We start from the raw sequence: 144,179 nt of genomic DNA on the forward strand, positions 1-144,179 counted from the left end.
ACCTTTAAATTAGGGAATCTATCTCTTTTATACAACAGGTCGTCCCAAGCTTTAGTGTATATCCTGTAGACTATCATTGGTTTTCCCAAAACAATTTGATGTTTCACTTTGGTTAAGACTAACCATTCTAAGTGTTCCCTCATATATTCCTGGAGTGAATAGTTTAAGTTATGGAATGGAGACCATTCTTTGTCTGTCATATCTTTAACAGTTTTGTATATGGTATGAAAACATTCTCCAATACCATGTTCTTGGCACCAATCGCAATATTTTCTTTTGTACGCCTCATGGTATACAGGATCCATGGCAATTCTGCATACCCCATAATCACTCCACCATTCTCGAAACCACTGACACTGTTGATTTCTCTAAAAAGTGGCTAAGGTGCTAAATTTGAGCTTTGTATAGTGAGTCTCTTCCTTGTCATCAATATTTAAGAAGTCCCACCATAACTTTTTATACCCTGCAAAATCATACACAGTGTTAGGAAATATAATTTTTGGATCATTTCGAGGCCAACGAGCACAGGGCTGAACAGGCCAATGTCCTTGTTCATTCCAAAGATCTCTGGTCCGATAAATACAAAAGTATTTTTCATAAATGTCAGTACTACACCCTCCATGACACCAAATCCCGGCAATATCATGAAAGTTATGTTCTAAAACTTGGTGCGCAATCCCAACATCTCTTTTAGACTTATCATATATCATTTCATGAATCCATTTGCTACCTTTACGGTACACTTTTCCTTCGGGTACAAGGTGCTGGATGTCAATATGAGGCTGCAAGTTGGCGTCCAGGACCTTTGTATTTCTCAGCTGCCAGGTGGGTTTCCAATTTCTTTTGTATTCTTCCCAGTCTTGGTTATCTGGGATGGTCCTTAGTACTTCTTGTTTTTGGTGCTGGTCCCACTCAGTGATGATCATCATGACATGATCTTCAATATATTCCCTACTAAGAAAATCAGGGAGACTGTTGTCTTTTCCTCTAATATGTTCCACCTGAAAATCAAAGTTTGCAAAAAGGGCTTGCCATCTGGCAAACTTAGCTTCTCCATCCTTCTTGATGTCTTTTGTTAACACCTTTTTTAAAGCAGATGCATCATTTCTAAGCAAAAAAGATTTGTTAATAAGATAAACTCCAAACTTATGATGCAATTCCATTTGCCTTTACTTCCTTCTCTATTGTGGAGTAGTTTAGCTTGGCTGGATTCCGGAGTAAAGTGGCTTAATCATATTATAAAGTCATCCAGTCTGTATATGAGTTGAAGTCATATTCTGAGGCAGAGCCTATCTTTCGCCAGGTAGCCTTCGGTATTGCTTGTTCCTTGTGAACAACATATAGTTCGATAAATGCGAAGATAGTCAATCTCTGTAAAGAATCTCTCTGTAGTAAGCTTTATCCATTCTGAAATAAAATGAGTATACCATTCTGCATTTGAATACTTTGGGAATATATAATGTCTGCTGTGGTAGTAGTTATCTCTGAAGCTTACATCCAAAGTTCGCAGGAAGTTCGCTAAAGGAACAAAGGGATGCGAAGGCTATTGTTAAGTGAGGAAGCCATTGTTGGGGCCGCGAGAGCGTGAAAGTTCTGAGTAGGTTCACCACTGGTTCACCAGGACTTAGTAATTAGAGATAATCGAAGAGACACAGCAAGGCCAAGTCAGCAGAGGAAGCGACAGCAGCATAGTGCGTGGAGTGCGTGGCACTGTAGCAGCACTGTAGTAGCACTGTAGCACCAACACTGTAGCACCCCATTGTAGCAAGCTTGTGACCAGAAGCCCTTGCTAAAAATTGGTATCAGAGCCGGTAACGTCTGGTTCACAGGTCGGTATTCTAAATCTTATACTCATTAAAAGAATGGACCCCCCTCGGAAATCAATTTCTTTCCGAGAACTAGAAGAGAGAGATTCTAAGGCTGAAGAAAACCCTTTAATGGATATGTTTGCAGCAAGTTCCAGTCGTGTCCTAAATTTTGCCGAACTTGAATATGAAGAACCCCAGCCTTCTGCCTGATGGGAAATACCTGCTATAGCTCCCTCAGAAGTATATAATGATCTTTCTGTTTTCCGTTTAAAAGCAGCCACTAGAATAAGCATTAAAGAGTCTATGAGCCAGATTCAACAAAATGTCGATAGTATTCAAGCTATTTCTCTGTTAAATCCAAAAGAGTTACAGGCAGAGGCCAAGAGACTAAAGACAAATTATCTGCACTTAGGATGTATATGAGTAGGAATCAATCCTTTAATCCATAGAGGATTACATACTTTTGTGTTAGCCACTATCCGCGCTCTGACGCATAATAAGTACACTGATTCCTTGATAGGCGGAATCGTTGCTCCTTTGTCTAATGGCCCATTCTATTTTGACTGTTACCCAAATTTCTCTGTCTATACATTTGATGAAACCACTAACACTGTTGATTTCTCTGAGAAGCGGCTAAGGTGCTAAATTTTAGCTTTGTATAGTGAGTCTCTTCCTTGACATCAATATTTAAGAAGTCTCACCATAACTTTTTATACCCTGCAAAATCATACACAGTGTCAGGAAATATAATTTTTGGATCATTTCGAGGCCAATGAGAACAGGGCTGAACAGGGCTGAACAGGCCAATGTCCTTATTCATTCCAAAGATCTCTGGTTGGATAAACACAAAAGTATTTTTCATAAATGCTAGTGCTACGCCCTCTGTGACACCAAATCCCGACAATATCATGAAAGTTCTGTTCTAAAACGTGGTGCGCAATCCCAACATCTCTTTTATACTTATCATATATCATGTCATGAATCCATTTGCTACCTTTAGGGTACACTTTTCTTTCGGGTACAAGGTGTTGGATGTTAGTATGAGGCTGCAAGTTTCCGTTCAGGGCCTTTGTCTTTCTCAGCGGCCAGGTGGGTTTCCAATTTCTTTTTTATTCTTCCCAGTCTTGGTTATCTAGGATGGTCCTTAGTACTTCTTGTTTTTGGTGCTGGTCCCACTCAATGATGATCATCATGACATGATCTTCAATATATTCCCTACTAAGAAAAATAGGGAGACTGTTCTATTTTCCTCTAATATGTTCCACCTGAAAATCAAAGTTTGCAAAATGAGCTTGCCATCTAGCAAACTTGGCTTCTCCAGCCTTCTTGATGTCTTTTGTTAACACCTTTTGCAAAGCAGATGCATTAGTTCTAGGCAGAAAAGATTTGTTAATGAGATAAACTTCAAACCTACTGATGCAATTCCATGTTGCCTTTAGTTCCTTCTCTATTGAGGAGTAGTTTAGCTCGACTGGATTCTAGACTCCGGATGCAAATTGAACCACTAGTTCCTCTTTTCCAACCTTTTCTTTTAAAACTCCACCCCATCCAATATTACTTGCATCGGATTCAACAATTTTGTATGCAAGATCATCAACGACATATAAAACAGGAAGGATTTTACCTCGGCTTTGATGTTCTGGACTGCTTGTGTATGGACATCTGTCCATTCTGGGGGATTCTTCTTCAGTCTTTTATTCAATAATCTTCTGTCACTGGCACAGTCCTGATAGAAGTTGCTGACATAGTTGAGGCAGCCTAAGAACCTTTGCAGTTGGTTCTTGTCTATTATGACATCTGGAAATTTCTTTGCAAACTCGAGTGCATGTTTCTGCAAAGAAATCTGCCCTTTCCAGATTGTGTGGCCCAAAAATTTGATAGAAGTCTGAAAAAAATCTATCTTATTTTTGCTAAGCACCAAGCTATTATGCTTAACCAAATTCTTAAATATATTTACATGCTTAAAATGATCATGAATAGTTTTAGAGAAAATTAATACATCGTCTATATATACAATTAGTGAATCAAAATATGGCTTGAAAATATTGTCCATTACCTTTTGGAACTTTGATGGAGCATTCTTTAATCCAAAAGGCATGACATTCCATTCATAATGTCTTGCTAGTATACTGAAGGCAGTCTTGAATTTATCCTTCTCAGAAATGGCCACTTGCCAAAATCCTGCTTTTAGATCAAACTTGGAGAAGATTTTTGCCCCTGCTATCCTTCGAATTAAATCCCCTTTATGAGGTATTAGATAGGTGTCATCAGCTAGGACTGAATTTAGAGGCTTATAATTGATGACTAGCCTTGGGATGCCTCTAATTTGCTCAGCTCTTTTGTTTACGTAGAATCCATAACAGTTCCAGGGACTGTTTGATTCTCTTATCAATTTTCTGTTCAGGAGCTACTGGATTTCTTGTTCGCAAAGATCTCTGTGGTATTTGCTCATAGGTATTTCTCAGCTCTTACAAGGCTTACCACCATATCCTTCCTTGAAAGGGAGCTCCACTATGTGCTGCTTCCTATGCCAAAATGCATTGGGTTCTTCTGAGCAACATTCTTTTTTAATCTGTTTCTTCAGATCTTCAATCATTCCTTTTATCTAAGGTTGCTTAAGTTGTTCTTCAATTCTCAGAGTAGATTTTAGGTCTTTCAGATCTGAAAGTCTGGCTTCTGCCTTGTCCAAATTCTGTACAGTTTGGACCATTTTTGAAATTTTGGGATTTGAAATATATGGAAGCTCAATTTTCTTCCTTGTCCCTTTAGATGTGGTGACTGATATAAAATATCCAGCTTTTCCTCCTTTGAGTCTCAGTGACCCATGAGGTTCTACTACTGCCAAAAAGACATTGCCAAGTATGCAATCTACTAGAATGTCAGCTACTGCAAATTTTAAATAAACACAGTGAGTATCAAAGTAGAGAGAGGCTTTGGGTACCTCATATCGGAGCTTTTTGTTACCCAGGCCTACTACCTTTCTTTCTGCAGCTACCCAATATTTTTCTTGAATATTTTTCATGCTAAGTATATTTATGTCTGCTCCAAAGTCTAAAAGAGAAACCATTCCAAACATTTTCCCTTTTATGCAGACATTTACTTTGACATGGTGTCACTGATAGGAGATAGTTAATAATCTCATATCTCTGAATCCAAAATTAGGATCCTTTTTTCCTTCAGCAACCTAGACTTCTTGGTTACTGTTATATTGAGGAGTATCCCATGGCTGCACTTCTTCTTCTTCTTTTTCCACTTGTTTACCTTTCTTCAGTTCTGCAATGTGAGTTTTCATTACAAAGATTTCTGCCTTGAGATTATGAATCTCACGGCTCACTTCTCCTAGAGTGAGTGATCTCACCCTACAAGGTTTTTGATGATGCATTTGAAATGATTTTGTATTTCTTTCATATGAAGCATCAACGAATAGGGACTTCTTACCTGATTCTCTAGAAGCTTTGGATTTGAGTTGATTTGTAAAAGCTTCGATCAGGCGGTTTTTCATGTCTCCTTCCTCCATGGCATGTATTTGGGATAAAATTTTTAGCTCGTCTTCTTCTGTTGCTGCCATGAGGACTTTTTCTTTTTGGGGCTTGGGCTTTTCCCCTTCTTCACTTGATTCACTATAATATTTAGAATCAGAATCATATTGGGCATGACAAGCACATTCTTCAGAGTCAGAACATAAACAATCTGAAGAGTCAGAATCTAAATATTGTTCCATGTGAGCCTGTAGTTCTTCTGCAGAAGAAGAACTGAAAGAGTCATAAGATGATTCTTCTATCTGATGCTACTGTGCAATTTCCTTGATGGTAACATTCAGGCAGCGCTCTGTTTTGTGTGCATGAGAACCACATTTCATACAGATCATTGGTCCTCTTCCTTCTTGCTTAACTTGTTTGGCTTTTTTAGCAAAGATTTCAGATTTCTTACCCCTGTTTAACTTTGATTATGTGCCTTGTGGACATCTGAAGGATGTATGTCCATTTTTCCCACATAACCAACAAGTAATTTTATTCCACTTCTCCTGCTTGGCCATGTGCAGGTGAATATCAGAGGCATTATAATAGTGTGTTCTGGGAACGTACTTATAATACCCTTTCTTTGTTCTGGAGGCTTGGCCTCATACAGGTTTAGAATATTTTTTCTTGCCCTTTGGATATTTTCTTCTATTTTTGTAGAAAGTTTCTTTAAACTCTCTCTTTGCTCTTTTCTTAGCTTTCCTTCTTTTTACCAAAGGATCATCCGCTGTAAGCCCATACTTGTTGCAGATGGACTTCTTGTCTAGAAATCTGGAAAGCTTTTCTAGAGATTTATTTACCTTTGAGCTTGTGCAAAGACTTACCAATGTCTTTGTAATGTGAGCATATATCTCACCCCATGTGTATGACTCAAAAGGTAGCTGAAAAACTTCTTGCAATCTAATATAATCTACAAATATGGATGGCAGGGCTACAAGATATACCTGTTTCCATAACAGGTTCTTAGAATCTTTGACCTCATAGATTCTCTGCATCCAACCTCTATGGAAGTCTTCGTATTGGGACATTTTGTGGCATTTTAGATTCACCAAAATGACTTCATTTTTATCAGCAATTTCTGTTTCACTTCCACACCAATGCTCTAAAATCATTGATGTTAATGCACCTATCATATTGCTGATAATTGTGCAATAATTATGAATTACATCTCCTTTCTCATCTTTAAGAACTTCTGCTTCCATTATTTCAATGAGCTTAGGAGAAGATTCTGTCTCCCATCACTTGAGGAGTGTCCCTGTAAAACATTGAATAATTGTCCTATAAGCATCAATTTCACTTTTCCCTCTAAGACACATGATTTTATACTCTGTATACATCATGTCAATCATCTACCTGATTTGGCCGACACTCATGTTATATATGTTCCACTCTCTATGGGAATTTGGGAGGAAGGTGTGTGCTTCAAGAAGTTTTCCTTTTCCTTCAATGTCAGGTGCTGGATATTTGGTGAACCTATGCTCAAGAGGTTCATATATGGGAAATATTTGTGTATCCTGACTTTTCTGTTCTTTTCCATTTTGTTGTACTTCATCCTTAAATAAGGATGCAATGGTTATCTTTGTTGTAGTCTCAGAATCTGAAGAGGAGACTACTTCTTTTGGAAATAAAGCTGGAAACCTGTTAATAGGATCCTGAATTGTTATACTTCTTTTTACAAGAAAGGAGTTTGGAACTGGTTTTTCAACTTTTGGCGGATTCATCTTTTCAACTTTATCTATTAAACCAGTTATGAGATGTTTAGTTGTATCTAAATGATCAACTAACTTTTCTTCTACTCCTTCTATCTTGGATAAAGATTCTTTTGCATAAGAACATGTCAAACTAGAATCAAACTGTACATTGTTCAAACATTTATTTACATCATTGATTGATACTTGCACAGTATCAATTTGTTCCTTGACTTCTATAGATTTTGCTACATTTATTTGTAAGCCTTTTAATGCAGTATTTGCCCAATTGAGTTGTTCACTGGCCTTTTGTATTCTTCCATCAATGCCTAGAGCATTGTCATCCTTCTGTGCTATTGGTATGGCTTTGGTTGTATTTTGATTTTCTCCAATCACAATTCCTTTGAAAGGAGGAAATGTTGATGGAGTTTCAACTTTTGTTCCATCTAGTGCAGTCCAAGCATGCTTATTTGCTGAAGTACTTGTGGAACCAGTAAAAACATTTAATGGAGAAATATTATCTTTCCAAGAGTAGAAAGATATCCATGTGTTATTGATTTCCATAAAATGTTTCCAATCTTCAGCAAAATCTCTCTTCTCTTGAGGAGTATAATTTTTGTCAAATGCATCTGCCTGTGGATTAGTGTACAAATCCCAATTTAACATTGTCTTCATCCATTTTGCACTAATCTCTGATTTCAGGCATCCATCCATGAGAGAGTAGAATTTATGTATTTCCATTACTGCAGGCTTTTTGCAGTCGACCGGAACTGGGCAGAACCTACAGTCTGGTATGAGGCGATTTGCCTGCTGAACGACTCCTAGGCCATATCTGGGCTTAGCAGGTCGCATTAGGCACATAATCTCAGTCAGCCTTGGGTCTTGTCCTTCTAATGTCACAATTTCATGCATCATGAGTACATGATCTGTATCTTGATCATGTGGGAAAGGTGTATCTGAGCACTTGGGATTCGGGCAAGGATTGACAGAGGTTAAAGGAGGAGCGGTACTCAATCTAGGATTATGATTGGCATGTAATGTAGATTCATCAAATGTAAGCAGATTTATACTCTCTTGGAATTCAGGGCATTTTACTTCTAATGAGTGATAATTTACAAGCCGTGCTAACTCAATCAAAGAATCATGTTTACAAAAAGAAGAATTGGAAGAAGCAGTATCTACAGTGGCATGGTCTCTATAATATTTGCATAGTTTACATGCGGCTTCAATTTTTCGGCGGTCAATTGTGGATCTTCTGGGAAAAGATATGATAGCAGAAGACAATTTTTCTGTAATATCAGCAGAGGTCATATTCTTTGGCAGAAGAGGCTTAGGATTATTCACCACCCAATGTTCTAGAAATGTCAAGTCTTCCCATCTGATAGTTTGGTGTTCTATTTTCTGATTTTTGAGATCAGTCAGAAAAACAATACTAGATTTCGAATCTCGACTGGGAGTATGGCGGATGGCTGGCCAAAGCATATTGGTGTGACGAAAACAGGCCTTGGTCTGTATGGCTATATTGTTTCTCTTTTTGTGCATATCGAAACCAGTGGTTTGGATCTGGAGCTGTAAGATCTAGTCAATGGTTTCATCAAATGTATAGACAGAGAAATTTGGGTAACAGTCAAAATAGACTGGGCCATTAGACAAAGGAGCAACTATTCCGCCTATTAAGGAATTAGTGTACTTATTATGCATCAGATCGTAGACAGTGGCTAACACAAAAGTAGGTAATGCTCTATGGATTAAAGGATTGATTCCTACTCGTATACATCCTAAGTGCAAATAATTTGTCTTCAGTCTCTTGGCCTCTGCCTATAACTCTTTTGGATTTAACAGAGAAATAGCTTGAATACTATTAGCATTTTCTTGAATCTGGCTCAAAGACTCTTTAATGCTTATTCTAGTGGTTTCTTTTAAATGGAAAACAGAAAGATCACTATATACTTCTTAGGGAGCTATAGCAGGTAGTTCCCATGGGGCAGAAGGATGGGGTTCTTTGTATTCAAGTTCGACAAAATTTAGGACACGACTGGAACTTGCTGCAAACATATCCATTAAAGGGTTTTCTTTAGCCTTAAAATCTCTCTCTTCTAGTTCTAGAAAAGAAATTGATTTTCGGAGAGGGTCCATTCTTTTAATGAGTATAAGATTTAGAATACCGACCTCTGAACCAGAGGTTACTAGCTGTGATACCAATTTTTAGCAGGGGCTTCTGGTCACAAGCTTGCTACAACTACACTGCTTGCTACAGTGCTGGTGTTACAGTGCTGATACAGTGCCGCGTGCTCCGCGAGCTATGCTACTGTCGCTTCCTCTGCTAACTTGGCCTTGCTGTGTCTCTTCGATTATCACTGATTACTGACTCTTGGTGAACTAGTGGTGAACCTACTCAGAGCTTTCACGCTCTCGCGACCCCAACAATAGCTTCCTTTCCTAACAGCTGCCTTGGCGCCCCTTCGTTCCTTTGGCGAACTTCGGATGTAAGCTTCAGAGATAACTACTACCACAGCAGACATTATGTATGCGCAAAGAATTCAGATGCAGAATGGTATACTCATTTTATTTTAGAATGGATAAAGCTTATTACAGAGAGATTCTTTACAAAGATTGACTATCTTCGCATTTATCGGACTATATGTTGTTCGCAAGGAACAAGCAATACCGAAGGCTACCTGGCGAAAGATAGGATCTGCCTCAGAATATGACTTCAACTCATATACAAACTGAATGACCTTCTAATATGATTCAGCCACTTTAGGTTCTCACCAGTGCTGAGCACACTGATGCGCAAGCTCCCAAATCACCTAAGGACTTGAGTTCTTCTTGTGATGCAAGCAAATCAGACTGAACGTCCGTAGATGCAGAGCAGGAGAGGCACTCGATGACACAAAACTCACAAAGTCTCAAGCTGACTCAAACTCTGAATGCCTCAGTAATGAGCCTTACCCTCCTTATATAGGAAGTTGGGGGGACAAGCATTACTATGGATCATCCGTGAACTGACCTTCAGGTGGATCGAATCATTACTTTTACGTACCTCCAGGGCAACTTCCACACAAAGATTCCAATCCGAGTGGATGGAATTATTGCTTTCGGGTAATGCCAAGGCGTCATCTGTCCAGCAGATTCTTGTCCGACGAATCCCATGAGAAAATTATGATATCGACAAAACAAGGTGGATGCTTTTCATAAAATCCCATGGGAATGATTATTTACACAGTGGAAACTTTAGTACAGCAAAGCCCACGGGAAATCTGGTCACAATTAAGCCCTTGTGACTGGTACTTGTATTTACAATATGGATACTTTTACTGGAAAGCCCATGTGAACCATCAAAAGACCTTTAAATCAAGGAATCTATCTCTTTTATACAATAGGTCGTCCCAGGCTTTAGTGTATATCCTGCGGACTATCATTGGTTTTCCCAAAACGATTTGATGTTTCACTTTGGTTAAGACTAACCATTCTAAGTTTTCCCTCATATATTCTTGGGGTGAATAGTTTAAGTTATGGAATGGAGACCATTATTTGTCTGTCATATCTTTAACAATTTTGTATATGGTATGAAAACATTCTCCAATACCATGTTCTTGGCACCAATCGCAATATTTTCTTTTGTACGCCTCATGGTATACAAGATCCATGGAAGTTCTGCATACCCCATAATCACTCCACCATTCTCGAAACCACTGACACTATTGATTTCTCTGAGAAGCGGCTAAGGTGCTAAATTTTAGCTTTGTATAGTGAGTCTCTTCCTTGTCATCAATATTTAGGAAGTCCCACCATAACTTTTTATACCCTGCAAAATCATACACAGTGTCAGGAAATATAATTTTTGGATCATTTCAAGGCCAACGAGCACAGGGCTAAACAGGCTAATGTCCTTGTTCATTCCAAAGATCTCTGGTTCGATAAATACAAAAGTATTTTTCATAAATTCCAGTACTACGCCCTCCCTGACACCAAATCCCATCAATATCATGAAAGTTCTATTCTAAAACTTGGTGCACAATCTCAGCATCTCTTTTAGACTTATCATATATCATGTCATGAATCCATTTGCTACCTTTAGGGTACACTTTTCTTTCGGGTACAAAGTGCTAGATGTCAGTATGAGGCTGCAAGTTGGCGTCCAGGACCTTTGTGTTTCTCAGCTACCAGGTGGGTTTCCAATTTCTTTTGTATTCTTCCCAGTCTTGGTTATCTGGGATGGTCCTTAGTACTTCTTGTTTTTGGTGCTGGTCCCACTCAGTGATGATCATCATGACATGATCTTCAATATATTCCCTACTAAGAAAATCAGGGAGACTGTTGTCCTTTCCTCTAATATGTTCCACCTGAAAATCAAAGTTTGCAAAAAGAGCTTGCCATCTGGCAAACTTGGCTTCTCCAGCCTTCTTGATGTCTTTTGTTAACACCTTCTGCAAAGCAGATGCATCAGTTCTAAGCAGAAAAGATTTGTTAATGAGATAAACTTCAAACTTACTGATGCAATTCCATGCTGCCTTTACTTCCTTCTCTATTGTGGAGTAGTTTAGCTCGGCTGGATTCCGGAGTAAAGTGGCTAAATCATATTAGAAAGCCATCCAGTCTGTATATGAGTTGAAGTCATATTCTGAGGCAGAGCCTATCTTTCGCCAGGTAGCCTTCGGTATTGCTTGTTCCTTGCAAACAGCATATAGTTCGATAAATGCGAAGATAGTCAATCTCTGTAAAGAAACCCTTTGTAGTAAGCTTTATCCATTCTGAAATAAAATGAGTATACCATTATGCATCTGAATACTTTTCGCATATATAATGTCTGTTGTGGTAGTAGTTATCTCTGAAGCTTACATCTGAAGTTCGCAGGAAGTTCGCCAAAGGAATGAAGGGATGCCAAAGTCGTTGTTAGGTGAGGAAGCCATTGTTGGGGCCGCGAGAGCGTGAAAGTTCTGAGTAGGTTCACCACTTGTTCACTAGGAGTCAGTAATCAGAGATATTTGAAGAGACACAACAAGGCCAAGTCAGCAAAGGAAGCGACAACAACATAGCGCACGGAGCGCGCGACACTGTAGCAACACTGTAGCACCAGCACTATAGCAAGTAGTGTAGCACCCCATTGTAGCAAGCTTGTGACTAGAAGCCCCTGCTAAAAATTGGTATCAGAGCCAGTAATGTTTGGTTCAGAGGTCGGTATTCTAAATCTTATACTCATTAAAAGAATGGACCCTCCCCGGAAATCAGTTTCTTTCCGAGAACTAGAAGAGAGAGATTCTAAGGCTGAAGAAAACCCTTTAATGGATATGTTTGCAGCAAGTTCCAGTCGTGTCCTAAATTCTGCCGAACTTGAATATGAAGAACCCCAGCCTTCTGCCCGATGGGAACTACCTGCTATAGCTCCCTCAGAAGTATATAGTGATCTTTCTGTTTTCCATTTAAAAGCAGCTACTAGAATTAGCATTAAAGAGTCTGTGAGCCAGATTCAAGAAAATGCCGATAGTATTCAAGCCATTTCTCTGTTAAATCCAAAAGAGTTACAGGCAGAGGCCAAGAGACTAAAGACAAATTATCTGCACTTAGGATGTATACGAGTAGGAATCAATCCTTTAATCCATAGAGGATTACATACTTTTGTGTTAGCCACTGTCCGCGATCTGACGCATAATAAGTACACTGATTCCTTAATAGGCAGAATAGTTGCTCCTTTGTCTAATGGCCCAGTCTATTTTGACTCTTACCCAAATTTCTCTGTCTATACATTTGATGAAACCACTGACACTGTTGATTTCTTGAGAAGCAGCTAAGGTGCTAAATTTTAGCTTTGTATAGTGAGTCTCTTCCTTGTCATCAATATTTAGGAAGTCCCACCATAACTTTTTATACCCTGCAAAATCATACACAGTGTCAGGAAATATAATCTTTGGATCATTTCGAGGCCAACGAGCACAGGGCTGAACAGGCCAATGTTCTTGTTCATTCCAAAGATCTCTGGTCCGATAAATACAAAAGTATTTTTCATAAATGCCAGTACTACGCCCTCTGTGACACCAAATCCCGGCAATATCATGAAAGTTCTATTCTAAAACTTGGTGCACAATCCCAACATCTCTTTTATACTTATCATATATCATGTCATGAATCCATTTGCTACCTTTAGGGTACACTTTTATTTCGGGTACAAGGTGTTGGATGTCAGTATGAGGCTGCAAGTTGGCGTCCAGGACCTTTGTGTTTCTCAGCTGCCAGGTGGGTTTCCAATTTCTTTTGTATTCTTCCCAATCTTGGTTATCTAGGATGGTCCTTAGTACTTCTTGTTTTTGGTGCTGGTCCCACTCAGTGATGATCATTGTTGGTATCATCCTAAGCCCCTTTTTCCTTCCCAGTTTCACATCATTTATCCATACATTTTCATCATTTACCCCTCAAAATCCTTGAATATTGATTATTAATTGTTCTATAGTTATTAAATTGCATAAGAATTAATTTAGGAGTTTTATGTTCCAGAATTAGAGGTTTTTGATGACTTGACTACAGGAAGTACCCACAACCTGTAATGAGTTTACCGTTTGACATGTGGCGCAGCGGATGAGCGAGAACGAAAAGCATGGGCGAAAAGTGGAATGTCCAAGGATGGACAAACACCTATCTTCCATTCAAATCGAGCCTCCTATGCATGCGGTCAACTTCAGTCAAAGCAGGGTACTCTGGCGCATAAAAGCAGCAACAACATTGTTCTATTTTCATTTTGATTTTTGTTCTTTTTGAAACTTATGGTATGGAAACATTTTGCAAAAAGCTATGTAAAAACGCGGCAACAACACTATGTACATTCACTGCATCGATGACATGGCTGTATGAACGCATGTGTAAATACAGTTAGTTAAATGTTTTGAAGGTTAATTAATCAGTTGTTGAAACATTTGCTCAGAACAGAGTTTAGTTAATACACAGAACCGGTTACAGTCCCAACGTGTGTTCACTCTTTTGCATTGGTTGATTGCTGAACGGTGGTAGTCAGTATACCCTTAGGCGCGGACGGGCCCTGCGTCCTTTGTTTGGTATACTGCTCTTCGTTTTGTTACACTTCATTTCAGTTTATATATATATATATATATATATATATATATATATATATATATATATATATATATATATATATATATATATATATATATATATATATATATGTTTGCACAACGTTGTATTAGTTTCAATCTATATGCTTACACAGCGTTGTATTGGTTTCGATTTATGTATCACACAGGTTGCATCATAGTTTCGATTTACATAACTGTTGATTCACATAGCATATACGCTGCAGTCATATGAGCTTTCGATTCCTTTATGTTTTGAGTTTCATTACATGTATATGGTGTGCGCATCTGAAGGGTTTATTGTTATGTTGAATGGTCAGCACTAGGATCTGGAACGAGAATCTTGTAAGGGATTTGGTCCTTGTGTGATTTACAGATGCATGCTCATAAACTCTGCCTCATGTTCTTTTTATATAGTTTCATAGTGTAAATATCTTGCATGCTGTGTGTGTTTACTAAGCAAAGGTTTTCTGAGTGATACCTCTGTAAGGGGGTTAGAATCATTGCCACAATCATACACAGTCTTTAGATTCACAGTTTGCTTTGATAGATGCATTTCATAACCAGCATTGTAGTCAAGTACACCAGTAGGGTAATCTAGGTGTGTGAAGGATAGGCTGCATATCACGGTCTTCCGTAAAGAAGCCTTGCAATTTACCTCATAATCACCTGGGCGGTAATTCTTTATGTCTATATATTTTAGACCACGCCTCTAAGCTTACGCACCTCGGTCGATATTAAATATAGAGTCCAGTCTAGCACCCTAGCTGGAACCACTACATTTTGGCGCCGTTGCCGGGGAGGCGTACGTGAAGAATTCAAACAAGCAAAAAGAAAAAAAAATTAAATTCACAAAAACCAAAACACAGTTAGAATCATGTTCATATATGCCTAGACTTAGGGACAATCAAGGGAGATTTGTGAAACCCCCCCACCATCTTAACACTAATCCATCATCATCTGGAGTAGACTCAACACCAACTGAGGAGGATATTCAAAAATTAGCTGAGAAATTTTATTCAGGACAGCACATTACTCTTGCTGAGAGAGAAATTCTGTTTGCACATAAATCACAGCAACACCCTTTTCCTAAATCTTCTACCCAAGGGAAAAGTAGCACCATTACCAAGCAATATTCCTTTCTCTCTTTTCCACCAAGAGACACTAAGAGACCAAGCAAAATGGCTGAGGAGGGATCTGGATCAGTTCCCCATCAAGAGGAAGAGGAATCCACTTTTAAATTCCCTATACAAGAACCACAGGAGGATGAGGAGATTAAAATGAAAAATATACCCCCATCCGTGTTACCCAATTTCTATGGTATGGCATCAGAGGATCCGGACTCATTCTTATTCGAGTTCGACATTGTGTGTCGCACTTATGGTTATACAGATGATGCTCACAGACTGAGATTGTTTCCAGCCACATTAAAGGCAGCAGCCTTGAAATGGTTTATGGGGCTAGGGGAACATGCCATAGTAGATTGGGATGGCATGAGGAGGATATTTCTGAGGAAATATCAGCCTTATTGCAGATCCAAAGACTCTAAAGATGACATCTTTAGAATGAGTCAGCAGGAGGATGAAACCTTAGAAGAATATCTAGAACGGTTTGTTTATAACTTGCAAAAATCTAAACACCGAACCATGCCTCCTGATCTAGTCCGCACAATCTTTTTGAAAGGTATCAAGGAAGAATACATGGATGATCTCAACTTAATGGGAAAAGGTGATATCTCTGCCCTACCCTTTGAAGAAATAGCTGAACTGTGTGAAAAATATTCAAGAAGTAAAGCCAAAATGGGAAAGAGGACCTTGTCATCTAGGGTCATAAAAACTGCCTCTGCTAGTGTCACCCGGGCTGAAATTGGTAATCTTTCAGAAGAGTTCAAAACAGATTTGTTGAGTACTCTAGGAAATCAAATTGATACCTTAAAAGCCAAAAAGAAACAAGAGGAAGAAGACAATATCATGGCCATTTTCTACCCCAAGTGTCGCAAGAAGCATGCATTAAAAGACTGTCCTTTAGACAATATACAAGTATGTGCTTTCTGTACTGAGCATCATGATATATTTAACTGTCCTAAAGTTAAAATTGTGCAGAACTGTAACATGGCAGCCAGCACAGAGATGGAGAACGTGTACTACATGGGTGCAAAGCGACCATGGCAACCAAGGCAAGCACCCCAAGGTATGTTTCCTAATCAAAATATGCAATTTCCTATGAATGATCAGATGTATGCACAAAACTCATGGAATATACCTATGCCATGGCAGCATGGAAACCAATCACAAAATCAATGGAGACCATCTCAACAATATCCCCAATCCTACCATCAGTATCCTCAATCATACCCACCTTACTCACAGCCATATCAGCAGTACCCTCAGTCATATCCATCACATTCACAGCCATATCAGCAGCACCCTCAGCCAGTTGCTTATCAGCCCCAACCTTCTCAACAAACTTTGCCTGCTCCTCCACAAATAAATGTCCCACAACTTCAATTTCCAACTAATTCACCACCTCCCAGACCCACACAAATACCTGCTCAAACTGTCCCAAATCCGAACAATAGAGCAGAGAGGCCAGCTTATAATGTAGAGGAAGGAACTTCCTACTCCACACTGCCTTTACAAAACATTAACCTGAGGTCTGGTAGGATCCTCCAAAAGGATTCTCCAATAACAGATCAGCAAGGAGAAAACTTAGAAAAAGAAAATGAAATGACCACTCAAACACAACCAAGCAGTGAAACCAGAGACAAACAAATGCAGTCACTGCAACCACCTTTTCCGGACCGTTTGGTCCAAGTCAAACCACCATTGCCTCCACCACAATTTGATGTCTTGGATGAACTTAAAAATGTCTACATAAAAATCCCTTTGCTGCAAGCTATAAAGGACATTCCTATCTACACCAAAGCCATCAAAGATATGTGTCTAAAGAAACCTGCTAGGAAGAGGATTGATCCTCAGACCATTCATGTTCTAGGAAATTTAGCAGGCCTTATGACCAATACCATCTCCATGGAGAAGTATGTTGATCCGGGCATTCCAAAAGTGACCACCATCATTAACAACATACGGATCCCAAACACTTTGATAGATCTTGGAGCTGCAATTAATGTCATGACCCTTGAAACTATGAGAACACTCCAGCTTGTGAATTTGCAACATACCACAATTGTTCTTGAACTAGCTGATAGGTCCAAAGTCATTCCTGAGGGGATTTTGGAAGATATCATTGTTTCACTGGACTCTTGGGAGTATCCGGTGGATTTCCTAGTCCTTCAACCCAAATCCAATCTAGGAGGACATCCTATCATTCTAGGCAGACCATGGTTAGCGACTGTTGATGCATTTATTGGATGCCGATCAGGTAACATGATTATCTCTAGAGGGACCGAAAGGAAACAGCTCACCCTCTATCCATCAGCACAATCACCTGCAGTCACACATAACTTGTGGCTTGATGACAAATTTAATGACAAAGAGGAGGTACAATCTGTTTTTAGCATTGACCAGATCTATGATTTCCATGAAGATAATACTGATTTGGTAGAATTATTTCTCTCACAGCCTGATATATTTGAAAACTTGAGAAATGAACAGTATAATGCTGCAGATGTACTTCTAGCTCAAAACTTTCAAGAAACATGCACTATCCACTCCTTGCAGTCTACATTTCATGACATCTTTCCAGTTCATTCCATCACCAATACTCAGAGTCAAGTCATAGAGATCAGTCCAGGCAAAACTTTAAACATAGGCAACCACCTTGACTCATCTCAACAAGAAAAATTGATTAGACTCTTGACAAAGTACCAAAAAGCCTTTGCATGGGATTACACTGACATGCATGGGATTCACCCCGACACATGCACTCACCACATTTACACTGATAGCACCATTAAACCGGTGAGGCAACCGCAACGAAGAATGAACCCCATGCTCCAAGACATTGTCAGAGAAGAGTTGCAAAAACTCTTGAGAGTCAACTTTATATATCCTATTTCTGACAGTCAGTGGGTATCCCCATTGGTTATTGTGCCTAAGAAGAATGGCAAGTGGCGTATCTGTGTTGACTACAGACAGCTGAACAAAGCCACACTCAAAGACTACTTCCCACTGCCATTCATTGACCAAGTGTTAGACACCCTAGCCGGCAAATCATCGTTTTCCTTTCTTGACGGTTTCAGTGGCTACAACCAGATCCAGATTGCCTCTGAAGACCAGGACAAAACCACCTTCACCTGTCCTTGGGGCACCTATGCCTACAATGTTTTTCCATTTGGACTTTGTAACGCTCCAGCTACATTTCAACGAGCTGTGTTAGCTATCTTTGCTGATTTGATTCATGATTGTGTTGAAGTGTATATGGATGATTTTTCAGTATATGGCAATTCTTTTGAACATGCATTAGAAAATCTAGAAAGAGTTTTGAAAAGGTGTATTGAAGCTAACCTGTCCCTCAGCAACGAAAAGTGCTTCATGATGTTAAATGAAGGGATAGTGTTGGGCCATTATATCTCTTTTCAAGGCATCCAGGTTGACCCAGCCAAGATACAGATTATTGCTGATTTGCCTATTCCACAGAACCAGAGAGAGGTAAGAAGTTTTCTTGGGTATGCTAGCTATTACCGCAGATTCATTGAACATTTTAGCAAGATAGCCTTACCTTTATTTAAACTTCTTGCCAAAGATGTACTTTTTAATTGGACTGAGAACTGCCAACATGCATTTGAACAACTTAAGAAGAAACTATCTACTGCGCCAGTCCTGAGAGGGCCTAATTGGAGTTTACCATTTCATATTTTTACCGATGCATCTGACACTGCCATAGGTGCATGCTTAGGCCAAAAAGAAGAATCTTGTACATATGCAATTTATTTCATTAGTAAAAATCTCACACCTGCCGAGCTTAACTATACAGTTACAGAAAAGGAAACACTTGCCATCATTTATGCTGTGAACAAATTTCGCCATTACATAACTGGTTATGAAGTCTTTGTACATACTGATCACTCTGCCATTCGACATCTCATGAATAAACCAATAACTAGTGGCAGAGTTACCAGATGGTTACTATTGCTGCAGGAATTTAACATCACAGTGCTAGATAGACCAGGCAAAGAAAACCAGGTGGCAGATTTCCTCTCTAGACTGCAAAATCCAGGTGAGATTGTTCCTGTTGAGGACTCTTTTCCGGATGAGCACTTATTCGCAATTTCCATAGTAACTCCTTGGTTTGCTGATTTAGCTAATTACTTGTCTACAGGTAGGACACCTCCACATTTCACTGCAAAGGAAAAGAAAAGACTGATCAAACAAAGTGCTAGATATTCATGGCTCAATGGAAATCTCTTTTACACTGGTTTTGATATGATCATTAGGAGATGTGTCCGAAATGATGAGGTAATTGACATTTTAAAATCTTGCCATGATGAACCGTGTGGTGGGCATTTTGCAGCGAAGCGGACAGCCTTCAAAGTTCTTACTCTTGGATACTATTGGCCATCCATTTTCAAGGATGCCAAGAAGTATGTAAAGAGTTGTGACAGCTGCCAAAGGATGGGCAGACCCACAGCTACGGATCAGATGCCCCTTCAGCCCCAAGTTCACTTAGAACCATTTGATAAGTGGGCTCTGGACTTCATAGGACCGATCAACCCAGCCTCTAATGGTAAGAAGTACATCTTAGTGTGTACTGATTATGTCACAAAGTGGGCAGAAGCAAAAGCACTGGTAAGAGCAACCGAACACACAGTAGTCAATTTCCTTTTTGAGGAGATCTTTGTGAGGTATGGAGTGCCAAGAGAAATTGTCACTGATCAAGGTACCCAATTCACCTCCAAGCTCATGAAGGACATCACAGACAAGTACCAGATAAAGCATAGGAAAAGTACCCCCTACCATCCACAGGCCAATGGGCAGGTGGAATCAACCAACAAGACTTTGGAGGGGATCATTACCAAAACTGTTTCAATGAACCGCAAAAACTGGGAGGAAAAGCTTAAGGAGGCACTCTGGGCTTACCGGATTACTTGGAAAGATACCACCGGATTTACACCATACCAGTTGGTGTACGGTAAGGATGTCATGCTTCCTATTGAATTCCAAATTCACACTTTTAAATTAGCTGCAGATTTACTCATTGATTTGGATCAAGCACAGAAAGAGAGAATCCAGCAGTTGAACCAGCTGGATGAGATGAGGCAACAAGCAGAACAAACCACCACCCTCATGCAAAAGCACAGGAAGCAATGGCATGATTCACACATTAAGAAGAAGCACTTTAAAGAAGGTGACTGGGCTCTGCTTTTTGATTCAAAATTCAAGGATCATAAAGCTAAGTTCACCACCCATTGGATGGGCCCTTATGAAATCGTTCAGGCTTATGACAATGGATCAGTAAAACTCCAAACTATTGATGGCAAAGGTCATTATTTCACAGTCAATGGTCATCGCCTGAAGCTGTACAACAAGCCCATCAGCAAACAAGATTTTCTCAATACATTATCTCAGCAAGAAGAGGTTGAGGTACTGCAGCCCTCAGCTGCAGTATCACTGCCTTAGTTTCATTTTCTTTCAATTTCAAAATCAAGAAAAAATAATAAGAAAAAAAAAAAACAAAAATAATAAAAAAAAAAATATAAAAAAATTAAATAAAACAAAAACTCAAAAAAAAAAAAATAATAATGGGTTAGATGTGAAAACCAGTATCTGGCACAATCTAACCCCGAATTCCTACCTGAAAACCAATTTATTGGTGGGTATGAATTCTATTTTTGTTGTTCATTGTTTCATTTCTCAGTTGTTTCGTGACTTGAGGACAAGTCAAACTTTCAGTCGGGGAGAGGGAGACATCTGTTCTGTTACTTTTATCTCTCCCTTGTAAATTCTTCAGATTTCTTATTCTATATTTCACTGTAAATTTCCAACAGCAGCTTGTTACCAGCATTCTAGACTTTAACAAATAAGTTGTTCTGTCATGATTTTCAGAGGGACCTGGTTATAAATAGTTTGCAGGGGGACCTGTTTTGTTCAAACACATATGCTATCAACACCATCAGTGCAATGGGACCTATTTAAGATATTCAGAAGGGACCTGTTTTAAGCAATTGACACCTGTTTGAGACATTCCAGCCAGCAGTAGGGACCTGTTTAAAACATCCAGTTGGGACCTGTTAAAAATTTCTTGATATCAAAGGCTACTTCAACAGACTTCCACCAACACTCCAGCAAATTGCAAGCTCAGTAAACTTGTAATAATACAAAGAGTTGCATGAACATCTTCAGTTGTTCAAGGGACCTGTTACAGTTTTCTCAAGGGACCTGTATCTTCAAATCTTCCTAAGGAACCAATTGCATCTTCAGTTTTCACAAGGGACCTATTACATTTTCAGTCTTCAAAAAAAGGGACCTGTACATTCAAATTTTTCAAAAGGGACCTGTTATATCTTCAAAACTTTTCTCAAAGGACCTGTGTATTCAACCTCCCTCAGAAGACCTGTCAAAAGAACAGTCAAAAGGATTAGCAACTCAGCATGTCAAATGATCAACAAAGGAGTAATGTATTTCTATTCTTGGGCATTTAATTTCCTAGATTAGTTTTAATGTAATTTTGGTGACTATAAGCTGTTGTAATTAATTTCAAGGACACCTTCATACATCCACTTACCACCCTTTATCCCACCAAGTTTCATCATTCCCAACATCCACCTATCCCTAACACCCATCACCAACACATATACCCTCCAGACATACCAACATTCTCTACATGATTGAATATAATTGAAAAGGACACGTGGTGAACTGTGTGTTTGTTAAAAAATACAAAGGATGAGATAGAAGCGGCCTATATATATATTCTTTACTCCATACTGTCGAATCATAACAAACGGCCTATATGTTTTACACCACACACACACCCGAATTATAACCTCGCCACCCAGCATTGCAACCCAGCATTATAGCTCAGCACTTTCGGTACGCTCTCAGCGTCCTTATGCTAATATGCATACAAGCGTACAGCCCTTTGTTTTTAAATTGTATGATTACATTGTAAGGCGAGTACAGGGTATTTCACATCCTCGGTTCCCATAACTTACAAAGCGAAAGTTTGAAGCAAGGGACGCGAGGAGATTGTCATCATATGGGTAGAGTTACAACGTAAAGGAGTGAAGCAAGGAATGCCGAGGCGATTGTTACCATTTGAGTGGGGTTACAAAGTGAACATTTGAATAAAGAGCGCAGAGGAAAGTATCACTATTTGGGGTCGATTTACACAGTGAGACCGGTGAGCACCGAGAAGGGAAGCATCACCATTCTACTTCTAACACCCACAGTAGTCATATCGACCAACTAAGCACCATAATTGAAGATTGAAGGAAGCTACATATACCAGGTAACCGACTTGACATCTCTGTGTTTAAATTCTAAAAGTGTAGACAGAGAAGGGTTAGAGGCATAACCCTCTGCCATCACCATGACTAATAGAGTTGAACCTAGTACATTTGATAGCTCACAGTACCATAACGATTGCATTGAGATTCTTCAAGAAGCACAGTGGTTACCTTTTCTGGAAAAATTCCATGGGAGCAATAAAGAAGTCACAAAACAATTTGCCTTTACCTTCAATGGAGAAAAGGCCCTAATAGGCACCTTCTCCTTCAGAATCTCAGAGGATACCATAGCTCAAGCAATTGGACTCAGCCCTGAGGGAGAAAAGTACTTTAAAACTAAACAATTCAAGGAGAAATCATGGACACAGTTCATGTCCAGGTCTAGAGTTTCCTCAGTAAACTGGAAAAAGGGGGTTCCAAGAAGCTAGTTAGTTCATCCTTGGGATGAAATGGTCTACATTATCCAAAAGTTTATAACATGTGAAGGTAGATACAACATTGTTTATCTCTATCACATCAAGCTACTCCTCCATCTAAAGAAACAATGTGTAATCAGTGTGCCATATTTTCTACTGCAAAGTTTAACAAAGATGGCCAAAACTATCCAGAAACAAAAAGGGAATGAGGACAAAAGTCTATACCATTTTGGCCTGATTAAAATCCTCATTGAACATGAGTTGCAGAAGCGAGGGAAGCCATGGAAAAAATTTTTAACTGTCAACCAGATCAGAGAGGAGGAGGAAAAAGAAGAGCTGCAAGAAGATTCTGGGTTTATGAAGGATATAGATGAGGAAATTCCAGTGTCCAAGGCCAGTAGAGCACCTCAACCTGAGGGCAGCATAAGGACCAAAAACATGCAAAAAGAGGATGTCAAGAGAGCTGAGAAAGACAAAATCTTCACCACCTACTCCCGAAGATCAAGGAGGACATCAAAAACTCAGCTGCAAGAAGACCAATTTGAATCTCCTGCCCCTGCCCATTTGGATGTTGAAAGTGGTGATCATTCACCACCAGCACCAGAAGTTAACATAGAGGTGGAAAGCCATAACCAGCAGGAGAAATGTTCACCACCTCCTACCAAGAGACAGAAGAAGTTAGAAAAGCAAATTGAGGAATTAAAAGAAGAGCTCATGGAAGCTAACATGTTGGAAAAGGTTATCAAAAGAGAAAATGAACTGCTCAGGGCACAAAGCAAAGAAGTACAGAAGACAAATGAAAAGCTAAAGGAAAGGATCAGTGAGTTAGAGACTGAGCAATCTGAGATTTCCAACTAGGCCACTAAGTGGTACAACCAGAAAAAGGCTCTTAAAGAGAAATATAAAAAGCTGAAGCAAGAGCTCAAGGGACAGAAGGATCAACAGGTGGAGAAGAATGTAGATACCCTGCTCAAGGCAGCAGAGATCCATGCAGGCACAGAGTTCAAAGGGAGTACCTCTGGGGTAGCATGAGGACATGCTAAGTCCTTAAGTCGGGGAGAGATGTTGGTATCATCCTAAGCCCCTTTTTCCTTCCCAGTTTCACATCATTTATCCATACATTTTCATCATTTACCCCTCAAAATCCTTGAATATTGATTATTAATTGTTCTATAGTTATTAAATTGCATAAGAATTAATTTAGGAGTTTTATGTTCCAGAATTAGAGGTTTTTGATGACTTGACTACAGGAAGTACCCACAACCAGTAATGAGTTTACCGTTTGACATGTGGCGCAGCGGATGAGCGAGAACGAAAAGCATGGGCGAAAAGTGGAATGTCCAAGGATGGACAAACACCTATCTTCCATCCAAATCGAGCCTCCTATGCATGTGGTCAACTTCAGTCAAAGCAGGGTACTCTGGCGCATAAAAGCAGCAACAGCATTGTTCTATTTTCATTTTGATTTTTGTTCTTTTTGAAACTTATGGTATGGAAACATTTTGCAAAAAGCTATGTAAAAACACGGCAACAGCACTATGTACATTCACTGCATCTATCACATGGCTGTATGAACACATGTGTAAATACAGTTAGTTAAATGTTTTGAAGGTTAATTAATCAGTTGTTGAAACATTTGCTCAGAACAGAGTTTAGTCAATACACAGAACCGGTTACAGTCCCAACGTGTGTTCACTCTTTTTCATTGGTTGATTGCTGAACGGTGGTAGTCAGTATACCCTTAGGCGCGGACGGGCCCTGCGTCCTTTGTTTGGTATACTGCTCTTCGTTTTGTTACACTTCATTTCAGTTTATATATATATATATCTATATATATATATATATATATATATATATATATATATATATATGTTTGCACAGCGTTGTATTAGTTTCAATCTATATGCTTACACAGCGTTGTATTGGTTTCGATTTATGTATCACACAGGTTGCATCATAGTTTTGATTTACATAACTGTTGATTCACATAGCATATACGCTGCAGTCATATGAGCTTTCGATTCCTTTATGTTTTGAGTTTCATTACATGTATATGGTGTGCGCATCCGAAGGGTTTATTGTTATGTTGAATGGTCAGCACTAGGATCTGGAACGAGAATCTTGTAAGGGATTTGGTCCTTGTGTGATTTACAGATGCATGCTCATAAACTCTGCCTCATGTTCTTTTTGTATAGTTTCATAGTGTAAATATCTTGCATGCTGTGTGTGTTTACTAAGCAAAGGTTTTCTGAGTGATACCTCTGTAAGGGGGTTAGAATCATTGCCACAATCATACACAGTCTTTAGATTCACAGTTTGCTTTGATAGATGCATTTCATAACCAGCATTGTAGTCAAGTACACCAGTAGGGTAATCTAGGTGTGTGAAGGATAGGCTGCATATCACGGTCTTCCGTAAAGAAGCCTTGCAATTTACCTCATAATCACCTGGGCGGTAATTCTTTATGTCTATATATTTTAGACCACGCCTCTAAGCTTACGCACCTCGGTCGATATTAAATATAGAGTCCAGTCTAGCACCCTAGCTAGATGTTGGTATCATCCTAAGCCCCTTTTTCCTTCCCAGTTTCACATCATTTATCCATACATTTTCATCATTTACCCCTCAAAATCCTTGAATATTGATTATTAATTGTTCTATAGTTATTAAATTGCATAAGAATTAATTTAGGAGTTTTATGTTCCAGAATTAGAGGTTTTTGATGACTTGACTACAGGAAGTACCCACAACCTGTAATGAGTTTACCGTTTGACATGTGGCGCAGCGGATGAGCGAGAACGAAAAGCATGGGCGAAAAGTGGAATGTCCAAGGATGGACAAACACCTATCTTCCATCCAAATCGAGCCTCCTATGCATGCGGTCAACTTCAGTCAAAGCAGGGTACTCTGGCGCATAAAAGCAGCAACTGCATTGTTCTATTTTCATTTTGATTTTTGTTCTTTTTGAAACTTATGGTATGGAAACATTTTGCAAAAAGCTATGTAAAAACGCGGCAACAGCACTATGTACATTCACTGCATCGATGACATGGCTGTATGAACGCATGTGTAAATACAGTTAGTTAAATGTTTTGAAGGTTAATTAATCAGTTGTTGAAACATTTGCTCAGAACAGAGTTTAGTTAATACACAGAACCGGTTACAGTCCCAACGTGTGTTCACTCTTTTGCATTGGTTGATTGCTGAACGGTGGTAGTCAGTATACCCTTAGGTGCGGACGGGCCCTGCGTCCTTTGTTTGGTATACTGCTCTTCGTTTTGTTACACTTCATTTCAGTTATATATATATATATATATATATATATATATGTTTGCACAGCGTTGTATTAGTTTCAATCTATATGCTTACACAGCGTTGTATTGGTTTCGATTTATGTATCACACAGGTTGCATCATAGTTTCGATTTACATAACTGTTGATTCACATAGCATATATGCTACAGTCATATGATCTTTCGATTCCTTTATGTTTTGAGTTTCATTACATGTATATGGTGTGCGCATCCGAAGGGTTTATTGTTATGTTGAATGGTCAGCACTAGGATCTGGAACAAGAATCTTGTAAGGGATTTGGTCCTTGTGTGATTTACAGATGCATGCTCATAAACTCTGCCTCATGTTCTTTTTATATAGTTTCATAGTGTAAATATCTTGCATGCTGTGTGTGTTTACTAAGAAAAGGTTTTCTGAGTGATACCTCTGTAAGGGGGTTAGAATCATTGCCACAATCATACACAGTCTTTAGATTCACAGTTTGCTTTGATAGATGCATTTCATAACCAGCATTGTAGTCAAGTACACCAGTAGGGTAATCTAGGTGTGTGAAGGATAGGCTGCATATCACGGTCTTCTGTAAAGAAGCCTTGCAATTTACCTCATAATCACCTGGGCGGTAATTATTTATGTCTATATATTTTAGACCACGCCTCTAAGCTTACGCACCTCGGTCGATATTAAATATAGAGTCCAGTCTAGCACCCTAGCTGGAACCACTACCTTTCAAAAAGATTGTGCGGACTAGATTAGGAGGCATGGTTCAGTGTTTAGATTTTTGCAAGTTATAAACAAACCGTTCTAGATATTCTTCTAAGGTTTCATCCTCCTGCTGACTCATTCTAAAGATGTCATCTTTAGAGTCTTTGGATCTACAATAAGGCTGATATTTCCTCAGAAATATCCTCCTCATGCCATCCCAATCTACTATGGCATGTTCCCCTAGCCCCATAAACCATTTCAAGGCTGCTGCCTTTAATGTGGCTGGAAACAATCTCAGTCTGTGAGCATCATCTGTATAACCATAAGTGCGACACACAATGTCGAACTCGAATAAGAATGAGTCCGGATCCTCTGATGCCATTCCATAGAAATTGGGTAACACGGATGGGGGTATATTTTTCATTTTAATCTCCTCATCCTCCTGTGGTTCTTATATAGGGAATTTAAATGTGGATTCCTCTTCCTCTTGATGGGGAACTGATCCAGATCCCTCCTAAGCCATTTTTCTTGGTCTCTTAGTGTCTCTTGGTGGAAAAGAGAGAAAGGAATATTGTTTGGTAATGGTGCTACTTTTCCCTTGGGTAGAAGATTTAGGAAAAGGGTGTTGCTGTGATTTATGTGCAAACAGAATTTCTCTCTCAGCAAGAGTAATGTGCTGTCCTGAATAAAATTTCTCAGCTAATGTTTGAATATCCTCCTCAGTTGGTGTTGAGTCTGCTCCAGATGATGATGGATTAGTGTTAAGATGGTGGGGGGGTTTCACAAATCTCCCTTGATTGTCCCTAAGTCTAGGCATATATGAACATGATTCTAACTGTGTTTTGGTTTTTGTGAATTTAATTTTTTTTTTCTTTTTGCTTGTTTGAATTCTTCACGTACGCCTCCCCGGCAACGGCGCCAAAATGTAGTGGTTCCAGCTAGGGTGCTAGACTGGACTCTATATTTAATATCGATCGAGGTGCGTAAGCTTAGAGGCGTGGTCTAAAATATATAGACATAAAGAATTACCGCCCAGGTGATTATGAGGTAAATTGCAAGGCTTCTTTACGGAAGACCGTGATATGCAGCCTATCCTTCACACACCTAGATTACCCTACTGGTGTACTTGACTACAATGCTAGTTATGAAATGCATCTATCAAAGCAAACTGTGAATCTAAAGACTGTGTATGATTGTGGCAATGATTCTAACCCCTTACAGAGGTATCACTCAGAAAACCTTTGCTTAGTAAACACACACAGCATGCAAGATATTTACACTATGAAACTATATAAAAAGAACATGAGGCAGAGTTTATGAGCATGCATCTGTAAATCACACAAGGACCAAATCCCTTACAAGATTCTTGTTCCAAATCCTAGTGCTGACCATTCAACATAACAATAAACCCTTCGGATGCGCACACCATATACATGTAATGAAACTCAAAACATAAAGGAATCGAAAGCTCATATGACTGCAGCGTATATGCTATGTGAATCAACAGTTATGTAAATCGAAACTATGATGCAACCTGTGTGATACATAAATCGAAACCAATACAACGCTGTGTAAGCATATAGATTGAAACTAATACAACGCTGTGCAAACATATATATATATATAAACTGAAATGAAGTGTAACAAAACGAAGAGCAGTATACCAAACAAAGGACGCAGGGCCCGTCTGCGCCTAAGGGTATACTAACTACCACCGTTCAGCAATCAACCAATGCAAAAGAGTGAACACACGTTGGGACTGTAACCGGTTCTGTGTATTAACTAAACTCTGTTCTTAGCAAATGTTTCAACAACTGATTAATTAACCTTCAAAACATTTAACTAGCTGTATTTACACATGCGTTCATACAGCCATGTCATCGATGCAGTGAATGTACATAGTGTTGTTGCCGCGTTTTTACATAGCTTTTTGCAAAATGTTTCCATACCATAAGTTTCAAAAAGAACAAAAATCAAAATGAAAATAGAACAATGTTGTTGCTGCTTTTATGCGCCAGAGTACCCTGCTTTGACTGAAGTTGACCACATGCATAGGAGGCTCGATTTGGATGGAAGATAGGTGTTTGTCCATCCTTGGACATTCCACTTTTCGCCCATGCTTTTCGTTCTCGCTCATCCGCTGCGCCACATGTCAAACGGTAAACTCATTACAGGTTGTGGGTACTTCCTGTAGTCAAGTCATCAAAAACCTCTAATTCTGGAACATAAAACTCCTAAATTAATTCTTATGCAATTTAATAACTATAGAACAATTAATAATCAATATTCAAGGATTTTGAGGGGTAAATGATGAAAATGTATGGATAAATGATGTGAAACTGGGAAGGAAAAAGGGGCTTAGGATGATACCAACATCTAGCTAGGGTGCTAGACTGGACTCTATATTTAATATCGACCGAGGTGCGTAAGCTTAGAGGCGTGGTCTAAAATATATAGACATAAAGAATTACCGCCCAGGTGATTATGAGGTAAATTGCAAGGCTTCTTTACGGAAGACCGTGATATGCAGCCTATCCTTCACACACCTAGATTACCCTACTGGTGTACTTGACTACAATGTTGGTTATGAAATGCATCTATCAAAGCAAACTGTGAATCTAAAGACTGTGTATGATTGTGGCAATGATTCTAACCCCCTTACAGAGGTATCACTCAGAAAACCTTTGCTTAGTAAACACACACAGCAAGCAAGATATTTACACTATGAAACTATATAAAAAGAACATGAGGCAGAGTTTATGAGCATGCATCTGTAAATCACACAAGGACCAAATCCCTTACAAGATTCTCGTTCCAGATCCTAGTGCTGACCATTCAACATAACAATAAACCCTTCGGATGCGCACACCATATACATGTAATGAAACTCAAAACATAAAGGAATCGAAAGCTCATATGACTGCAGCGTATATGCTATGTGAATCAACAGTTATGTAAATCGAAACTATGATGCAACCTGTGTGATACATAAATCGAAACCAATACAACGCTGTGTAAGCATATAGATTGAAACTAATACAACGCTGTGCAAACATATATATATATATATATATATATATATATATATATATATATATATATATATATATATATATATAAACTGAAATGAAGTGTAACAAAACGAAGAGCAGTATACCAAACAAAGGAGGACGCAGGGCCCGTCCGCGCCTAAGGGTATACTGACTACCACCGTTCAGCAATCAACCAATGCAAAAGAGTGAACACACGTTGGGACTGTAACCGGTTTTGTGTATTAACTAAACTCTGTTCTGAGCAAATGTTTCAACAACTGATTAATTAACCTTCAAAACATTTAACTAACTGTATTTACACATGTGTTCATACAGCCATGTCATCGATGCAGTGAATGTACATAGTGTTGTTGCCGCGTTTTTACATAGCTTTATGCAAAATGTTTCCATACCATAAGTTTCAAAAAGAACAAAAATCAAAATGAAAATAGAACAATGCTGTTGCTGCTTTTATGCGCCAGAGTACCCTGCTTTGACTGAAGTTGACCGCATGCATAGGAGGCTCGATTTGGATGGAAGATAGGTGTTTGTCCATCCTTGGACATTCCACTTTTCACCCATGCTTTTCGTTCTCGCTCATCCGCTGCGCCACATGTCAAACGGTAAACTCATTACAGGTTGTGGGTACTTCCTGTAGTCAAGTCATCAAAAACCTCTAATTCTGGAACATAAAACTCCTAAATTAATTCTTATGCAATTTAATAACTATAGAACAATTAATAATCAATATTCAAGGATTTTGAGGGGTAAATGATGAAAATGTATGGATAAATGATGTGAAACTGGGAAGGAAAAAGGGGCTTAGGATGATACCAACATCTCTCCCCGACTTAAGGACTTAGCATGTCCTCATGCTACCCCAAAGGTACTCCCTTTGAACTCTGTGCCTGCATGGATCTCTGTTGCCTTGAGCAGGGTATCTACATTCTTCTCCACCTGTTGATCCTTCTGTCCCTTGAGCTCTTGCTTCAGCTTTTTATATTTCTCTTTAAGAGCCTTTTTCTGGTTGTACCACTTAGTGGCCCAGTTGGAAATCTTAGATTGCTCAGTCTCTAACTCACTGATCCTTTCCTTTAGCTTTTCATTTGTCTTCTGTACTTCTTTGCTTTGTGCCCTGAGCAGTTCATTTTCTCTTTTGATAACATTTTCCAACATGTTAGCTTCCATGAGCTCTTCTTTTAATTCCTCAATTTGCTTTTCTAACTTCTTCTGTCTCTTGGTAGGAGGTGGTGAACATTTCTCCTGCTGGTTATGGCTTTCCACCTCTATGTTAACTTCTGGTGCTGGTGGTGAATGATCACCACTTTCAACATCCAAATGGGCAGGGGCAGGAGATTCAAATTGGTCTTCTTGCAGCTGAGTTTTTGATGTCCTCCTTGATCTTCGGGAGTAGGTGGTGAAGATTTTGTCTTTCTCAGCTCTCTTGACATCCTCTTTTTGCATGTTTCTGGTCCTTATGCTGCCCTCAGGTTGAGGTGCTCTACTGGCCTTGGACACTGGAATTTCCTCATCTATATCCTTCATAAACCCAGAATCTTCTTGCAGCTCTTCTTTTTCCTCCTCCTCTCTGATCTGGTTGACAGTTAAAAATTCTTTCCATGGCTTCCCTCGCTTCTGCAACTCATGTTCAATGAGGATTTTAATTAGGCCAAAATGGTATAGACTTTTGCCCTCATTCCCTTTTTGTTTCTGGATAGTTTTGGCCATCTTTGTTAAACTTTGCAGCAGAAAATATGGCACACTGATTACACATTGTTTCTTTAGATGGAGGAGTAGCTTGATGTGATAGAGATAAACAATGCTGTATCTACCTTCACATGTTATAAACTTTTGGATAATGTAGACCATTTCATCCCAAGGATGAACTAACCAGCTTCTTGGAACCCCCTTTTTCCAGTTTACTGAGGAAACTCTAGACCTGGACATGAACTGTGTCCATGATTTCTCCTTGAATTGTTTAGTTTTAAAGTACTTTTCTCCCTCAGGGCTGAGTCCAATTGCCTGAGCTATGGTATCCTCTGAGATTCTGAAGGAGAAGGTGCCTATTAGGGCCTTTTCTCCATTGAAGGTAAAGGCAAATTGTTTTGTGACTTCTTTATTGCTCCCATGGAATTTTTCCAGAAAAGGTAACCACTGTGCTTCTTGAAGAATCTCAATGCAATCGTTATGGTACTGTGAGCTATCGAATGTACTAGGTTCAACTCTATTAGTCATGGTGATGGCAGAGGGTTATGCCTCTAACCCTTCTCTGTCTACACTTTTAGAATTTAAACACAGAGATGTCAAGTCGGTTACTTGGTATATGTAGCTTCCTTCAATCTTCAATTATGGTGCTTAGCTGGTCGATATGACTGCTGTGGGTGTTAGAAGTAGAATGGTGATGCTTCCCTTCTCGGCGCTCACCGGTCTCACTGTGTAAACCGACCCCAAACAGTGATACTTTCCTCTGCGCTCTTTATTCAAATGTTCACTTTGTAACCCCACTCAAATGGTAACAATCGCCTCGGCGTTCCTTGCTTCACTCCTTTACATTGTAACTCTACCCATATGATGACAATCTCCTCGCGTCCCTTGCTTCAAACTTTCGCTTTGTAAGTTATGGGAACCGAGGATGTGAAATACCCTGTACTCGCCTTACAATGTAATCATACAATTTAAAAACAGAGGGCTGTACGCTTGTATGCATATTAGCATAAGGACGCTGAGAGTGTACCGAAAGTACTGAGCTATAATGCTGGGTAGCAATGCTGGGTGGCGAGGTTATAATTCGGGTGTGTGTGTGGTGTAAAACATATAGGCCGTTTGTTATGATTCGACAGTATGGAGTAAAGAATATATATATAGGCCACTTCTATCTCATCCTTTGTATTTTTTAACAAACACACAGTTCACCACGTGTCCTTTTCAATTATATTCAATCATGTAGAGAATGTTGGTATGTCTGGAGGGTATATGTGTTGGTGATGGGTGTTAGGGATAGGTGGATGTAGGGAATGATGAAACTTGGTGGGATAAAGGGTGGTAAGTGGATGTATGAAGGTGTCCTTGAAATTAATTACAATAGCTTATAGTCACCAAAATTACATTAAAACTAATCTAGGAAATTAAATGCCCAAGAATAGAAATACATTACTCCTTTGTTGATCATTTGACATGCTGAGTTGCTAATCCTTTTGACTGTTCTTTTGACAGGTCCTCTGAGGGAGGTTGAATACACAGGTCCTTTGAGAAAAGTTTTGAAGATATAACAGGTCCCTTTTGAAAAATTTGAATGTACAGGTCCCTTTTTTTGAAGACTGAAAATGTAATAGGTCCCTTGTGAAAACTGAAGATGCAATAGGTTCCTTAGGAAGATTTGAAGATACAGGTCCCTTGAGAAAACTGTAACAGGTCCCTTGAACAACTGAAGATGTTCATCCAGCTCTTTGTATTATTACAAGTTTACTGAGCTTGTAATTTGCTGGAGTGTTGGTGGAAGTCTGTTGAAGTAGCCTTTGATATCAAGAAATTTTTAGCAGGTCCCAACTGAATGTTTTAAACAGGTCCCTACTGCTGGCTGGAATGTCTCAAACAAGTGTCAATTGCTTAAAACAGGTCCCTTCTGAATATCTTAAACAGGTCCCATTGCACTGATGGTGTTGATAGCATATGTGTCTGAACAAAACAGGTCCCCCTGCAAACTATTTATAACCAGGTCCCTCTGAAAATCATGACAGAACAACTTATTTGTTAAAGTCTAGAATGCTGGTAACAAGCTGCTGTTGGAAATTTACAGTGAAATATAGAATAAGAAATCTGAAGAATTTACAAGGGAGAGATAAAAGTAACAGAACAGATGTCTCCCTCTCCCCGACTGAAAGTTTGACTTGTCCTCAAGTCATGAAACAACTGAGAAATGAAACAATGAACAACAGAAATAGAATTCATACCCGCCAATAAATTGGTTTTCAGGTAGGAATTCGGGGTTAGATTGTGCCAGATACTGGTTTTCACATCTAACCCATTATTATTTTTTTTTTTGGAGTTTTTGTTTTATTTAATTTTTTTATATTTTTTTTTTTATTATTTTTGTTTTTTTTTTTTCTTATTATTTTTTCTTGATTTTGAAATTGAAAGAAAATGAAACTAAGGCAGTGATACTGCAGCTGAGGGCTACAGTACCTCAACCTCTTCTTGCTGAGATAATGTATTGAGAAAATCTTGTTTGCTGATGGGCTTGTTGTACAGCTTCAGGCGATGACCATTGACTGTGAAATAATGACCTTTGCCATCAATAGTTTGGAGTTTTACTGATCCATTGTCATAAGCCTGAACGATTTCATAAGGGCCCATCCAATGGGTGGTGAACTTAGCTTTATGATCCTTGAATTTTGAATCAAAAAGCAGAGCCCAGTCACCTTCTTTAAAGTGCTTCTTCTTAATGTGTGAATCATGCCATTGCTTCCTGTGCTTTTGCATGAGGGTGGTGGTTTGTTCTGCTTGTTGCCTCATCTCATCCAGCTGGTTCAACTGCTGGATTCTCTCTTTCTGTGCTTGATCCAAATCAATGAGTAAATCTGCAGCTAATTTAAAAGTGTGAATTTGGAATTCAATAGGAAGCATGACATCCTTACCGTACACCAACTGGTATGGTGTAAATCCGGTGGTATCTTTCCAAGTAATCCGGTAAGCCCAGAGTGCCTCCTTGAGCTTTTCCTCCCAGTTTTTGCGGTTCATTGCAACAGTTTTGGTAATGATCCCCTCCAAAGTCTTGTTGGTTGATTCCACCTGCCCATTGGCCTGTGGATGGTAGGGGGTACTTTTCCTATGCTTTATCTGGTACTTGTTTGTGATGTCCTTCATGAGCTTGGAGGTGAATTGGGTACCTTGATCAGCAAGGAAAATTTTAAGGATGGAAAATTTTCTTGAAGTTTAAAACATTGGCGAATCTCACTAATCCCTAATATGTAAATTATAAATGTTTATTGATATAATTGTAAAATTAATCAAATTTATAATTATTTTATATATAGTCTCTATATAATTATGGCGATTTTTAAGGTAAAATAATTTTATATTCTAAAATTTGGGCGAATCGTCTTTTATAAAATTGGAAATTGGCGAATCTTTTTCTGGAAAAATCATGGAAAATTAGCCCACTGGGCGAACATTAGCCCCTAAAATTTTCCATGTTGATCAGTGACAATTTCTCTTGGCACTCCATACCTCACAAAGATCTCCTCAAAAAGGAAATTGACTACTGTGTGTTCGGTTGCTCTTACCAGTGCTTTTGCTTCTGCCCACTTTGTGACATAATCAGTACACACTAAGATGTACTTCTTACCATTAGAGGCTGGGTTGATCGGTCCTATGAAGTCCAGAGCCCACTTATCAAATGGTTCTAAGTGAACTTGGGGCTGAAGGGGCATCTGATCCGTAGCTGTGGGTCTGCCCATCCTTTGGCAGCTGTCACAACTCTTTACATACTTCTTGGCATCCTTGAAAATGGATGGCCAATAGTATCCAAGAGTAAGAACTTTGAAGGCTGTCCGCTTCGCTACAAAATGCCCACCACACGGTTCATCATGGCAAGATTTTAAAATGTCAATTACCTCGTCATTTCGGACACATCTCCTAATGATCATATCAAAACCAGTGTAAAAGAGATCGCCATTGAGCCATGAATATCTAGCACTTTGTTTGATCAGTCTTTTCTTTTCCTTTGCAGTGAAATGTGGAGGTGTCCTACCTGTAGACAAGTAATTAGCTAAATCAGCAAACCAAGGAGTTACTATGGAAATTGCGAATAAGTGCTCATCCAGAAAAGAGTCCTCAACAGGAACAATCTCACCTGGATTTTGCAGTCTAGAGAGGAAATCTGCCACCTGGTTTTCTTTGCCTGGTCTATCTAGCACTGTGATGTTAAATTCCTGCAGCAATAGTAACCATCTGGTAACTCTGCCACTAGTTATTGGTTTATTCATGAGATGTCGAATGGCAGAGTGATCAGTATGTACAAAGACTTCATAACCAGTTATGTAATGGCGAAATTTGTTCACAGCATAAATGATGGCAAGTGTTTCATTTTCTGTAACTGTATAGTTAAGCTCGGCAGGTGTGAGATTTTTACTAATGAAATAAATTGCATATGTACAAGATTCTTCTTTTTGGCCTAAGCATGCACCTATGGCAGTGTCAGATGCATCGGTAAAAATATGAAATGGTAAACTCCAATTAGGCCCTCTCAGGACTGGCGCAGTAGATAGTTTCTTCTTAAGTTGTTCAAATGCATGTTGGCAGTTCTCAGTCCAATTAAAAAGTACATCTTTGGCAAGAAGTTTAAACAAAGGTAAGGCTATCTTGCTAAAATGTTCAATGAATCTGCGGTAATAGCTAGCATACCCAAGAAAACTTCTTACCTCTCTCTGGTTCTGTGGAATAGGCAAATCAGCAATAATCTGTATCTTGGTTGGGTCAACCTGGATGCCTTGAAAAGAGATATAATGGCCCAACACTATCCCTTCATTTAGCATCATGAAGCACTTTTCATTGCTGAGGGACAGGTTAGCTTCAATACACCTTTTCAAAACTCTTTCTAGATTTTCTAATGCATGTTCAAAAGAATTGCCATATACTGAAAAATCATCCATATACACTTCAACACAATCATGAATCAAATCAGCAAAGATAGCTAACACAGCTCGTTGAAATGTAGCTGGAGCGTTACAAAGTCCAAATGGCAAAACATTGTAGGCATAGGTGCCCCAAGGACAGGTGAAGGTGGTTTTGTCCTGGTCTTCAGATGCAATCTGGATCTGGTTGTAGCCACTGAAACCATCAAGAAAGGAAAACGATGATTTGCCGGCTAGGGTGTCTAACACTTGGTCAATGAATGGCAGTGGGAAGTAGTCTTTGAGTGTGGCTTTGTTCAACTGTCTGTAGTCAACACAGATACGCCACTTGCCATTCTTCTTAGGCACAATAACCAATGGGGATACCCACTGACTGTCAGAAATAGGATATATAAAGTTGACTCTCAAGAGTTTTTGCAACTCTTCTCTGACAATGTCTTGGAGCATGGGGTTCATTCTTCATTGCGGTTGCCTCACCGGTTTAATGGTGCTATCAGTGTAAATGTGGTGAGTGCATGTGTCGGGGTGAATCCCATGCATGTCAGTGTAATCCCATGCAAAGGCTTTTTGGTACTTTTTCAAGAGTCTAATCAATTTTTCTTGTTGAGATGAGTCAAGGTGGTTGCCTATGTTTAAAGTTTTTCCTGGACTGATCTCTATGACTTGACTCTGAGTATTGGTGATGGATTGAACTAGAAAGATGTCATGAAATGTAGACTGCAAGGAGTGGATAGTGCATGTTTCTTGAAAGTTTTGAGCTAGAAGTACATCTGCAGCATTATACTGTTCATTTCTCAAGTTTTCAGATATATCAGGCTGTGAGAGAAATAATTCTACCAAATCAGTATTATCTTCATGGAAATCATAGATCTGGTCAATGCTAAAAACAGATTGTACCTCCTCTTTGTCATTAAATTTGTCATCAAGCCACAAGTTATGTGTGACTGCAGGTGATTGTGCTGATGGATAGAGGGTGAGCTGTTTCCTTTCGGTCCCTCTAGAGATAATCATGTTACCTGATCGGCATCCAATAAATGCATCAGCAGTCCCTAACCATGGTCTGCCTAGAATGATAGGATGTCCTCCTAGATTGGATTTGGGTTGAAGGACTAGGAAATCCACCGGATACTCCCAAGAGTCCAGTGAAACAATGATATCTTCCAAAATCCCCTCAGGAATGACTTTGGACCTATCAGCTAGTTCAAGAACAATTGTGGTATGTTGCAAATTCACAAGCTGGAGTGTTCTCATAGTTTCAAGGGTCATGACATTAATTGCAGCTCCAAGATCTATCAAAGTGTTTGGGATCCGTATGTTGTTAATGATGGTGGTCATTTTTGGAATGCCCGGATCAACATACTTCTCCATGGAGATGGTATTGGTCATAAGGCCTGCTAAATTTCCTAGAACATGAATGGTCTGAGGATCAATCCTCTTCCTAGCAGGTTTCTTTAGACACATATCTTTGATGGCTTTGGTGTAAATAGGAATGTCCTTTATAGCTTGCAGCAAAGGGATTTTTATGTAGACATTTTTAAGTTCATCCAAGACATCAAATTGTGGTGGAGGCAATGGTGGTTTGACTTGGACCAAACGGTCCAGAAAAGGTGGTTGCAGTGACTGCATTTGTTTGTCTCTGGTTTCACTGCTTGGTTGTGTTTGAGTGGTCATTTCATTTTCTTTTTCTAAGTTTTCTCCTTGCTGATCTGTTATTGGAGAATCCTTTTGGAGGATCCTACCAGACCTCAGGTTAATGTTTTGTAAAGGCAGTGTGGAGTAGGAAGTTCCTTCCTCTACATTATAAGCTGGCCTCTCTGCTCTATTGTTCGGATTTGGGACAGTTTGAGCAGGTATTTGTGTGGGTCTGGGAGGTGGTGAATTAGTTGGAAATTGAAGTTGTGGGACATTTATTTGTGGAGGAGCAGGCAAAGTTTGTTGAGAAGGTTGGGGCTGATAAGCAACTGGCTGAGGGTGCTGCTGATATGGTTGTGAATGTGATGGATATGACTGAGGGTACTGTTGATATGGCTGTGAGTATGGTGGGTATGATTGAGGATACTGATGGTAGGATTGGGGATATTGTTGAGATGGTCTCCATTGATTTTGTGATTGGTTTCCATGCTGCCATGGCATAGGTATATTCCATGAGTTTTGTGCATACATCTGATCATTCATAGGAAATTGCATATTTTGATTAGGAAACATACCTTGGGGTGCTTGCCTTGGTTGCCATGGTCGCTTTGCACCCATGTAGTACACGTTCTCCATCTCTGTGCTGGCTGCCATGTTACAGTTCTGCACAATTTTAACTTTAGGATAGTTAAATATATCATGATGCTCAGTACAGAAAGCACATACTTGTATATTGTCTAAAGGACAGTCTTTTAATGCATGCGTCTTGCGACACTTGGGGCAGAAAATGGCCATGATATTGTCTTCTTCCTCTTGTTTCTTTTTGGCTTTTAAGGTATCAATTTGATTTCCTAGAGTACTCAACAAATCTGTTTTGAACTCTTCTGAAAGATTACCAATTTCAGCCCGGGTGACACTAGCAGAGGCAGTTTTTATGACCTTAGATGACAAGGTCCTCTTTCCCATTTTGGCTTTACTTCTTGAATATTTTTCACACAGTTCAGCTATTTCTTCAAAGGGTAGGGCAGAGATATCACCTTTGCCCATTAAGTTGAGATCATCCATGTATTCTTCCTTGATACCTTTCAAAAAGATTGTGCGGACTAGATCAGGAGGCATGGTTCGGTGTTTAGATTTTTGCAAGTTATAAACAAACCGTTCTAGATATTCTTCTAAGGTTTCATCCTCCTGCTGACTCATTCTAAAGATGTCATCTTTAGAGTCTTTGGATCTGCAATAAGGCTGATATTTCCTCATAAATATCCTCCTCATGCCATCCCAATCTACTATGGCATGTTCCCCTAGCCCCATAAACCATTTCAAGGCTGCTGCCTTTAATGTGGCTGGAAACAATCTCAGTCTGTGAGCATCATCTGTATAACCATAAGTGCGACACACAATGTCGAACTCGAATAAAAATGAGTCTGGATCCTCTGATGCCATTCCATAGAAATTGGGTAACACGGATGGGGGTATATTTTTCATTTTAATCTCCTCATCCTCCTGTGGTTCTTGTATAGGGAATTTAAAAGTGGATTCCTCTTCCTCTTGATGGGGAACTGATCCAGATCCCTCCTCAGCCATTTTGCTTGGTCTCTTAGTGTCTCTTGGTGGAAAAGAGAGAAAGGAATATTGTTTGGTAATGGTGCTACTTTTCCCTTGGGTAGAAGATTTAGGAAAAGGGTGCTGCTGTGATTTATGTGCAAACAGAATTTCTCTCTCAGCAAGAGTAATGTGCTGTCCTGAATAAAATTTCTCAGCTAATGTTTGAATATCCTCCTCAGTTGGTGTTGAGTCTGCTCCAGATGATGATGGATTAGTGTTAAGATGGTGGGGGGGTTTCACAAATCTCCCTTGATTGTCCCTAAGTCTAGGCATATATGAACATGATTCTAACTGTGTTTTGGTTTTTGTGAATTTAATTTTTTTTTTCTTTTTGCTTGTTTGAATTCTTCACGTACCATGACATGATCTTCAATATATTCCCTACTAAGAAAATCAGGGAGACTGTTGTCTTTTCCTCTAATATGTTCCACCTGAAAATCAAAGTTTGCAAAAAGAGCTTGCCATCTAGCAAACTTGGCTTCTCCAGCCTTCTTGATGTCTGTTTTTAACACCTTTTGTAAAGCAGATGCATCAGTTCTAAGCAGAAAATATTTGTTAATGAGATAAACTTCAAACTTACTGATACAATTCCATGCTGCCTTTACTTCCTTCTCTATTGTGGAGTAATTTAGCTCGGCTAGATTCCAAACTCCGGATGCAAATTGAACCACTTGTTGAAATTCTGGGATCTGAAATATATGGAAGCTCAATTTTCTTTCTTGTCCCTTTAGATGTGGGGACTGATATAAAATATCCAGCTTTTCCTCCTTTGAGTCTGAGTGACCCATGAGGTTCTACTGCTGGCAAAAAGACATTGTCAAGTATGCAATCTACGGGAATGTCAACTACAACAAATTTTAAATAAACACAGTGAGTATCAAAGCAGAGAAAGGCTTTAGGTACCTCATATCGGATCTTTTTGTCACCCAAGCCCACTACCTTTCTTTCTGCAGCTACCCAATATTTTGCTGGAATATTTTTCATGCTAAGGATATTTATGTCTACTCCAGAGTCTAAAAGAGCAACCATTCCAAACATTTGCCCTTTTTTGCAGACATTTACTTTGACATGGTGTTGCTGATAGGAGATAGTTAATAATCTCATATCTCTGAATCCAAAAGTAGGATCCTTTATTCCTTTAGCAACCTGGACTTCTTGGTTACTGCAATATTGAGTAGTATCCCATTGCTACTCATCTTCTTCTTCTTTTGCCACTTGTTTACCTTTCTCCAGTTCTGCAATGTGAGTTTTCATTACAAGGATTTCTGCCTTGAGATTATGAATCTCACGGCTCACTTCTCCTAGAGTGAGTGATCTCACCCTACTAGGTTTTTGATGATGCATTTGAAATGATTTTGGATTTCTTTCATATGAAGCATCAATGAATAGGGACTTCTTACCTGATTCTTTGAAAACTTTGGATTTGAACTGATCTGTAAAAGCTTCGATCAGGCTGTTTTTCATGTCTCCTTCCTGCATGGCACGTATTTGGGATAAAATTTTCAACTTGTCTTCTTTTGTTGCTGCCATGAGGACTTTTTATTTTTGGGGCTTGGGCTTTTCCCCTTCTTCACTTGATTCACTATAATATTCAGAATCAGAATCATATTGGGCATGACATGCACATTCTTTAGAGTCAGAACATAAGCAATCTGAAGAGTCAGAATTTGAATATTGTTCCATGTGAGCCTGTAGTTCTTCTGCAGAAGAGGAACTGAAAGAGTCATAAGATGATTCTTCTATCTGATGCTGCTGTGCAATTTCCTTGATGGTAACATACGGGCAACGCTCTGTTTTGTGTGCATGAGAACCACATTTCATACAGATCATTGGTCCTCTTCCTTCTTGCTTAACTTGTTTGGCTTTTTGAGCAAAGATTTCAGATTTCTTAGCCCTGTCTAACTTTGATTCTTTGTCTTGTGGACATCTGGAGGATGTATGTCCATTTTGCCCACATAAGCAACAAGTAATTTTATTCCACTTCTCCTACTTGGCCGTGCGTAGGTGAATATCAGAGGGATTGTAATAGTGTGTTTTGGGAACATACTTATAATACCCTTTCTTTGTTTTGGAGGCTTGGCCTCGTACTGGTTTAGAATATTTTTTCTTGTCCTTTGGATATTTTCTTCTGTTTTTGTAGAAAGTTTCTTTAAACTCTCTCTTTGCTCTTTTCTTAGCTTTCCTTCTTTTTACCAAAGGATCATCCGCTGTAAGCCCATACTTGTTGCAGATGGACTTCTTGTCTGGCAATCTGGAAAGTTTTTCCAGAGATTTATTTACCTTTGAGCTTGTGCAAAGACTTACCAATGTCTTTGTAATGTGAGCATATATCTCACCCCATGTGTATGACTCAAAAGGTAGCTGAAAAACTTCTTGCAATCTAATATAATCTACAAATCTAGATGGCAGGGCTGCAAGATATACCTGTTTCCATAACAGGTTCTTAGAATCTTTGACCTCATAGATTCTTTGCATCCAGTCTCTGTGGAAGTCTTCATATTGGGACATTTTGTGGCATTTTAGATTCATCAAAATGACTTCATTTTTATCAGCAATTTCTGTTTCACTTCCACACCAATGCTCTAAAATCATTGATGTTAATGCACCTATCATATTGCTGATAACTATGCCATCAGAATTATGAATTACATCTCCTTTCTCATCTTTAAGAACTTCTGCTTCCATTGTTTCAATGAGCTTAGGAGAAGATTCTGTCTCCCACCACCTGAGGAGTGTCCCTGTAAAACATTGAATAATTGTCCTACAAGCATCAATTTCACTTTTCCCTCTAAGACACATGAGTTTATACTCTGTATACATCATGTCAATCATCTGCCTGATTTGGCCGACACTCATGTTATCTATGTTCCACTCTCTGTGGGAATCTGGGAAGAAGGTGTGTGCTTTAGGAAGTTTTCCTTTTCCTTCATTGTCAGGTGCTGGATATTTGGTAAACCTATGCTCAAGAGGTTCATATATGTGAAAGATTTGTGTATCCTGACTTTTCTGTTCTTTCCCCTTTTGTTCTACTTCATTATTAAATAAGGATGCAATGGTTATCTTTGCTGTATCTTTGCTGTAGTCTCAGAATCTGAAGAGGAGACTACTGCTTTTGGAAATAAAGCTGGGAACCTATTAACAGGATCCTGAATCTTTATACTTCTTTTTACAATAAAGGAGTTTGGAACTGGTTTTTCAACTTTTGGCGGATTCATCTTTTCAACTTTATCTGTTAAACCAATTATGAGATGTTTAGTTGTATCTAAATGATCAACTAACTTTTCTTCTACTCCTTCTATCTTGGATAAAGATTCTCTTGCATAAGAACAAATCAAACTAGAATCAAACTGTACATTGTTCAAACATTTATTTACATCATTGATTGATACTTGCACAGTATCAATTTGTTCCTTGACTTCTGTAGATTTTGCTACATTTATTTGTAAGCCTTTTAATGCAGTATTTGCCCAATTGAGCTGTTCACTGGCCTTCTGTATTCTTCCATCAATGCCTAGAGCATTGTCATCCTTCTGTGCTATTGGTATGGCTTTGGCTGTATTTTGATTTTCTCCAATCACAATTCCTTTGAAAGGAGGAAATGTTGATGGAGTTTCAACTTTTGTTCCATCTAGTGCAGTCCAAGCATGCTTGTTTGTTGAAGTACTTGTGGAACCAGTAAAAACATTTAATGGAGAAATATTATCTTTCCAAGAGTAAAAAGATATCCATGTGTTATTGATTTCCATAAAATGTTTCCAATCTTCAGCAAAATCTCTCTTCTCTTGAGGAGTATAATTTTTGTCAAATGCATCTGCCTGTGGATTAGTGTACAAGTCCCAATTTAACATGGCCTTCATCCATTTTGCACTAATCTTTGATTTCAAACATCCATCCATGAGAGAGTAGAATTTATGTATTTCTATTTTCACTTATTTACATATATTAACCATAGTTGTGCTAGTTATTAAATTAAATACATATGCTATCACTTACATAATTACATAATTTACGTAAATTATAAAATACATTTAATATATATATATATAAAATTTATTTTATTTTATTAAAAATTAAAATTCCCTATTAAAAAAATTAATATTTTTGTAAAAGTATAAAATATAATTATATAAAAATGTGTTTTAAAAAGCTAATACGCGTAAAATCAAGTTCACCTAAGGAAAATAAAGTCAAAAGATGTAAAGTCACTCTCGCATACAAAAACATTTAAAAATTAATGTGACGCTATGAAAAAACCAGCGTGCATGTCCCATGGCCACTTCGAAGTTTTAAATCACTTCAAATAACATTTTCAAAAATAAAGAACCCTGCAAAACAGTAATTTAATGGGGTTACCTGAATACAGACCCTTTCGCCCGTATTTCTATAGCTGAAAACGGTCCTGCCTCAAAATAAATAAGACGAGAGGTATTTGTCTCATTTTGCAAGGCAGGAACAGATGCATCATAAACTCGATTTTTCAAACCGTCCAGGAAGAGAGAGATCCTCTCTTTATAAAAGAGAACGCCGCATCTCCACGCAATAAATATCTACGTGGCAATCAATCAAAGCTGTTCCTCGCTCCCGAAAGCTTGACACAAATGTTAACGGTTCCAACTAACCATATGCTGCCACATTGCCACATGTCGAAGGCTTTCTGACGCACATAATACTGTGATTAGGATCGATCCTTGCACGGTATTCTGCGGCCAATTTATAAACAAGAATTCCATCGCTGTCTCAACTTATATGCCAATCTTCCGAATCTAAATAACATGACGGCCCCTTGGTCCCTCTCCACTTTGCCTTTTGTGCTCTGAAAATGCCTAAGAACCAGCGGGATTCTGCCAAATGTCGCTGGAAATGGCGATTGACGCGTATGGATGATTTTTATAAACGGTTTTTCTCTGTGCAAGGTCCCTGGTATTTTCAGTAATGGACAAGGCAGATCTTTTCATTTCGTCTCCTCTATCTTGCGGGCCTATATTTAGATCTTCCAAATCATGAACAGGCAAAATCACATGCTAGTCATCCTGTCCAGATGGCTATAAATCCCCAACAACACGGCATTTCCCGCGGCCGGCCGACAATACTTGATTACCTAACCATAGGGACATTTATTCTGTGTATCTGGACTCGGACTGTGCAGTATACAGTATACTCTGTTAGCTGGGGGGCATTCTCGATTACCTGACTAGAGAGAAATTTATTCTATGTATCTGGACTCCTAGTGTGCAACTCACATTATGCTCGCTTAGCTGATTATAGAGACATTTATTCAGTGTATCTGGACTTGGAGTGTGCAGCATAATTGATTTATAGAAGGATCATAGCTTATAGAGAGCATTTAGAAGTGAAGAACCTGTGAACTTGATGGCCAACAGAGCCTGCTCGGGAGCTTCTGACATTGAGAATGAGGATGAAGCCGAGATGAGGAAGGGTCCATGGACTGTTGAAGAGGACATGCAACTTATGCGGTATATACGCTTACATGGTGAAGGGCGCTGGAACTTTCTCGCCAAAGCAGCTGGTATGTAATATCAATACGTAATGAGTGAATTTCTCTTATGGAATAGTTTTGAATTGCTATTTTTTTTTAAGAGATTCCCGTAGAATTTTGGTTAGAGTTTGGGAAAAAAATGATTGCCAAATTTTGATTTGTGTTTTCTAAATTGGTTTTTTTACTATATAGAGATGATTCATGTCAGAATCTGGCTAAAAAATTTGTAGCCAAATCTTGATTTGTGTTTTCTAAACTAGTTTTTTAACTTTATATAAATGATTCAACAATAACCCTTAAAAAACTCATGAGCCACTTCAATGGTGAAAAATTCACTGTCCAAATTATAAATTTGGATAGATCCTTACTAGATTTTAGACAAATTAATTCTGAAAATAAACAACCAAACTTTCCAAACAATAGCACTTGCTACCCTTCTCTAATTACCTCTATGATTATTCATTCTATGTAACAATATTGCATGAGGCAGGGGAAGATTTGGAGTCTTTCCGCATCGTGGGTTGTTATTGTTGCTTGGAACCTCGATTTATTTCTGAAGTTCAGATCGATTTTTGAATTTTAATGGGGTTTTAGTGGAAGTAGAGAAATTAATGTGTGCCCGTGCTTTTATCTTTTTGTGTTTGTCAAAATATAAACTGCGTGTATTAAGCAGGACTAAAGAGAAATGGCAGGAGCTGCAGGCTAAGGTGGGTTAACTCCCTTCGGCCTGATCTCAAGCGCAGCAAAATCACTCCTGAAGAAGAACGTTTGATTATTGAACTTCATCGCCGTTGGGGGAACAGGTATATACAGTTATATATGTAGTCGTACTAAAATGCAATATATAGTTCGGTCTCTGATATTTAGTACATGTTGGCTTTCTAAATATATGTAATTTTAAGCGTTCAGGTGGTCTCACATTGCACGGAGTTTACCAGGAAGGACGGACAATGAAATCAAGAATTACTGGAGAACAAAAATCAAGGGAAAATTGAATCTACAAGATGAGTGTAGCAGCACCGGCAAGGATGTTGACAACCAAATACGTTATGAAGGTCCCCTGCTCTCTGACTGCCTCGCAACATCATCTCCAAGACCGACCGACCATGACAGTGCAGAGCCTTCGACTAGGTTCCCAACACAAAGTACTGGGGAAGTAGAAGTTCAGATAGACAAAACCCAATATCTGCAGCATAATATTTCTTCACAGGTAATTCCCATTCATGAAGTAAATGATGAATATGTATTGCAGGGGGGAACTCGACTTGTTCCTTCTCCAACCGAAGATGATGGCCATCCAGGCGCGGCTTCGCAACCAGATTTTGAAGATTCAGAGAACCAAGTGTTTGAGAACAGCTTACGTTTCAACTTGTCAGCGGGTTCGCTTGCAGGCATGCTATATTTTCCCGAGTTCTGTGCAGATGGCGCAGGTCAAGGCGACAGAACTCTACCTTCTTGCTATACGGTGGCTTCCCCAGAGGCCTTTTCAGACTGTGAGGCTTACTTCAATCGTTATTCGGACGTACTGTGGAACATGGATGAAGATTCTGGGACTCGAAATGGGAGACGATCATATTGAGGAAAGAGAAAGTAATCCGTCTGATGGAATTTGTTTGTTTTATCTACTGCTGTTTTTATCCATACAATCGGATCAATTAATTTTGTATCAATTTTAAACGCGACTTAGCATTGTATTCTTACGATGCTCATGGTGTCATGATCTTACATTAGGGGTACTCTTTCAACTGCACTATAGGAGGTGTGGCAATACCAACCACTTCTTTTTTAACAATACTTGCAATCATGGACTATGCTTACGTTCTATACTTAATTTTTTTTCAACTTTCCTAAGTACACTTTCATTAGCACAGCGGAAACATTCATACATCATTCATAGTTATTATCTTTTAACATATATGCATAGCAGATAATACATCGGGAGGGACAACTCCCTGAAATATGACTCTGCCCGATAATATCAATACTTGACAAAATATTCAGTTTTACAGTGTTTGTAGGATACCCCAAATTTCCTTGGTACAATATCTGCCAAATCATGCAAGTCGGCCTACATCGTTCGCACCATCCAAACCACTATTTGGAGTGCCCAATGATACTTCTGCCCATCGCACCTTGTTCACCGTCACACTATTCAGCACATCGTTCAACTACAACTCATTCAGTCGAACGCCCTCTAACTCATTCAGGCGGATGCCCTCGCACATCCTTGCCCGTTCAGACGTTCAAACCAACCTTGTCCATTCAGTGGTTTAGCCCGGCGCCCTCACACGCCCTCGCCCATTCTCTCGTTCAGCCTGACGCCCTCACACGCCCTCGTCTGTTCGCTTGTTCGGCCCGACGCCCTCGCACGCCCTCGCCTGTTCGTTCGTTCGGCCCGATGCCCTTGCAGGCCCTCGTCCAAACACCTTCGAACGACTTCACTTGAACGTCCTTGAACGACTTCGCCTGTTCGGTCATCCGGCTCGGTGCCCTTGCACGCTCTCGCCTGACTTCGTTCAAACACCTTCAAACGACTTCGTCCGTTCGGTTGTTCGGCCTAGCGCCCTCGCCCAAACGCCTTCGAACAATCGTTGAGACAAATTCCCTTGGACGCCCTCGCTCGGTCGTTCAGCCAGATGCCCTTGCACACCCTTGCTCGACCTACGGCTCTGTTTTCCGCGTTTACCTCAGCTCAATGTTTGGTCCAAAAGTCCGCCTACACCTTGCCAAATTTTAGTCCTCTCCAAGTTAGCTTGACCTCCAGATCACATGAACACTTGAAAACTTCAATTGATTAATTTTTTCCACCATTCCAACGCTTTACTTATATGGTGGTTGGCCCATCTTTTGGGGCATCGACTCACCAAGCCGATCCACTGTTTCGTCCAACTTGCCCCAACTTCGCGTAGGCCCATGGCGTGGGTGCCCATGTGCGAGACTGACCCCACATATAAAATTTCCACCACCCAACACTTAGTCATTTTCACAAGATGACTTCGCGTTGCACGTTTCCTTCATTTGGTCGGCTCATCGCACTGTTCGCACGTGCCCTCAACTTGTCGTTCAACCACCCAGCTTGTCGCTTGCCCGTCGTGTACTTGTGCCAACTCCCGCCGACCCATTGGTTAAATGCACCCGCCCGGCATGCCCGACTCGTGGGCTTGACATACTCCCCCACTCTAAACAGTTTTCGTCCTCGACAACACCATCATACGACATCGCAAAGTGTCGCTAGCTCCAACATCCAAAGATGCTCATGCTCCCTGCCTCTGCTTTGCCATCACACAAACCATAAAGGTTCATGTCTCCATAAATCGGAAAGTCTCCTCAATCCATGATCATCAACCACATCCGTCACAATCCCCACATGTTTCTCCCACTGTGGAAGGCTGGTCCCTCCAACTCAAGCTACATGCTTACCGCAACATATCGTGTCGACCTCATCATGTATCGCCATCATGTGAACTACTACCATGATACTCCAACACAATGCTAACACATTTATGTACACTTTCGGACCCCATGATTTGAACTAGTCGGGTAGCTAGTCCAACTGTCATGCTCAAACCATGAGAGTGCGCATCCTCATGCCATCATCAGTGATTTCTTCTAGCCTCCTATCACAACATCAACTCAATCAAGAATCCATCTCCATCAAAATAAGCCATGCCTAGGTCCATGAAGTAAACTCCATCTCATCTGCAACACGCTGTCCATGATGTTTGGTGTCAATGTGTTGCATGAAATCAGCCACATCTATCCCAACATCATCATCCATATGTGTAAAATCCATCTCCTCAAAATGAAGAGATCCTTTCATCGAACCAGACTCTCGATATTCCACATCTAGGTCCATGAAGCAACCTCCATCATATCTGCAATGTGCCATCGCTCAAGTCTACCAAGGAAACAAGTATACACTTGTTTCATCTCCCATGTGTTGCCCATGATCATAGACCAATCAGCGCCCATGTGTAAAAACTGGTTAAGTCTCGACTCAAACCATGCCCAAGTGTTGCCACCAAGGCATCATCATCGTTGTAACTCCATCACTCCAAAGTGTCTCATATCGATCCTCCTCATCAAGTCACTCTTTTAAGCACACCCATACATGTATTCAAAATTATGCACCCCATCTTGCATCAAAGTCTCTGACCTTAGCTTCTCAATGTATCAGATCCTCTAAGTCCACCATAATATGAAGTCCCCAAAAGTCACAACCTCATGTCATCATGCGCTCCATCAGTCATATCCAACCAACACCCTGGCAAGCATACATGTCTCAGCCCAAAGGTCTCTGCAAGATGCTTAAGCTCTCCATGTCGTAGGAATGCTCCATAGTTTGCTCACAAATCCAACCAAGTCCATGGCCTTGTTGTACGCGAGTGCACAACATCCCCATCGACTCATAAGTAAAACATCTCCATGTTACATCATCAAATCCACCTGCACAACATCTCTGCCTTGGCGCTCCTTATCGGATGCCCATAAGTGACACCTCCACATGTGCTCCTGCATAATGTCCCTAAAATAAGATTGCCATGCTCCATGTTTCCAACTCGATGTCCATAATGTAAGTTTCTCATGTTGTCTAGCTAAGTAGACCCATTACAACAATTGGTCATCCTCATCCAAGTTTGCGATTCGGTCTAGTGACCATAGTCACCCAAACCACATATATCATCATCACGACATGAGTCTCTTCCATCATAGCTCCCCCACTGAAGGTCCCACCAAGACTTCCTCTTGGTCTCGACCATGAGAAGTCCACCCAAGTATCATCAAACTCAAGTGTGTGCCCTTCTCTAATCTATCCATGAGTCATGCCGGGAATTTAGCCATTTTCTCCATATGGCTAAGGCATGAGCCATTCTTCCTCAATGATCATCACATTCCTCCCTTGTCACGGGCATTTGCACCTTCAGCCATAAGGTCACAAACAACCCCAACAAGCTCTGCAACGATCAATGGTCCTTGCCTCTCCATACAAGGTCTCATCATGGACATCCATGGTACGATCCTCCATCACATTGGCAAATTGATTTTGCACTTCCCTACATATGGTCCATCTACCAAAAGCTCAAATGAAACACAAGTAGTACTAACTTCATCGTGAGGCTCCTCCATGTGAGTTTCCTCATCCACCAGTCTGCAAGCCATACGATCCTGGTCCAACTTGAACAATTTCAAGCTCATCCTCCATCTTTGTCATGCCTGCAACATCCTAAAACATCATGGCTTCCTCTTCTTTGTCATCGCAATCTATAGCTGTAACCTGCTCCATTGCCCAACTAAGTCAAAGAAGTTCACCTTCAACATTCCTTTCCAAGACTTCAAGTTCACTTCGAATCCATGGGTTCTCCTCTTTCATCCGCTTCAACCTGTATAAGGTCAGCAAGAGCTTCCCTTTGCATTCTTCCAAACCTGCCATGTTTCATTGTTCAGCTTGGCCCAAGCATGAAGCTTCACCTCTGCTAAACCTGTCACGAAGTATTACACTTCCTTTGGTAAGCCTGGTTCGATTGAATCACCCTCTGTACCAATCACGAAGTGCAGTGGGATCAACTTTTCTACAAATCTGATTCTTTGAATCAGGGCTCCGATACTAACTGTCATGCCCCTACACTTGCGATACTCTTCCAACCACACTATAGGAGGTGTGGCACCACAAACCACTTTTTTTTTAACAATACTTGCGATTGTGGACTATGCCTACTTTCTATACTTAGTTTATTTTTCAACTTTTCTATGTACCATTTCATTAGCACAACAGAAACATTCATACATCATTCATAGTTATTATCTTTTAACATATATGCACAACGGATAATAAACTAGAAGGTGCAACTCTCTGAAATATGAGTTTGCCTGATAATATTAATACTTCACAAAATATTCAGTTTTACAGTCTTTGTAGGAAACCCCAAGTTTCCTTGGTACAATATCTGCCAAATCGTGCAAGTCGGCCTACACCATTTACACCACCCGAACCACCTTTTGGAGTGCCCAAGGATACTTCCACCCATCGCACCTCGTTCACCGACGCACTATTCAACACATCGTTCACCTGTAGCTTGTTCAGCTGAATGCCCTCAACTCATTTAGGTAGACACCCTTGCATGCCCTTACTCGTTCAGACGTTCAGACCAACCTTGCCCATGCAATCATTCAGCCCAGCGCCCTGGCCCATTCGCTCGTTTGGCCCGCACACTCGCACGCCCTCGTCCATTTGCTCGTTCGGCCCAATGCCCTCACACGCCCTCACCCATTCGCTCATTCGGCCTGACGCCCTCGCATACCCTCACCCGAACGCCTTCGAACGACTTCACTCGAACGTCCTCGAACGACTTCGCCCGAACGTCCTCGAATGACTTCGATTGTTCAGTCGTTTGGCCTGGCGCCCTCGCTCGACTTCCCCCGAACACCTTCAAACGACTTCGCCTGTTTGGTCATTCGGCTTGGTGCCCTTGCCCGAATGCCTTCAAATGATCATTGAGACAAATTCCCTCGGACGCCCTCGCCTGGTCGTTCGACCTGACGCCCTCGCCCGATTTGTAGCTCTGTTTTCAGTGTTTATCTTAGATCAGTGTTTCAGTCCAAGAGTCCACCTACACCTTACTAAATTTCAGTGCTCTCCAAGTTAGCTTGCCCTCCAACTCACATGAACACTTGGAAACTTCAATTGATTGATTTTTGCAACCATTCCAACGCTTTACTTATATGGAGGTTGGCTCATCGTTTGGTGTGTCGACTCACCAAGCCAACCCACCGTTTCATCTAACTCGCCCCACCTTTGCGTCGGGCCATGGTGTGGGCGCCCATGTGCGTGACCACCCCCACATATAAGCTTTTCACCGCCCAACACTTATTCATTTTCACAAGATGACTTTGTGTCGCACGTTTCCTTCACCTGGTTAGCTCGTCGCATTGTTCGCACACGCCCTCAACTCGCCGTTCAACCGCCCAGCTCGTCGCTCACCCATCGTGCGCTTGTGCCAACTCTCGCCGGCTCATCGGTTAAACGCACCCGCCCGACACACTCGACTTGTGGGCTTGACACATGGCTTCTGCATATATACTTTAATATGTTCCTAGAAAATTATTATATTATTTTGGAGGGGTTTAAAATTTCAATTTAATTATTAATAATTATGATGTAGATGGTAGGATTGAATTTTTATAAAATATTTTTAGTAATATACACAAAATAAAATAAAAAAATATTTATAAAGTATTTGTCTTTTTGGATTTTTAATTAAATTCATTAATTAAAAAAATACTATACCAGTAGCTATAATATGAAATGAGTTATGGTTTTTTGGGTATGTGGTATTGATAAGTCATGGTATTGGTGAGCGGTATTGTAAAAACTCTTATTTATAGATTGGTTAATAATGTTGTTACATGTTTCAAACTTCTAGATATAAAAGCTAACAAAAAATGAATTTAAATGAAATAATTAGAGGTTTGGAACACTGGAATGTGATAACAATGTTGAGTTAGACTATGGAATATGATGATAAGGATGGATAAGTTTATGGTAAGTAGTGAACTTCTAGTTCAACATTTTTTCCTTTCCTTTAGAGCATTGGCTCGGGGAAGCTTGGACCATAAGCCCATTCTTTTAGAACTTCATGAGCTAAATAGAGTATGGCTTTCTTCCATTTGGTTCATTTCTCTTAGGATCCATTCAAAAGGTCTCTCTCATATTATTTCCAAGTCTTGGAGCATTTGGGTAATTGGGTCCCCTATGTATGTCTGGGCCGAAAGATTAAAGTGGGTAACCAACCTTAAAAGATTGAGAAAAAAGAAAAGTATAAGGCTAGAGAAAATGAAACAATATCACCCAAATTGGATGTGGAAGCAATTCATAAAAAAATGGAGCAAAAACCTATGTCCATGGAGATCTTGAAGCAAGAAAAAAAACATCTGAATCTTATCATTCCACCTTGAAAGCAAAGGAAGAAATGTGGACGCTTAAATCTATGAGTTTGTGGCTTAAGGCATGTGACAAAAATACAAAATATTTCCCATAAGCAAGCAAAAGTGATGGTATTGAAAAATAATGTTTAATCAAATTTAGTGGAAGTCAATGAAATTCCATCCTTTGGTAGTATCAAGGAGAAAGTTTACCAACATTAGAAAAAGTTTTATTTTGAAAAGTCCCCTTTTTCCTCAGGTTGAAGAAGAAATGTTGGAAAATACCCCTCTTCTGAAAGGGATGATGAGTTATTACAATCTACTATTCATAATGCCAACTAAAATTAATTCCTTTAAATATATTAAAAAATAAAAAAAAACAATAAACAATTCACCAAAGCCAACTTGAATCACGGGCACACACACACACACACACATATATTACACATTTTAGACTAAGTTGATGTTACGTGAACACATGCATACCTCTTAAGATGTGTGAAAATTTGCAAGGACATGAAGATGGATCCCCTTTGGGACTTGAAATGTGGACAATATTTAAACTATAATGTGGAGAATCTGAACCATCCTTTTCTAAACAAAGACCACAAAAACATGAAATCTGTTAAGCATTTCGTTTAATGGAAAATTGACATGTTATATGACATTAAATTCTTTTGAAAAAAATATCATTAGGACAACAACGTAATTCTCCACAATTGGTATTTTTACACCAAATAAAAATTCATAGTGCTTATATGAATTTTGAGGGCTTCAATTCGATAAAAGTGGAAAAACTTGAAATTTCATCACCACATTTGGCCAAAAAGTGTAACCCATTTTCATGCATTCACCCTTGTAGTTAAAAACCCTTGTAATCCCCTATCGATACCCGTTTGATTGGTACTCCATTAGACAACACATGTATGTGGAGTTTCACTTCCATGTACCATTGATCATATTTTAAATTCTCTAGGTGTCTTGAAAGAAGCTTCGGTTTATTTGATTGATTGCCTAACTATTGTAGTGACGCTAAGAACAACACTAGACAAGATTACTCTCTAGTACCTAGGTATTCAAGTAACACAACTAAGGGTAGGGTAAAACCTCCATAATTAAAGTATTGATATATTTGGTCGAGTACCACTGTGGGGCTCCACTAATATATCAGAGAGGTTTAGAACAAGGTCATCCCTTATCCTTATGACCTATTAAGCCTTACTCATTGCAACTAGTCTTGAAATATCATCCAAAATAAAGATGTTTTCTTGAAAATTTACAAATTATATCATTAGGAACACAATATTGTTTATATGGGAATATAACTCTAAAGGAGTATAACTATTTCCTATGGGAGTATTATTTCTTACCTACCTTATTCAACTCCTAGCGTTGCACTAATCAATATGATACCATCTTCCAATAATATGTGCCATCTAACCCCATCATTTTCCACCTATCTCAATAGCCCCCAAGAGAAGAATTTATCACATTGGTACTATTCACTAGTAATTTGTTTTCTTGTGGAACAACTCACCCCATTAATCCATGCGTATCACAACAACTTCATTAGCTAGTTGTGTTAACATCTATACCACTCTCTAGTAACCCTTTTTTGTGGTGAAATCCATCCCTATGGCTACCTAAAACCAATATTTTATCTCTAAGTCACTAACATGTAAACAGATGTGTGACAATTGAAAAAATGCCCCAATCCCAATCTTCTACAAAGAAGAATCTTTCTATAGTCAATGCTAATATAAACAAAGTAGATCCTCCCACAAATAAGTAGCCCAACTCATAAACCAATTCAAGGAATACTCATTCCATTGAAAGAGAGTTGAATTGAATCATCTAATTCCATGGGGGCTCACTCTAATTAATTTTTTCATGATCTGAGACTTCTTGAAGTGGATGTCTTATGTTTAGATACTGAGCATTATGAATGGTGGAAATGGCATAAGAATTCCCATAGAGGTCATATTATTTGGAACAAATATGTAACATATATCTATGAACATTTTGAATTGACTATACAGACAACACCTTGTAGTAGATGTCTTTATTTAAACTCCCTAATAAATTTATCCTTTCTCTATTTATAGTAAAGGTTGCAAGCAGAGGTAAGCAAAAAAAGGTTTTTACATCAATTCACCTAATGTGTGGTAATATGTATCATAGAACGCAACATGAAAACTGAACACAAAACACATGACTTGTCCATTCCATTACCAAATAACAGTTTTTATACACATTGGAGAAGTTTCTCGATCAACTAGACCGTCAATGGCAATGGCTTCTTCAAGAATCTAAATAAATCTCTAGAATCTCCGAGACGGATGGACATTTAATATGTTAGGTGTTGGAATTATTGTTTATCCAACACTCCCCCTTAATTCTAACCATATGACAAACAAAATACATTTTAGCACAATACATAAAACATTGTAAACATACTCTTTGCTATGCCTCTTGGTCTAAGTCTCAGCTAGGCTTACAACAGAATCTGGATTTTCTACAACACATAACTTACTTCTACAAATCTAAAATTTTTCCTTCCCAAGATGCTTAGTGAATATGTCAGCTAAATTCTCATTTGTATTACAATATATTAAGGAAATTTCTTGTAATTAGACCTTTTCTCTGACAAAATGATATTGTGTGTCTATATGCTTTGATCTTGCATGACATATAGGATTGTTCCCTAATTTGATGGTTCTTTGAATATCACATCTGATCATTGTAGGTTCTTGTTGACATTCACCAACATCTTCAAATATTCTTCTGAGCAATATAGCTTCATAGGTGGCACTACATAATGCTTTATACTATGCTTCAGTTGATGATAAGGAAACAGTTGCCTGTTTCTTACTTCTCCATGATATAACTCTTGATCCTATATTGAAGACGTACCTAGAGGTCAATTTCCTGTCATCTGGATTTCTACCCCAGTTAGAATCAAAATGACCTGTCAATTCAACATTATAATCATTAGTATTTTCAATACCAAAATTGATAGTTCCCTTTAAATATCGAAGGACCCTTTTTGCAGCTTTCCAATGGCTTTCATGAGGCTTAGCCATAAATTGACTAAGTATTCTTACTGCATAAGCAATTTCTGGTCTAGTGGTAGTAAGATAATTTAGGCTTCCCACTAATTGTTGATGCATTGTTCCATTCAACTCTTTTGTTCCATCACCACTTCTCAATTTGATATTTTGTTCCAATGGAGTACTCAATGCTTTACATACATTCATATGAAATCTATTTAGTACTTCATTTGTATATTTTCTTTGTGTGATTAAGGTTCTTCCATCATCTCTCCATACTTCAAGACCTAGACAATAGTGCATCTGACCAAGATCCTTCATCTCAAATTCCTGTGATAACTTCCTTTTTATATCTTTAATCAATTTACCAGCACTCCCTGTTATTATTAGATCATCAACATATATAGAGAGTAATACTATATCTCCATTTCTATCTATCTTGACATACAAATTAGGATCATTTTTTCTTTTGTTAAATCCTTGTTGAAAGAAGAATTTATTGATTTTCTCATACCAAGATCTAGGTGCCTGTTTTAGTCCATATAAGTCCTTTTCTAACTTGCATACAAGATGTTCTTGTCCCTTCTTTATAAATCCTTCTGATTGAACAAGATAAATCTCCTCTTTTAAGTCACCATTTAAAAAAGTTTGCTTCACATCTAATTGATGTAGCTTCCAATCATATTTAGATTCCAATGCTATCATTATTCTGATTGTATTCATTTTTGCAACCGGAGCAAAGTTATCTTCATAATCTATACGTTCTTTTTGTGAATAACCTTTTGCAAGCAATCTTGCCTTGTACTTGTCTATGCTACCATACACATTAAATTTTGTCCTGTACAACCATTTTGATCCTATAGGAACTTTATTTTAGGTAGTTCTCTTAATTCCCAGGTTTCATTTTTCATTATAGAGTCATATTCTTCTTTCATAGCTTCCATCCATTCTTTATGATTTTTATCTTGTTCATAATTTAAAGGCTCAAGAACAGTCATTACTTGAGACATTAAAGCATAATATTTATACCTAATAGGGGTTTGAATCTATTATCTTGACCTTCTTAGAGGTTTATTACACTGTGGAGTACCTTCTCCTCTTCTTCTTCTCTGTGGAGTGCCTTCATCACTTCTTTGCAGACTTTAACTCCTTGACATGTCTTCTAGAATGTCCATTTGTTCTTGAGCTTGAGCTGATTCCACAACTTCTTCTTCTTCCTTAAAGATGTCATAAGGAGGCTACCATACATTATGTTCATCTTCTTTTATTTGTTTATCTATATTCTCATGAAACATAACATCTCTACTTGCGAAGACCTTGTGAGTACTTGGATCACATTTTATATGCCTTTTGATCATTACAATATCCAATAAAAATACATTTGATGACTTTGGCATCTAATTTTCTCATATCCTCTTTAGGAATATGAGCAAAGGCCTTGCATCCAAATATCATTAAATGACTAAATTTAGGTATAAAGCCATAAAATGCTTCAAATGGTGTTTTGTGCTCAAGATAATTAGTAGGGATTCTATTTTTAAGATATACAACTTTATTAATGGCTTCAACCCAAAAACTAATACAAAGTCCTTTACTTTTTAACATACTACGAGCACATTCAACTAATGTTCTATTCTTTCTCTCAGTTACTCCATTTTGCTGAGGTGTATGTGGTACTCTAAATTGTTGCACAATTCCATTTTGTTTGCAATATTTGATAAAAGCTCTTGAAGTGTACTCACCACCTTTATCTAATCGAAGAATTTTAATGCTCTTTCCTGTTTTCTTTTCAAACATATTCTTGAATTCTTTAAAGTATTCAAACACATCACTTTTGTTTCTTATAAAGTATGCCCAGGTGTACCTAGTGCTATCATCAATAAATATAAGAAAGTAATATGCTACAACAAGTGACTTAGTTTTCATTGTACCACATACATCAGTATGCCCTAGTTCAAGTATTTCACGTTTTCTTATATTTTCATGCATGGGAAATCCTTCCCTATGTTGTTTTCCTAGTGCACAACCTTCACACTCAAAGTGTTCACCCTTAATATTTGGAGGGCCTTCTACCATCAATTTATTTTGTAGTAACATTAGGTCATTATGATTTAAGTTCCTATACCTTTGATGCAAAATATCTATATTTGACATGCCTGTTGATGCCAAAGCTTGATGCCCATTCTTCATTACATCCAACTTGTATAATCCTCCAACTCTCATTTCTTTTGCAACAACCTTGCAGTTGTCCTGCACATCCTTTACCAAGCAATGTGATTTCACAAATTCAACTTTTAAATGTTGATTTGTAATAGTAGACACATAAATTAAGTTCTTCTTTAATCCTGGAACATAAACCACATTTTGAATTTGTTTTCCTTGTCCATTAAGCATCATAACATTTATATCACCATATCCTTTAATTTCATGTGATCTATTATCTCCTAAATAGATGTGTCCACCATTATTAACCTCATGATAGGTATCAAACCAATCTCTTTTGTATGACATGTGTATCTATGCACCAGAATATATAAACCAAGCATTATCATCATCAATTTCTGTTGATAAAGCAACATTGGACACAAACAATCTAATATTGCTAAACTCATGGTTAACTTCTTAATCTCTATCAACACAATTTCTTGAAAGTCCTCTTTGTTTAAATTGATCAGACCTTCTTTTCATGCAATTTTTAGGAAAATGACCAGGTTTTCCACAATAATAACACACATCATCTATACTTGATTTGGCATTTGTCCTTGGTAAAAGTGTACCTTGAAATTATTTTACCTATGGCTTTTTTCCTTTATTTTTCTCGCACTATTTTCCTTTGAAGGACTGCTTCCCTTTAGCCATCAATGTTAAATCTAAATTGGGAGATTTATGTTTAAGGCTTCTTCTCTGCTCTTCTTCCTGCATAACTATACCTTCCAACTCATCAAAAGTAGGAGACTTCTCTCTAGCTGAAAGACCAGTGATAAACATTTGATATTCATCAAGCATTCTATTTAATGTTATAGTAACCAAGTATGTGCTAGATATTGTTTCACCAATGTGCTAGATCCTTAATTCTATAAACAAAATTACTTACACTTTCATTTTCTTCCATCTTAATTGAAAGAAGTTTACTCTTTAAATACAATATTCGATTTGTAGTCTTCATCTCATACAAATTTTTGAGAGTGACCCATGTCTACTTGTATGTTTTGCACTCTCTAATGTGTGGAATAATATTGTCCTTAAAGAACATCCACAAAAGCACCTTCCCTTTGTTTTCTCTTCTTTCCCAATCTTGAATTGCAGCATCTGTGGCTTGAGGGGAACTAGCTTGACTTCAGCTCCAGACACAACCGTCCATATATTGTAGCCTTCTATCAAAGTCTACAACTTAAACTTCCGATTTGCATAGTTTTCACCATATCACTTGTTAGAGTGAGATAAATAAGATTATGCCAATACATTAGCCATTGTTAATAAGGTTATGAATCCTTAAGTACTATCCACCAAGATACAAATTTTTCACAACTTCAACAATTAATTTCCTTCCTCCTTAATCACAATATAATTCCTTAAAATTTTTACCATATGAGTGTTCTCTTATACTCAAAGAAACCTCTTATTCCAATACTCCACAACCATCATGACTACACACCTCCTATTCTTTAAAATATTTAAAATACTAATTAAAAACAATAACCACAAGCTTATTTCACCACCACAATTTACTTTTTACTTAGTTAAAAATTTCCATAAATTGAAAAACCCATAACAACTACCACATTCTTATTTCACGCAGTCCAACAATAAAAAGTTCATAAATATTCTTTTCACCTTAAATGACTCTAGTTTGTAACATAAACCACTTTTAAAATATCGACTTCAATCACCACAGATAACTCCAACATATAAAATATCACACTTTTTATAAAATTGGATCTGCAACTTAAAACTAAATAACGAACTTCATTTTTTTCCTTTTAAAGTACCAAATTTATCACACATAAATTTTAGATTAAATACTCTGCAGCCGATTTATACAAAAAAAAAATTGGGAATATCGTTTTTACCCTTACACACAAATTTTGGATTAAATACTCTGTAGCCAATTTATACAAAAATATTGGGAATATGGCTTTACCCTTACACACAACTGTACTAGGGAAGGCTTCTTGCAAAACGAAAACAAAGTGGGATCAAGCCTCCTTTAGATCTCGCTTTCTCGAGACTCAACGGAACACAACACCTCTAGAAAATACGCCCTCCATCAAAGCCTATGTGCTAGACACTCTGCAACAAACACTCAATGCTCAACATGAGCACAGATATCTCAACTGATTGCTCACAAAGAAACTTCACACTCTCAAATGACTTCTCCATGTGGACTGCAAGTTCACGGCAGTGACAGAAGAAAAAAACTCACTACACTACACACAGACTTCCCTTAATGCTTAATGCAACCATCTCAAGAGTTCACACAATGATCTCTCAAACTGATCGCTCACATAAAACCTCACTCACTCAGCGCTCACCTTGCAGCACTCAACCTTGCTCTAATACCATATCAGAGAACACAACATGAACATTGAACACAAAACACACAGCTTGTCCATTCCATTACCAAAAAACGGTTTTTATACATAATGGAGAAGCTTCTCGATCGCCTAGACCGTCAATGGCAATGATTTCTTCAAGAAGCTAAAGAAATCTCCAAAAACTCCGAGACAGATAGAAATTTAATATGTTAGGTGTTGAAATTATTGTTTATCCAACAACATACCTATGCATCCACAATCATAATGTAACTATGTAAAATATACACAATTAACAATTATTATTATAAAATACTAAAATATCACTTTTTATTTTAAAAAAAAATACAGATTAATCCTACGCACTAAATTAAGAAAACGGGGATACATGTGAAAAATGCACATGATGAAACATAATATTTAGTTATTCAATAAAAAAAATTAACCAAAAAAAAGAAAGTAATTTATTAATATGTTAATATTAATTAGAAAAACTAACAACAATGCGTATAGAATATTTAGTTATTCAATAAAAAAATTAATTAAAAAAAAAAAAACAAAACAATTTATTGATATGTTGACATGATTATAATAACTAACAAGAATGTGTATGCAATATTGATGCACCCATAAACATTAATTATGCACTTAATAATAGCCCTAAAAAATCCAATCAATATGTTAAGGTATACATAGAGCATTGGATGTGCAAATATTTTATTCATAAAGTATAATTTTTGATAATTTAAAAAATAGAGTAGAATATCAATGCATTCTCATACCTCATAAATGATGAAGGGAGCATCTTAATATCAAAACCACCATGTTGAAATAAAATAAAAATTACAAAACCACATTCTTTTATTACATTTCTATATGCTTCCAATCACCCACAGAAGTAGTGCTCACTCCCATTCTAAGTGCTTTACAATGCTGTTTAGTTTATTCAATAGCTTTACTAGTTCAATTTATTTTTCAGTTTTTGGAATACAGTGTATATATTTTCCAATTTTTTTAAGAATTTGCTTCCAATCAAACCAGAAGTATTGATCACTCCCATTCTAAGTGCTTTACAATGTTGTTTAGTTTATTCAATAGCTTTACTAGTTCAATTTATTTTTCAGATTTTGGAATACAGTGTATATATTTTCCATTTTTAAAGTACAAGGAAACCATGTCTCTTGAATGGAAAAAGTCTAAGCAAATTGCTCGTTACTTTTTTATTTTCAATTTCTTTGAATTTATACGTAAGTTTAAATTTGACCCTTTTTCTACCTAATACATACATGGGTTTTGGATCACACTAAACACGACAGAAAGCACCACTAGCCATATGTTTAGTGGGCCACCTTTTTTATTAAATTAACAAATATTGAGTTTATTTGTATGGGGTGAATAAATATTTCATTGTTTTAATTAATAATTTTTATCACGTTCCAATATAGACTAACATATTAACTCGGGATAGGAAAAAAAATGTTTAATTTCCCTACGATTAACTTTTGCACATTTTTTTTAAGTATTAATATTTAATAAGTTAATTGAACTTAGTTAGTAGAGTAATATTGAGATTATTAATGTTTTATAATATTTTTATTTAAAACTATTCAAATAAGTTGCAGAAATTTATCTTAAGGGTATGGAATATGTTTTAGGTTCAAGTTTATGGAGACACATCGTAAGTTGGCCTTTGTGTCATTTATGGAGTAGTTGTTTTATTTGGTGAAATAGTAACATCTCTGAAAAAGTTTTTTTACTTGGTGAAATAGTGACAACGATATGTATTAAGTTATTGATTCCACTAAGTGTAATATTCTCATTCTGGTTAAAAAAGAAAAAAGAAAAAAAAGATTAAACTAATTAAATATCTATATTTATTTTTCTTTGTAATTAAAAGTTTTTTTTTTAATTATCATATTAAACCCATGGGGTAGCTCAACTAAAGATTGTTGTGTTACAAAGTACTATGTAAATTAAGAGATTCAACGTTGAAAATCACACGTGTTATTTACAAAAAAAAATTATATATAAAATTTACTTCTTAACATGATAATAAAAATTTAAAATATATAAAAATTCCTATATATTAAAAAAATAATTAATTTAATTATATAATATATAAATAAATTTTCATAAAAATAAATTAAAAAAATATAATTGTAAATCAATTATTTTAACCTTAAAAAAAATAAAAAATAAAAATTAATAAATATGTATATTTATTTTTGTTTATATATATATATATATATATATATATATATATATATATATAATTATTATATTAAATAGATGGGAAGCTCAACTAAAAATTATCATGTCATAAATTTGTAACATCACTTGACAAAACTCATATAAAAGCAATAGGATTAGAATTTTTTTATAGAAATTACCAGCATGTAATAATTTGAATTACAAATTCCATGTTCTTTCACTAACTATTAGACAGAGTAACTTTAGAAACGAAATAGTAAGTTCCATAACATAACAATCAATATCATCATGAACTTTATTATGTAATCTTTCATCATTTTAATGGTTAGTTAATCATATACTTGATAATCTAAATGTCACGTCATGCAATGAATCAACATCAGAAGAATGCACAATAGGAAAACACATCATTCAACACTGATATACCCTAAAAACCATGTAAGAAAAAACAGAAAATGTTTAATTTTATTAAATTCTCTTGAGGGTGTTCACCCCTCATTCAATGGCTATAAGGGAGTCCATACCTTGGCCATTATCATAAAATATTACAAAGAAATATCACCTTAAATACAACATAACTAGCTATAAGCTATTACAATAATCATGATATCATTTACCCACAAATCCTCGAAAATTATGTCTTTGTGGCTTGGTTCTTCTAATCAGTGGTTTATCCCGCAATTGACATTCCTTCAATATGCATAGATCACTAGATATTTTCCTACCATAATTTTAAACATAATATATCACTTACATAAGTCACCATCCTTCCTTGCCATTGCTACCATCAACAAACATGGATATCATGATTAGATAGAATATTAGTCAATAAATAATCTTTACTAGAGATGTTTCAAATATATTTTCATGTGCATAAATAAAATGTAAACAAAGTATCGAAACAGACTTATTTTCATAGCACCGCAAACGTACTAATTAAAGTACATAACTACCAAAACATGTTTGTTCACCCATGCATGAATATGGTTATAAACCACACCTAACATTTCAAATTCCCACATTCATAATGTAAACCAAATAAATATAAACAAAGGATGCTCATTTATCTGATCTTCGCATGCATTATAAGAAAAGTAGTAATTGCATTTTATCTCTTCCCATTAGAGTACAATAATATAAAATGTTTTGCTATGATTATCATGACAATATTAGAATATTGTCATATTTATTCCACAAGAAGAAGGAAAATATTTATAAAATATATACATCATAAATATTACTATTTTCCTTTTCAAAAGGAAAACCAGAACCACTTACTCATGCTTTGTGCATATTCTTTTCCAAAAAAATCTAGTTTAATAGATGTGTAAACACATAATGTTTTCCAAAAGAAACTAACCAATGGCTTCATGTAGACATACACATATTCTTTCTCAAGAAAATTAATACAATAGATATTATTTTTGCTCATATAAACACTTGTTCCTTCAAGCACCAAACATAATAATTAATATTTTCTGTATAAACGCATATTTTCTTCCAGAAAACTAACACCATGGATATTCTTTTCAAGAATTCTAGCCCAATGGATATTCTTCCCATGCATCCAAATACATATTTCTTTTCAAGAAATATAACACATTTATTTATTTTGTTATGCATGCAAATGAATATTTATTTTTCAAGAACTAGCACAACATTTTATTTCAATAAATCAAATATAATAGATGTTATTCTTATGCACATAAGCACATATTCTCATTAAGAGATTAATGTTTCTCTTTTGGAAACTAATGCATAGGAATCATGCAAAAACCTCGAAGGAAATTAATAATTTAACTTTCCCACATAATTTCCCTGCAATGTGTTTTAATGAAATAACTTAGTTTCTTTGTCTTTTCATAAGAAAGTTTACGTGCATACTTTTCATGAAATATATCGTGACTTCTTAAATATTTTTGTTTGATCCAAACTAAAACAAGAATGCAATAAAATACAGATATAACTATAAATGCAGAGATGCAACATAAATAACACTTCATTTCATTAATATCAAAGAACTGAAATATGCTTACATACAAAATGGAAATAAATTACCTCGGGCAATGGTAACTTATCTCTGAGAAGATATGTCGCTGCTACATGCCTCTAAATTGTGTTACAATTAGGCTCAATGACCCTTTTATTATTTAACAATAATGGAAAACCCTAAAGCACTAAAACCCTAACCTCGAGAGATGCAACGCCAAGAGTTTGTTGGCCACGTTAGGGTTAGTTGGGCAGATGATCCAGGTGGCTCCAGAGGGACACATAGGACAAAGAAGGTGTATGAATGCTCGAATCAAAGTGCTTAGAATGGTTTCGAACCAAAACCAGAGCATAGATCTCGTTGTCCTGATCTTGGAGGTGTGAACGGTTCATCAAATCGAGCTCGTACGAGGGAGAACGGGCCAGTGAAAGTTTTGGTCAAAGAGGGTTGTGGGCCAGGTTTAAGTGTCCTACAATTTGATCGACCCCGAGGCATAAACCTAGCCCCCGAAATTGGTCAAAATTTTTGCCTCGTTAATTTGCCCAATGACCCTTATTTTCTAGAAGTTTCAGAACACCCCTTCCTTATAAAAATAAAATATAATTTGGTATGAGGTGGCAGGCGACCACACCCGCCACCATAAACCTTCATAACAAAAATGGTATTAAGGTTGACAGCCATAACCCCTGCTGGCCTAATCGCCCCTTTAAACAACCATCACATATATTATAAGGCCAACGAGCCATAACCTCCCGTCGGCCTAATCGCAACAATAATATATTTAGGATTGATGGCCATTACCACCGTTGAACCCTCCATACATTCTGTCACATATATGTATATATTTTCATGTATATTGGGGTTAGCACGAGCCATAGGTGGTGGACCCGACCCACACCCCATCGCCCCGATACCATTAATCACTCCAATATATATGGAACAACCATCATAATATATATCGCCGATATATATATATCGGCAAAAACCCTTAATACACGGTGATACATACATCAGTTAAAGCGTCGATCGCCGATATATGCGTCGCTGATACAATGTCGATTGCCAATTTATAATGTCGATCATCTATTTAATCAGTGTTGATCGTCGATACAACGCTGATTGCCGATTTTAATGCACCAACAGTGGGAGTTAAGGGACCAGCGGGAGTCAAACCCGCTCGGCCCACGTGGCCGGCGTCCAAGTGGGTGGCCCTGATATAACAGAAAAACTTAAAACAAACGTAATTGCGCCTATTAAAATGGGGAAATTATGGTTAAATGTGCCAGGTTTGGGCATGGGCGGGATTTGATCCCCCGACCCCATGCCTTTCATTACTATCTTTTACCATTAGGCCAACGGCCTATTTGTTGGTAAATCTGCTTAGCAATTTAATATAAACGTAGTATTTTCACCAGTGCACAGAGTTCAAGGAGGCAGAATGTGGGCATGGATTTTGAGGAAATTAATTAATATTTTAATGTAGTAACCATGAATTTTGTAGAAGGGAAAAATTTTCACTTTGTTAGAAATTGACAAATTTTATATCGATTTTACACCTCTCATCACCATGAGATCAATGGTGTTGTCCATTTCTACATCAGAGTTCTGCATTTTTCAGTCATTTCCAGAATGCATGTGGAACAGTGATTTCAACAAAAAGAGGGAGCAGAACCATGAGCCTTGAAATTTTCCCAAGGAGGTAAAATTTTTCCATGTAAGAATATAGTCAAGTTTATACTTCATTTTCATGGTTTTCGATAGGGATCGGAATGGTTAGATCAGATTCACCATCTAAGTTGCAGATTTCCAATCCATCCGTGGAACAGAATCTTTGAGGAATCCCAAGGGAATCTAAAAGATTCCTTGAGCCCAGAATTCTCAACTTCTCAGAATTCGAATTTTGGAAAGTCGATTCAGCACTACTCGATGCCACAAATCTGATGGTGTTTTCAGATTTCTTATTCTCTCATTTATTCTTCTCGTCACTTTTCTAAGTGCCAATGCAGATGTCCACATTCTTATGTGAGCAACCATCTTCATACGATCGATGCCTTGAGATCGATGGTCCGAGCAACCTCAACAGTGTGACATGCACTTCTTCAGATGGCCCTTGGTTGTGAGGTATATGATATGTTCATGTACTTCTTCTTTATGCATTATGCTACATAGATCCTTGATTGATGTTGATGCAGGATCTTGTTTATTACATGTTGTCATGATTCCTTGCTTGATTTGATACATAATATTCTATGTGATGTACTTGTTGTCATAACTCATCATGTCATGTTTTGAGATCCCTTATTGTATGTTGTTGCGATACTCTTGTTGTCATCATGCATGTTTTGTTTTGACATCCCTTTTGTGCCATGTTGACGGGATGCTCACCATACATGTTTTTGTGTCATACTGATTGGAGTCTTTTGATTGAGAGTACCTGTAGTGGAACATCTCTTAGAGCCACTCCTATGAGAGGGCATTTTTCCTTGTATGACCGCAACATCATATCTTGTGTACATCACCTTTATTGACAACACTTAATGTAGCGACCTACACCATCTTGACACCGGGGCCTGGAGACGTAGTCCCTCCTGGACGAATTCCGTTATCAACACTTATGTTTTCATGTGCTGATGATTGTTATGTTCCTCTTCTTTTCCGCATGCAGATGAATCCATTAATTTTCTTTTAAAATGCAATTTAACACATCACAAAAGTAAAAGGTCTTGGAAGGGTCCTTTGTCACACCTATACCTAGATCAAGTGGTATTGGAGTGGTCTTTGTGTTGATGTGAATTTCAGTGTGAACAATGACTGAGGATGAAAGAGCGATGTATGAGACCATGCTTAACATTTCCAAGAAATTGGAAATTGTGTATGAAACTCTATAGAAAGAGACAGAGGAAAAGGAGTGATTGCAGCTTTAGTTGCAAGCCATGGAAGAGGCCCTAGAAGAACTGAAGAAAAACAAACATAATCTTCAAACAGAGAATGATGAATTGAAGATGCATATACATGAAGAGAGAAACAAAAAACAGATTTTGCTATGACAGCTACAAGCAAAGGATGTGGCCTTGGAAAAGATGCAACGAGACCCATGTGAGGTAAAAAGTAGTTCTCCATCTTCATGTATATTTTCTGATGATGATTTCGTCATGCTTGAAAATCACAGCATAGGAATTGGCTCCAAATTGTTGAAGAGAATGGGGTATGAAGGAAAAGGCATAGGCATTAATGGCGAAGGCATTTTCAATCCCATCAAAGTAGATGAATTACCTCGTTAGACAAGACTTGGGTATATGAGGAAAGATGTTGGGGAATGTGCTGAGATAGTTAGCAAACCACCAATGATAGATGATGACCAGCCCTCGTCAGTTCTTTCCAAATCGAAAGAGAAGGTAAAATATGTTGATTTCCTTTCGGTTTCATCTTATCATAGTATGATGTCTGTTGGAGATTTGGAGATCCCAATTACATGGACAAGCATGAGGCTCCTTACAAGCATGAGGCATGAGGAGAAAGAAGAACTTGGTGTTAATAACCAAGGCATAACTCAATCTTTGGAGGTTTTGCACGAACATCCATTTTCAGGCTCGAGGTACACTAAAGGAGAGTGCTCGAAGGTGTTAGATTCATCTGAGACATCGTGGGGGAAAGAGAATGATGGGAAACCATCCCCATCATCCCACGGCAATGCCCATTTCAAGGAGAGAGTCGAGGCAAGCTCTCATTGCCATACTGATATCAGAAACATCAAAGGAAGGTATAACCATTTTCGATCTTTGAATGTTCATTTTGATTATAATCATGTTGTTAATAATGAACGAAGATCAAGGCATCAAAAAACATGTACCTTTTGTGGTTTACCTAACCATACCTTTTCTAAGTGTTGGAAAAGAATGGCAGCACTCATGAGGCGTGAAAGACCCTCTCAACAGCATGAAAAGAAACAGGTTAAGCAAATATGGAGGAAGAAAACCTACTGCAGTCATTGCGACAAAAATGGCCATCAAAGAGCCACTTGTTGGAGGCTCCATCCAGAGCAGTGCCTTAAAGACAAAGCATCGATGCGTGAACCAGGAAGAGCAGTTGTTCGACCAGCAAAACCACCTCAAGGAGGTGACCCATTCACATTGATAAGTGAAAAATGGTTTCTAGACATGTTGTCGTTTCATGTTCATTCTTTTGTAAATCATTTGTTGCATTTTAAAATGTAAACATGATGATGTGTTTCCATCACTTGGTCGACAACAATGATTTCTAGTCATGTTTTGAGTCGTATTTTACACTCTGAAAGTGATGTTATGTTTCCATCACTTGTGAAAACAATAGTGTCTGGCCTTATGTATGTAAATCATGTGTTGCAGTGATGATGCGTTTTCCATCGCTTTTTGAAGCAACAATGATATGTTGGCCTTGTTGTCATAGTTGGGGTATTACATCCATCTTGTTGTAAACTTGACCACTGAGTATGTGTTATAAACTCGTGGCAAGTGTGGGACGTTTGGGTCATTTGTTGGTCATGTCATTCAAAGCATATAATTTTCAAAACAATGTACGACAGGTTGCAGAGGTAGCAGGTGTCGGCTCGTCGCTTAAGGATCCAAAGAACAAAGGTGAAGGAGATGGAAGCAAGGCCTTTTCACGACGCTTGTGATGGAGGCAGGGTACAGAGAAAGTTGAAGATTATTTTTCATGCTTTTGGAGGACCAAAAGCTCCTCAGTGAGGAGGACTGATCCAGGTGGCTCCAGAGGGACACATAGGACAAAGAGGACGTATGAATGCTCGAAAATCAAAGTCCTCAGAAATACTTCGAACTAGGACCAGAGTGTATATCTCGTCGTCTTGATCTTGGAGGAGCAAACGGTTCGTCAAACCGAGCTCGTATGAGGGAGAATGGGCTAGTCAAAGTTTTGGTCAAAGTGGGCTGTGGGACAGGTTTAAGTGTCCTACAATTTTACCAACCCTAAGGCATAAATCTAGCTCCCAAAATCGACAGAAATTGTTGCCTCATTAATTTTCCCAATGAACCTTATTTTCTAGAAGTTTCAGAATGCCCCTTCCTTATAAAAATCAAATATAATTTGGTATGAGGTGGCAGGGCACCACCCCCACCACCCCAAACCTTCATAACCAAAATAGTATTAAGGCTGACCATAACCCTCGCCGTCCTAATCGCCCCTTTAAACAACCATCGCATATATTATAAGGCAAATGGGCCATAACCTCCCACCGACCTCATCGCAACAATAATATATTTAGGATCGGCAACCATTACCCTTGTTGAACCCTCCATACATTCTGCCGCATATATGTATATATTTTCATGTATATCGGGGTGGGCACAAGCCATCGGCGGTGGACCCGGCCCACACCCCATCACCCCAATACCATTAATTGCGCTGATATATATGGAACGACCATCATAATATATATGTCGTCGATATATATATCGGCAAAAACCCTTAATATGTGCCGATAAATACGCCAGTCAAAGCGTCGATCGCCAATATATGCGTCGCTGATACAACATTGATCGTCAATTTATAATGCTGATTGCCGATTTAATCGGCGTCGATCAGCGCCGATCGCTGATATATGCGCCACCAATACAGCACTGATCGCTGATTTTGAATGCCGATGACCGATTTTAATGCGCCAACAACGGGAGTTAAGGGACCGGCGGTGGTCGAACTCGCCCAGAACACGTGGCCGGCCCCTAAACGGGCGGCCCCGATATAACAAAAAAACTTAAAACAAATGTAACCACACCTATTAAAATGGGGAAATTATAGTTAAACATGCCAGGTTTGGACATGGGCGGGATTTGATCCCTCGACCCCATGCCTTTCATTACTATCTTTCACCGTTAGGCCAATGGCCTATTTGTTGGTAAATATGCCCATCAATTTTATATAAACACAATATTTTCACCAGTGCACAGATTTCAAGGAGGCAGAATGCGGACATGGATTTTAAGGCAGTGAATTAATATTTTAATGCAGTAACCATGCATTTTGCAGAAGGGAAAAATTTTCACTTTGTTAGAAATTGACAAATTTTATATGGATTTTACACCTCTCATCGCCACAAGCACAACCGTGTTGTCTGTTTATCCATCAGAGTTTTGCATTTTTCGGTCATTTCTAGAATGCATGTGGAACCATGATTTCATCAAAAACAGGGAGCAGGACCATGAGCCTTGAAATTTTCCCAAGGACGTAAAATTTTTCCATGTCAGAATATAGACAAGTTTATATTTCATTTTCATGGTTTTCCGCAGGGATCGCAATGGCAAGATTAGATTCAACATCTGAGTTGCAGATTTCCAGTCCATCCATGAAACAGAATCTTTAAGGAACCCCAAGGGAATCTAAAAGAATCCTTGAGCCTAGAATTCTTAGCTTCTCAGAATTCAGATTTTGGATAGTCGATTCAGCAGTACTCAACGCCACAAATCTGATTATGTATTCATATTTATTATTCTCTCATTTCTTCTTCTCATCACTTTTCTAAGTGCCAGTGCAGATGTCAACATTCTTGTGTGAGCAACCATCTTCATATGATCGATGCCTTGAGATCGATGGTCCAAGCAACTTCAATAGTGTGACATCCACTTCTTCAGATGGCCCTTGGTTGTGAGGTATATGATGTGTTCATGTACCTCTTCTTTATGCATTATGCTGCACAGATCCTTGATTGATGTTGATGCAGGATCTTGTTTATTACATGTTGTCATGATTCCTTGCTTGATTTGATGTGAAATCCTCTATGTGATGTACTTGTTGTCATAACTCATCATGTCATGTTTTGAGATCCCTTGTTGTATGTTGTTGGGATACTCTTGTTGTCATCATGCATGTTTTGTTTTGACATCCCTTTTGTGCCATGTTGGTGGGATGCTCACCATGCATGTTTTTGTGTCATATTGATAGGAGTATTTTGATTGAGAGTTCCTGTAGTGGAACATCTCTCAGAGCCACTCCTGTGAGAGGGCATTTTTCCTTGTATGATCACAACATCATCTCTTGTGTACATCACCTTTATTGACAACACTTAATGTAGCAGCCTACACCATCTTGACACTGAGGCCCGAAGATGTAGTCCCTCCTGGACGAACTCCACATGTAGATGAATTCATTAATGTTGTTTTGAAATGCAATTTAACACATCACGAAAGTAAAAGCTCTTGGAAGGGTCCTTCGTCACACCCGGACCTAGATCAATAGACAACTTCTCGGGGTCGTAACTTGGTCATATTGTCTTCATTTGGCACATGTGATACCTCATTGGAAATATCTCTTTGAGCACTACAAGATTTACCATAGGCTATTGCCTAAAAATACCAAAATGTTGTAGACCTCAAAAAAATGTTGTTTATGGGGTCAAAACTACTTTGAAAGTTCAGGACCTGAAAAACTACTAAACATAGTAAACGTTGCTATAAACAAGGGAAATGATGAAATCGACTGGATGTCTAGGTGGAACAGGTGAGTGGTCCCAAATATCCACCTGGATCAATACTACCTATTTAGGAAGCAATGGTACCCATCGTGTGTAGAGACTCAATGAGGTGAGGAACGTTTTCTTGAACCTAGTCCCTCATGAACCACTTGCCCTAGTGAAGGAGCTAGCCTACTTTGATGACTCAATATAGCTTGACCCTCTGTTGGAAAGTGTTCTTGATCTACATGTCCATGATCCAATCAGTTGTTGCTTGTTCCATGCAATCTGGTTTTAAATTCACTGGTTTGATTTGTTCTACAATGTCAGATGTGTATAGTATTGGTTGAAAGTATGGCCGAAGGTAGTCCACATTGAACATTGGGTGCAGGCCAAGGAATGGTGGAATTATGAGCTAGAAGGATCTATCCCCTATAGCCTTGGTGATGGTGTACGACCAATATATATCACGTGAAGCTTACGGTGGGGCCTAACGAGGTGCTCTTTGTGCAAATGTAGCCAAACTTTGTCACCCACCTCGAACTTGTGTGGCACCCAATGTTGATCATGTCACTACTTGTACCTAGCATTGGCTCTGTCCAATATGTCATGGACTTGTTGGTGTATGTGTTTCATGCACTCAATGAAGTTGTTAGCCCTATCAGCTTAGGACTCGACATGAGATGAAAATGTCTGAGTAGTTGCAAATGGTATGGCCACATCAACGAGACATAGTGGCTGGAATCACAACTGCACCTGAAAGGAATTGTGGCCACTTGATCTATGGAGAGATCTGTTGTAACTGTTCTAGACATAGGGGAGGCTTTCATCCCATGTGTGTGGATGCTTCGAGTTGTAAATTCACAGAATGTGTACGATCATCCTGTTTATGACCTGTGTTTGGCCATCAGTTTGGGGGTGGAAAGTCATGGACTTAGTGAGCTTAGTATCCAACATCGACCAGAGACTTGACCAAAATGTACTTAGGAACTTGTTGTCCCAATCTGAGGTAGTGGACTGTGGGATCCCAAAGTTTACCCACACTCTTTCAAAGAAGACATTAGGGTTTTTTCATGCTTTGGAATTTAGTCTCAAACAGGCGACCTACGGAAAATCGTCATAAATTTCATTTTAGGAATCAAATTTGAATTCTATAGAAATTAGTTGAAATTACATGGACTATAGTTTTTCATGTAGCACTTTCAAGGCCAAAGGTTGAAACAATGACACACAACGTTCCATACAACTTCGCTCTACTGAACTAGTCCATAATCAGGTCGTCGTGGGCGATTTTTCATAACTCTATATTGAAGATCCAATATTGGTCTGACTTGTGGCATTGGAAATAAGATTCATAGGGCTACCACAGTCCCTAATTTCAGACCTTGGAGATATGATATTATAGATTTACAACCATTTCAGGGTTCAGTTCCTAGAAAGCAAGAAAAAGGGGTGTGTTTTTAAATTTTGCATAACCTTTTTTTGAAAAATCAGTTTGAAGTGATTCAAAGGGATTATTTAAGCATAGATATCAGTATTTGGTTCTAAAATTACCCCCAAACAAAATAATTCTATACTAATTAAGCCCTCAGAAATCTCTACTATGACACATGAAGAAGAAGAATTGTGACATGATATATCAAAGTTACGGGACCAAGTGCAACAAAGCTTGCTCTCACAAAGAAAAACCAAATATGACATGGATGGTATGAAAGACAATGGGGATGTATTAAAAGGGGACATGGATAGTATAAAAGGAAACATGGACATTTTTAAGGTAGACATGGATGCGATGAATGTCAAGTTGAAAGGGTTGATAAAGTTGTTGCAAGAAAGGCTTCCCAGTGGTGACAAGGTAATCCATGAAAATCATGATGAGGACAAAAGGAATATGAATTATTATTTTAGAGACCCCAATGTGGGGTTTAAGAACCACCACATTCCAAAGATAGACATGGGGAAGTTTGATGGCAATGATCTGGTAACATGGATACTACAGATGGAGAAATATTTTGATCTACAAGATGTGCTACCCTCACAAAATGTATGTATTGCATCTTTATATTTTGAACCTAATCAATCTATATGATATAGATGGATTTTTTCTCATAAACTATCTATCGCTTGGTCAATTTTTATGGAGGAAATGATAGCACATTATGAATATACAAAGAGAGACACCTTCTTTAGCCAATTGATAAATCTCAAACAAAAGGGTTCAATGGTGGAGCACATTGAAGACTTCCAAAAATTGAATATTAGGGTAATCGATATTCCAGAGGAGCATAGAATTGATTTCTTCATAGGGACTTTAAAAGATAACATGCTACATGAAGTTTGCCTTTGGGAACCACATTCATTGGAGAAGGCATTTAGGGTGGAAAGAAAAGTTGAAAGAAAAACTATGGCAACAAGGAAGTCTACCACTCACAACTATAAAGATGGAAGTGTTGATTCTCCTAGTATTCCAAAACCTACGAGGTTGAAACCACATCAATTGGAGGAAAAAAGAGCCAAAGATCTTTGTTATAGTTGTGATAGAAAATTCACTAAAGGTCATAAGTGTCATCAGAAGAAATTAACCTACATAGATTGTGAAGAGGAGGAAGAAAATGAACAAGAAACATCAAAATAGGAGGATATACACCAGGAACCAACCCCATAGAAAGAATAAATGAATTCGACCATACCTTGTAATGCATTGGAAATAATTACCACTCCTCAAACTCTCAAGATAGAAGGATTTATCAAGAATAAGAACAAGGTAATAATTCTAATTGATTCAGGTAGTACCCATAATTGTATTCATTGTAAGATAGAGAAGGAACTGTATTACTACATATATCCAGCACTAGAGTGTCAAGTGATGGTTACAAATGGAGGAATTGTGAATTTCTTTGGAAAATGCCATAATATCAAGCTAACCCTGGGGGAATACGTATTGAATATTCCAATGTTTTCTATTCCAATGGGTGGTGCTGATGTCGTACTAGGAGTCCAATGGTAACAACCTTTGGGTACAATAACTTTCAATTTTCAAGAACTTTTCTTGAATTTTTTTTGGGAAGGAAAGAAGGTTGAATTAAGGGGTATCATAGGAAAACCAAAAAATATAATTAGCTCTAATGGCATGACAAAGCTTCTAAATAAATAATAATGGGGCGTAATTACACAATTATGCTCATTAAAGGTTCAAACATTGAAATCACATATTTCTTTGGATCTCCAAGAATCCTTGGAGAATCATTCCAAGGTGTTTGAGACTCGCAAAGGCCTCCCATATATTTGTGATCATGATCATATTATTCATTTGATTCTAGGAAGTGTTCCTCCAAACATTAGGCCTTACATATATCCTTATGCCCAAAAGAGTAAAATTGAACATATGGTTACAGAAATTCTAAAGGCTGGTATAATTCATCTTAGTCAAAGTTATTTTTCTGCTTCAGTAGTATTGGTGCAGAATAAGGATGGATCATGGTGTATGTGTCAAGATTATAGGGAACTCAACAAGCTTACTTTTAAAGATAAATTTCCCATTCCTATCATTGATGAATTGTTGGATGAATTACGTGGAGCAATTTACTTCAACAAGGTGAAAATTCATTCAGGATATCATCAAATTAGAATGAAGACTGAAGACATTTCGAAAACATCATTCAGAACTCATGAGGGTCATTATGAATTTTCGGTCATGCCTTTTGGCCTTACTAATGCACCTAACACATTTCAAGGTTTAATGAATTCCATTTTAAAACCCTTAGAAAATTTGTGTTAGTATTTTTTGATGATATATATGTTCAACATGGTCACAAGCTTCTTAAACTATTGGATGAGAAACAATTATATGTAAAAACATTTAAATATTTCTTTCAAGTACAGGAGGTGGAATATTTGGGTCATAGTGTGTCTCATGAGGGTGTTAAGGTACACCCTAACAAAATTAAAGCCATTAAGTAATGGACAATCCCCACAACCATAAAGAATATTCAAGGTTTTCTTGGGTTGATGGGGTATTATTGCAAGTTTGTTAAGAATTATGGGAGAATAGTGGCACCTCTAACATAATTACTGAAGAAAGATGCATTTTCTTGGACCCGAGAAGCAACAAAGGCTTTGAACATCTTAAAGAGGCAATGTGCCAAGCAACGGTCTTAGTTATGCCATAATTCACAATTTTTTTTTATTGTGGAAAGTGATGCCTCAGGAAATGGAATTGGTGTTGTTTTAATGCAATAAGGAAGACCCATTTCTTTTGAAAGTATTCCAATCAAAGGAACGTATTTACAAGAAACCTATTTATGAGAAGGAAATGTTGGCAATACTACATGCACTAAAGCAATGGTGACCTTAATTATGGGAAGACACTTCAATGTAAAAACAAATCATGATAGTATTAAATACTTTTGGAACACATATTATAATTAGAAGATCAAAAAAAATGGGTGACAAAGATGTTGGGTTATGAATTTGAAATCATATACAAAAAAGGGAAGAAAAATGTTGTTGTAGATGCACTCTCAAGAAAGGATGAATATGTGGAAGCATTGCTTTGTGCCACTTCTATTATCCAACCTGAGTGGATAATTGAAGCAAGGGATGAATGGAAGAATGATGAAGAGGCGTGGTCACTCATTCAAAAGTTTCAACAAGATCTGAGTACATCTAATACATTTAGATGGAAAAATGATTCATTATGTTTATATATTGGTAAGAATTCCCAACTCAAACAAAGGATTCTTTTGGAATTGCACACCTCTCCCTTAAAAGGGCACTCAAGGTTTTGAAAAACTTATCATAGGGTTAAGAAGGAATTTTTTTGGGATGATCTTAAATATGATATTCAAAAATTTGTGGTAGAATGTTTGGTTTTCCAAAAAAAATAAAGTTGAGACAATTAAGATCCTGGGTCTCTTACAACCTTTATCCATTCCAATTAAGCATTTGGGAGGAGATCTCGAGGGATTTTATCACAGGTTTATCCAATTCTGAAGGAAAGAGTGTCATCATGGTGGTAGTTAATAGACTTACCAAGTATGCAACTTTTTGTGCATTATCTCATCCTTTTAAAGCGAGTACAGTTGCTACTACATTTATGGAAACAATTCCAAAGCTTCATGGAAACCCAAAGATTATAGTAAGTGACAGAGATCCCATTTTCACTGGAAACTTTTGGACGGGATTATTTTCTTGTCTTGGTACTTAATTAGCTCATAGCTCATATTATCATCCTCAATCCGATGGGTAAACTGAGATAGTGAAAAAATGTTTGGAAGGATATCTTTGTTGCTTTGTATCTGATAAATAAAGACAATGGGTCAAGTGGTTACCTCTAGCTGAATGGTGGTATAACACTTCCTTCCATACTTCAACAAAAATGACCCCATTTATGGCACTTTATGGATATCATCCATTATTCATCACATCATATTTAAGAGAAAATTCTAAGGTTCAAGTAGTGGAGGATCACATGAGCATCAACAATAAGTTTTCCAACTCGTAAAGGATAACCTCACTATGGCACGGAATCGAACGAAACAACATGTAGATCAACATCACAGTGAAAGAAGTTTTGATGTAGGTGACTAGCTATTTTTACAGCTAAAACCGTAGAAACAAATGTCTCTCAAGTAAGCTAATAAGGATAATAAATTATCACCCATGTAATATGGTCCTTACAAGGTGTTGAAAAATATTGGTACTATGGCATACAAATTGGAGTTGCCTTCATCTTCCTAAGTACACCTAGTTTTCCATGTTCATGCTTAAAAAATGTTATTAGTGACAAGATTCCAATTCAAACAGTGTTTCCAAAACTTGATCAAGAAGGAAAAATCATATTTGAGCCTGAAGAAATCACACAAACAAGAATCGACAATTGCAGAATCGATCAATTTCAGAGTATCTCATTAAGGGGAAGAACTTACCTGCTGAAGATTCCACATTGGAGGATGAAAATTGTAAATAGAAGCATCCAAAACTATTCAAGCATTTAGGACAACCATTTTTGAAAGGAGAGGGGCATGTTAGGTCCCTACAATACTATTGTATCCCCCTTATTGTTATTTTTTTCCCATGTAGCCCCCATATTATTATTGTTGTTCCCCATAGAAGCCCATTATTTTTATTGTTGTGCCATTAAATTATTATTGTTATGTAGGCTCTAATTATATTGTGACCCCTTAGACTCCTATATACAAATGAGGTCTTTTCATTTGTATCATCCAAGAAATATTCATTTATGTAATGTAAAGGAGGTTTCCCCCTCGAAGATGATACTTTTTAAGTTGTTGATTTGTCTTTTTGTGAGTTGGTTGCATAACACCCAAAGTAATAATAACATTGCGAGGCCTAGACTCATACACAACATGTTGTTTCCACAAATATTGTTGGCCTAATAATACATCACAAAATTTAGTAGGATCAACATCACACAATACCTCATTTGTGAAGGAACTGTTGATGTAGGGAAGGCGACATTATTGGCTGATGCAAAGATCTTGTCCTTGGTGAAGCAACCAGATGGTGTATAGATGCGGGTGCGTTGTGGTCTGTAGGATCAACCACTTCATGACCTCTTCTAAAATTAGGTTCTTTTGGCTCTTGCTATCGACAATTAACTATAGTAGAGAACCCCCCATCCTATGGATCTTCAATCTCATCCTTATTGATCTTTATGGTTGCAATGGTGGCACTCGTCTCCGCATCAATACTATGTTTCCCTTTGTCATTTCCCTATTTAGGTTCTAACTCTGAGTCAGAACATGCATTTTATTCAGAGGCCTTCAGCTCGGCCACTAGTGACTGCTTGGCTTGACACTCACTTGTGTTGTGAGTGGGGATCTTATGGAACTCACACCGTTTTCTCATGTCCTTCTTTGTCTTTGTGGTACTGTTCTTTTCTTGTGGCTTTAGTGGGTTGTCTTGGGTCACTCCTCGTTGGCTTTGTCCTTTGTTCTACAGTTTCGGGGTGCCTTTCTCTTGTTTGGATTCACAAATCCAAAGACTCACTTCTTGTGTTTAATTTTTTCTTGATTTTGATATCATATCGATAGCAAATGTCGAAGAATGAGATGTCTAGGAACTCCATCTCATCCTTGGTGTACTTTTGTAGATAGTCGTAGTACTTGAGTACCAAATTTTGCTCAGAATCCTTGATACAAAACTTTGTACGAAGGGTATGAAAAATATGTGTGAACTCTGGCATGTTTTGGTTCCTTCCATGTCGCAGCATGGTCCACTTTATGTATTTATCCTCATAGCTCCCGATAAGGTAATATTGTTCCTGGATGGTGTCCTGGAAAGAATTCCAAGTGGGTGCGGCTGAGAACAATGAGGGTTCACTCTCGTCCCTCTTCTCATAGTAAGCTTCCCACCAATCCTTGAGGTGGGGTGGGGGGGGGGGGGGGGTGGCGCTTTAAGGAGTGAAAATAGTATTTTTCCTGGTTGGAAAAATCATGAACCAAAGATGCGTCGCCTATGAATAGTCGTTGAAGGATCTAGGCAAAGTTGTCCACCATCATGTTCCTTTATCGCTCAAGGGCTTCTTCGAGAAATATTTTGAAAGGATTTCTTGCTCCCTCATATTTCTTTTCTTCCACCATGGGAGGCCGTTGAGGTTCGCAAGGTTGGTATTGCAAAGGTTCAACCAGTTTGAGCCCTATCTCCTTTTACTCTAACCTGATTGGGGACATGCAGAGATGCAATGGAAATAACACTTCATTTAATTAATATCAAATAACTAAAATATGCTTACATACATAATGGAAATAAACAAGATTGGGCGATGGTATGTTATCTCTGAGAAGAGATGTGGTGACTACATGCCTCTAAACTGTGTTACAATGAGGCTCAAGGGACTTTTTATTATTGAACAATAAGTGAAAACCCTAACCCTAGGAGATGGAATGCCAAGATTTTGTGGGCCTCGTTGGTGTTAGTTGGGCAGCCAACTTCTCGGGGTCGTAACTTGGTCATATAATCTCGTTTTGGCACCTAGGATATCTCGTTGGAGATATCTCTCAGAGTAATATAGGATTTCCTGCAGGCCCATGCTGTGGGCCTATTGCAAAACTCAAAAAAATGGCTATGGGCCTACTGCGAAACTCAAAAAAATGACTACGGGCCTGCTACAAAACTCAAAAAAGCATTGTTTAGAGGGTCAAAACTGCTTCGGAAGTTCAGGACCTAAGAAACTGCTTAAAAATAGTAAATGCTACTATAGACAAAGAAACTGATGAAACCTACTGGAGGTATAGGTGGAATAGGTAGGTGTCCACCAATATCCACTTGGATCATTTTGCAGGGTTTACGTGTGTTTTCTTTCCAAGAAAAAAACATTCCTAACTTTTCTTTTATTTTGCATAAACTAAGAAAACCTTTTCAAGAACTAGCAAGTGTTGCGGGTGACAACACCCTAGGGTCTTGGGTGGAGAACCCCAACAGAGCAGAGGGAAAACCACAACAAGAAATTATCAAGAAATCATCCTAAATTCTTATTCTACTGAACTTTGTAAGAGTGTCCTTACCCGAAAGTCCTATGTTTGACTAGATCCCGCAAGTGCAAACCCTCAGCTTCTCTTGATGTCTTTGAAACCTGAAAATGATTCAAATGAAACATATACAGTAGTAGAAACATAAAGCATGTTCATGATATTAACTTTAAATCATATAAATGAATGAACAATTATGCATCATTGTAATATTCATAAACGAATTACAAAATAAATAGATGCATAAACACATTTAATATCAGAAAAAAAAACATCATTCCTTTATTGAAGTTAGCTACAAGTAAAGTGGATAAATAAAACGTGAGTCCTTCTCCGGATCCATCTTTTCCTAGCCTCAGCGATCTTCCTCCATCACCAATACAAGGATATCTCAAGAAAGATGAAGGATATCTCCAACAAGGAAATAAGGGTTTCCTGAAGCTTTGGGGACTGTAGGAGGCACACAGATTTTGTCAGACTCGATCAAGGATAATCTTACTATAGTATCAATATCTCATATCTTCTCCCTTAAGGCCTTCCAACGGAGGTTTATTTATACTTCTCCAAATTAGTTTTTTCAGTTGGGAAACATTTGGGCCATAGGAAATAGGAGGTCAGTTACCAGTAAAACACATGAACTCTGCCCAAAATTAAGGAAATTTAATTTTTTAAAGTGTTTTAACATATGTATGCGGGTTGGGTATATGCTGACCCACATGTACATGCTTTTATCACAGGGAAAAGTAGCGTATAGGGAATAAAACGTTGTTTTTTAAATTTTGGACCAAGTCTAGAAGGAAGGGTTGCCCTAGGCCATAATTAGAGCATCAAATCTACCAAGAGTGGTAAATGGTGCTATAACAGATATCCCCTAATATATGAGGTCATAAGGGGTACATGATGGCCGAAATGTATAAAGTGTATAGAAGGAATCATGCTGAGACTGAGGAGGAGTTCACCAGAATTTACCCTGCCAAACCAACAAAAGAGATTAGAAAGAAATTGTTGTTTGAGGCGAGCATACCCATGCTTAGAAATAGTAAAGCATGTCTGCATGTCAAGTAAAAAAGCTGATCTAATATGCATACAAGTATAAAGGAACTGGAAATACATAATGGATCATCTAATCATAATCAAGAAAGTACATGTCTGAATATCACATATAAAGAGTTGATCAATGATGCTAAAGTATGAAGATGATCACTGAAGTCAAGAAATTGATCCAAATAGTACCAAGTTAACATGATGGAATAAATGGTACTACACTGCAACTCGGGTTCCAACACATAAGATATCGCTGTAATGAATTGCAATATATAAGGTGGATGGTGTCAACTAGTAGAAACAAGAGCAACTAACAAGTGAACCAAGACATGTTGATGCAAACCCAAGGTCTTCACTAACCGTCGTGGTACATTTCTACACAATGGGAATAAATGATCTGAAGTCAACCATGTGAGAAATCATTTGATTAGCAGTAATTGATGTATACCATTAACAAACGCGAGGCTACCCACTGATAATGATGATGAGAGATAAGGTACCCAATACAATCTAACAAGTGTGAATAAATGAGTTGTAGTCAAATACTTGGAAGGATCTATGAATCAAGAGACAAAGATATTTTCCCACAGTCAATAGTGAAGGAATCTTCCACTAATGACTGCAAACCCTAAGGTACTTCTAAATGGACTCTAGATCTCTTTCCCAGAGCAATGAGTTGAAGTCGATGGGAAAATATCTGCTAGAAGGAAGGCATTAAGTTATCTTCATCAATCTAGCATGAGTGTAACCCGTAGGCCAATAATGTGGAAGGAATTGGATGAACAAATATGTAGTAACCCAACTGAAGCACATTTCCGGCATACGCAAGATGTGGCTAGCGCAGGATAGAAACCCTTTGAACCAATAAATAATGAAAGCTAACATAGAGGCAAGGAATCCACCAATAGGGTCAAATGGAAACCAAGGCACTACACGAATCCCAATGTGTGATAATGAAAGTTGATGTCGAACACAATGGAAACCACTCAGTCAAATACCCATGATATTGATCAATGCTGAGCACAAAGTGCCCAATCAATAATGAAATTAGGGCCAGGGTGGGGCTCTAGATCTGCCCTTAGAACAATTTTTCGTAGTTGATAAGAGCAAGACCCACCAGCAAGAAGTCAATGGAGACCTTCTCAAATCGACACGAGAAAAGGACCAATATAGCTAATGTGATAATGAACATGACATTGACAACTAGGGATGGCTAATAGAAAAAGAGGTCAAGGGACACTACAGAGAGGCCGACTTAGGTTTAATTCCGTTGAAAAAAAGCACGACTCAATTGTGACTACATGGTAGCATATGATAACTTTGTATATGTTTGTCATGCAGGAGGCATAACCAAACTCTCCATATTATTGGAAGAGGCAACCAATCGGAGGAGTACTGACTCAATAATAAGGTTAAGGCTATCCTAAGTCAAACTAAAGCCCATCTCAGTGGAGGAAAAGACTTACATTTGAGTGCTTTTTTCAAGGGCGACACAACTGACTCTAGTTGCCATCAAATATGGAAATAATGCCCCGTTCCTGCTCTTTTTGGAATATATAATTTTTTGTATTTTTCTTTTATATGAAGCTTTAAAAAGAATAAAATAATGCTATGATACAGTGGAAAGAATGAGTGTCAAAAAAACATATTCTCTAGTTTCTGGGTGGGAAACTTTCTTATGCCCAATGCAAGGTGACGAAACTGGTCAAGGACACTCAAAGGAATGTTTTTTGCATAGGTAAAAGGGTGTGTTAAGTCGTAGAGGCTAAGTGATTACAAGGTTGATTTTGTAGAATACATGGTCGAAAAGTGGCTTAAACACGAGTCTAAGTGAAGGTGGCTTAAGGCCAAACGGTGCAAATAGTTAATATGTAATGCAACAATACAACTCAACACAAAAGAACCTCTAGGGTATAAGGCCAGAAAACAACATAGAAGAACGAGAATGAGTCTTCAACGCACAAGTCATGGCAGGACTAAAGAGGACTCCCGAGCCTCCTCAATATAGTAGCATGGGAAACAAATGTTAGCTAGGATCTAACTAAGATCCCCATGTAAAGGTTGGGTCTACCATCACGTCATGATTTTAAAGTTGGTGAATGAAAATGGTTTTTGAACCAAGACACGATGGGGTCGACCCTATGATAGATATATCGTAGTATGGAGGCTAGTATGAAAAATGCAGCGGAAAGTGGTATTCCCTAACCTATATGCCAGTAAGAAAACGATACCTACCATGATGGGTCTGCGGTCATGGGACCAAAATGCTTTCTCGAAGAAGTCTCCAAAATTTCCTGTAAAGACAACCCATTCCTGACACTCCAAGCCAAAAGGTCAAAAAGTACATAAGATAAAAATCAAATTTTGAAAAGTTAATTTTCATTTTACAACCTATATAAGGAGTTTTGGACTCACATTTTTGTCATTTGTGTTTTGAGAAAGGAGATGTGGAGAGAAACTCAAACAAACTTCCTCCATCAAATCCAACCTTTCATATCACTCCAAAACTTCTAGATAACCCTTTTATCATGATTTTAATCATTTTTGATACTTTTTAGATGTTCTTTTCATAATTTGAGCGAAGGAAAATATGTTAAAAATTTCAACTCTGAGTGCATACGGGTTTAATATAGGTAACCAGCGTATACGAGGGCCCTAGATGCGATTGTGTAGAAAGGGAACCCGCGTGTGCACGAGTAAAAAGTTTAAAGCATAAATCTAATGATTTGAAACATCTTTTTTGGGCAGGATGACAATCACCTGGCGAGAAAGGGAGCATAGTGCCATTGATAAACAAGTAATGGAGGATCAAAATGCCTTAGATGCTTTAAGAGGTTGTGGCTTGCTAAAATTATTTAAAATGCCAAACATGAAGGAAAATACGCGATTGCTTGAGTTGTTGATTCATTACTGGAGTGCAGAGGATGATGCATTCATGATTGATTAGATGCCCCTAAGGATCGAGATAGAAGATATTTACTTCATTACCGGTCTTTCTCGAAGGGGAGAGATAGTGCATTCTACTGGCAGGATGAGAGGTAGTCTTAGTGTAGAAGACTACGTCCACATATATTGTCCTAGACATCCTGAAAAGATTGGAAGTCAAATTCCAATCAAGAACGTAGAGAGTTTATCCTTGAAAATCTTACTATTTACCATCGACAGGGTAAACGGTTCTGTTGCTTTACATCAAGCCTCACACATATACATGAGCCTAGCATTGGAATGCCTCACTACTGTGTTTGATTGGTGTACACCTCTACTGACCAACATGAAGAACCAACTCACTTCCATTTAGAAGGGTCAGACAAAGAATTTTGGATACGACACAATATTATGCTCGTTCTTCTTTGAGAAAGTACCTAGGCTTTGACCCAAGGTATTATCAACCATCAACAACTCGAGGGATCAGTAGATAGGTAGATGGGTTGACCTGATGAAATGCCTAGGGGGTGGTGATGTCCCCAGGATGACTTTTCATGATGATTTTTTTGCATGGTGGGATCAACAGGTCATCGCAGTCAACGACTACCCTTATGTCGAAATGGATTTCTGGGGAGGTCCAGATTTAGTATTACCACCAGATGCAACATGGGGCGCCATAGGTAACAATGTTTTATTTTTTGAATTTTTAATATAAATGAACTTAAAAATATTTTTATTAGACAAGACACTTACAAAAGATATGATCATGTTTTAGATGTGGGGCAGTGAGACCTGACGGATTTCCCCAACATAGGAGTCGTGGAAGAGATGTCGAAGGAGTTGCAACTGAGACAGAGAGAGTTCTCCGTGTAGTTCAGAGGAACTTGTTGAGACTGACATAGCAACTACACATGATAACCATAGAGGACTTCCCTGAGGAGATGCAACATCACGTGGTAGGAGTACCACGGGACTGGGTGTGACTATTTCAGCATGTGGCCAATGTCATTTTTTTTTCTAGCTTCTCATCCTGAGCCAGCTAGATAGATGATCAACTCTTTTTATGATTAGACATTATGATGGGCACAAGCCCAAATTTTGTAGGGGATTTTGTCCTGATTTTTGCATATTAGTTTGGACAAAAACACTCTATCTATGTACATGCGATTTTATGATGATCATATATAGAGATGATACTTCTATTATTTTTTATTTTTTTAATTTGATGAATGATATATATGCCAGTCCAGTGCTTGATTAGCAATAGAATATGCTAAGGAATTTTTTGATTGTGGAATGTGAACAAATGTGATATAAACAAATGATTGTTGCAACAATCGTAGTCTAAGAAATTAGGGATACAAATAGGGATCTTGTACCCGATAAATGTTATTCAGCTGAGATACAACAAGTTGTGAGTCTAAATAAACCACTAAAGAATTAATATGAAGAGATATCGCTTCGGATAGAAAATTAATAATGACAGTATATTCAGAAATATTATTCGAAGCAGGACTGATACATACCCCTCTCGAAACCATCAATTGGCCAGATGGATAATAAATCACCCAAGCTGCAGAAGCAAGGTTCCAGGTATGCGTACTCACACCATCGGCGTCTCCTAAATATATTGAATTGTCCATCAATACTTGCCAAAGCAGATCAAAAATATCGACATCACTAAAACAAATAGATAGATAGGTACAAACATACAATATATACAGACAAGTAAGTGCTTAGCTGAAGCCTAAGCAAAGTACTTCTTAAGGTAGAGCTCATTTTTGGGCTCCACTGACTTGTTTCCTTCAAAGTCAATTAATTCATAAGCTCCCCTTTTCAAAATGCACTTGACTATAAAGGGACTATACCACATAGACTTAAAATTACCTGCCCATAATGCGTCTTTGTCTTGATCATAGACCAGGACAAGGTCACCTTTAGAAAAATTTCTAGGACGGACAACTTTATCGTATTGATTTTTTACCCTTTTTTTATGGGCTTCATTTATTATGGCGGCATCTCAACGTTGCTCATCAAAATGCTCCAAATGAACGAGGCTCTAATCGAGACTAGAAGTCTTTGGAAGAAGTTCAAAAACTAGTTTAAGGGAAGGAATTTCACATTTGACAGGAAAGATAGATTCCAACCCGTAAACCAATTGAAAAGGAGTAAAGCCAGTGGCAACCTTAATTGATGTTCGGTATGCCCAAGTGTTAGATACAACATGATGTGCCACTTGGATATAGCTTTGTTAATCATCCTTTGCAGGATGATTTTAAAGGATTTGTTCATGGCTTCAACTGCCCATTGGCCTAAGGATAATACAGAGATGAATGCTCCAGCTGGAAACCCAACTTGTGAGCCAATTCAGACATCAGTTGATTTTGGAAATGACTGTCATGATCAGTGACAATATCTTTAGAGATACCAAATAGGGAAATAACTTGATTGAAGAGAAATAGGGTTGTTGTTTCACTATCATTCTTAAAAGTAGGCATGGCCCCAGCCCACTTTGTAAAGTAGTCTACGACCACTATGATGTACTTGTGATCTCCTACCAAAGGCGAATTATAAGTAGTAAAATCAATGCCCCACTCCGTGAAAGGACCGACGGTGATAATAGGGAAAAGAGGAGCTGGATGCACATGTATTTTCTGAGTATAGACCTGACAAGGATGACATCTTTTGACCGCTTTAATACAATCTTTTTAGATCGAAGGCCAAAAGTATCCTACTCACAAAATTTTTTGGGTTGTTGCAAGCCTAGATAGATGACTGCCACAAGCTCCACTATGACAATCATTAAGAACTAACTCAGCTTCTTCCAAGGTTAAACAATGCCTAAGGATTGAATCAATCCTGTGATGATATAATGTGTCACCTATAATAACATAATTCTTGGCAAGGTGACACAACTTTCTATGCTAGTCTTTGGAAAAAGTGGGTGGAAACTTCGAAGTCTGGAGATATATAATGATATCCCCATACCAGGGATCTTGTGAAGAAATAAGAAATAAGTGTTCATGAGGAAAAATTTCCTCATGAATATTTTCTTCCTAATAATGCAGCTCTGATATCAACTCTGTATATACTAAATATTTCTTAGATTTAGCTGACATGAATTCGAGATCGAATTCTTGCAAAATGACAATACATATATTATATTTCCCCGTTCACTCGCTTACTGAGAACAAACTAATATGGATTGAGAGTTGCTAAGACGAGCCTTTTCTGAAGCAAAATGTAATTCCAAAGCTACTACACAGCATGGACAGCTTCCAAAGCTAATTTCTCGATGGGAGAATTGCACAGTTCAAGACCTACCAAGCCTAGACTTAGATAGTAGATTACATGCTCACTTAAGGCATCATCTTCCTAAACTAGAACCATACAAACGATTGATTCTATAGCAGCGAGAGACAAGAGGAAATCTCTGCTATAATCAGGTGGACTCTACAATGGTGCAGAGGTTAATTATTTTTTCAAAGCATCAAAAGATCGTTGTGCAAAATCATCCCATAAAAATGGGACCCCTTTCTTAAGCAATCACATAAATCCTTTTGTGATCTCGGCATAATTAGCTATAAATCTCCTCAAGAAATTTTATTTTCCTTGGAGATTTTGAAGTTGATGTATGGAAGACAGGGGAGGCAACTGAAGTATTGCCTCAACCTTGAAGGGATCAACATGAATCCCCTATGTTGACATGGTTAATCCTAACAACTGTTCGGATGTTACTACGGAAATGCACTTATTTGGATTCAACCAGATTTTATAAAAACGACACCGCTCAAAGATCAAAAGGTGCTTAGGATGATCAATTCTCTTTCGAGAACGAGCAACTAAATCATCCAAATATGCTTCGATAATGTGCTTGAGGTCGTGGAAAGCATAAGACATGACCCGCTGAAAAGTGGCTCTAGCATTTTTTAGGCCAAAAGGCATCTTTTTGTACACAAATGTAACCCAAGGACAAATAAAGGTTGTCTTGTGTTGATCTTCTGGACAGATAGTAATTTGATTGTAACTAGAGAATCCATCCATGAACGAAAAAATTTCATTACCTGCACATTCATCAATAATTTGATCAATAAAGGTCGTGGGGTAATTGTCTTTTGGACAAGCCTTATTTAGGTCCCTAAAGTCAATACATACTCGAACCTTTCCTTACTTTTTGTCTATGGGGACTGGATTAGAGTCCCACTCAGTTAGAGGAACAGGGTATAAGAAACCCACCTTTAGCAGCTTTTCGACTTCAACTTTGATAATTGTTGCTTTTCTAGGATTAACCGGTAGAAGTTTGTTACGAATAGGTTTATCATTTTCATATGTCTTGATCTCATGTTGGGCAATAGATGGATCTATTATAGGCATTTACTCATAATACCAAGCGAACACATCACGGAACTCTTTGAAGAGATCAATAGAAGTTTGAATTTCTTCAGGGGAACAATGAGCTCTAATGAAGACATTTACAATTATGTTAGGATTCTTAGAGACGTTCACCGATACAGTTTGTGAGATAAAAAACATGTTACCTTCGGCAGAAAACTGTGTTGGGGCCAAAGGGTTTAAAACTGTATGAACATCACTAGTAGAAGGACTAGACAAACTTGACTCAATTTCTTGCAAATGAGGGAGGAAATATGAACGATGATGTAGATCATCCCATGGTCTATCAACACCCATCATTGCTTCTAATATTTCTTCGTCAGATGGTAAGACTATATCTAAGCAATCCTGAGCTGAAGTTGAATCGAGGGTCTAGGCTGGAGCCACATCTCCATCTAACTCCTCTAGTGAGAAAGGAATAGGATGGAAGTCTGCAGAATTAACAATAGACTGATAAGCAATTTCTACTGCAGACATAGGACATGTCATTCCACCTACTTTCCCTCCATTTAATGTGGTGTTAGATGAAGGTAAAGGCCAAGCACCCGAAAACTAATGAGTTCGAAAGAACTCTCTTTGATAAGGTCCCTTGGAGGACGAAATAACATTGATTCTAGCTGAAGGAGCAGGAAGATAAAAAATACCCATTGAAGAAGAGTACATTCCAACTCCTAAATTCCCTATAGGTTTCCTAGGATTATCCACTAATGGAATAGTAGAGTCACAAGATGCATGGGAGTTACCCAGAGAATAGTCCATCTGATCAACTTTTATAATCCTCCCCTCGTGAGGAAAACAAAGGATGTGAGATAATGATGAAACTATGGCATCCATCTCGTGAATCCAATTCCTGCCTAAGAGGAGGCTGTAATTCAGATTCACATCAACTATTTCTACCTAAATATTTACCACCTTTCCCCCAACATAGATGGGAAAGGTTGGAATAATCCCGTGTGGCCTATGAGAATGTCCATCAAATGTCGTCAATAGAGTCGGTGAAGGAACAGCTTGAGGCGATCCAATGGCCTTCCAACATGACATGGACATCACACATGTGGAAGCTCTCTCATCAATAATGGTTCAAAAGAGGTTGGTATTTCGATATGTAGGATTTATATGAAAAGCCATATGATGGGGGAGTCTCTTTTTGACATTTGACATATCGAAAGCTAGCACAAGGGAATTTTTTGGATCTACTGCTCCGATTGCCAAGAGTAATGCACTCCTCTAAGTGGTGCACGACTGAAGTATCTCTAATGCTGACATAGCACAAGGACTTTGAGCCAAATATTCTACAATCGGGTAGTTCTAGGCTGCCCTAGCATTAGGGTTAATGGTCGAGTGCTTTGCGAAGCCTTTCAGCATCCATGGTATAGACTCAATAGAGGGCCTCTCAATATGGAGTGGCTTTGAGGCATCAGGAGCAGACTTAGCATTAGATGATTTCGATTCACTGTAATCACATGATTGCGTAGAGACATTGATATGCAAACTCATCAAGTAGACATTTGACGAATTATCCCCTTCTTGGTTACCCCCTACGGGGTTACCAGCATTAGAGTTTGCACTGCCAAGTAATTGTTGCCCTTGGAGAAAAGGGTTACTAATGACAGCCTGGGAGCTAGAGGACCCCTATTGCACTAACAAGCGCTGAGCATCTTAGATCTTAGGGAAGAGATGGGTAAAATGATCCTCATTGCATAACTTGCATGGAAATTTTAATTTTTTTCTCGGACTTTTTCCTACCCCATCCAGCATCATTGTCGGGTTTGTTTGCATTACCCTTCCCATCCTGGCTCTTTTTCCTACCTCGTCCTTTCTTCTTCCCATCAGATTGTTGTTTTCCTTTGGGGTTAGAAGTTTGGATGGAATTTATAGACATTAGTTGGGAAGGTGTAGATACAGACGATGATGCCTGCATAGAAGAAGCAGTTTGTAAAGACAATTGTTGCAATTGATTCAGCAGGTTAGCCATGTTGGCATCAATTGATCTGACTATCCCGTCAGCATGGGGACCTGGCTTCGGTTTGGCTATATCCACCTTGGATCTAGGAGTGTCAGGTAGAATTTTTTGAAGAAACCCAGACTGAGAATATATAAGTTCTAACTACTGGGCTCTAAAAATAGCCTGCGCTTTAGTGAAAACAGTGGAGAGAGACATGTCCTTAGAGGTCTCAAGTTGTATCGATTTAAGAAACCATTCAAGAAGGAATTCTTGTGGAATATCTACTTTAATGAACCTCTTCCTTCTCCTCCATTCCTGGATATCATATGAAATGTGAGCCACCTGATCCTATTGGGAATTAGCGAGAAGCTCAGTTTCAACATCATATTGGACAGGAAATCGAAAATGGTTCAAAAATATAGTAGCCAAATCGCCGAAAGAAGTGAAGGTTCCCACTGGTAGTTCTATGTACCACTTAGTTGCATTTCCAGTTAGGGTACATTGAAATAATCTCAACCTGATTGAATTGTCTATAAGGGAGTTGGACGAACACCATAAGTGGAAAGTAGTTATGTGGTCACCTGGATCTTCACTAGTCTTCCCCTTGAATTTTGGTATATTTGAGGGAATTTTTATTGGTACCGGAGGCCAAACTGGGTTATACCTAATCAAATCATTAGTTAATTTAGAGAGATCTGGCAAGTTTAACGTTGCCAAAAAAGGGAGTCATAGCGGACCCTGAGGATTCCACCCGGTGTGGGTGGAACTCCCAATGTTCTGAAAAGAATGGCCTAGATTTGTGAAGGCACTAGGTTTCCTGATGTAACAGACCAAACTAAACCATAAGGAGCTCCTTATGGTCTAGAAAAGACCGCAGTTTGACCAATTCCTGCTAAAAAACCTCCATAACTAGTAAAGTTTCCCCCTAGAGAAGTGTTAAAAGGAGTAGAGAGGCCTTGGTAAGGATTCCATGCATTAGCATAGGGAGAAACGTTCTAGAAAGAACTAACAGAAGAATATGGCATATTCCCTTGTTGGCCAAAATAATATTGATTCCCAACTCCTAACCCACTAACCGCAGGGTTTGTCCAACTTTGAAACGGATTATAACTTTGACCCATAGAGGAAAAATGCATTGATCCCAAAGTTGGATTGGAATGTGGTATATGGACACCCCTAAACGAGAAACCATGAAAAGAAGCTAACCCACTTTCCATGGATGTGGAGGCAGCTGATGGAATACTTAAAGGACCCGAAGGAATCACACTGGTTGGCATTCCAAAAGGGAAAAAATCAATGCCAGAGGCAACAACCTGAGAACTTCCACTTGAATATGGAATGGAAGTAGAACCAAATATAACAGTGCTAGGAGTAATGGAAGGTACCTCCTTGTACGGATACTAGAGTTTGCATACTCGTAGCACTTGTCATGGATGCCATGCTTCCAACAGTGGTCATCAAAGAAAAAGATCGATATAAACCTAGGCTCAAAGGCCTGTTGGTCGGAGTCTCGATGTATAATAAAACGTCTGGATAATCAGGAGGAAGAGGAGAATTAGGAGACGTAATAGACTCAAAAATCTCTTCAAACTCAATATCGTCTTTCAACTGGAAGAGGACTCGAGCAAGAATTGGAGTGTTCCTGTATAACTCTCTACTTGTACCAAGTTTATCTTGCAAATCAATAACTCCAACCAGAGGATCAATATCCAATGCACCTATTGCTACCGGTTGAAAAACATTAACAAGAATGCTCCTATGCCTTCGAGGAGAAGGCTCAGGACTCATAGGTGATAGCCCATGAATTCTTCTGGACCGACGAGCTGGTCCATCAGCCACTTCGAATTATTTTAAAGAGATATACTTAAAGACTCAAAAAATTGTAAATCTAGGCCAACTAGGAGCAAAAATCACGCTCTAAATGTCCCTAAATATACAATAAATCAAACAACTTTCAAGTATTTTTTCTCTGGGTGATTAGGAATGGACACCAAAATACAAGAAAGCCAAAATCAAGGGCCTTCCGAAAATAGTCTGTGGTAATTATGCCCCAGGCCTACTAGTGAAGGTATCAAAAGCAGTTATGCTAAACTCCAAACAATAGCCTTTGCTAGTGCAAGCACCCAAGCTTCACAAGGGTATGCTCTAGAAGTACTGTTGAACGTGATGCAATGTCAACCTCAGGTGCCACAGAATTCCCCTCCGCAGCCACCTATGTGATCCATAGGAAAGGAAATTATGTATACCAACTCGTACCAAAAGCTGGGAAGAACAGTTGTGAGGCGGGATCCAACAAGTAGGAGAGGGGGTATCTCTCTTTCTTGTATTCACTCTCCCTCGTGATTAACCCCCAGTCACGGAGCTTTCTCGGTCTTTCTAATGATATTGTGTTTCGCTCTTTATTCAACTTCTCAATTTTGTAATTTGAGCGGCCTTGGAGAGTTAACTCTCCACTCACCTATTCCAAGGCCCTAATCAACCTAAACTTGTTGTTGTTTATTAATGACAACAATAAAAGTTCTAGTTCATTTTATTAGATCGCTTGATTTTATATAGTTGTTCTTTAAGTTAGGGGAAATTACGAGAGTGAAACTGATGATGTTTTATGATGCCAAAGAAACCAATAGAAAAATAATTATATGGATGCAGTCATTTTCTTTGATGAAGAGTGATTTCTATGAAAATCTATAAGAAAAATATTTTTCTTTTCTTTTCTAAAACAATCCACACACACCCAAAATCTAAAAAGACTAAGAATGCTTAAAATGCAAATTAACCTAATGCAAGTCAAAATTATGATGCTGATCCTAAACAACACTCATAAGCAAATGTGGTTCTTTATAGAGACAATAAGTGAACTTGAAAATGAAGAGGGAAAAATTAAAAACAAATCTCTCTCCAAAGAAAGTAGAACAAATTGCAAAAGATCACAATTCGCTTCTAAAAAAAAAAAAAAAAAAAATAAATAAATAAATAAATAAATCGTAAACCAAAAGCTTGGAAAAAGAAAAACAAAAGCAATGCTTTTGTTTTTTTCTTTTAAGGAAACAAAATCAAATTTTTGAGGCCACAAAAGTGCTGCTAAAATTCGAAAGATCAAGAAATAAGTGCAAGGAGTCTTTAAATCTCACAAGTTATACAACTCATAAATAAATGAAACATGAAACAAGAAAGACTACAAACTTGCATAAACTGATCCGAACAACAGCAAAAGAGTTTGGAAAACTTACAAAATTTCAAGAAATAAATACTTTCAAACTTGGCAAAAAGACTCTCAAAGAAGCATGAAAAGCAACAAGGCCACCAAGCAAGCAAAGCAAGGGAACTTGAAATCTGGGCTAAAAACGAAATCAAAATCAATTTCTTGTTCTAGAAAACCAGAACATCCAAGAACTTCAAAGTGAAGCCTTGAACCCAAGACACAAACTACGAACTTTCTTAAGAAGCAATCCTAGACCAATCAAGACTTTTCAGTGAGAAGGAGATTTTGAAAAGGAAAGCTTGTAGGAAAATTGAGTTCTCCAGATAGCAGATGACCATATAACAACATAAATCACCAGGCAATAGACCTAATCGGGCAAAAAGATTTGAAAAAACAATTCAGAAAATTTCATATGTGACTGTGTAAAGACAGAACATCGTGCACACGCATTTCTAATACAAAAAACTCGCGTATATGTGCATCTGCTTGAAGAAACCTGCATGTATACACGACTGTAACCCAAGGAAACAATGCATACAAATCTTAATTAGGAAAAAAAAATGAAAGTTTGATCAAGAAGATTAGACTTGATGCCTCGGACACTAATGGATCAAACAACATTGTAAAAGAAAGCAATCAAGAAAGTGAAATGTGATTCAGAACAAACAACCCAAACTAGGAATAACAAGAATGTTATCCCCAGTGCAGTCGGAATTCTGTTGCAGGTGAGAACACCCTAGGGTCTTGGGTTGAGAACCCCAATAGAGCAGAGGGAAAACCACAACAAGAAATGCTCAGGAAATAAACTTAAATGCTTATTCTATTGAACTGTGTAAGAGTGTCCTTACCTAGAAGTCTTATGTTTGAGTGGATCCTGAAGGGTGAAAACCCTCAACTTCTCTTGATGTCTTCGAAACATGAAAATTATTCAAATGAAACACATACAACAGTAGAAACATAAAACATGTTCATGGTATTAACTTTAAATCATATAAATGAATGAACAATTATGCATCAATGTCAGATTCATAAACGAATTACAATATAAATAGATGCATAAAAACATTTAATATCGGAAATAGAACAACATTCATTTATTGAAGTTAGCTACAAATAAAGTGGAGAAATGCAACCTGAGTCCTTGTCTGGCTCCAAGCAGAACCGTCCTCCGTTTTCGTCCTTTCCCGACCTCGTAAATCTTCCTCCATCACCAATACAAGGATATCTCAAGAAAGATGAAGGATATCTCCAACAAGGAAATGAGGGTTTCCTGAAGCTTTGGGGAGTGCAGGAGGCACAGGGATTTCATCAGACTCAATCAGGTATAATCTCACTATAGTATCAATATCTCATATCTTCTCTCTTAAGGCCTTCCCATGGAGGTTTATTTATACTTCTCCAAATTAGTTTTTTTAGTTGGGAAATAGTTGGGCCACGGGAAATAGGAGGTGAGGAACAGGTAAAACCCATGAAATCCGGCCGAAATTAAGGAAATTTATTTTTTATTAAGTTTTTTAACATATGTACGTGGGTTGGATATATGCTGACCTGCGTGTACATGCTTTTATAACGTATAGGGAATAAAACACTGTTTTTTAAATTTTGGACCAAGTCTAGATGGAAGGGTTTCCCTAGGCCATAATTAGAGCATCACCTCTACCAAGAGTGGCAAATGGTGCTATAACAACAATATAAACACATATGTCCCTACAATCTTTTAATGCATAGGAACTTTGTAAGACTTTCCAAGGATATTAACAAATGTAAATACAATTTTACGCAAAAATCATTTTATTAACATTAGCATAATAGTCATAGATTTCTGCACAAAAGAATAATGAAACTTATCTGTCTTTAAATCATGTCAGCTTGACTAATCATCTTCAACGCAGGCCCTTGCAGGTGTGTATTCTATTCTACTAAACTTTGCAACCAACGTCGCCTTATATGCCATTGATGATCAATCGTGCTCCAACTTTCTGTGAGACTCCGAGAATCGAGTCACTAAGACAATTTTGGATAAACGCAAAGAATAAAGGAAATTTTTCTATATCCATGATGGCATTAGTGTAGGCAACACATATATCCTTTCATTGGATTCATAATATTTGGCCCTTGTGCAGTTAATTCACTCATTTCTTTGTCTTGTCTGGTGCATAAATTCTCCATGCTATCATTTGAAAGATAATGCGGTTTAGGGTATAATTAATTGAAAGATGAAAATCATAAATTCTCTCATTCACACGCATCCCTACACCATTTGAAAATCCCTCCCTTTTCTGTTTGATTCAATAGAGAAATATAGTTTGTTACACGATGGTTATTATTCATCCAAAGAATTATTACCATAATATTGAGTTATTAAAATTATTTCAATCGTTCATCAAATTCTAATAATAAATTCAGGTTATTAAAAATTGTTACATAGGGGTATTACATACTCCCACCCTTAAAGATAACACTGTCCTTGATGTTCATCATTAACTCTTACTTATGATATAAAATATAAGCAACTAAAAGGGAATATTTCCCCTTCACTATGAAGGATTTTATTTCCAAGAAATACCAATAAACAAAACAATAATGTTTTAACAATAATAATGTTGAAAAAATACTTAATTTTACTTTCAATCACTTAGCCATAATTCAATTTCATAGAAACAAAAACGAAGTCTCTATACCGATGCTGTTATGAAACCATCTCACAAAAAGATAGAAAAGCTAGATCAACGACTCAAAAATAAGCCTCTTTGAGGGGGAAACCTCCTTTACATTACACAAATGAAAAATTCTTGGATGATACAAATGAAAATATCTCCTGTATATACAAGAGTCTAAGGGGTCCCAATACAATTAGACCCTACATAACAATAATATTGTAGGGTTACAGAAATAACAATAGTGGGCTTCTATGGGGCACAATAATAACAACATGCGTACAATAATACAATAAGGGGTTTGCACTAATAACAATAAGGGGTTACACTAGTAGTATAGGGACCTAACATTCAAATCTCCTTCAAAAAGTGTTGTCCTCAATGCTTGAGTGGTTTTGGATACTTCTGTATAAAATTCTCATCCTCCCATGTGGAATCTTCAGTGGATAAGTTCTTCCACTTGATGAGATACTCTAAAATTGATCGATGTTGTAGCTGTCGATTTCTCGTTTCGATGACTGCTTCAGGTTCCATTATGATTTTTCCTTCATCATCAAGTTCTGGAAATATTGTTTGAACTGGGATCTTCTCATTAGGTAAGGTCTCCATTTCTTAAGTGCATGTAGTCTTGCCAACATTTCCTTTTCACAAATAGCTTTGTGTAAATACTTTCCTTTGATTGGACGACTTTCGAAACAAATGGGTCTTTCTTCTTGCATTAAAATAGGACCAATTCCATTTCCCGAGGCATCACATTCCACAATAAAGGTTTTTGTGAAGTAAATTGATCCATGTAATTGATCCAATAATTCATCAATGACAAGAATGAAAAATTTATCTTCAATAGTGACCTTGTTGAGCTCCCTATAATCCGAACACATGCACCATGACCCATTCTTCTTGTGCACTAATACTACTGGTGTAGAGAAAAAACTTTGACTAGGTTGAATTATACCAGTCTCTATCATTTCTGCAACAATACGTTCAATTTCACTCTTTTGGGCATAGGGATATCTGTAAGGCCTGATGTTTGGAGGAACACTTCTTGGAATCAAATGAAAAGCATGATCATGATCACAAATAGGTGGGAGGCCTTTTGGAATCTGAAATAATTTGGAATGATTGTACAAAACTTTTTGGAGATCTGGAGAAATAGATGATTTCAATGTGGGAACCTCTAGCAAACATAATTGTTCAATTACGTCTCATTGTTCTTTCTTTAGAAGTTTTTTCATTCCATTAGCACTGATTATCTTTCTTAGTTTCCCTACAATACCCCTTAATTCAATTTCCTTTCCTTCCAAAGAAAATTTCATGAAAAGTTCTTGAAAAATAAAATCTATTGTACCCAAGTGTTGTAGCCATCAGACTCTTAGTACAACATCATCACCACCCATTGGAATGGAAAGAATTGGACTATTCAATGCAGATTCTCCCATGGATAACTTGATATTATGGCACTCTCTAGAGAAATTTATGGTTCCTCTACTTGCAACCATCACTTGACACTCTGGTGCTAGATATAGGAAGCAATTCAATTCCTTGGCTATCTTACAATGAATAAAATTATGGGGACTGTCTGAATCAATCAATACTATTACCTTTTTCTTCTTGATATGGCCTTTTATCTTGATAGTTTGAGGAGTGGTAATTCCGGCCAATGCATTACAAGATATGTTCTAATCCATTTCTTCTTTCTCTAGGGTTTGTTCCAGGTGTATATCCTCTTCCTTTGACGTTTCATGTTCCTTCTCTTGCTCCTCTTCACAATCTATGTAAAATAATTATTTCTTAGCACACTTATGACCTTTAGTGTATTTTCTATCACAACTGTAACAAAGACCTTTTTCTCTTTTTTCTTCCAATTGTTGTGGTGTCAACCTTGTAGGTTGTGGAAGGATAGGAGCAACAAAACTTCCATGTTTATAGTTGTGAGTGGTCGGATTCCTTGTTTCCATAATTTTTCTTTCCATTTTTCTTGCCAATCTGAATGCCTTCTCCAATGAATCAAGTTCCCAAAGACAAACCTGATGTTGAATGTTATCCTTTAAAGTCCATACGAAGACATCAATCCTCTACTTCTTTGGAATATCATTTACTCTTATATTGAATTTTTGGATTTCCTCAATGTGCTCTTCCATTGAACCCTTTTGTTTGATATTTATCAATTGGCTAAAGAAGATGTTTCTCTTTGTATCCTCATCATGTGTTATCATTTCCTCCATGAAAATTTACCAGGTGACAAGTGGTTTATGAGAACAAAGCCATCAATACCATATAAACTAATTTGGTTTGAAATATAAAGTTGCAATGCGTACCTTTTGTGTGTTTTTCACATTATGGAAATCAAAATATTGTTCCATCTACAGTATCCATGTTACAGGATCCTTGCCATCAAACTTCCTCTTATAGATCTTTGGAATGTGGTGTGTCTTTGTTGCAACGTTAGAGTCTATGAAATCATTATTAACATTTCTTTTGTTCTCATCATGAGTTTCCAGTACTACCTTTTCGCCATTAAGAAGCCTTTCTTGTAGAAACTTTCTCAAACCTTCCTTCAAACCTTCCACATCTTTCTTCAAATATTCCATGTTGTCATTCTTCAAATCATGATTAACATTTCTTTTTTTATTATGAGTTTCCTCTACTACCTTTTCGCCATTAGGAAGTCTTTCTTGTAGAAATTTTGTCAAACCATCCTTCCAACCTTCCATGCCTTTCTTCAAATCTTCAATGATGTCTTTCATACAATCTATCTTAGCTTCCATGTATTTCCTTAAACCATCCATCTTAACTTCTGTTACTTTTTGTGAGAGTGAAATTTGTTACACTTGGTCTCGTAATTTAGATATATCATGTTGCATTTCTTCCTCTTCTTCATGAGTCATGCTAGAGCTTTCAAGATGCTTACTAGGTGTTCCCATTTTATTTCTTTGGGGCATCAATTAATGATAATAATGCTTCGCTATGCTCTTTGAATTCCTTCAAACTAATTTTTCAAACCAAACTTACGCAAAATTTAGAAAAAAATACACACCCTTTTTCACTTTCTAGGATCTCGATATTGAATCTGCTGTATCTCTGTAATTTCGGATCTCTAACATATGAAATTTCATCCTGCAGTAGCCCTCTAGGTCCTCTTTCTAACCCCATGAGTCTGATCAATATTGGATTCTCCAAGGAATATTTATGCCAAATATTCCATGATGACCTGATTATAGACTGATTTAGTAGAGCAAACTTGTACGAAGTGCCACGTGTCACTGTTTCGACCTTAGGACCTAAAACCGATACACAAAACCCTACATGCTATCCTCTTTCTGTAACATTTTATGTAATTTCAATTTGATGCTCAAAGAAAAATTTATGACGATTTTCCCCAAATCACCTGTTTGGGATATAATTCAATATCCTGCAAAAAACCTAAATGTATTGGACCTCATCTCCGAAACTATAGTGAAGCAAGATTTGAAATTTGGTCTCGAGCTTCACCACTATTTCTGCTCAAATGGGTTTTAATTTAAGAGTCGGAACCTTCATAGAAAAACACTTATATTGAAAATTCCATGATGACTTGTTTGAAATGGTATTCTGAAGCTTGCACAAACCCTAACTTCCTGAGATCATATCTCCGACAATATAGCGAGAAAATATCTAAAATTCGTATCCAAGGTTCATAAAGATTTGGGGTCAAATGGGTTTGTGTTTTAGCTTCTGAAACTTTGTAGAGAAAATGTTATAACGAAAATTCCATGATGACCTCTTTGGAGTAGCGAAACCCTAGAATCCAAAGCTCTCATACCAAATGTTATCAAACCAACTCACAAAAAGATAGAAAAGATAGATCAATGGCTAAAAAATAAGCCTCTTCGAGGGGGAAACCTCCTTTACATTGAAAAAATGAATAATTTTTGGATGATACAAATGACAATACCTCTTTTCTATATATAGGAGTCTAAGGGGTCCCAATACAATCAGAGCCTACATAACAGTAATATTGTAGGGTTACAAAAATAACAATAGTGGGCTTCTATGGGGCACAATAATAACAACATAGGGACTATATGGGTATAATAATACAATAAGGGGGTTGAAATAATAACAATAATGGGTTACAATAGTAGTATAGGGTCCTAACATACGTATTGTTACTTGCCACTTATTCTTGGAAATCATGGTCACTTTATGCAAAAAAATTAATTATTGATGGTTTCTCAGTTGTGGAAAGCACTCTAAGACTGGTTTGACAACCCAACAAAAGGCACCTAGGGTGATTTCACAACCTCCATGGCAAGCACCCTATGATGTATGATCATTAAATTCAATATAATCACTGTAATTACAACATTTTCCATCATAAATTATTCATGCAAAGTGAATTGATATTTTATTCACAGTACTTCCACAAGTACTCATAGAGCACCCAACTCTCTAATAATTAAAATGATCAATCATTGCACTAACTACATACTATATTAGCCTCCCACTAAAGACATTCACAATATTGGTAATAGAGTCAAGGAACTACACTTCTAGTAATTCCTTATCGAGAACCAGGTTCCTTTCCTATCAAGATGTACATAAAATTCTTACCATATCATATAGACAATTCATTTGTAACATAGCACATAATTGATTAGTTTTTTTTTTCTACTACAATAACCATAGTAGACTAAACAATGCGCCTCCTAATGCATGGGAACTAGTTTATACAATCATATTGAGCCAATTTTTCTTTTTTGTTGAAGCAAGAGTAGGACCTTCTTTATCATTAATAATTTACAAAAATAATAACTAACCACATAGAAATGTGGCCCAAGGTAGAGACCCCCCAAAGGACCCAAGATCGGGCCCGAGGACAAAGTCTCTACCCCAAAAAACTAGCCTTTCAACAACTAAAAGCTAAACAAGAATAGGCCAAAAGCTGAACCTAAGCAGCGGATGAAACAAAGAAAAAGACCAAAGGGCCCCACCAACCCTCCAAAAAGTGGAGCAAACCATGCCCAAAAGAAACCAGCCAACAATAAAGGGCAAATGCTCTTCCCGCCAACAAAACAACCTGTCTCCTTAATCTACATCGTTGATCCATTGGGCCCTATCCAATGGCAGCGGACAATATCGTGAAGAAAAGAAGCACAACTCATAACCAACACTACCACCAACCTGCTCGACCCGTCTCAGTCGTCGATCTGCTTCAATTGATCTGACGGTCATGGATCATATCGCACCCACCTAAATTGCTGAACATTAGCGTGCAATGGGGGCGGTATTCAAACTAGCCCCACTGCCACGTGCAACCCTCTGAATGGAATCGCTGCCAAAACGAAAATACTGCTTTCTGCCTGCGAGGCATGCGATCGCCAAAAAACCACTCCCAAGCTGGTTTGTCGATTCTAGACAGAAAACTCCCAGTAATGCGGCTGCCGAGAGTGCCTGTTGAGATGCCATTCCTTCTCGAGCTAAGGAAAGAGGATCCATTCGCCAAAAAGCTAGTCGAATAGGAATCAAGGCCAATTGATAGGCAACCATTTGCAATGGTCGAATCAACTTGATTCCAGGGCCATGGCTCTACCACGAAACACCAACCTATCATCTTTTGCCTGTTCATGTAAAATCGCTTTTAACCTGCTTTGAGGCAACTCATGCCATTTTGACGCTACTCCATTCTCTGTACTGATCACACCTTGATTGGCCAGCAGATCTGCCAATTTGTTCACCGATCTTCGAACATGCTTAAAGCTAACTGTACGAAGGCTCTATAGGTGATGTTGAATCCATTGAAAGCCCTGAATCAGCCTCCAATTCTTTGAGACTTTTTCTGGCTTTGTTCCCCCGCTAATTTTCTTGACCGAATTGATAATAAGCTCAGAGTCAGCCTCCACTATCACGTTTTGTTGGTTTTCCTGATTCAGGAAATCCAAACACTGCTCCATAGCCATCAATTCTGCCATGTTATTAGTAGCTTTTCCCAAATGACAGTGGAAGATGAAAAGGACACTTCCATTCTCATCCCTTAACACACCTCCATAACCAGCGGTGCCCGGGTTGCCTTTTGAAGCCCCATCAATGTTGAATTTCAGATAACCCTTAGGAGGAGGATGCCAAAAATTTTTCTCAGACTTCAAGGAGATAACATTTCCATCCAGACCCTGAGGGGAAATACCTTGCAAGCCCAACTCACAGAGAATTCTCAGTTCAGCAGCCGAAGGAGGGTTCTTAGGGAGATTTCACACTATGGTACCGACCGTTTCCTTGAGCTGTTTTAAGATAAGTTCAAAAAAGCAATGGGAAGTCATTTTTTCATACTTGTAGATTTGGTTGTTCCTTTCTTTCCATACATTCTAGACAATGAAGCTTGGAAATATGGTCCATGCAATGGCAAGAACTTCATTATCTGAAAATTTTCTTCTCTAGTTGGTAAGGGTGTTGCAGATATTCCTTTTGTCCCTATCCGTCTGATGGAAAATGTGGGAAAAAGAATCCCACAGAATAGAGGAGAACATACAATTGTTGAGAAGGTGCTCCATAGTTTCCTCTTGAGCTTCACAGAGTTGACATCTGGAGGGCCCCAAAATGCCCCTCTTCCTAATATTATCCCAGGTCAGAATTTTCCTATGCTGGACCAGCCACATGAATAGTTTAATTTTCATCCAACCTTGATGTCTCCAAAGGTTAAGCCAAATCTTATCTAGAGTTTGAGAGTTAAGGTCAAGGAGAATGAGCCTTGCTTCCTTGAGATTAAAAACCCCCTTATTATTGTTGCCCCATCTCAGCTGATCATAGCCTTCAGATTTGAGATTCTTTCTCTGATCTAACATATCTTTTAGAGTTTCTGCTTTAGCCTTCAGGGTGTTATTATCCCTAAAATCAAAATTCCTCCAGGTTCTCCATTTACCATTGCTATTGGTTTGATCCCAAAAGTCTTTCACCTTAGAAATTCTTTTGCTATTTGTTTCTTCCTTGAGATCCCTTAAGTCTTCGTTTAATAAAATAGGTTCTTGTTGCCATCTATCTTCCCAGAACAGGCTAAGATTTCCTTCTCTGATTTCCCAGAAGCTGTTTCCTTGGACCAAGCTCCGGTTATCCCAGGCCTTATTCCAAATGTGTGAGCCCTTTCTGTGTCCTGACATTCTTATTAGATCATTGTTATGCCAGGTGTTGGCATATTTCTCTTTCCAAATTGTTGCTCACTGTGACTCTGGCTCTTTAACCCATCGCCACCATAATTTAGCTCCTAAAACCTTGCTAAGAAACTTAGGATCATCCAAACCCAACCCACCAAAGTTCTTAGGTTTTGAGATTTTTTTCCCAGGCTACCAAGGCCCATTTCTTACTATCCTCCCCCTTAGCCCAAAGGAAGTCTCTTTGAATAGATCTGAGCTGATGTAGGACACCTTGTGGAGCTGCGAGAGCAAATAGCATAAAGACTGGGATAGATTGAAGGACAACTTTGGTTATAACTAACCCACCAGCCAAATTTAGAGATCTAATAGTCCATTTCCTGACTTTGTCTTGCAATTTGTTAATTACCGGCTCCCATATTCTCTTGTGTAATGGTTTGGCAGTAAGAGGAAATCCCCATATTGAGCCAATTTCATATCTAAGACAATTCCCTAATAATGACCACTCTTGGTCCAACATAGGATTCCTCTTGGAAACATCCTACCTATTCCTCTGACAGTGTCCTATCCATGATAAAAAAAAATTGGGACTCCTCCAATAGGATACAAAATCAATAAATTTTCCTTGGTCCTTTCCCCTATCATCATATTGGCCAAATATTTTCCCTTATTGAGATTATCTATTTCTAGGGAGAATAAATCTGAGCAAACAACTGCCATCAACCCATAGACCTTCTTGGGCTTCACAACTGTCCATCATTACCTGGCATATGAAATTCTCTTTTAGAACCTTTTCCCACTATAATTTAGATAATTTACCATATGCACATCAACATTAAACCAAAATCAACATTTATGCACATCATGCATTTATACTTGACCCTCAACATGTGTCCCACAATCTGTAAAATTAAATTTGATAGGAAAACATAACTGAAATATGTCATCATACATGTGGTATTGATTTCAATAGAACCATCATGCAACTTAGAAAAACATTACCATATTTTGTATATCATAACATTGTACTTTCTCATTTGTAGTTGCAAATCACATTGCAATGTTTTACCTTTCACAGGTCCTTATGTACCATGTTTCCATTAAGTTACCCCTACTTAATTACATCAACAACAATAGTCATAATCGTTTTAAATAAAATTATACCTTATACAAAATATTGTTATACACAAAACATAAGTCAAATACATTCAAGATACATTTAACTTTTACATGCATCCATGCTCTCAATATCTCAACATGTAGAAAGGTATTGATTCTATTACTTTTCACAAACTATTTTCATACATTAAAGGTAAGCATAATAAATAGAATACATTTTCTAGATGCTACATCAAAGTAACTTTAAAATAAATCTTTCATGAAGTTGTTTTCCAACAACAATTAATGGAATAGGACCTTCAAGATACCATGCTCATTAATTCATCCCAAATGACACTTCATTTACGCATATGTATCTAATAAAAAATCATTATGAAACATTGCCAAATTCAACTCAAACACACAGACTTTTCTTGGTTAAACAATTTAGTAATACCAACAGATCTGAATCCCATCCAAATTTTGTTTAGTGATGATAGTAAAAACACCATGTTTCCACAACATGATGGAGTTATTATATTAGATTTACTATGTGTTGCCAGTGCTATATTCTAATGTACTAGATGTATTTTCTTAAAAATGTAATAAACTTATATAAGATGCATAACATCGTCATTGAATCATCAATTTGTAAAGTTGTAAAGTTTGAGCAAATAGGGTAATAAACAACATTTGATCACTACTAGTTCTATTATTTGTAGAAATTTTTATTGTAGATCAACAGATTATGCAATATAGTAAAACACAGTACAAGATCTACTTCTACAACACTTTGCCAAGCTTAATCGAATTGAGCAAGATCAAGAGAACACATATAACTGAGAATGGGAAATCAATCACACATAACACAGAAGAAATAACCTGGGGAAAGCATCAGCCTAAAACCCCAATCCTTGTAATATCATACAAGTGGAAATCTTGTTGAAGTTACAAAAAGAATCATCTCTGAAGCTATCCTTCTCTCTCTGCAATCAAACAATACAACTCACAGACTGAATAGACATAGTATATGTCCTCCTCAAGCCCTCCAAGCCTCCTATTTCCTTGCGTAGTTTTTCTTGGGGTCCAGTGAAGCCACATGTGTGAATTGGCCTCATCATACTCACAAAACCTGAAGAAGTAACTGCGTAATCCTCAAGGAAAGAATTCCTTCTGCATGCAAGGAATATTCACAATGGAATATTCTAGCAACTAATAGTACACTACCCCTAGATCTGATCTCAACTAGGTCTCTGTCTGAACTGATATGCATGAGTTATTTATGAGAGAATACTCAGTTATCTGAAGTGCAGTAGTAACATGCATGCAAGCATTAACTAACTGAACTTACATTAATTCAACAAACTGTTTGAATTAATCTAACTGGACTTGACTTAGTTAACTGAGTCAACTAATTACAACTCATCCTTATCTCTTTAACTGATGGATAAATTCTTCAATTAATGGAGAAAATGTTGCATGTCCCCACATAGACTTCATGTTTGATTTTCCTTAACTAATTAACTCAAGATGAATTAATTAATTATTTTACAAATAGCTGCTAAGATCAAATTCGAATTTTACTTCACTATTTTAGTTCAGGGACTAACTAAAATAGGAAGGTATCCCGAAATGCTATTTATAGAATGCTATTTTTAGCATTTCTTGTTGCTATTTTCAACACTCCCTCTCAACAAGAAAGGGATTATTAGTAACCCCAATCCTGTCTCTGTAGAACTTGAACTTGCATTTTGACAATGCCTTCGTCAAAATATCTGCATCCTGTTCCTCAGTCGAAACATACAGAAACAACATGATCCTCTTGACCACACAGTCTCAAAGATGGTGATACCGAATATCTATGTGCTTGGACCTGTCATGAAAAACTGGATTCTCAGAGAGTTTGATACAACTCTGGTTATCACAGTAGATCACTGTAGGATCCATCCTCTGACCAAACAATCCCACTAGAATCTTTCGCATCTGAATGGCCTCACATGCAGCCTGGCTAGCAACCATGTATTCAGCCTCTGCTGAGCTAAGTGCAAGTGATCTTTGTTTACTATTGTACCAGGAAACCGTAGCTGAACCAAGGTTGAAGATTCCTCCATAAGTGCTCTTCTGCTCTGATGGACTCCCTACCCAATCCGAATCTATGAAGCCCTGAAGCTTCACTCCCTTTGTTCATCTGTACCACAATCTGAACTGAGATGTGCCTCTGAGGTATCTCAACACATGCTTCGCTGCCTTCCAAAACAGCTTGGTAGGATGAACCATAGCTTGACTCAGTTAGTTCACTGCAAAGCATAAGTCGGGTCATGTGTTCACCAGATACATAAGTGAACCCACCAGCTGCCGATAAATAGTAGCAGCTACTACCTCACCTGAAGTAGCATCCTCCTTCCTCCAGTTCCCAGCTAGAGGAGTCTGCATGGGCTTGCACTTCTCCATGTGAAAGCACCTGAGTATCTCATTGGCATACTTGCCTTGAGACACAAATACTTCCCCATCTTTCTACCACACCTCCATGCTTAGAAAGTAGTGCATAAGGCCCATGTCCTTCATCTCGAACTCTCTTGCAAGGTCCTCCTTGCAAGACTGTATCAGCTGATCATCACCTATCAAAATCAGATCATCGACATAAAGAACAATGATCAATGGTTTACCTTATACCATGATGTGGTAAAGGTTCGCATCTAATTCGCTCTTGGTGAAGCCCAAACTGGTGAAATAGTTATCGATCCTGGTGTACCAAGCATGGGGTGCTTCCTTCAGCCCATACAAATCCCTCTTGAGTTGGTACACATGTGACTCACGATCAAGGGTCTCGAAACCTTTTGGTTGCTCAATGTACACCTCCTCCTCAATCTTCCCATTGCGGAATGTTATCTTCACATCCATTTGGTGGATCATCCACCCCATCTGAGCTGATAGTTCCAACATCGATCTAATCGATGAGTACCTTGATACAAGAGAAAAATTCTCATTGTAGTCAATCCCCTCGACCTGTGAGAAACCTTGAGAAACAAACCTTGCCATATGTTTCTCAACACTGCCATTAGCTGCCTACTTTACCTTGTAAAGCCACCTGGAACTCACCAATGACTTACCTTAAGGTCTTGGGAAAACATCCCACACACTGTTCCGAATGATAGAGTTGTACTCCTCTACCATTGCATCAACCCAGACTGGTTGCTGCACTGCCTCCTCGAATGAAGAAGGTTCGGTATCTACACACTGCCCAAACAGGGCCATGTACCCAGTGTACCGCTCGAGCGACCCCCTCTATCTACGCTGAGAAGATGGTTGTCCCACATTCTCCCGCACATCCAGCATCAACCTGTCAGCTTCCCTTGAGCATTTCCGCCCATCTCTGGAAGTATCAGCATGAGTGGATGTCTCCACTCCTGGATCCTTTGCATGTGGCTGCTCCGCATCAATCTGAGGCTCCTCCTCCTTAGGAACTGAAAGTTCCTCCTCTGCATGCAACTTGAGCTCCCTCTCAAGTGACACTTGCATGGATTTCTGTTCATCGAACTTCAGATCCCTGTGTACCACAGTCCTCTGAGTGGAAGGCAAGTACACTCGATAGTTGCGGGGTGTATCTGTGTACCCCACAATATTCCCAACTCAGCTATTGGGTCTAGCTTCTTCCTTGCATCTTTGGTCACATGACAGTAAACTGATGATCCAAAGATTCGGAAGTGACTTACATCAGGTCGCTTCCCGGAATAGGCCTCCATAGGTGTCTTCATTTCCAATATATGGTGTGGGCTTCTTTTCTATAAGTATACTGTTGTATTGCATGCCTCAACCCACAAATGCAGTGGTAGGATTTGTTCATGCAGCATCGCTCGAGCTGCACCCACAATCAATCTATTCTTCCTTTCAGCCACCCCATTCTGCAGTGGGTTATGGGGTGCCATCAATTCCCATTTAATACCTTCTGCAGTGCAGAAGTCTTTAAACTGTTGGGAGACATACTCTCCACCATTGTCTCTATGCAAGGCTTTCGAATCTTTCCAGATTCTTTCTTTGCCAAGGCTTTAAACTCACAAAACCTCAAGAAGGTTTGATCCTTATTTTGCATAAAGTAGATCCAGCATCTACGAGAAAAATCATCAATAAAAATAACATAGTACCTTTGTTTACCAGTGGAGGATGTAGAGAAAGGTCCAGAAACATCTGAGTGAACTCGCTCCAGGATTGCTCCAGCTCTACTATCTGGATCCGAAAAGGAAGATTTCACATACTTACCCAAGGTAAAAACTTTGCATGTAGTTGTCTGCTCAAGTTTTCCCTTGGGTAATCCAGTAGAAATCTGATGCATGATCTTCAGGGCTCCATGGTTCAAGTGACCCAGTTTTCTATGCCATAGCTCGCCAACATCTTGGCTCTGCACTATCTCAACTTTGGAACTCAAAGCAACACAATCGTCTACCTCTAGCTTGTAGATATTCTTGACTCGAATCCCTATTCGCTTTGTCTGTCTAGTACTGATATGCTTCAGAATACCTTTCCTTTACTAAAAACTACATCATAGCCTTTATCTTCTAGCATAGCGACAGACACAAGATTCTTCTTCAGACTTGGTACATACTTTACATCAGTCAGGGTGAGGGGAGCTCCATGCTCCCTCTAAAACACAACCGTACCTTCACCTGAAACATAGTACTTTCCATCATCGTCCATCTCGATCCGCATCTGGAGATCCTTCTCCTCCAAGGTACTGAAAAGTTTCTTGTCACTTGACATGTGGAATGAAGCTCCATTGTCCAAGTACCACAAACATCCCACCATGGATGAAACCATGCATGCGATAAGCGATAAATCTAGCTCAATCTATGAGGCCAGTGCATCACCATCAGATCCCTTCAAGGAACCCTTCTTGGATTTCTTCTATGGATAATTCGTAGCATAATGGCCCACTTCGTGATAATCAAAGCATCACACTTTTGATTTGTCAATCTTCTTCCCACCATTGGAAGAACCAGATTTGGGATAGGATGCCTTCCCTTTCCCTTTCCTCGCCTTACTCGCTAAGGCTAGATTTTCCTCATCTTCTTGCTTTGATGAGGATCCATTTTTGGTGCTTATTCTTATTTCCTCCTGCATCAGATCTGACAAAATTCATTCCCAATCCGGCAGTTTTTCTCTTCCATTAACCGAGTCTTGGTAGTTATGCCAGCTCTTAGTAAGACCGAGGAGTGCAAGACTCACCATGTCATCATCAGTGGTCATGATTGCTACACTTCCAAGCTCATCCCTATAGGTGGTGAGCTTGTTCAGATATGTAGAGAATTTGATGCCCTTTTCACACTTGATCTTACAAAGCTTGTCTTTTAGCACCAACTTCCTTTGATCATTGTTGTTCTGATATAGATCTTTCAATGTTTTCCACATCGAAAACAGTGTCTCCTTCCCATGGAGGCTCGAAACAATGTGGTCTCGAACTCCCTCCAAGAGGATTCTCCTTGTTTTAGCCACACATTTCTTCCATTCCGCCAGTTGAGTAACATCAGTCGACTTGGAGACTTCTTGATCAATGAAGTCATTTAGACCGTTATCCTCTAATACTGCCTCCATGGGATCCTTCCAGGCTATATAATTTGAGCTGCCATCAAGCGCATACTCGAGTCTTAAACCGCTGAATGCCATTGGTGAAATTGAGATGTGATAAGAACTCAATTTCTATATTCAGGAACCACAACCTTCGAACTCCTCCTTCTTCTATATTGTTCTTTGCCTTGATCACCTTTGCTTTGATACCATGTAGAAATTCCCATTGTAGATCAACAGATTATGAAATATACTAAAACAAAATACAAGATCTACTTCTACAACACTTTGTGGAAGCTTAAACAAATTGAGCAAGATCAAGAGAACACATATCACAAAAGAAATAACCCAGGGAAAGCCTCAGCCTAAAACCCCAATCTCCGTATTATCATACAAGTGGAAATCTTGTTCAAGTTACAAAAAGAATCAGCTCTCAAGCTATCCTGCTCTCTCTACAATAAAAAAATACAACTCACAGACTGAATAGACATAGTATATGTCCTCCTCAAGCATTCCAAGCCTCCTATTTCCTTGCGCAGTTTTTCTTGGGGTCCAGTGAAGCCACATGTGTGAATTGGCCTCATCACAGTCACAAAACCTGAAGAAGTAACTACGCAATCCTCAAGGAAAGAATTCCTTCTGCATGCAAGGAATATTCATAATGGAATATTCTAGCAACTGATAGTACACTTCCCCTCCATCTGATCTCAACTGGGTCTCTATCTGAACTGACATGCATGATTTATTTATGAGATAATACTTGGTTATTTGAAGTGCAGTAGTTACATGCATGCAAGCATTAACTAACTGAACTTACATTAATTCAACAACTGTTTGAATTAATCTAACTGGACTGGACTTAGTTAACTGAGTCAACTAATTACAACTCAATATTACAACTCATCCTTATCTCTTTAACTGATGGATAAATTCCTCAATTAATGGAGAAATTGTTGCATGTCCCCACATAGACTTCATGTTTGATTTTCCTTAACTAATTAACTCAATATGAATTAATTAATTATTTTACAAACAGCTGCTAAGATCTAATTCAAATTTTACTTCTCTATTTTAGTTCAAGGACTAACTAAAATAGGAAGGTATCCCGAAATGCTATTTATAGAATTCTATTTTTAGCATTTCTTGTTGCTATTTTCAACATCATTAAGCTAGTAGAACATATATAATATATCGCATGCATTTCAATATATTATAATTTATAAGACTATCAAATATTCTTGGTTTTTCTCATCCTACCAACTATCATTTATGCATGTTCATATGCAAAGGCACAAGTCCCAACACAACAATGCATCAATTCATATTACGACACTACTGTATTATGATCCAAGTTCTTTGTAACATTCAAGAACTTGTATTTATATGTATGCATTTCTAAACAAATATCCACATTCATAATCATTGTAGTTTCTTGCATACAATATTGTTATGCATAAAATCATATGAAAATCTTTATTAGTATAAAACATTTATTTATCATTAATTTGTAAGTGTCGATAAAAATTATGGTAAAAATCCAAACAACAACAATCACTTTTGTTTAGAACTTGTAAGAATCTTCAATCAAAACTTATTTATGCATATAAGTTTAATAGTGAGTTGTGCAATACTAACTAATCAATGCTACTAACCATATTGAATTCAACCATGATAAGACTCAATCATCATTTAGTCATTACAGTCAAGTCTTATCACTTGAATCATTGTTCATTTTTAACATTCAAAGGGGTTCTTTCAATGTCCTTCTAAAACATTTTATTGTCCTCTTCAAGGACATTTTCCATCTTATACATTCTTTCATTACCACGCAGAAAAATACATACATTCATTCTTTACAAGCTGTACATTGCAACTTTGGTCATTTTACTTAACTGCATCATAGTCATTATTTTGATAGTATGCAAAGGGTAGTAGTTAATCCTCACTATCACTAGTGAGTGCTCATGATTTTTCATAAATGTAATAGAAATTTTATTTTCTTTTATCCACATAAAGATATAAATGTGATGAGCACAATTTAAAGTAGACATTATCACTTACTAATCTTTAATGCGGTTATTAACATGGATAATGCATATCATGTTAAAATTAGTCTATTGCATATATCACTATGTAGTTTGTTAGAATCACTTGAGTTGATTCCCACTAGTATCATGCCTGTACTTATTTTATGTTTCTCGATTTCAAAAGGGCACCAGTGTTGCAACCTTTTTCTCTGATACCACTTGTAACATCCCCCAGTAGACCTCATGTAAAAGTACATAGGATTAGAAAATATTTATAGAAATTAATAGCTTGTAATAATCCGAATTACTTATTTCATATTATTTTACTGACCATTAGACAAAGTAACTTTACAAATGGAATCGTAAGTTTCATAACATAAAAACCATTGTTATATCATATCATCATGGAGTTTCTAATGTAGCCTTGCATCATTTTCATGGTTACTTAATCATATACTTGATAATGTAAATTTCACTCCATGCAAGGAATCAACATCATAAGAATGGAACAATAGTAAAAAGATATCATTGAACACAGATATACCCTGGAAACCCCATTGGGAAAAACCAACAAAAATTTTATTTTATTAAATGCTCATGAGGGTGTTCACCCCTCACTCAATGAATGTAAGGGACTCCATCTCTTCACCATTTTTGTAAAATAATATTACAAAGAAATATCATCTTAAATACAACATAACTAGCTAGAAGCTATTGCAATAATCATGATATCATTTACATAGAATTCCTTGAACAGTATGCATATGTGGCCCGATTCTTCCCAGTAGTGGATTATCTTGCATTTGACATTCCTTCAATCTACATAGACCATTGGTCTTTTTCCTACATTAATGTTAAACATAATCTATCCTTTGCATAAGTCACCGTCCTTCCTTGCCATTGCTACCATCAGAAAACTTGGATATCATGATTCTATAAAATATTAGTCAATAAATAATCTTTACTATTGATGTTTCAAACATCTTTTCATGTGCATAAATAAAATGTAAATAAAGTATTGAGGGATTCGTATTTTCATAACACCACACATGCATTAATTAAAGAGCATAACTACCAAACATGCATGTTCACCCATGCATGTGTATGGTTACAAACCATGCCTAACCATTTAAATCCCCACATGGATAAGGTAAAACACATAAATATAACCAAAGAATGCTCATTTATTTGATCTTCATGTGCATTATAAGAAAAACAGTAATTACATTTTACCTCCACCCACCACAATAAGGTAATATAAAAAGATTCACCATGGCTATCATGTTAATATTAAAATATTAACATAGTTATCACTATCTCGTTGCGCAAGAAGAGGGAAAATATTTCTAAAAGATATACATCATAACTATTACTATTTTCCTTCTCAAAAGGAAAACCACCACCACTTACTCATACTTTGTGCATATACTTTTCCGAAATAAACTATTTTAATAACTATGTAAACACATAATATTTTCTAAAAGAAACTGACCAATGGATATTATCTAGACAAACACATATTCTTTCTCAAGAAACTTAATACATAGCTATTATTTCTACACATACAAGCACTTGTTCCTTCAAGCACCAAACACAATAGTTAATATTTTATTTGTATAAACACACATTTTCTTCCAAAGAACTAACATGACACATTGTTTTCAATAAGTCTGACACAATGTCTATTCTTCCCATGCATAAAAATACATATTTATTTTCAAGAAACCTAACACATTTAATTATTATTTTTATGCATCCAAATGCATATTTCGTTTTCAAGAACTAGCATAACAATTTATTTCAAGAAATAAAATCCAATAGATACTATTCATATTCACATAAGCACATATTCTCATTAAGATTCTAGTGTTTGTGTTTAGAAACCTAATGCATATGAATCATGCAAATATATCCAAGTTAATTAATAATCTAACATTCCTACATAATTTTCCTACAATTTTTTTTATTGAAATAACTTAGTTCCTTTGATTTTTCATAACAATGCATTATTTTCATGAAATATATAATGAATTCTTAAATATTTTTGTGTGCATGGTTAATGTGCCTTTTCTTTCCAAGGAAAACAACATCTCTAAATTATCTTTTATTCTAAATAAATTAAACAAACCTTTTCAAAAACTAGTAAGATAAACACATATATCCCTACAATATTTTAATGCACAAGAACTTTGCAAGCCTTTTCAAGGATATTAACAAAAGTAACTAGACTTATACAAAAGAAGTCATTTTAAGAAAATTAGCATGATAGTCGTACATTTCTACATACAATAATAATGAAACTTATCTCTCTTTAAATCGCGTCACCTTGACTAATCATCTTCAATGCAGACCTTTGTAGGTGTGTTCTCTAGTACCACACTTTTCAATCATCGAGGTCTTGCATCACGTTGATGATCTGTCACGCTCCAACTTTGTGTGAGCCTCCGATAATTGAGTCACTTGGCCAAATATTGGATAAGTGGAAATACAAAAGGAAAATTCTCCTCTGTAGCTACAATCGTGATAATGTAGGCGACGCATATATCTTGTTATTTGAGTCATAAAAGTCAGCGTTGTGTAATTAATTCCCTCACTGATTTGTCTCGTCTAGTTCATAAATTCTCCACACTATCATTTGAGAGACATTAGGTTTTAGGGTATCAGTAATTCAAATATGAAAAGTATAAAGTCCCTTGTGCACATGCCTCCCTCCACCATTCGAAAAGACCTACCTTTTCTATTTGATTCCATAGAGAAAGATAGTTAGTTACATAATGATTCTCATTCATCTAATGAGTTATCACTATAATAATAAGTTATTAAAATTATTATAATCATTCATCAAATTCCAATAATAATTTCAAGTTATAAAAAATTGTTACATAGGGATATTACAAACATACTATGTAAATTGTGAGATTCAAAATTCAAATCCCTTGTGTGTATTTACAAAAAAAATCACAAGTAAAATATACCTCTTAACATTTTTATGAAACCAACTCACAAAAAAAATAGAAAAGATAGATAAACGCCTTCAAAATAAGCCTCTTCCAGGGGGCAACCTCCTTTACATTACACAAATGAACAATTCTTGGATGATACAAATGGCAAGACATACTTTCTATATATAGGAGTCTAAGGGGTCATAATATAATCAGAGCCGACATAACAATAATAATGTAAGGGCACAATAATAACAATAGTGGGATTCTATGGGGCACAACAATAACAATATGGGGACTACATGGGCACAACAATATAATAAGGGGGTTGTACTAATAACAATAAGGGGTTACACTAGTAGTGTAGGGACCTAACATGCCCCTCTCCTTAAAAAAGTGTTGTCCTTAATGCTTGAGTAGTTCTTCATGCTTATGCATAAAATTCTTGTCCTCCCGTGTGGAATCTTTAGCGAGTAAGTTCTTCCAATTGATTAGATACGCTGAAATTGATCGATTTCATAGTTGTTAGGTTCTTGTTTCTGTGACTGCTCCAAGTTCCAATATGAATTTTCCTTCCTCGTCAAGTTCTAGTAATATTGTTTGAACTGGGATCTTCTGCAACTTTTGAATGAGTGGCCACACTTCTTTGTCCTTATTCCATTCATCCCTTGTTTCGTTTATTCAATTTGGTTGGATAATAGAAATAGCACAAAACAATGCTTCAACATCCTCATCCTTTCTTGAGAGTGCATCTGCAACACCATTTTTCTTCCGTTTTTTGTAGATAATTTCAAAGTAATAAGCCAACATATTTCTAACACATTTTTTTTGTTCTTCTAAAGATAATATTTGTTCTAAAATGTATTTAAGACTATCATGATCCATTTTTACCTTGAAGTGTCTTCCCATTAGGTAAGTTTTCCATTTCTTAAGTGCATGTAGTATTGCCAACATTTCCTTCTCATAAATATCTTGCTTGAAATGTAGCCGTAAAAATACCCAATAGCCTACATCAAAACTTCATTCACTGCGATGTTGATCTGCCCGTTGTTTCATTCGATTCTGCACCAAAGTGGCATTATCCTTTAAAAGTTATAGAACTTGTTGTTGATGCTCGATGTGATCTTTCACTACTTGAATCTTTTTCTTCTTGATATGTCCTTCTATCTCGAGAGTTTGAGGAGTGGTGATTTCTTCCAATGAATTACAAGATATGGTCAAAGTCATTCCTTAATGCTCGATGTGATCTTTCACTTCTTGAACATTTTTGTTCTTGATATGTTCTTCTATCTTGATAGTTTGAGGAGTGGTAATTCTGGCCAATGCATTACAAGATATGTTCGGATTCATTTCTTCTTTTTCGATGTCATCTTTCACTTCTTGAGCCTTTTTCTTCTTGATATGTCCTTCTATCTTGAGAGTTTGAGGAGTGATAATTCTTGCCAATGCTTTACAAGATATGGTTAGATTCATTTCTTCTTTAGCTAGGGTTGTTTCCTGGTGTATATCCTTTTCTTTTGATGTTTCTTGATCCTTTTCTTCCTCCTTTTCATAATATATATAAAATAATTTATTCTCAGCATACTTATGACCTTTAGTGTATTTTCTATCACAATTGTAACAAAGCCCTTTTTCACTTTTTTCTTCAAATTGTTGTGGTGTAAACCTTGTAGGTTGTGGAAGGCTAGGAGAAAAAACACTTCCATAATTATAGTTATGAGTGGTGGGATTCCTTGTTTCCATAGTTTCTCTTTCAATTTTTCTTACCCACCTGAATGCCTTCTCCAATGAATTAGGTTTCCAAAGATGAACCTCATGTTGAATGTTATCCTTTAAAGTACCTATGAAGACATCAATCTTTTACTTCTCTAGAATATCATTTACCGTTATATTCAATTTTTTGAAGTCCTCAATGTGTTCTTCCATTGAGCACTTTTGTTTGATATTTATCAATTAGATAAAGAGGTGTTTCTCTTCGTATCCTCATAATGTGCTATCATTTCCTCCATGAAAATTGACCATGTAACAAGTGGTTTATGAGAACAAAGCCCTTTAAACCATAAAAATTGATCTGGTTCTAAATATGAAGATGCAATACGTACCTTTTGTAATAGTATCACCTCATGTAGATCAAAATATTGCTCCATCTGTAGTATCCAATTTACCGGATCATTGCCATCAAACTTCCTCATATCGCCTTTTATTGGTTTTAGAAGCTCGATCTTGAGAAGGCTGTAACTCTGTAATTTCAAATCTCCAATTTCTGAAATTGCGTACCATAGTATCCCTATGAGTCCTCTTTCTAACCTCGCAAGTCTTATCAATATTGGATTCTGCAAGGAAGAGTTATGCACAATCTCCCAAGATGACCTGATTATATATCTTTTGAGAAGAGCTAACATGTACAAAGTGTCACGTGTCACTGGTTCAACCTCCGGATCTGAAAAATATACACAGAAAACTAAAGTTCATCCTCTTTCTGTAACTTCTTATGAAATTTCAATATGATGCTCAGAGAGATAGTTATGATGATTTTCCCTAGGTCACTTGTTTGGGATATAATTTGGGACGAGAGCCCGTAGAAACCCTAAATGTCTTGGATTGTATCTCCAAAAATATCGTGAAACAAGATCTGAAATTGGGACTCGAGGTTCAGATCATGTTCGACTCAAATGGGTTGTTTTTGTAGCTTCTGAAACATCACAAAAAACAAGTTATAGCAAAAATTACATGATGAACTATTTGAGATTGAATTTTGGAGCTTGAAAAAACCCTAACTTCCTCACATCAAATCTTCAAAAATATAGCGAGACAAGATCTTAAATGGGTTTTATTTTAGCTTCTGAAACGTCGCAAAAAAATTTGTAGTGCAAATGCCACGATGACCTGTTTGGAGCAGTGAAACCTTAAAATCCAAAGCTCTAATACCAAATGTTATGAAACTAGCTCACAAAAAGATAGAAAAGAAAGATAAATGCCTTCAAAATAAGCCTCTTCTAGGGGGCAACCTCCTTTTGCATTACACAAATGAACAATTCTTGGATGATACAAATGACAAGACCTCCTTTCTATATATAGGAGTCTAAGGGGTCATAATATAATCAGTGCTGACATAACAATAATAATGTAAGGGCACAATAATAACAATAATAGGCTTCTATGGGGCACAATAATAACAATATGGGGACTACATGGGAACAAAAATATAATAAGGGGATTGTACTAATAAAAATAAAGGTTTACACTAGTAGTATAAGAACCTAACAAACACTAATAAAAAATTTAAAAACATAACCATTCTTATATATTATTAAAAAAAATTATATAATACATAAATAAATTTTTATAAAAATAAAATATAAATGTAAATCAATTATCTTAACCTAATAGCAATTAACCAATTATCTAGTCTATATAGTCTCCCACTCCTACCAAAAATCCTATTAAACAATCAATGTGACCAAAAGGACACAACTCCTGCATAGCGTAAACACTTGATAGAAATTCTAAATTGCCATAAATTACATTTTCATGTATAAATAAAAAATAGCTAGTGGCTAAAACATCCGCCAAAAAGAGTAATTTAATAAGCTTCCCCGAAATGCATATCCTGCATCATCAACTACTTTTTCATCGTCATTGTGATTAATTAAATATGGTTAATAACAATTAACTTTCTAAATTAAAATTTAATAAATAATTATATTTAATTTAATTTTTTAATAGAAAATATAAAATTAACTTTAATTATGCCGAGAGTCGCTCTTTAGCCATCTACCATGTCTATTATTTTGACAGTTTTGTAACATATAAAATATCATTTTGCTTCGATGTTGGCACAAAATTGGTAACAAATGACATGAAAAAAATATAAAGAAAAGATTCGTGTGTCCAAAGATGATGAATCCTCTAATATCGTATTTGGTTTTACATTCTTCAAAATATATTAATGTACGGAAGATAGAATCAAGCAATGCACCATCAAATTAAATGAAGTGAATGGCATGGGCATGACGTGTGATGGAAAAGGAAAAGAAATGTGGAGAATGTCGGCATTGTGTGAGTAGATTTGTCATAATGAAACCTATAAACTAAATTCCTTATTTTTGCAAAAGTGAACATTTTTAATGTTTTAGAGTATTTATCAACATTCATGAATTTATGTTATATATATATAGGTGCGGTGTAACTAATAATAGAAATGGCCAGGACATTTTTCCTAGTTGATTTTAAGCAAATTTCAGTAGAATTTTTAAAATCTTGAGTTTAAGTTGGTCAATACAGAGAATTTGAGTGCCCTAAGGGTTTTTGAGGGGGATTAATCCAATTATGCATTCAAAAATGGATTTTAAACAACAAAGATTCACAATCTTACTTGAAATTGTATCACCAGATTCTAGTGAAAAAGTCTATATATATATATATATATATATATATAGCGAAAGAGAGAGAGAGAGAGAGAGATTCCCTTTTCTTTCATAGATAGAATCATAGTACGAAAACCTATTTATACTTCATCATTTCGTCTTATTCGACGGTGTCCATAATTGACATATTCACACTAGATTATCAGTCTTTTATGATTGAACAATATAATTAATTTGTCTTATTTAGATCTAGAAATTCTAATGGAAATATGAAAGTTTGTGTCAGAAAATATATAGATATTTAGATTTTGTAAATATTTTTAAGATTTAAATTCAATGCATGGTCATTGGGATTAATTAAACATGGTTAATAACATATAACATTCTAAATTATAATTTCATAATCAATTTATATTTACTTTAATATAATATTAAATTTGATATATTAAAATATATATTAATATATTAGGATATATATTGATACAATAAAATTACTATCTATATATTATATATTAATATATTTCTTCTACGTATTGAACTTGTGACTTTTAATAACAAAGGTTCATTAACAATTGAAACTCGAACAATTGAGATATCCCTTGAGGATTATATTCTATATTAATATATTAGGATAAAGAGCTTTAATAAAGCATTCATGAAAAAAATTCTCTTTTTTCTTAGGGTTTTTATCATACGTAATATCGTATTGCTTTAGTGTTGGATGACATGAACTTTGTAAGAAATGACATGAAAAACATATCAAGAAAAAATTTTCATGTCCAAGATGATGAATCCTTTCATATCATTTTGGTTTTACATTCTTCAAAAGATATTCAAGTATGGTAGATAGAACCAAACAATGCACCATCAAATTAAACGATGTGATTGGCATAGGAAAGATGTGTGATAGAAAAAGAAGAGAAACATGGAGAATGATGAAACTTTGAGTAGATTTGTCATAACAAAACATAAAATTCTTGATTTTCAAAAAAAAATAACATTTTTAAGGTTTTAGATTATATATATATATATATATATATATATATATATATATATATATATATATATATATATCGTTTTCTTTTATAAATAGAGTCACAATTGGAAAACCTATTTATACCTCACGATTTTGTCTCATTTCATAGAATGTCCATAATTGACATACTCGCACTAGATGGTTAGTCTTTTAGTCTTTTATAATTGAACAAGAACAATAATTTGTTTTATTTAGATTTGGAAACTTTAAGGAAATATGAATTAGATTTGGAAACTTTAATGGAAATATGAAAATATATGTGTCAAAAAATATATTTAGATATTTATATTTTGTAAATATTTTTAAGATTAAATTTTAATACATGGTCATTGTAATAATTGAACATGGTTAATAACACTTATCATTCTAAATTATAATTTAATAATCATTTATATTTAATTGTAATATATTAACTTTTTATGTATGCAATATATTATATAATATTAACTTAAATAATATAATATTAAATTTGATATATTATAATATATATTAATTTATTACGATAAAGAGTTTTAATATAATATTATATAATGCATGAATATTAAGTTTCAAAAATATGGATATTAATATTATATTATATAATAAAGAGAGAGATAATGGGAGAGAGAGGGAGAGAGGGATGGAGTTGGAGGGAAGAGAGGGGGACGGAATAAAAAAGACATAGAGAGAGAAAGGTGGAGAAAGAGAGAGAGTGATAAGGGAGAAATGGAGAGAGAATGAGGGAGAGAGAAGAGAAGAAGGGAAGACTGAGAGAAGGGGAGATAGAGGGAGAGAGTGGGAAGAGAGAGAGAGAGAGAGGATAGGAAGAGGAAGATATATATATATATATATATATATATATATATATATAGGGAGAGAGAGTGTGTGTATTTTTGGGGTTGAGATAGAGAGACAAAGAAGGAAAGACTAAGGGAGATAAAGATATAGATGGAGGGGGGAGAGAGGGAAGAGAAGAGAGATAGAAGGAGGGATGGGGGAGAGTTAGATATGGAGAGAGAGAGAGAGAGTATGTGTTTGGAGCAGTGAGATAGAGAGAGAAAGAAGGAGATACGATGGGAGACATAGATATAGATGGTGGAGGGAGAGAGAGGGAATAAGAGAGAGACATGGAAAGGGAGGGAGACAAACATTTTCATCTTATGAATATTTCAGTTTTTTAGTAAATAGAAGCATTGATTTTATTGTAGATGTTGATTCCTAATCCTATTTGATTGATCACACATGATGCATTGATTTCAATGCATTTGTTGATTTCAAATCCCATTTGATTGCTTTCACTAGATGCATTGGTTAGTGTAGATGTTGATTTCTAATCTATTTGTTTGTTTGCATTAGATGAATTTATTTATAATCATATTCAATCACTTGCATTAGAGGGTGAGAGACAAAATCTTTCATCTTATGAATATTTTTATATTTCATTGAAATAGATACACTGATTTGAATGTAGATGTTGATTACTAATCATGTTTGATTGATTGCAAAAGATGCATTGATTTCAATGTAGTTTTTGATTCCTAATCCTATTTGATTGATTACACTGGATGCATTTATTTTATTGAAATTATTGATTTCTAATCCCATTTGATTCATTGAATTATATGTATTGATTTCAATTTAAATGTTGACATCTAATCATATTTTATTTCTTGCACTAGATGCATTGACTTTAATGTAGATGTTCATTTCTAATCATATTTGATTGCTTGCACTAGATGCATCAATTTCAACGTAGATGTTGATTTCTAGATTCGATTTAACTAGATGTATGATATATATTAAATTACTTCAAAGTTAATAGATTATCAGTGTGCATTGCTTTTATTGGAAGGGAAAAAGAATTATTGACGACGTGTATTCATTTTTGTGTTACAGTAAATCAACCATAAATAAAATGCTTGAATTTTCTTTTTAAATAAAAAGTTCACTTACCTGAAATGTTTGCTTCTTCAAACTATAAACTATTTGTAATTGATTACATTATTATTATTCCCATTTTCCATCATTCAACATTGTTAATCGTTTTGCATTCTATTAGTGTCAGTCAGTTTTTCCTTAAGCCAATGATCAAATGTTCTCTTTTAGAATGTCCATTAGGGTTTAAGGTCAAGTTTATTTCATTTCACTAGGTCTTGCATTCAAAAAACTTTGGTCACTCGTCAATGTCTCTAGGTTGTCAAATACTCCTTTACAAATTGCCATGTTTTGGTCACTATCATTATGGAATTAGATGTACCATCTCTGAAATTTTTTATGGTCATTTTAGTCTCATTATAGTTCTTTTCAGCCAAGATCACTATCATCCATTAGGCCACTAGAATTTCAGTCATTAAAATTCTCATTTCATTGATAAATGGAATGTAAAGGAAAAGTGTTACAAAATGGTTCAAAAGGGTTTCATTTCAAACAATATTTTGTAACAAGTTTGAATAATATCAAAGATTCTTTCAAAAGGATCACAAGTACGTGGTTTTCAAATCAACAAAAAGAAAGGTATATGGTGGACCACCCCACTATAATCAAAGAATGTCACCTATCAAAGATACAAAAGATCATTTCTCTCACATTTCTTCACTTATCACATCGTGAAGGGAGATCTCATCCATCATCCGTCATTTCCAAGTAGGTTAGGGCCATAATTTTTCAAGAAATCAGTTTTTTCCTCAGTCACCGTGCATAGAAAGTTGTCGCTACTTTCTGGACAAGCATGTTGCGCATTGGTGAACTGAGTCATGCATGGGTGTTGCGCATATGTGAACTACGCTCCGCATGGGACAGAGTCCTCCAAAATCATTTGTTGACCATTGAAATTCATCTTTCAAGGTTTCTTTTCTATCATGTCCTCCTCCAGATTTCACAATAAGTAATTTAAATCATTCTTGTGCCTTCCTTTTGCCTCTTATGTCAAGAATGGTTCAGATGCTTCCACTCATAAGGTTTCTATGAATTTCCTAGTTTTAATCCTCAAATGATGAAATGCTACCCCAAACCCTAGTTTTATTGTCTCTACACATATGTTTGCAACAACTACACTATTCCCATCCATCACATAACCCTATCCCCTTATTTTACATCCTTTCTCTCTAAACCCTAATCTACCCTATCTCTTCCAAGAGAAAGTCTATGTTTTGGCCTTTTTCACTCCATCCCCTCACTCATTTCCCAAAATTCCTTTTTCCTCTACTCATTAACATCATCCCCTACCCTCCTAAATTTCCTCAAAAATTTAAGCAACTCCCAAGTCCCTCATACCACCTCATTCCCCCACAAGAGAATATTTCATTGTTTTTACCTGTTTTCCACCTAGGGTTTGAAAGTATGGAGCTTGATTCACCACAATAAGATAAGAGGAAATATCATAAGGGAGGAAAAATATTGAGGTTCGAACCCTCTAATTCTAATAAAATAACCTCCTTCCCATTTGTCAAGAAATGTTTTGAAGATGTTAGTTGTCTAGAGTTTTGTCAAAAAGTGCGGGAAGTGGGTCATCATGAACATCTCATAGGCATATTTTCCCTCACCTTGAAGGAAGAAAAAAACACCATTGCAGGGACTGATTTCATGTTTACAGTGGATGTCATCTCTCAAGTTGTTAGCTCCATATACTACTAGTGTAACCCCTTATTGTTATTAGTACAACCCCCTTATTATATTGTTGTGCCCATGTAGTCCCCATATTATTATTGTGCCCCATAGAATCACACTATTGTTATTATTGTGCCCTTACATTGTTATTGTTATGTCGGCTCTGATTATATTATGACCCCTTAGACTCCTGTATATAGAAAGGAGGTCTTTTCATTTGTATCATCCAAGATTGTTCATTTGTGTAATGTAAATGAGGTTTCCCCCTTGAAGAGGCTAAATTTTAAGGCATTTATCTTTCTTTTCTATCTTTTGTGACCTGGCTTCATAACATTTGATATCAGAGCTTTCGATTCTAGGGTTTCGCTGCTCCAAGCAGGTCATCATGGAATTTTCACTATAACTTTTTTTTGTGATGTTTCAAAAGCTAACAAAAAAACCCATTTGAGAGGACATCTCGCTGAACATCAGATCCAAATTTCAGATCTTGTCTCACTAGATTTTCGGCGATATGATCTGAGTAATTTAGGGTTTTTGCAAGCTCCCAAAATTTCATCTAAAATGGGTTATCATGGAAGTTTCACTATAACTTGCTCTTTACGAAGTTTCAGAAGCTAAAAGCAAAGCCCATTTGAGAGGAAAGTGGTCTAAACCTCAAGGCCAAATTTCAGATCTTGTCTCACTATATTTTAGGATATATGATCTGAGGAAGTTAGGGTTGTTGTAGACTCCTGAATTACATCTTAAACAAGTGACCTTGGGAAAATCGTCATAACTTTCTCTATGAGCATCAGATTAAAATTTCGTAAGAAGTTGCAAAAAGAGGATGGACTATTCATATTTATATTTTTCATATCCGAAGGTCAAAATAGTGACATGCGACACTTCATACCAGCTTGCTCTTCTAAAAAGGTATATAATTAAGTCATCTTGGGAGATTGTGCATAACTCTTTCTTAGAGAATTCAATTTCGATCAAACTGGTGGCATTGGAAAGAGGACGCAGAGGGATACTACAGGTTGCAATTTTAGAACTGGAAAATCAAAAATTATAGAGTTACAGTCGTTTCAAGATCGAGCTCCTAAAATCAAGAAAAGGCAATATGAGGAAGTGTGATGGCAAAGATCCAGGAAATTGGATATTACAGATGGAGAAATATTTTGAACTACATGGTGTACCACTATTAAAAAAGGTATGTATTTCATCCAATTATTTAGAACCAGATCAATTTTTCTGGTAAGGGCTTTGTTCTCGTAAACCACTTGTTACGTGGTCAATTTTCACGGAGGAAATCATAGCACATTATGAGGATACAAAGATAAACACCTTCTTTAGCCAATTGATAAATCTCAAAAAAAAAGTATTGAATGGTAAAGCACATTGAGGACTTTCAAAAATTGAATATAAGGGAAAATTATATTCTAGAGAAGCAGAGGATTGATTTCTCCATAGGGACTTTAAAGGATAACATTCAACATGAGGTTCGTCTTTGAGAACCTGATTCATTAGAGAATGCATTCAGGTTGGCAAGAAAAATTGAAAGCGAAATTATGGAAACAAGAAATCCCACCACTCATGACTATGATTATGGAAGTATTTTTTCTCCTAGCCTTCCACAACTTACAACGTTTACACCACAACAATTGGAAGAAAAATGAGAAAAAGGGCTTTGTTACAATTGTGAAGAGGAGGAAGAAAAGGATCAAGAAACATCAAAAGAAGAGAATATACACCAAGAATCAACCTGAGAGAAAGAGGAAATGAATCCCACCATATCTTGTAAATCATTGGCAAGAATTACCACTCCTTAAACTCTCAAGATAGAAGGACATATCAAGAAGAAAAAGGTTGAATAAGTGAAAGATGACATCGAGAAAGAAGAAATGAATCTGATCATATCTTGTAATGCATTGGCCAGAATTACCACTCCTCAAACTATTAAGATAGAAGGACATATCAAGAAAAAAAATGTTCAAGAAGTGAAAGATCACATTGAGCATCAAGAAATGACTCCGACCATATCTCCTAATGCATTGGAAGAAATTACCACTCCTCAAACTCTCAAGATAGAAGGACATATCAAGAAGAAAAAGATTCAAGCAGTGAAAGATCACATCAAGCATCAACAACAAGTTCTCCAACTTTTAAAGGATAACGCCACTTTGGTGCAGAATCCAATGAAACAACAGGTAGATCAACATCGCAGTGAATGAAGTTTTGATGTAGGTGATTGGTATTTTTACAGCTACATCTCAAGTAAGCTATTTATGAGAATGAACTGTTGGTAATACACGCACTTAAGAAATGGTGACCTTACATAATGGGAAGATACTTCAAGGTAAAAATGGATCATGATAGTATTAAATACCTTTTAGAACAAATATTATCTTTATAAGAACCTAAAAATTGGGTCACAAATATGTTGGGTTATGACTTTCAAATCATCTACAAAAATGGAAGAAAAATGTTATTGCAGATGCACTCTCAAGAAAGGATGAGGATGGGGAAGCATTATTTTGTGCTATTTCTATTATCCAACCAGATTGGATAAATGAAGCAAGGGATGAATGGAAGAAGGATGAAGAAGTGTAGCCACTCATTCAAAAGTTATACAAGATCCCAGTTCAAACAATATTGCTAGAACTTGACGAGGAAGGAAAAATCATATTGGAACCTGGAGTAGTCACAGAAATAAGAACCCAAAAGCTACCAAATTGATCAATTTTAGAGTATCTCATAAAGTGGAAGAACTTACCGGGTGAAGATTCCACATGGGAGGACAAGAATTTTATACAGAAGCATCAAGAACTACTCAAGCTTTGAGGACAACACTTTTTGAAGGAGAGGGGCATGTTAGGTCCATGTACTACTAGTGTAACCCCTTATTGTTATTAGTACAACCCCCTTATTATATTGGTGTGCCCATGTAGTCCCCATATTTTTATTATTGTGCCCCATAGAAACCCACTATTGTTATTATTGTGCCCTTGCATTATTATTGTTATGTCGGCTTTGATTATATTATGACCCCTTAGACTCCTATATATAGAAAGGAGGTCTTTCCATTTGTATCATCCAAGAATTGTTCATTTGTGTAATGTAAAGGAGGTTGCCCCCTCGAAGAGGATGAATTCTAAGGTGTTTATCTTCATTTTCTATATTTTTTGAGCTGGTTTCATAACAAAAGCTATAGGTATACCAAATCATGGTGAAATTGGTTCAAAGGCATGAACCTAGAGCTAGAAGAGTACAAACCTTACTTGAAATCACAGTATAAAGAAACTCACTCACATGTTTTCCTATTTATACATTTTTTGCAGTGATATGCACCATTAATGAAGGCTATCGTGAAATTCTTCACATGTGAGGGCAGATTTTCCAGGTTGTATCAATATCACGTAAGGTTGCTCATCCACTTTATAGTAGTCAAGTCTCTCAATTTGTGCAGTTACTTGTATAGGAGCTTAACCAAGATGTATAAAAAGGTGAAATTAAAGGGCAAAGTCCATTATCCCAATCTCTTTCATCAAAATCTGATAAAGGTTATAGTTCTCCATCGGTTGACAGAAAAGAATAGGACATGGGACACTTTCATTGAGGCAACTTTGAAAATGCACATAACTACTTCACCAAGCTAGCACCAAACTATGTCATCACAGTCAATGAAGGTTGGGTCATCAAGAAAGCATGATGAGGTTCCCAAGGCACCTAGGCCTAAGGTGACCAAGACATATCAGAGAGGCAGAAGGCTTGTATTTTCTCCTCAAATTGATGAAGGGGCCAAGCATACTACATCAGCAAAACATGGATCACCATCACATCATGAGGCTTCTTTGCATGGTGAGGAGCTCATTGAGCATGATTTTGACCTAGTTGACTTGGAGGCACCAGATGAGGATCAAACCTTGAAACAAGTTATCAAAGAGAAAGATTCTCAGATCATGGAGCTCCAAGACAATTTGGAAATGGATAGATTCATCATTTCCTTCCTTGAGTAAGAAAATAGTCAACTCAAGGTCAAACAACTAATAATGGAAAAGGAGCAAAGCATGGTTATGAGGCAAGAGGTCAAAGGTAAAGCAATGCTAGAGCATGATGCACATGATGAACAAGAAAATCAGGATGGAAGGAAGAGGCCTAGGACAATGGGTCTTAAGAGAGAATTGTAGAAGGAAAGAGACCAAAATCTACAAGATGAGGATTTGAGTATTGAAAACAAAATTTCTATGGACATCAATGAAGACAAAATTGCTATGGAAATGAATGAAGACATGGAATATTGGATAGGTAAATTCAATGGACATCTAGAGAAGCTTCTTGACAAGGCTAACAAGGATAATCAGAAGTTGAGGCACATGGCCCACCACTACCAAACAAGAAACAAGATTTGCAATATCAAGGTCAAAGAAATGCAAAAGAAGCTAAAGAAAACCATAAAAGGTAAAAACGAGGAGTAAAAATTTGAGATGTTTGCTGAGGCATCCCTGATAGTATAGTACACCTAATTTAGCACTGTTGGACCATTTTTGGGAGTCGTTTAAGCAGTTTTGGTTTTTTCCTAAGGGCTCCAAATGAAAAGTTTCTTTCATTTCTAAAAATTTAATGGCCTCCTCTCAAAACCCATTTCCTCATATTTTTTAGATGGGGCTTAGATTTTGAGAAGAATGAGAAAAAGGGGTCAAAAATCAACATTCTACCCCTCTTTTTGACACGCGCTGTGCATCTGGAGGCACCTTGGGAGAATGAGCTTGTGGAGGCCTTCCCATGGGTCAGTTTCAAAAATTCAATTTGTTCTGGAAACTAGACAGACAATTATAGCTTACAATTCTTTCATATTTCAATTTTTACTTCAGGAAAGAACCTAACAATGGCCTCAACCTTGGCATTGCACTTTTGTTTCTAGTTTGACTTTGGTAAAAGTCAAAATGGTGAAGTAGATGAATGTGAGGGTAAAAGGATATATAAATATGATGTATTAATGAATGGTTAGTCTTTGTTTGATGTAAATTGAGCTTCATTTATGGGAGAGGTTGTAGTCAAAGTTAATTTTAGAAGTTGTTTCAACTTCCCTAGACATTAGGGTTTGGTTAGAACACATCATGAAACGGTTCCTAGAGTAATTGATTTGAACCCTAAGAGTGGGGAGAGGTTGTTTTGGTCTTTATGTATCAGTTTTTCAGTCATAGAATGGGTTGGACATTTGAGGAGAGAACTATTGTAGCTTCTATTTGACATTTCTATAAATCAAAGTACACGGTTTGCAGCTATTATCTAGGAATTCATGTGCAGTAAGTTTGTGATGTTGTTTTTCCTCTTTTATTACTTTATATGAATGATATTCATCTTCTCTTTCCATTCATCAACTCTTCAAATAGTTTTCCTTACAGTTCATAAACAGAATTCTTTTCCCTAAGCTCTATTTTGATGGAAAATTATTATGTGTTACTTTCTCTCTTGCTTAATGAATTCATGTTTCATGCTCATTAAGACATTTATGCTTCTTCTGAACACCATACTACACCGACACAACCCCCAGATCCATCACAAAAGTACTTCTACCTTTCTCCTTCATATCTTTGTTGTCGTAACCCTTTAATCCTATTAACCTAGCTACCTAGTTTTTCTCCCTTATCCAGCAAAAAAACCCTAAAATTTCCAAAACCTACCTGAGCCTCGCTATCTAGCCTAAAATATTTTACATCTCAATCATTTGTTAGTTTTGATTTCATAGAGAGAGCCCTCTCTCGTTTGATAGGGCTAGCTACCAAACTAAAATCTTGGTCTGTGGTTATCTTTGTCGATTCCTCTCAGCCTAGGACATTGTGGGAGATAACATTTTGGCATCGTTGACGGAGAAACGGCTATTATATCATTCCTGGGATTAGTTCTATAAGTGCTTTCAACACTGGTTATGTGGGTGATAGGTTCCAGTATCTAAAGAAGGTTGATTTAAGAAATCAATTCAAGTTCAAGGTGTAAACAACTCTGGCTCCTAAAAGATATATGAGGAAAAATACTGACCCAAATCCACCTAATACTGTTGATGATCCAGAGAAGTTGCTTAAGAAACTCAAAACTCCTATTCCTGAAAGTGAACCCAAGAAATTGGTAAAAACTACATCTCTACCTGATCAATTATTGACTGTTGAAGATATTTATTATGATATTCAGTTTGAGCAATCTTTGTTTCAATATAAATGTGATTCTTCTCTTTAGAAAGTGGTTTTTCACCCAATTAGGTTTGATTCCTACCTCCCTTATGCTAAATCTCTCTTTTCCAAAACTAATCATGATTTGTGGTTAAATTTTGATAAAATTCAAAGCCTAGCAGACCAAATTCAAATCCCTACCGAGAAATCTTACATCCAATATCAGCTTGAAAACCTGGCTACTGCTTCATCCTCTACTTCATCTCCAAACACATCAACTACATCATCTCTCATTGTTAGTTTACCATTATCTCCTTTAGTATCATCATATCCATCAACACAGCCTATTGTAATTCCTACACAACCCATTGTAGTACATCTACTACCTCCTCCAAAAGTCATGGCATGATTTGCTCCTTTACTATTACCTGTTCAACTTGTTGCCTTACCTCAGAACTATGGTTAAAGACTCCCTCTTTTGGATGGAACATCAAAGATCACAGCACAAGAACATGTTGACAAACTTAGATTTTATGGACCTTGAAGAGGTTGATGAAGAGGATGAAAAGATGAGAATCATAGCCCAGAGTTTTTCTAAAGAAATGGTTTTGCAGTTTGGTAGCCAATTCCATCAATAGTTCCCAGTGGTTGATAGAGTTATTCTTAGCCCGGTGGCAGGAGAAGAAAAATACATTACAAATTTTGGCTGAGTATAGTGCTATGAAAAGAAACCCGAATGAGGCAGTGCAAGAGTTTACAACACGGTTCAATCTGGTTTACAATTCCATTCCTAATGATATTAAACCTCCCCCTGGTTAGCCCTCCTCCATTATCCTAATGCCTTCGATCCAGACATGGCATATCATCTTAGGGAGAGAGATCCTACAAATTTGGAAGAAATGCAGCGCAATGTTGTAAGTGTGGAAGCTAATTTTCTTATCAAGAAGTCCAAAACCAAACTAGAGAAACCTGAGAAGAAAGTTACTATCAAGGAGGAGTCTTCTTCTTATTCTGAGGTAAATCTTGAAACTTTGATTAAAACAATGGAAAGGATGATGGAAAGAATGAATATTGATGATAGACAAGTGGAGCCTTCAATAAGGAATCTGAACTACAAGGGACAACAACAATCACAATTCTAAAATAAGTAGAAAGAATAGAAAAATCAGGATCCTCAAGGACAAATCAGAACACCATTTCAACAGAACTACACACAAGGCCCAAAAGATGATGAAGAAGAAATTATTGAGGCTAATCATTTCTTTGAGGAAGATGAATCACCTACCTTTCTAACTGAGGAAGATCAATTTTCTCAGGAATCAATAACACCAAGTGATCAGCAGCTTGTCCTTGCCAATGATGATTCATTGGCAATGCATAACAGAGAGTATCAAAGGGGATATCAGAATGCCCTCAATCATTTGCAGAAATAATAAAATTTGAGGAGCATAAATGTCCCTGTCACATTGCATTAGAAAAGGTAGAATTTTTAGAAAGATACACCAGATAAGGAAGCATCTCCTACAGATCAAAACAGAGAAAAAGAGATTGTCATTCTTAGTGGGTATAAAAACAATGAAGCTTCTACCAGAAATGCGAGGAAGGACAAGGAGGTTCAAACTAAAAGTTAGAGAAAGGAGTCCCGAACCAAAGGGGAACCTGAAAATAAGGACACCGCAACAAAAGAGGTAGACAAACAATCCAATCTATTTAGCTTAGAGAATGAAATTTCCAAATTGAAGGTTTCAATTCCTCTAACTGAACTAGTAAAAAATGAAAAGTACAAATTCCAGATTACTAAGATGTTGAAAGTAGATCAAATGTAAGATACTATCAATGTTGCCGATGATGAGCCTACAATTTTATTTGGTCTAGCTATAGAGGGAAGTCCTGAGGATAATGAAGTTACCCCTCTCTATCTTAGTTTGAAACCCCATGAGTTTATACTCCACAATGCCATGTTAGATTTCGGTGTCTCACATAACCTAATGCCAAAGGCTATTATGGACAAACTAGGACTAGACATTACTCGACCTCACCATGAATTGTATTCTTTTGATTCAAGCAGAGTCAAATTCCTTGGCCTTATTAAAGATATAGTAGTGTCCCTCGACCAAATCCCAGCCAAGAATGTGTTGATGGATGTAGTGGTCAGCGATATACCTCCACCATTTGGCATGTTGCTTTCGCGGTCTTGGGGGGAAAGTTAAAAGGAACCTTGCAACTTGATTTTTCATATGTTACTATACCAGTATTTGGGAAACTTAGAAAACTATACCGGGAGAAGAAGATGAAATTCATGACTAGTAGAAAAGAAAGAGCAAATAACCACCCTATCCACATTGTACATACTGATTTAGAGACTTTCATTTTGTATAGTGATTTGAATCCATTTGATGATGATAGTCAAATTGTTCAGATTTTAGAAGTTTCAGATGTCATAAGTAGTGTACAGGAAGATTTGATTGCGGAAAAAAAAAGGAAAATAATGCAGAATGTTTGCAACCAGAAAATTCATCTGAAGTGATTGTTGAATTAGTGCCAGAAACTCACTTTGGTGAGAGAGTAAGTCATCCTCCAGAAAATCAAAAAGATCATTGTTCCAAAATTTGTTTCCTGATGAAGAAGAAGGTCTTTGGACCATGGAGTTTGATGTTGGATTGGGGAAAGAAGGAGTTGGGATCGGCATGTGGATTCATGGCCCCTTGCATCAGTCATGCAAAATTCCTCAAAATGTAAGATTAAGTTCTTATAAATTGGTCTTTGATTGCTCGAATAATGGGGTGGAGTACGAAGCACTGATTGTTGGCCTTAAAATTCTAAAAAAACTGGGAGCAAAGAGAATTTTAGTTAATGGTGACTCTGAGTTAGTCATTAAACAGGTAAAAGGGGAGTACCATGCTAAGCATCCAAGGATACAATTTTATCGTAATGTTTTCCTTGACATTCTTAAGACTTTTTTAGAATATACTTTGTCCTTGATTCCTAGAACTCAGAATATTATGGTTGATTCTCTTGCTACTGCAGCAAGTATGATTAAGATTCCTACCCATTCAAGTAAGAAGTATTCAATTCATGTTAAGCATTGCCCAACTGTCCCTGACAATCTGAGATATTGGCAGGTGTTTTGGGATGACAAATAGATTAATAACTTTTTGCAGATGGAGGATGAATTCCTAAATTCCCATATTGATGATACATGTGATGAAGATGATTAGGAAATTGAAGCAATAGAGGTTGAAGTGTGGGAGTTGAAAGACAAGGTCTTGTAGCACTTGAAGAGTTATTTGATCGTGATGATGTTACTAGAAATCCCACCATGGTCCCTATAGAAAAAGGTGTTGAAGATGTAAACATTGGTACAACATATAAGCCCAAGATGGTTAAATTATCAGTCTCTATCTCCTGAGATCAAAAGTAAGTATATTGCTTTGATGACTTTTCTGATGTATTTGCTTGGGACTATTAAGATTTAGAGTATGATAAGAACATCATTCATCACACTATACTGGTCAAACCTGATCAAAATCCATTTTGCCAGACGCTGATGAGGATTAATCCTAAGTTGCTGCCATCCTTTGAAAAAAGGGTAAACATGCTTTATAAATATGGTATTATAGTTCCTATTCATTTTTCAGAATGGATGTTAAATCTTGTGCCAGTGAGAAATAAGACTGGGGAGATTTTCCTTTGTATCGATTTCAGATATTTGAACAAAGTGTCCTTAAAGGACAATTATCCCCTGCCAAAGATGGATCATATCCTACAAAGGGTATTTGGGTCTTCTAGGAGGTCATTTCTTGATGGATACTCGGGCTACAATCAAATTTTAGTGCACAAGGATGATCAGATGAAAAAAATCTTCACAACATCATGGGGTACGTTCATGTATGCCAAAATGCCGTTTGGATTAAAGAATGCAGGAGAAACATTTCAGCGAGCTATGGACATCACTTTCGCCAACGAAAGGGATGTATTTATTTAAATGATCTCACAATTTTTTATAAATCTCATGAGGAACACTTACATCATCTAAGAATTGTCTTTCAGAGATGCAGAAAATTTGGCATTTCGTTGAATCCAAAAAAGATCCTTTTCGCCATGGAGGAAGGCAAGATGCTAGGGCACATCATTTACAAGGATGGCATCCAGATTGACCCTACAAGAGTTGAAGCCATTCAACAGTTTTATTTTTACGAGGAGCAAAAAAGAAATTCAATCATTCAATGGGAAAAATAACTTTTTAAGGAGATTCATCCCAAACCTCGCTGAAAATTTGGGAGAGATGACAGACATGCTGAAAAAGGACATCGAGATAAGATGGTCTGAAGATGCCAAGAAGTCTTTCAATGCAGTCAAATTTTCATTATCTACTACTCCTACTTTAATCAGTCTAGACTATACTTTAGATTTGATCATATTGTCATTTGCCTTGGAGCATGCTTTAGCAGCTGTCTTGATGCAAAAGAAGGATCAGAAAAATTAACAGCCCATAGCATATTTCAGTCAGGGAATAAGGGATGCAGCACTAAAATACAACATTATTGAGACACAGGTTTTGGCTTTGCTAAAAGTGCTTAAAGACTTCCGAGTATATATTCTGCATTCTCACACTATAGCTTATGTTCCAATAGCAACAGTAAAGGAAGTCCTTATGCAGACTGATCCAGAGGGTCAGAGGGGAAAATGGATAATAGTTATGTTAGAATATGACTTAGAAATAAATCCAACAAAGCTCATTAAGGGACATGGTTTGACAAAGCTCATGGCCAAATCTAATTTTCATGCATTAGATATCAATCTGATTGCTGCCCTTTCCGAAGAAGAGGTAGAAGATTCATAGGTACAGGTGTCAGATATGTTCTCTTCATCTCCATATTACTCCAACATAGTTTATGTATTGCAGCATTTAAATCCTCCCTGGGAAGTGCCCAAAGGTAAAAGTATATAATTAAAGCTGAAAGCTTCAAAGTATTGCATTCTTGATGGTGTTCTATTTTGGAAATATCTAGGTGGTGTATTGCTGAATTGTCTTGTTTAAAATTTGGCAAAGGATGTGATGACTGATTTCCACAAAGGAGATTGTTGTGGCCATCTCTTTTCGAAAACTACAGCCAACAAAATCTTGAGGGTTGGATTTTATTGGCCTACACTTTTTACTAATGTGTACAAAATAGCAATGAACTGCCATGAGTGCCATATTTTTCAAGAGAAAAGAAAACCTTTTCCAATGCCTTTGTAGCTACTTTCAGTTTCAGCTTCATTCCAGCAGTGGGGTTTTGATTTTGTTGGGGAAATCCATCCTTCATCGTCTGCACAACACAAGTGGATCCTGATAGCCACAAACTACTTTACGAAATGGATTGAAGTAATTCCAACCTGGAAAGCTATTGATTCTATTGTCATTCAATTTATTAAAACTAATATCTTGTCTAGATTTGGTTGCCTGTAGGAAATAATCACTGACAATGTTGATGCTTTCAAGTCCAAGAAGATGGTGGAGTTTCGTCAGAAGTACCATATCACGTTGGGGAATTCTACCACTTATTATCTGCAAGGGAGTGGGCTAGCTAAATCCTCCAATAAATCTTTGATCAACATCATTAAGAAAGTTTTGGAGGTCAATAAAAATAACTAGCACAAATAGCTCATTAATTCTTTATGGGCAGATGGAGTCAGTACTAAAAAATCCATAGGCATGTCTCCTTTTCAGTTGGTGTACGAAGTTAATACTTTTTTTCCTTCATACCTTGTGGTTCCAGTCATGAAACTTCTGTAGGAAGTTAGCAACGAACCAAATGATGTGCAATAGAGGATAAGTCAAATGATCCATTTACGGCAAACTAGGGAAGAAGTATTTCAAAATACTTCCAAGCTTCAGGAAAGGACTAAAAATATTTATGACCGCAAGACCAAAGAAGATAACTTAAACATGGGTGATGTGGTTCTTCATTGGGATGCACAGAACAAAGAGAAGGGAAAACATGACAAGTTTGAAAAACTATGGAAGGGACCATACAGAATCTCAGCCTTCAGGGGGGGAGAATTCTTATGTGTTGGAAGAAATGAATGGTGTTATTCAGGAGGAGCAATAAATGGTAGGCTTCTCAAGCACTACTACATCTGAAGAAATTTCTAGAAATTTTCATGATCATTGTATATACCAGTTTACATTTCATGTCAGAGTTTTCAATGGCTATTTTAGGAGTTTGAAGCCTGAGGAGAAGGCCATAAGGCTTCTTTGATCAGCTGTTGGTTTAAAGGTTCTGTTTGTTTTTTTTATTACTTGTAAAGGTTAGTCGGTCAGTTAGTTTTTAGATTCAAGTTATTCTTTGCATTTTGACTCCATGCCCAATGAATAAGGCTACTTGGTCTATGGCATTCTTGACACCTCCTATCGAGCTTCCATCCCCAGCTGGAGCCAATGTTAGTTTCAGTCAGTTTTTCCTTCCATCAATGATCAAATTTTCTCTTTCATAATGTCCATTAGGGTTTAAGGTCAAGTTTTTGTCATTTCACTAGGTCCTCCATTCAAAACACTTTGGTCAATGGTCAATGGCTAGGTTGTCAAATACTCCTTTACAAATTGCCATGTTTTGGTCACTATCATTATGCAATTAGATGTACCATCTCTGAAATTTTTTATGGTCATTTTAGTCTCATTATAGTGGTTTTCATCCAAGCTCACTATCATCCATTAGGTCATTAGGGATTCAGTCATTAAAATTTCTCATTTCATTCATAAATGGTATGTGAAGGAAAAGTGTTACAAAATGGTTCAAAAAGGTTTCATTTCAAAGAATATTTTTTAATAAGTTTGAATAATATTAAAGTTGCTTTCAAAAGGATCACGAGTACATGATTTTCAAATCAACAAAAAGAAAGGTAAATGGTGGGCCACCCCATTATAATCAAAGAAAGTCACCTCTCAAAGATACAAAAGTTTATTTCTCTCTCATTTCCTCACTCATCACATTGTCAAGGGAGCTCTCATCCATCATCCATCATTTCCAAACAGCTTAGGGCCATAATTTTTCAAGAAATCAACTTTTTCCTTAGTTGTTGTGCATAGAAATTTGTCATTGTGTTTCTAAATAGGCACGTTGCACATTGCACAGGTGTTGCGCATAGGTGAACTACGTTGTGCATGGGACAGAGTCCTCCAAAATCATTTGTTGACCATTGAAATTCATTTTTCAAGGTTTCTCTTCTACCATGTCATCCTCCAGGCTTCACAACAAGTAAGTTAAGTTATTCTTGTGCCTTCCTTTTGCCTCTTATGTCAAGAATGATTCAGATGCTTCCACTCCTAGGGCTTCTATGAATTTCCTAGTTTTAATCCTCAAATGATGAAATGCTTTCCCAAACCCTAGTTTTCTTGTCCCTACACCTCTGTTTGCAACAACTACACTATTCCCATCCATCACAGAACCCTAACCCCTTATTTTGCATCCTTTCTCTCTAAACCCTAATCTACCCTATCTCTTGCAAGAGAAGGCCTGTGTTTTGGCCTTTTTCACTCCCTCCCCTCACTCATTTCCCAAAATTCATTTTCCCCTACTCATTAACATCATCCCCTACCCTCCTAAATTTCCTCAAAAATTTAGGCAACTCCCAAGTCCCTCATATCACTTCATTCCCTCATAGTAGCATATTTCACTATTTTTACCTATTTTCCACCTAGGGTTTGAAAGTATGGAGCCTGATTCACCATAATCAGAGAAGAGGAAATATCGTAAGGGAGGAAAAATATTGAGGTTTGAGCCCTCTAATTGCAATAAAATCACCTCCTTCCCTTTTGTCAAGAAATGTTTTGAAGATGTCAGTTGTTTAGAGTTTTGTCAAAAAGTGCAGGAAGTGGGTCACCATGAACATCTCACAGGTATATTTTCCCTCACCTTGAAGGAAGACAAAATCACCATTGCAGGGACTAATTTCATGTTTTTAGTGGATGCAATCTCTCAAGCTATAGTCATACCAAATCATGGTGAAAATTGGTTCAAAGGCATTAACCTAGACCTAGAATAGTGCAAATCCTACCTAAAATCACAGTAAAAAGAAACTCACTCACATGTTTTCCCATTTAGATATTTGTTGGAGATATATGCACCATTAATGAAGGCTGTCATGAAATTCTTCATATGTGAGGGCAGATTTTCCAGGTTGTATCAATATCACATAAGGTTGCTCATGCACTTTACAGCAGCCAAGTCTCTCAATTTGTGCAGTTACTTGTATAGGAGCTTAACCAAGATGTCTAAAAAGGTGCAATTGAAAGGAAAAGTCCATTATCCCAGTATATTTCATCATAGCCTGATAAAGGTTATAGTTCTCCATTAGTTGATAGAAAAGAACATGACATGGGACACTTTCATTGAGGCAGCTTTGAAAATGCACATAACTACTTCACCAAGCCAACACCAAACTATGTCAACACAGTCAATGGAGGTTGGGTCATCAAGCAAGCATGGTGAGGTTCCCAAGGCACCTAGGCCTGAGGTGACCAAGACATATCAGAGAGGAAGAAGGCTTGTGTTTTCTCCTCAAATTGAGGAAGGGGCCAAGCATACTACATCAACAAAACAAGGATCACCATCACATCATGAGGCTTCTTTGCATGATGAGGAGCTCATTGAGCATGATTTTGACCTAGTTGACTTGGAGGCACTAGATGAGCATCAAACCCTGCAACAAGTTATCAAAGAGAAGTATTCTCAGATCATGGAGCTCCATGACAATTTGGCAAGGGCCAAATTCATCATTTCCTTCCTTGAGCAAGAAAACAGTCAACTCAAGGTCAAACAACTAATAATGGAAAAAGAGCAATTCAGGGTTATGAGGCAAGAGGTCAAAGGTAAAGCAGTGCTAGATGAAAAGAGCATGATGAACAAGAAAATAAGGTTGGAAGGAAGAGGCCTAGGACAATGGGTCTCAAAAGAGCATTGCAGAAGGAAAGAGACCAAAACCTACTAGACGAGGATTTGAGTATTGAAGACAGAATTACTATGGAAATCAATGAAGATAGGGAATATTGGCTAGGAAAAGTCAATGGCCATCTAGAGAAGCTTCTTGAAAAGGCTAACATGGACAATCAGATGTTGAGGCACATGGCCCACCACTACCAAACAAGAAACAAGATTTGCAATATCAAGGTCAAACAAATGCAAAACAAGCTAAAGAAAACCCTAAAAAGTAAAAATGAGGAGGATAACTTGGAGATTCTTGCTGAGGCATCCATGATAGCATATTACACCTCATTTAGCACTTTTGGACCAATTTTGGGAGTCTTTTGAGAATTTTTTGTTTTTGGTGAAATTTGGTGCAAACTCAAAAATTTCACTAGGTCCAGAAGCGGACTGCCTTGTCGCTGCGTTTTTTCCTCAAGGCTCCAAATGAAAAGTGGATTGAATTTCTAGAAAATTGATGGCCTCCTCTCAAAACCCATTTCCTCATATTTTTCAGACAGGGCTCATATTTTGAGAAAAATGAGAAAAAGGGGTCAAAAATCAACATTCTGCCCCTCTTTTTCACACGCGTTGTACATCTGGAGACACCTTGGGAGAATGTGTTTTTGGAGGCTTTCCCATGGGTAATGTTAAAAAATTCAATATGTTCTGGAAACTAGATAGACAAGGATAGTTTACCATTCTTTCAGATTTCATATTTGACTTCAGGAAAGCACCTAAAAATGGCTTCAAACTTGGAGCTGCACTTCTACAATTTTCTGAGATTTTAATTAAAATTTTCACTATGTAATTTTTCAGAGTTTCTAGTTCGACTTTGGTAAAAGTAAAAATGGTGAAGTAGATGAATGTGAGGGTAAAAGGAAATATAAATATGATGTATTAATGAATGTTTAGTCTTTGTTTGATGTAAATTAAGCTTCATTTATGAGAGAGGTTGTAGTGAAAGTTAATTGTAGAAGTTGTTTCAACTTCCCTAGACATTAGTGTTTGGTTAGAACACATCATGAAACAGTTCCTAAAGTCATGGATTCGACCCTTGAGAGTGGGGAGAGGTTATTTTTTTCTTTATGTATCAGTTTTTCAGTCATAGAATAGGTTGAACATTTGAGGAGAGAACTATTGTAGCTTGTTTTTGACATTTCTGGAAATCAAAGGACATAGTTTGCAGCTATTATCTAGGAATTCATGTGCAGTAAGTTTGTGATGTTGTTTTTCCTCTATTATTACTTTATATGAATGATATTTATCTTCTCTTTCCATTCATCAACTCTTCAAATAGTTTTCCTTACAGTTTATAAACAGAATTCTTTTCACTAAGCTCTGTTTTGATGGAAAATTATTATGTGTTACTTTCTCTCTTGCTTAATGAATTCATGTTTCATGCTCATTAATATATTTATGCTTCTTCTGAACACCATATACTACACCAAAGAAAATGCTAAGATCCATCACAAAAGTACTTTTACCTTGCTCCTTCATATCTTTGATGTTGTAACCCTTTGATCCTGTTAACCTAGCTACCTGGTTTTTCTCCCTTATCCAGCAACAAAGCCCTAAATTTTCCAAAACCTACTTGAGCTTAGGTATCTGGACTAAAATCCTTTACATCTCAGTCATATTTAGGTTGTGATTTCATAGAGAGAACCCTCTCTAGTTTGGTAGGGCTAGCTACCAAACTAAAAGCTTGGTCTGTGGTTACCTCTGTCAATTCCTCTCAGCTTGAGACATTGTGAGGGATAACACATTCGAACAAGGTAATAGAAAACAATTACCATTGAAAATTATTTGGATTTCAACACTCCATATGTCACAATTATTGACTTTGGAGAAAGTTACTATTAATATTGGAGAGCAAGAGAGACAATGTATGATGTCTACTACGAATTAAATATTTGAATAGTCTATGATTTCAATTGCTTGATTGATATGAAAAGATGGAAAAACTAATAGGTGTGATAATAAGAACAATAAAAGAGAATTGTTTGAGATTGACCACAATGAAGACTATTTGTAATTCACTACATTCTTATTATTCATGTTTTCTATCATTCAACACTATTACATTGTCACTTTGCTCTCAAATTTTTTACTTCATCACTTTTCATCATTCAATTGAATAACTATCACTATAATCTCAACAAACTAAGGTAACTAAGAAAATTTGAAATTAAAATAAAATGACCATATTAATATTAGACATATTTAACATATTTAAAATGATCTAAATAATTAGATATTGAACAAATTTTATGTGATTGCGCACGAATGAAGCCATCTTAGATCCATCTTAAACATAGATTTATCAAATGTCGAGAGAGATCAAATCTCTCGAGGTGCAAACCTTTCGTTAAGTTTTGCAGTAAAAAAAGAGGTTTACACCTTGAGAGATTTGATCCCTCTCAACGCTTGATAGATATGATGTTAAGATGGATCTAGCTTGGTTATGAAGTTTAAATCATATTTTTAACTTGTAATGGACACTTAGAGGAAGCACAAAATATAATTTGTGGCCATGGCTGAAGAGGGTTGATGACTTTGATGGTCGAGGTTTGATAATGGTTAAACAAGGTTAACCATATTCAAGCATTAATGTAACAATATTAATGTTACATCAATTTAACAATGTTACATTAGTGTTGACCATTGTTAGATTGTTAGTTGACCATGGTTGATGTTACATTAATGTTAATCTTAATGTTATATTCATGTTACAAAAATGGTTACATTAATGGTTGGAGTGGGTTCACATGGTTGATGATATTTGAAGAGGATTGACTATTGTTGGTCAAGTCAGACCATGGTTGATCTTAGTTGAGCATCGTTCACAATGATTACCATGGTTGACTAGAGATTAAGAAGAAATAACATTGTTGACCTTGGTTTAAAATGGTTGACCATTGCTACAGTGATGTTACATTAATGTTGAACTTGGTTGACCATTGTTACAGTAGTGTTAGATTAATGTTTACCATGGTTAATGTTACATTAATGTTAATGCTAATGTTAGATTAATGTTACAAAAATGGTTCCAGTAATGGTTGAAGTGGGTTGACAAGGTTGACCATGGTTAACGAAGATTGACATGGTTGAAGAGGGTAGACCATTGTTGGTTAAGGTAGATCATGCTTGACCTTAGTTGAATATGATTAACAATCATTACAATGGTTGACCTCAGTTACCATGATTAGTTATGATTAGCATGGTTCACTAGGGATTAAGGGGAAATATTAGAGTTGATGTTGGTTTACCATGGTTGACCATGGTTGACAAGGTTGATTGAGGTTGAAGAGCGTTAACTATAGATGAAAATAGTTGATTGAGTTTGACCATGGACAACCATATAATAATGTATTTATGTTACAGTAATGTAGCAATGTAACATTAATGTTGACAATTGTTACATTTTTATATTAGGACAAACAGATTGTGTATATCAAAATGTTTAGGTCCATGTGGAAAACAATTTGCAGTGAAATTCACAAACCACATTTGTAAAAGCGCTTGTCATTTGTAAAAAAATAATAGATAATTATAATATGAATAAAAAAAGAAAAAAATGCACAAAATGATTGTTAGAGATAAATATCAGCTATTTATTCTTATATAAAACTAAAAAAATTCCTTCCTTCTGAAATCCAAACCATCTCCTTACTTTAAAAAAAATCTTATTCCAAAATAAATATACTCTTAATTAAAAAAATAAAATAGTTAAAAAACTTGAACTTTAAAAAAATATAATACAACATTAAAAAACATCAAAGACGAGCTTAGAGAAGGAATCACCCGTCACAAGTTCTTTAATAGGGTAGTTCAAAGCAGCTCTAAATTGCGATTAGTAGCATCTTCAAATGATCACCCGTCACAAGTGATTTAATAGGGTAGTGGAGAACATACGCCCTTTTGGCCCTTAAAATAATTAAAAGGACGGTATTTTGTCACTTTTGGGAGGCATGAACGGATCTTCAAACCGTCCAAAATTATCCTCACTTGATACAACCAAAAACCGCATCTCTAAGCAGCGGGCTGTCGGTAAATTCCATCTTATCATCTGCAGCCACATGATGGCATCCTATAGTGCTATGATCGATTCCTGTACAGTATTCCGCGGCCAATTCATAAACAAGAATTCCATCGCTGTCTCAACTTAAATGCCCGGCTCCCGAATCTGAATACAATGACGACCTCGGTCCCTGTCCACTTTTCCTTTTCTCTGAAA

General features: G+C 37.2%; 1 protein-coding gene across 1 annotated transcript; it reads left to right on the forward strand.

Moving 5' to 3' along the window:
* Positions 1–44,921: 44,921 nt before the first annotated feature.
* LOC149189714 (transcription factor MYB57-like) lies at positions 44,922–47,029 on the forward strand. Its single transcript, XM_089413275.1, has 3 exons — positions 44,922–45,342; positions 45,986–46,115; positions 46,222–47,029. Exons 1-3 carry the CDS (start codon positions 45,186–45,188, stop codon positions 46,889–46,891), a joined length of 957 nt encoding a protein of 318 aa, XP_089269401.1. The 5' UTR covers positions 44,922–45,185; the 3' UTR covers positions 46,892–47,029.
* The last annotated feature ends 97,150 nt before the right edge of the window (positions 47,030–144,179 follow it).

This window comes from Pinus tabuliformis, chromosome 3_1, assembly GCF_031772625.1.
Source record: "Pinus tabuliformis cultivar Carrire ecotype Pingquan chromosome 3_1, CPIR1, whole genome shotgun sequence".
NCBI lineage: Eukaryota > Viridiplantae > Streptophyta > Pinopsida > Pinales > Pinaceae > Pinus > Pinus tabuliformis.

Excerpts from the sequence above, each read along its gene's own strand:
- LOC149189714 (XM_089413275.1), top strand. The coding sequence starts at position 45,186 with ATGGCCAACAGAGCCTGCTCGGGAGCTTCTGACATTGAGAATGAGGAT. Across the intron at positions 45,343-45,985 it reads CTTTCTCGCCAAAGCAGCTG|GACTAAAGAGAAATGGCAGG; the intron begins GTATGTAATATC and ends TGTATTAAGCAG. Across the intron at positions 46,116-46,221 it reads CATCGCCGTTGGGGGAACAG|GTGGTCTCACATTGCACGGA; the intron begins GTATATACAGTT and ends TTAAGCGTTCAG.